The 121,896-nt window shown below is 52.6% G+C and overlaps 3 protein-coding genes, 1 long non-coding RNA gene and 2 other non-coding genes across 27 annotated transcripts; 1 reads left to right on the top strand and 5 right to left on the bottom strand.

Annotated features, from left to right (window-relative positions):
* The first annotated feature begins 549 nt into the window (after positions 1-549).
* UCK1 (uridine-cytidine kinase 1) lies at positions 550-6,060 on the top strand. Of its 3 annotated transcripts, none has more exons than XM_055541452.1 (7): positions 555-771; positions 1,161-1,320; positions 2,172-2,268; positions 2,429-2,571; positions 2,662-2,756; positions 4,345-4,393; positions 4,860-6,060. In XM_055541452.1, exons 1-7 carry the CDS (start codon positions 664-666, stop codon positions 5,039-5,041), a joined length of 834 nt encoding a protein of 277 aa, XP_055397427.1. In that variant the 5' UTR covers positions 555-663; the 3' UTR covers positions 5,042-6,060. The 3 variants fall into 3 exon arrangements, with proteins under 3 accessions (XP_055397428.1, XP_055397427.1, XP_055397429.1); XM_055541454.1 differs by having other exon boundaries at positions 633-771; positions 1,133-1,320; XM_055541453.1 differs by lacking the exon at positions 2,662-2,756 and having other exon boundaries at positions 550-771; positions 4,860-4,998.
* On the bottom strand, positions 5,919-22,724 carry POMT1 (protein O-mannosyltransferase 1). 3 transcript variants are annotated; one of them, XM_055541449.1, is made up of 20 exons: positions 22,493-22,724; positions 21,733-21,888; positions 20,534-20,640; positions 20,099-20,149; positions 19,412-19,558; positions 18,576-18,687; positions 18,182-18,247; positions 18,002-18,095; positions 17,509-17,664; positions 16,592-16,722; positions 16,201-16,296; positions 12,568-12,660; positions 10,797-10,893; positions 10,353-10,445; positions 10,016-10,136; positions 9,644-9,741; positions 9,016-9,129; positions 8,223-8,349; positions 7,320-7,497; positions 5,919-6,831 (listed from the first exon to the last, which is right to left on the bottom strand). In XM_055541449.1, the coding sequence occupies exons 2-20, from the start codon at positions 21,852-21,854 to the stop codon at positions 6,657-6,659; spliced, it is 2,178 nt and encodes a 725-aa protein (XP_055397424.1). In that variant the 5' UTR covers positions 21,855-21,888; positions 22,493-22,724; the 3' UTR covers positions 5,919-6,656. The 3 variants fall into 3 exon arrangements, with proteins under 3 accessions (XP_055397424.1, XP_055397423.1, XP_055397426.1); XM_055541448.1 differs by having other exon boundaries at positions 22,542-22,724; XM_055541451.1 differs by having other exon boundaries at positions 5,919-6,584; positions 22,542-22,724.
* Positions 22,725-28,237: 5,513 nt separating this feature from the next.
* Positions 28,238-108,550, bottom strand: PRRC2B (proline rich coiled-coil 2B). Of its 14 annotated transcripts, none has more exons than XM_055541432.1 (32): positions 108,391-108,550; positions 80,228-80,397; positions 79,040-79,217; positions 76,910-77,012; positions 74,552-74,624; positions 70,430-70,573; positions 68,319-68,560; positions 67,742-67,863; positions 67,165-67,307; positions 63,493-63,583; positions 60,996-61,188; positions 56,704-57,022; positions 54,952-55,145; positions 52,390-52,585; positions 47,793-48,009; positions 45,099-47,165; positions 43,632-43,828; positions 42,922-43,067; positions 42,298-42,439; positions 40,731-40,813; positions 40,235-40,423; positions 39,892-40,089; positions 39,273-39,359; positions 38,671-38,775; positions 38,330-38,522; positions 37,465-37,562; positions 36,444-36,571; positions 35,723-35,963; positions 33,054-33,233; positions 32,509-32,600; positions 29,784-29,865; positions 28,238-28,590 (listed from the first exon to the last, which is right to left on the bottom strand). In XM_055541432.1, exons 2-32 carry the CDS (start codon positions 80,340-80,342, stop codon positions 28,456-28,458), a joined length of 6,693 nt encoding a protein of 2,230 aa, XP_055397407.1. In that variant the 5' UTR covers positions 80,343-80,397; positions 108,391-108,550; the 3' UTR covers positions 28,238-28,455. The 14 variants fall into 14 exon arrangements, with proteins under 14 accessions (XP_055397407.1, XP_055397410.1, XP_055397411.1 ...); XM_055541435.1 differs by having other exon boundaries at positions 33,054-33,230; XM_055541436.1 differs by having other exon boundaries at positions 40,235-40,420.
* LOC129623912 (small nucleolar RNA SNORD62) lies at positions 33,785-33,870 on the bottom strand. The gene has a single exon (XR_008700662.1). It is a non-coding gene; the product is annotated as a small nucleolar RNA SNORD62 (small nucleolar RNA).
* LOC129623911 (small nucleolar RNA SNORD62) lies at positions 37,766-37,851 on the bottom strand. Its single transcript, XR_008700661.1, has one exon. It is a non-coding gene; the product is annotated as a small nucleolar RNA SNORD62 (small nucleolar RNA).
* Positions 108,551-110,344: 1,794 nt separating the features above from the next.
* On the bottom strand, positions 110,345-116,021 carry LOC129622630 (uncharacterized). Of its 5 annotated transcripts, none has more exons than XR_008700090.1 (4): positions 115,435-116,021; positions 113,042-113,425; positions 112,846-112,943; positions 110,345-110,785 (listed from the first exon to the last, which is right to left on the bottom strand). It is a non-coding gene; the product is annotated as an uncharacterized LOC129622630 (long non-coding RNA). The 5 variants fall into 5 exon arrangements; XR_008700088.1 differs by lacking the exon at positions 115,435-116,021 and adding an exon at positions 115,286-115,426; XR_008700089.1 differs by lacking the exon at positions 115,435-116,021 and adding an exon at positions 115,286-115,426 and having other exon boundaries at positions 112,856-112,943.
* Between the last annotated feature and the right edge of the window lie 5,875 nt (positions 116,022-121,896).

Genomic DNA, 121,896 nt, shown 5'->3' with positions numbered 1-121,896 from the left:
GGAGGCTCGGCTGGCATGGAGGGCCAACAGGGGCAGGGCCAAGCCTGTGCCCAGGCAAGAGGACTGGACCCACGCGGTGGAGGCAAGGGCTGACCACCGGGGCCCGGTGTGGAGGTGACGGCATGCTCTTGGGTGACCGCACACAAGGCTGCAGAACCGGTTCTAGTTTCCAACTCGGGTCACGGGGCTCAGAAGTCCGACCCGCCACTATGCCCAAGCACCCCACCCTGACCTTGCGGCCCTGGAGGATCATTCCGACGCTTCCCACCCCAACCCCAGGCAGCGCGGAGGTGCGGGCAGAAGGAACCTTCTCGGAGGCCGCCCGACATCTGGAGACTACTGCAGCCAGTTGCGAAACCGACTGGCTTTTGGCTTTTGGCTTTTGCAGCAAATAATAAAAAACAACCCGGCGTCGCGGTAACAAGTCCAGGTGCCTCGGCGGCCTTCCAGGCCCAGCGGGAAGGCTCGGCCAGGCCTACGCATGAGCAGCGCCCTCAGCCACCAACCAGGACTACAACTCCCGCCGTGCCCCGCGCGCCCGCCGCCCCACCCCCTGCCGCGCCGCGTGTCTCCCGGAAGTGGAGCCCCGGGTGGGGGGCGTCTCCGACCTTTGCGCGGCGGCGGCGGGAGCCGGGAGTCAGATGCGGTCGAGCGACGCCGGAGATGGCTTCGGCTGGAGGCGGCGACTGCGAGGGCGCCGGGCCCGAGGCGGACCGCCCTCACCAGCGGCCCTTCTTGATCGGCGTGAGCGGCGGCACCGCGAGCGGCAAGGTAAGGGGCTGGGCGGCGCGGCGGGGCCTGCGAGTCACCCTGGGCGCCCCCGGGACTCTGCGCGGCCTGTCGGGCCTCAGTCCAGAGGGAGACCCCCGCTTCTAGCTGCCGCGAGGTGCTCCCCACCCACCTCCCGGACGTGGACAGGGCCGGGGGCGGAGGGGCTGGGGCCGCGGCGGGCCAGGCGGGGAGCGGGTCGCTGGACCCCGGGGCACCCCCGCAAGCTCCCGGCTGGCCTGGCCGCTCGTGGCCTCCGGGTCCGCGTTGCCCCTGCTGGTGTACCCCAGCGCCTTCCCCGCCAGGCGCAGCCGCTGACCTCGCGGCCGCTCAGGAGCTGATGCGCCGGGGTGGGCGTCTCCAGGCGGGGCTCCTGTTTGTGTGTTTCCCAGTCCACTGTGTGCGAGAAGATCATGGAGCTGCTGGGACAGAATGAAGTGGATCACCGGCAGCGCAAGCTGGTCATCTTGAGCCAAGACAGGTTCTATAAGGTCCTGACCGCGGAGCAGAAGGCCAAGGCCTTGAAGGGACAGTACAACTTCGACCACCCAGGTAGAGGCTCTGAAGGTGGGGAGGGAGTTGGGGAGAAGGGCAGACCGCAGAGACTGGGTCCAGAGTTGGCCGTGGATGGGGAAGTGGCCCCAGGTGGTCCCTGGCTAAACCTCTGTGGAGCGGATTGGGGGTTAAGTCCGGGGTCTCTCCTGTGTGCTCTGGGCCCTGCAGGAGCTCCAGGCTCCATTGGTTGGAGCCCGTCAGGGAGTCTGCAGCTCAGAAGGGTCTTCAGGCCCACTGCTCTGCCACAGTTGTGGTCGTGGAGAAACCTAAATGCCTTCATGCTATCAGGGGCCTGCTATGCAGACTGTTTCCACTGGGGCAGAGTCCTCGAGAGGCCAGCAGTGGGTGAACGAGAACCAGAGGCCTTGAAGCTCCCTTTCCTGGTCTGGTCAGGGGCCAGGGGAACAGGTGGAGAGGGGGTGGGTGAGGGGGATAGCCATGCTGCCCCTCCCTGCTGCTAGTAGACGATTCCGCCCAGTGGCTGGCTCCCATCTTTATTCCTTTCCAGGGCACACATGGGAAGAAGGTCCCAGAAGCGTTAGTCTGTGTTATTTCTCAGAACTAGAAGCAAGATGCCTAGCTCACCTACCTCCCAGAACTGGCTGATCAGGAGATCCGTGTGTTCAGACTTGTGGGTGGGACAGCGGCCCAGGCAGTGGCACTGCCCCGGGGCAGCGAGAACAGGTCCAGCCTGTGGTTTGCAGAGGGCCCTGCAGATGGAATTCGTGGGGGCTCCTCCAGGCCAGATGTTCCTTAGGGTCGTTGGCAGCACCCGCACCCAGCAGACCCCAGGGCAGAGCGAGTTCTCAGCATAAGGACTTGCCCTGCTTTCTGTTCCACCCCCGCAGATGCTTTTGATAACGATTTGATGCACAGGACTCTGAAAAACATCGTGGAGGGCAAAACGGTCGAGGTCCCCACCTATGATTTTGTGACACACTCAAGGTAAGCGGGTGGTTCTGGGAGAAGGGGGCTGTGTGCGGGGGGCTGGTGAGGACACCCCTCCCACCCTGGGGCTGTGCCCCACTGGTTCCTGGGACAGCCCCCCTCATCCGTGCTCAGGGTCTGATGCTGACGGCAGGCTTCTCCCCTGGCCTACCCTCAGGCTCGCGGACACCACGGTGGTCTACCCCGCAGACGTGGTCCTGTTTGAGGGCATCCTGGTCTTCTACAGCCAGGAGATCCGGGACATGTTCCACCTGCGCCTCTTCGTGGACACCGACTCCGACGTCAGGCTGTCTCGGAGAGGTAAGGCGGACGCGGGCCCCTCTGCCCCTGGCCAGCCCGGCCCTAGGCTCCCCGGCATCTGCAGGCCCCTGCTCTCTCCTGTCACCGCAGTTCTCCGGGACGTGCAGCGGGGCCGGGACCTAGAGCAGATCCTGACGCAGTACACCACCTTCGTCAAGCCGGCCTTCGAGGAGTTCTGCCTGCCGGTACCACCTTCCGCTTGCCCAGGGACCTCCTTTCCCCCCTTGTCAGAAGGCCCCCTGGTGCCCGTTCTGTGAGATCCGAGTCGTGGACGGACGCGGTCTGCTGTATACGTGGAGAAGTTAGCCTCTCGTGCCCATGGTCCCAGGGAGTGGTTCTCAGCTGGGAACGGGTCCTTTGTCCTTCGCACCCCTCCTCCCCGCGCCAGGCTTCACCCCGTGCACCAGCGTCACCTCCCCCCATGCTCTTGTCTGCATCTGTCCAGGGCACTGCTCGTCCACTGCCCACACTGTGCCTCTCCTTCCCCCCAGCCCTTCTGAACAGGAGCAGGGGGCCTCCATGGGGGCAGGGATCTCTGTCTGTTAGCTGCCAAAGTGCTGTCTGACGCACAGTAGGTGCTTAAAAACCTCCTCCACACCGTGTGTTTCTCGGGGGTGGAGGAAGGTCTAGCTGGCGTGTAGAGGAGGAATTCACTTGTGCAGCCATCTGTCTTTTCCTCCATCTCACCTCTCTCACTGGATAGGATGGTGGAGAGATTCAAAGGGAAATTTCACAGTATTGTTTCCTAAAGGGTAAAGTGAGGCACAGAGGAATGAGAAGCAGGATTCCTGCTTTAGATAAATGGGACAAAGGAGTTCTCTCTTTGCCAGTTCATGAAAACATTTTATTTTACACTCATGGTCTTGGAGTTTCTAGAAAATGATTAGGAAATTGACTGTTCCGCAGTCTCTTATCCCCAGAAAGATACTTTTGAAAAGTAGGTGGTTTACCGTGAGGCTCTGGACACCAGGTGTGACTGGGTGCCCCTGGATGGAGGCAGAAGTGTGCTCGGCCAGTCCCTCCCCACCCCTCCCCTTCACGGGGCGCCTCGGCGAGGTGACCAAGCCGCCTGTGTCCCCCCCGCTAGGACCTTTCTCAGCCCTCAGCTGGTCGCTCCCGCCTGCCCCCACAGCCCAGCAGAGTGGCCCAGCCCCGTGGGAGTTCAGCCCTGGGTCTCCTCTGCCTGCAGACACGGCTGCCCCGGGACCCAGTCTGTCCCTGTTCCCCCCGCCCCCACGGCTCATCTCTTGGGACAGGCCTCCTTGGCCCAGGCCTATACACTGGTGGCACTCAGCTCATTCGGAGGTGCCCCCCGCGCCCCCCCCCCCAGCAGCACTTGGGGGTCCCTCCTTAGCAGCACCATAGTGCCGACAGGAGTGGGCTACTCGGTGAGGGAGCAGAGGAGGGGCGAGGCAGGAAGGGGAGCAGCTCCCGCGACTTCCCTGCCTGGGGTGCAGCCCTGCTCTCGCAGGGTTCCGCACCGTGTGCACTGGAAGGGCGCCCCACCTCAGCCGGCCCGGAGTGCCAGGCGTCTGCACAGAGCACTGGCCCGACAGCGGTGCTCACAGAGGAGCGTCTCCAAGAAGCCGGCAGACGCGCGCCATCCCTTCCCTCTGCTTCGGCTCAGCTTCCCTTACTTCTGGGCTCGCAACCTCTTACCTGAGCCCCTGCCCCCGCCTCCTCACCCTTCATGGCGGCCTGCGTGTGTACCCCGCATCTAGGCCCAGGCACGCTGAAAGCATCTCACAAGACCCTCCTTTTCTTGCCTTGTAGACAAAGAAGTACGCAGATGTGATCATCCCTCGAGGGGTTGACAACATGGGTAAGGAGCAGGCCTGTGCCACCCCCACCCCCAGGGCCATGCGGCAGGCCCGGCCCGGCCCGGCCAGGTTACTGAGACGCCCCCGGGGGATGAGGCCCGTCCATGTACATGTGTGGCAGAGGTTCACAACACACTTAGAACACGCAACATGTTTTACACCTTAAGGTGACAGAACGTACGATGTCAGTTAAGTTTCAGTAAAGGTGGTGAGGAAAAAAAAATACATGGAGGACTGTTTGACAGGGAGTCCCTTGTTGGCAAGAAGTATCACACCCAGGGTTAGTTAACAGAAACCCACACCACCATGCCAGGTCAGTTTTACCATGCCCAGCCCCAGCGGGCACCGGTCTGCCTGCTGAGGCTCGGTGGCAGGCGGATGCCTCGTGGAGGGAAGCGTGTGCCTCGCGGGTAACGGCGGGTGGCGGCTGGGCGGGCGGCAGCTGACCCCGCCCGTGTGTCCCCGCAGTGGCCATCAACCTCATCGTGCAGCACATCCAGGACATCCTCAACGGCGACATCTGCAAGTGGCACCGCGCGGGGGCCAACGGGCGCAGCCACAAGAGGACGTTCCCGGAGCCGGGGGAGCACCCCGCGGTGCTGGCCTCGGGCAAGCGCTCGCACCTGGAGTCCAGCAGCAGGCCCCACTGAGGAGCGGGCTGCTCGGCACCCGGCGGGCCCAGAGAGGCCCGCCTGCCCCGAAACATGCGGCCATTGACGGGGCGTTGTCGGGGTCCCGGCTAACTCGGGAGACCAGGACGAGTCATCCAGACGGTATGACAGGTTCTCTGTCGGCGGCCCTGACCTCCTCTCCCACTTCCTCATGTCACGGGGGCTGGAAGCGCTCTTCGCTGCTGAGAAAGACCACAGAACGTGCGGTACACGAGGCCCGTGTTTGGGAGAACAGCCTGGTCGCTGTGATTTTGACGGTGAACCTCCGGCAAGAGAGACTAGTGTGACCTGGTTCACTCATGTGTAACTGGAACCCAAGTTTGAAGATAACCCTCTTCCGTTTTACTTGTTATGTACAACCACATGTTTTCTGTTTACTCTGGTTTCCTAACACCATGCTCGCTGTGACCTAGTAACCCAACTTCACGACCCACCAGTGGGTCGTGATCCTGGTACACACTGATCTGGTACGCAAGGAGCCACGGAGAGGTGTCCTTCCTTCTGGCCTATGCTCCAAAGGCAGAGCCAGGAGGGAGCCCTGGGGAGCAAGCTTCTCCTTAACCAGCACCAGACGCACAGCCAGGGTCCCTGGCCCAGCCCTGCCTGCTTTCCTGTGAGCAGTGTCCCGCTTGGCCCCCCAGAGCCCAGGCTGCCATCTGGACAGGGCTTTCCTGGTGTCGCTCATGGCCAAGGCGTGTGTAGACCGGGCAGCGTGAGCAGATGCTGTGGCCCAAAGTGGCCAGTCCCCTGCGCTTGCCCAGTGACCTTGCCTCCCAGACACTAGTGGTCTTGTCCTGGTTTGTCCCCCCTTCCATGTGGCAGCTGTTACTGTAAAAGTGGTCCCTCCCCTTTGCGGCCAGCTTTCGAGTTCTAACTAGTTACACAGGGACGTCGGGCGAGCTTGGCTGAGCTCGAGGGCTGGTTTCTGATGACTGACGGTTTTGTCAAGCTCACTGTTCTTTTTGGAGAGAAAACCAATAAATAACACCAAATGTGAATGCCAGTTTGTCCCTTTTTAATTACACAAAAAAAGGCAGAATCAGGACCAGGAAATGCGTTGGATGACAGGCTACTGCTCACCTCTCGGCAGGCTCTGGGTGGGGGTTGGGGCCAGTAAGAGGAGTCACGGCCGGCCTCCCCCAGCCCCCTTGGGCTGGCGTTCGAGGTCTCACGGCCCACTGAACCGTGAGGGGGAGTCCCCGGGGCCTTCCTAGGTCAGCAGGAACAGGGACCCGGGTTGAGCCCACCACCGGCCTCTGAGCAAGACCGGCCCTTGTCTGGGTCGACTAGAACCAGCCCCTCCCTGCCCTTTCTCGGCTGTCATGAGTCCCACCCAGCAGCTCCACACTCAGTGAGTGCACGGGGCTCTTAGAAGGCGCAGTGAGGAGGTGTTCCTTATGATCAGGGAAAACAGACTTTGCTGAAAACGAGGTGCCTGTCGGAGGGCCATTTCTTCAACGAGACCAGAGCAGAATCCCAGCCAAGCCCATGTCTCCACCAAGCTCAGAGCCGCTCTGCCTGCCTGCCGGAAACACGCCCATCCAGGACCCTGTCCCGACCCAGCCCTGCCGCTCGTCGGCGAGTCTGTGTCCCACTAGTATTTCCGGATCAGGATGTCCCAGCTGTCTTTCCAGCGAAGGGCCTTGAGCTCACTGGGTGACAGAGACCTGTCCCCATAGGTCAGCGGGCGCAGCATGTTCGACACGTGACAGGCGGAGGTGAACCACGCCACGACCAGGGCCGTGAAGAGGCTCCTTTGGAGCTGGGACCTGCCAGCCCGGAGCAGAGCACGGTGGGGGGGCTGGCCCTTTCCACCCTTTCCACCGCGAGGTCCCCCCGGCGCCCCAGCCTGAGTGTCAGCCCTCGTCAAGTCCTGCCAGACCCACTCAGCGCCCCTCCTCACTTGCTCTGCTTCCTGAACTCCCCAGCTCCTGCTCCGTCTCAGCAGCGGGAGCACAGAACTGCCCTCCTGAGTTGCCCGAGGACCAGCCTCCAGGACCCACTCTGGTTTACAGGCCCCCTGGTGTATCTGCTGGGCCGCCCCTCACCTCCCTTTCTTTGTTCCTCCAGGCCAAAGGTCCTTCCACACGTATCCCCTGGCTTCACCTCCCACCAGCCTTAGCTTTGTGCTCGGAACCCCGGGAGCCTTGCTAGTGCTTCTGGCTAACCCTGTCCACACCACGCTGGAATCACCATTCATGACTCCCCCCGGACCCCGCCCCCCGACCCGGGGCGCGTGGCTGCCAAGGCCCTGTACCTGCACAGGTGGTCGCTGACGTGCTCCAGGACCACGGGCAGCAGCAGGATCTGGAAGGTGAGCGCCGGCAGGTAGTGGTAGAGGAAGAGCGTCTTCTCCATCAGGAAGAAAGGCAGGTAGTTCACGGCCCAGCCCCCGGCGCACAGAGCCCCAGCCAGCACCCAGCGCAGCCAGCGGTCTGCAGGGAAGGCCATCTTGAGCCAGGAGGCTCCCTGCTGCCAGGCAGGCTCGCCTCATCATCCACAAGTGAGCCCGTGAACTCGCAGCCCCTGCTTTCTGTCTCCCATCCCAGCGCCTCCACCGTCTCTGAAGGAAGAGCAGACTGTGTCCTAAGAACCTCCCGGATTTCCTGCTGCCCCTGCTGTCCCAGTCCTGAGACGCGCCAGCACTGGGCCAGGCCCAGCTGACTCCTGATTTTCAGTCTCACTCCTCAGCGGGTAGGGGCGGGCCTGCACCATGCACCCGCCCAGGAGCCGGGACTAGCGGAGAGAATGACCAGCTCAGCTGAGCCCAGAGTGGGCGCCTCCCCACCCCTGGCGGCCTTTGGGGCCCACCCCGGGCGTTGGCTCCTTTCCTGTATCAGAACGGGTTTTAAGGGGGGTTCTGTTCTTGCAAACCACCCCCCCAAGTGCCTCCTGGCAGCTGTCCCATCAGCCACTTCCAGGGGTGCTGGGGTCAGGGAACAATTCAGGCCCGACACCTGCATGGCCCTGGAGAAGCCTTGAAGGTGACATGGGGACTGGAGCATAGCATCATGTCTCTGGGGAAGAGACAGAAGTGCCCTCGGGGCAGAAACACAGAGGTGGCCCAAGGCTGCGCTTGCTGATGTGGCCCGAAGCACACAGAGCTCCAGCCCAAACCAGAGGGACGGGGTGTGAGAGGTGCGTGGGCCACGGCACAGACCCTCAGGGAGGTCACAGACTCTCCTCCTGCGTCTGAGCAGGTACCAGACGAACAGCAGGGCATACACCAGGGTGGCAAGGCTGGCGGAGGCCCAGATCACGACGTTCCCAAGCAGGTGGATCTGCGCCTGTGGGAGGGAGAGGCCGGTTGGTGTGGCCCAGGGCAGGCACGGGCGCCGCCCACCCTCAGCCATGGCAGCTAGGACGGATGTGTGAAGGTGCTCAGCTCTGTAAGTGGAATCAGAGCCGGGAGTGGATGGGGTTGTTTCTGGACAGCAGAGTGGCTCACAAGGAGGGGGACGGGGGTGGTGATGCAGAAGGTCCTCAGTGCCCGCTTCTCAGCACGCCACGGCCCCCCAAGTCCGCGGGGGGAAAGGGGGCTGCACCCCCCTAGCATAAGTCATTACCAGGCACAGACCACGTACTGCGTTTGCCCCACCAGGTGAAGACAAGCTGGACAGGGAAGCAGAGCACTGACTGGCCTGGACACCAGGTACCAGGAGGGGAATCAAGTGGGATGGTTTTAAAAACCACGTCGGCTGGGCAAGGGGAACCATGCACTGCCATGGCAGCAGCAAAGTCGGGTGTCCCTCCCTGCGGACACGCAGGGACCTGACCCCTCAGCACCTCAGGGGAGCTAGGGCCCCATGCTGCCAGAGCCCTTGGAGAACAAGAAGCCCTTGGCTTTTGTCAGGATGGCACGGGAAGGCCAGGGCTTGGGCGGACGCAGTGGCTGCTCTTAACATCACAGGCCTCTCAGGCATGGGCTGACTGCCTGCAGATGCCATGCTTACACTGGTCCTGGGGTGCAGCCAGTAAGCGATATTGGTGTCCAGCATGACCCAGTCCAGCGGCGTGGAGCTGTACTTGTGTTCCGAATCGTCACTTCTCACCGTCAGCATCCGCCACTGCAGACAACAGAGGCCACTGGGAGTCACTGGACAGCCAGACGCCCTTCACAGCCAAGGGATCTGCCAGGGGGCGGAGTAAACCGCTGCCCCTTTCATGGGGGCAGCCAACCTCAAGTTCACTCAGGTCACCTGCAGAGGCAGCCCAGGAGGCGCCTCTCCTGGGTTCCAGTTTGTGAATTAAGGGATGGGGTGGGGCAGTAAGGGCGCCTTGACACTGGGGATGCTGAGTGCCAGTTCCGACTTCCCTGGGGCTGTGCCATATCGACCTGACCTGAGAGCAGTGCCACACTGCTGCATGTCTCCTTGGCTCCTGAAGTTACTGCCAGCAAAGCCACACAGCGGGAAGGCCGGGAGGCTGGGGGCTGACGGTGCCAGGCACAACATGGACAGAGGACAGAGGGCAATGGCCCTCCCCGCCGAGGCAGGTCCCAGTTAGAAGGCTGATGCTGGACAGACCATGTGGCCCTCCCAGCGAAAGGCAAGGTCAGCTGCCTGTCTGCCCGCCTGTCACCTGCAGCTCGGAGAATCTGGCCATGAAGCTGAGGTTCCTGCTGATGTCCACCTGGGTGGGGGAGTGCAGTTCCAGCTCCCTCTCCTTCTGCTCCTGGCCTGGCAGGCACACGGGGACCAAGGGACGCGAGCAAAACCCGGTCAGGGAGCTGCCCATGGCAGCCGCCACTGCTTTCCAAAGAACCCGCAGGACACAGTCCATGGTCCCCCACCCGCCTGGCCATCTTTCCAGTCAAAAGCTCTCTTTGACCTGCCTTCCGGTGGCACTGCCCCCCTCGCCCACCCAGGAGGGAGTGGGGCAGGAAGGGGGAGGGTCCACAACGGGGCCTGGAGCCTGCGGGCTGCCCCACCCCTAGGAGCCGGGCACGCTCACTCCTGCCGTAGCGGTGCTCCTCCACGTTCCACACAGTGCTCTCGTGGTAGCCCCGAAACAGCTTCTCCCCGACCACTTCCAGCTGCCGAAAGCCCCAGTCCGGGAGGGGCACTCCACTCAGCTGGCAAAACAAGATGGTGGGGGGATCGTTGATGGAGGGCCCGGGCCCACCCAGCTGGGGGGACCCCACCCCAGGTCACCCACAAGGGCAGTGGCTCTCCTTCAGGGAGCTTCACACCAGGTTTCAGTTCTGAGCAGTTACAGAGACCCTGTAACCCCCCCACGGCCCCCTTCAGTCTGCCCCTCTGGGCAGCACCGGTGAGGCGGTCTCGCTGACCTTGAGGATGGCCGAGGTGTTCACGTGCACAAAGCGGACCTCTGACAAGATGGTTTTCCAGACATCCGTGTCTGACTCCCTGTTCACGATGTCCTGTAAAAGTAGATCTAGGCCATTAGTTGACTCTTTTTCAGGTTTCCTTAAATGTTAAAGATGAAGACCAGTCACCACGGTGAGACTGGCTTGGTCTGATACTAGGGGACAGTCCCCCAAGGGAAGCTGACACGGCTGATCCCAGACAGTGCCATCGCCTTTATTCCAGAGGTCTGTGCGAGGTGCTGGGAGGTGGGGGTGGGGACGGGGACCCACCCACCATCCGCAGCTCCTTCCTGGACACAGGAAAATCCCCTGGCTCCCCCTTTCTGTAGAACAGGGGGTCACTTGATCCAGAACGCAGTTCAGAAAGGGCCGTGATGCCCGTGCTCGAGGTGGCCGGGGACTCACCAGCCGCCAGAGGTTCTGGGGGGGCATGGAGATGTTGTAGTCAATGTAGCAGGAAACCTCCTGCGCGTGGGGGCTCAGGGGGGCTGCGACATCGTGCCTGGAAAACCAAATAGCGCTGCTGGGGGCGCCCCAAGCTCTCCTGAAAGGCACTCACTGTTCTTTAAGGAGGAAAAGAACACTTTTTTTCACGAAACAAAGCCAGCTCAACCTTCAAGCACCTCGCCTGCCATTCCCCAGGGCGCCAAACCCCTCACGGAGGGCAGAGGCCCTGCAGTGACCACGCCTCCGGGGACGCACATGATGGGGAAGTAGGGAGATGTCCATCTAAACCACGGGTTCACCATCCCCTTCGTAGAGGATAAACCAAGCTGGGAGCACAGCCTGGCCACTGGGGGCTCCCTGACGCCAGGTCACGGAAATGGCTGGGGCACCAAGAATACTGTGGCAAAACAAGTGCCCAGGGACGTCAGTTCCCCTTGTCTACTTTCAGGGAAACCATGCCTGATTGGACTTTGTGGGGGACCACATGGGGGGAGGACCCTCAGTGAGCAGTAAGGACGAGGCCCTCACGACCCTGAAAAGTCAGATATGACTGCGGGCCCTATGAGTGCCACGAAAAACACTGACCCCGGTGGGCACAGTGCACAAGAAATGCTTTTGGTGCAGGGACATTTCAGCAGACCCCTGAATAAAGTGACTGCATGGGGGCTTTCCTGATGGCTCAGTGGTAAAGAATCTGTGTGCCAATGCAGGAGACACGGGCTCTATCCCTGCTCCAGGAAGATCCCACATGCTGCAGGGCAACTGAGCCCATGCTCTAGAGCCCAGGGACTGCAACTACGGAGCCCAGGCGGCGCCACTGCAGAAGCCTGAGCTCTAGAGCCAGTGCTCCGAAATAAGAGAAGCCGCCAAAATGAGAAGCCCAAGCACCATGACTAGAGAGTAGCCTGCAGGCAACAGTGAAGACCTGGTGCAGCCAAAAATATAAACGAATAACATTATTCTTTAAAAAAGTTAAAGAGTGGGCCATGGTGGGGATGGCAGTGGGGTCTGAGCTGTAAAGCATTCCAGGCAGACAGAGTGAGCAAAGGCCCCAGGGAGGCTGCACGGGGTCATTTTGGGGGCAGCAGGGGGCTACGGTGACTGGCATGAAGCCTACCAGGGAGTCAGTGGGCCAGGTCCCGGGGGGGCTGGCAGGCAGGAGAGAGTGGGGAGTTATTCTGAGTGTGACGGTCACGCTGGGTATCCCTGGAGGCTCTTGGCAGAGACGTGAGGTTGGTCAAGTGTGAGTTTTCAGAGGGAGCGGTGCCTGCTGTGTGCAGAGGGCGGGCGATTCTCACCGGGACTGGGAGTGAGGGCAGGAAGGACTGGAGCCCCGTGGATTTCCCAACCCAGGGATGGCAGAAGGGGGAGAGGACAAGGCGGACGTGGCATGGAGAGCCCAGATGTCCAAGGAGGGGAGGGCGGGGTCCCTGAGGCCACGTGGATGACCCGAGAGGCTGGGTGGAAGGACAGCAGAGGTGGCCCAGGGGCCAGGCCAGGTAGGGTTCCTGGCTCTGTCCCCCAGCTCATGGCCTTCTTGAATTCGCTTCTCCTTTCAGCAGGTGCCCCAGTCTGCTAGGGTGCCCCACACTTCACTCTGGTTGGGACTCTCCTTCCCAGCCCACGTGCCATCACTGAGGTCTCCCCTCCTGGCCCTCGACACCTCCTGCAGAGCGGGACCCAAGGCGGTGACGCGGGCACGCCCACTCTGAGCAGCGGCAGGACTCACGTGTTGAGGAGGCGGGTGGTCATGCCGTGCACCAGTTGCACAAGGTCGCCGTGCCGCACGGGCCTCGGGGGGTTGTTCACCACCAGCTGGTGCCTGGAAGAGAGCACGGCCGGATTCGTGGGGTCCTCGCTCAGGCTCTGTGGAGTCTCACAGCCACCCCATCAGCGTGTTCCTCGTACGAGGTGAACATACACATTTAACTCTTTTCTGAAACTTCAGGTCACTTTCCACACTTCCTGGTGTGGCCCCCTTCGTCATCATCACATTGACCGCAGCTGTGCCGTACTTCAATTTAAATCTGAATTTGTCAATAAGGAGTTTATGATCTGAGAGCCACAGTCAGCTCCAGGTCTTGTTTTTGCTGATTGTTTAGAGCTTCTCCATCTTTGGCTGCAAAGAATATAATCAATCTTATTTTGGTGTTGGCCATCTGGTGATGTCCATGTGAAGAGTCTTCTCTTGTGTTGCTGGAAGAGGGTGTGACCAGTGCATTCTCTTGGCAGAACTATTAGCCTTTGCCCTGCTTCATTCTGTACTCCAAGGCCAAATTTGCCTGTTACTCCAGGTGTTTCTTGACTTTTGCATTCCAGTCCCCTAAAATGAAAAGGACATCTTTTTTGGGTGTTAGTTCTAGAAGGTCTTGTAGGTCTTCATAGAACTGTTCAACTTCAGCTTCTTCAGCATTAGTGGTTGGGGCATAGACTTGGATTACCGTGATATTGAATGGTTTGCTTTGGAAACGAACAAAGATCATTCTGTCATTTTTGAGAGTGCATCCAAATACTGCATTTCGGACTCTTATTTGTACCACATTTTGGACTCTTTCGTTGACTATGATGGCTACTCCATTTCCTCTAGGGGATTCTTGCCCATAGTAGTAGATATAATGGTCACCTGAGTTAAATTCACCCATTACAGTCCATTTTAGTTCGCTGATTCCTAAAATGTTGACGTTCACTCTTGCCATCTCCTGTTTGACCACTTCCAATTTGCCTTGATTCATGGAGCTAACATTCCAGGTTCCTACGCAATATTGCTCTTTACAGCATCAGGCCTTGCTTCTATCACCAGTTACAACCACAACTAGGTGTTATTTTGGCTTTGGCTCTGTCTCTTCATTCTTTCTGGAGTTATTTCTCCACTGATCTCCAGTAGCATATTGGGCACCTACAAGATGACCTGGGGAGTTCATCTTTTAATGTCCTATCTTTTTGCCTTTTCATACTGTTCATGGGGTTCTCTAGGCAAAAATACTGAAGTTGTTTGCCATTCCCTTCACCAGTGGACCACATTTTGTCAGAACTCTCCACCATGACCCATCCATCTTGGGTGGCCCTACATGGGATGGATCAGATCATGAACTCCTTATTGCCAAATTCAGACTTAAACTGAAGAAAGTGGGGAAAACCACTAGATCATTCAGGTATGACCTAAATCAAATCCCTTACGATCATACAGTGGAAGTGAGAAATAGATTTAAGGGACTAGATCTGATAGAGCGCCTGATGAACTATGGACAGAGGTTCGTGACATTATACAGGCGACAGGGATCAAGACCATCCCCAAGAAAAAGAAATGCAAAAAAGCAAAATGGCTGTCTGAGGAGGGCTTACAAATAGCTGTGAAAAGAAGAGAAGCGAAAAGCAAAGGAGAAAAGGAGAGATATACCTATGTGAATGCAGAGTTCCAAAGAATAGCAAGGAGAGATAGAAAGCCTTCCTCAGTGATCAGTGCAAATAGAGGAAAACAATAGAATGGGAAAGACTAGAGATCTCTTCAAGAAAATACGAGATACCAAGGGAACATTTCATGCAAAGATGGGCTCAACAAAGGACAGAAATGGTATGGACCTAACAGAAGCAGAAGATATTAAGAAGAGGTGGCAAGAATACACAGAAGAACTGTACAAAAAAGATCTTCACGACCCAGATAATCACGACGGTGTGATCACTCACCTAGAGTCAGATATCTTGGAATGTGAAGTCAACTGGGCCTTAGGAAGCATCACTACGAACAAAGCTAGCGGAGGTGATGGAATTTCAGTTGAGCCATTTCAAATCCTAAAAGATGATGCTGTGAAAGTGCTGCACTCAATATGCCAGCAAATTTGGAAAACTTAGCAGTGGCCACAGGACTGGAAAAGGTCAGTTTTCATTCCAATCCCAAAGAAAGGCAATGCCAAAGAATGCTCAAACTACCGCACAATTGCACTCATCTCACACGCTAGTAAAGTAATGCTCAAAATTCTCCAAGCCAGGCTTCAACAATATGTGAACTGTGACCTTCCAGATGTTCAAGCTGGATTTAGAAAAGGTAGAGGAACCAGAGATCAAATTGCCAACATCCATTGGATCAAAGAAAAAGCAAGAGAGTTCCAGAAAAACATCTACTTCGGGGTTATTGACTATGCCAAAGCCTTTGACTGTGTAGATCACAACAAACTGGAAAATTCTGAATGATATGGGAATGAATACCAGACCACCTGACCTGCCTCTTGAGAAACCTATATGCAGGTCAGGAAGCAACAGTTAGAACTGGACATGGAACAACAGACTGGTTCCAAATAGGAAAAGGAGTACGTCAAGGCTGTATACTGTCACCCTGCTTATTTAACTTATATGTGGAGTACATCATGAGAAACACTGGGCTGGATGAAGCACAAGCTGGAATCAAGATTCCCGGGAGAAATATCAATAACCTCAGATATGCAGATGACACCACCCTTAATGGCAAAAAGCAAAGAACTAAAGAGCCTCTTGATGAAAGTGAAAGAGAAGAGTGAAAAAGTTGGCTTAAAGCTCAACATTCAGAAAACTAAGATCATGGCATCCAGTCCCATTACTTCATGGCAAATAGATGGGGAAACAGTGGAAACTGGCAGATTTTTCTTTTTTGGGCTCCCAAATCACTGCAGATGGTGACTACAGCCATGAAATTAAAAGATGCTTACTCCTTGGAAGAAAAGTTTTGACCAACCTAGACAGCATATTAAAAAGCAGAGACATTACTTTGCCAATGAAGGTCCGTCTAGTGAAGGCTATGGTTTTTCCTGTAGTCATGTATGGATGTGATTTTCCTGTAGCCATGTATGGATGTGAGAGTTGGACCATAAAGAAAGCTAAGCACCAAAAAGATGCTTTTGAACTGTGGTGTTGGAGAAGACTCTTGAGAGTCCCTTGGCCTGCAGGGAGATCCACCGGTCCTTCCTAAAGGAAATCAGTCCTGGGTATTCATTGGAAGGACTGATGTTGAAGCTGAAACTCCAATACTTTGGCCACGTGATGCAAAGAGCTGACTCATGTGAAAAGACCCTGATGCTGGGAAAGATTGAAGGCGGGAGGAGAAGGGGACGACAGAGGATGAGATGGTTGGATGGTATCACCGACTCAATGGACATGAATTTGAGTAAACTCTAGGAGTTGGTGATGGACAGGAAGGCTTGGCATGTTGCAATCCATGGGGTTGCGAAGAGTCGGACATGACTGAGAGACTGAACTGAACTGAACTGAACTGTACTGTACCTGCTAGGAACACTGCTATGTCCCTGACCATGGGCTTCTTGGCACAGACCTGGTCCTGAAGCTACGAGGAGGCCAGGGACTGAGGCCAGGCTGTCCCCCGACCTGTACTCACCTCCCGGGGTCCTTGACAATCCACCAGTTGTTGACATCCTTGAAGGGGTAGCAGGTCACCTGCTGCTGGTGGGAGCTGCCACGGCCATTCTCATATCTGCAAGAAGAGGGTGCAACTGCGGATGGGGTGCCAGGGGCCCACGACCTCCCCCAAGGTCCCTACAGATGCCACCCAGTGAGGCGTCAGATATGTTTCCATCCCAGAGGGGCTGGTCCCTCCAGCGATGGTATATAACGAGACTCAGTGACACCAGGGTCTGAGAGCTCCATTTCTTTCATTCTCACAAGCTCCTTCATATGAAGTGAAAATTGGTAACAGCAAAAATGCGGGGAAAAAAAGCCCCAAAACATGTTATAATCTCTGGATTGAAAACATGACTTTCCTTACTTACATCATAGGGTAGGTGCTCTGGTGAGAGTGAAGCCAGCAGGGCACGGGTTGGCCAAAGACATTCTTCAGGGTGACCTGGGAACCGAAGGCCACCTCCAGAGGCTGACCTTGCGTGACCCTTGCCAGCCCCCCCTGAGACAGGGGCACGGGGTGGCCAGTGAGGGAGAGAGAGAGACAGCACACACGTGACTCCCAAGCCAGCCCCTTTGACAGCCCCTCCCCACATCCAGGCCATAGTCACACCATCAGCTATGGTCAAGTGTGACATAATCCTGGCACGTTACATGTTCCCAATGACTAGAGGCAGCCCCTGGGGAGGTGCTCACCTCCCCCTCCCCTGCTTGTCCTTATTTTTTGGGGGGCCATGCCATGTGGCACGTGGGATCTTAGTTCCCCAACCAGGGATTGAACCCAGGCCTTGGCAGTGAAAGTGCAGAGTCCTAACCACTGGACCTCCAGGGAGCTCCCCCAACTCATCCTCATTTACTTCTTACTCGTAGCCCGCGATAAAAGCAATTACATCTGACTAACTCAAGACGTGGTGATTTAAGAAATCTGTCCAAACACTCAGAGAATTTGCCGTCAGCAGAGCCAGCCCTTAAGAGCAGGTCCACCGACCTCAGGCTCTACATTCCCGATGCCTCATCTGGAGCCTGTTTTTATTTTTGCAAAGAGAGTTGCATGAACACCAGAGATATGTCTGTCCTGTGCAGCCTGGCACCTGCCCGCAGGTCACACTGCAGAGGGTGGACCCCTCGTCCCCTCCCATGCCACTGGCATGTTCAGAATTAGTGTAGAGAGAGTGAAGACATGCCTCACTTCCCAGATTTGGTTTTCCCTCTGATGCTTGCCTGGGGTGGTTTACATTAAGAAAACCCCGAGTCTAGTGTGGCCTTCTTTCTAGGACGGCACTTTTACCTCCAGGCTGGCCTGGAAGGCACTGGACATGATCTGGTCGTGGGGCCCGGAGCGGCAGAGCAGCAGCAGGTGGATGTAGAAGAACAGCAGGTACACCAGGACCGGGAGCACCACCAGGGCCGCCGCTCGGGCGAGCAGGTGGCAGAGCACACGGACCTGCCGGAGGACGGAGGGGACATCGCCCCACCCGGGGGAAGGCGGGCCCAGTCCTCCTTTCAGGGTTCTCGTCCTGCTCCCCGCCCCCCGACAGCTAGCCCTGCCTCACCCCCGACCTCAACATATCTCTGCCCTGCCCTCAGCTCCACCCCCAGCCCAGCCCCGCCTCCTGCTCCCCCAGGATCAGCCTCACTCCGACCCCAGACCTACCTCACTCCGACCCCAGACCTACACCCTTGATCCCCACCAGCCCCACCCCGCCCCTGACCTCCCAGCCTTGCCCCCCAAGCCCTGCCCCCAGGCCAGCCCCGCCCCACCCCTTGGCATCAGCACCTACGTTTGACAGCGTCTGGTCTCCTATCACGTGCCAGGAGTGGACGGCGGCAACCCCAAGCACCAGCAAGTATGTGAACACACCCACGTACTTGATGCTAAAGACACAGGATGAAGAAGAAGTCAAGACGAGACACACGTGGAGGCCGTGGCTGCCGCCCCAGACCCAGTGCACCAGACTCACCCAACTGAACAGGAGCAGGCCACGCCTGTCAGCACCAACCAAAACCACCATCTCGGGGAGAAGGGCCTGGAGCAAAGCACAGAAGCAGAGCTGAGGCCTCGGAACGTTTACCCCGAAGGCCAGAGAAGGCACGGCCTTAGAGATCTCAGCTGGCTACACCGAGCTCCAGGTACAAGGAAAAGATTTCTCATCTCCCCGAAGAGCAGTCCTCCTGATACAACTTCTCCTTTGGGTCAGAAGATGTTTCCATTTAGTTTATAGAGAGATGAGAATTATTTATGAAGTCAGGAGCCAAGAGCCAGTGGAGGTGCCTGGGGCAGCTGTCCCCCGTGGAAGGGCATCAGATCTGCTCAGGTGGACAAGCCCCTGGACTCCTCTGTCTCATTCTCCATACCTGTGTTTCTGGGAGTTGGAGAACTTCAGGTAAGACAGCACGGCCAACAGATTGAAAAATATCAGCACTGATTCCAAAAGCATTAACCTTGACTGAGTGATGAGAGCGTTCTCTGTTGGGAAAAGGACATGGGCATCAGGTGTCGGGGAGCAAGGGTGAATGTCCACAAAAAAGGGTCCTTGCCAAACGTCCCAGAGTCTGGAGGTGGAAAGTGGGGGCTCGACCTGGCTGGAAGTTAGTGGCCCTTCCTGAACCTTTGTTTTCCTCTTCTGTAGGAGAAACACTAACTCTGCAGGGTGCCTGGACATTCTAACACTCTGTGGGCACGGGCCCCAGTTAGGGTTGTCACTCAACAGACATGAATTCTGGTTTATTTTCATCTGACTTAACTTCATTTGTTCACAGACCTGGGCTGAGAGAGTCCTCTCTGAGGAATACCCACTCATTCCTGAATCTGTCTCCATGGTCAAGGGGAGTAGGGCGTGGGGGAGGTCCTCATTCAAGGACAGACTGGGGTGCCAGGGGCAATGGTCCAGGGGTGGGGGGCGCGTACATAGGAGCATCATTTGGGCAGCCCCGCTACACACTGGCTGCCCCTCTACAACATCACAGTCTGAACACACAGACCTATGCACAACCCCCAGCCTGGGAGTCGGGTGACTCCCAGAGTCTCATCTAGACACCCTGAACGTGCTTCCTTCTGTCCTGCGAGTAGCAGACATGGGAGGGGGCACATCCACTAAACCCCGAGCCCTCCTGGGCCACAGAGACGCAGACAGAGGTCAGCGCAGGGGCTGACCTGGCCCCCCCGGAGCAGGCAGATGCATGGGCCTCACCAATCAACAGCAGCAGAGCGGCCCCCGTGGCGGCACAGTGAGAGAAGCCGAGCTCCCACACGATCTCATAGGCCATGGGCACCGACAGGGCCCCCGAGAGGGCCGGCAGCAGGCGCAGGGACCACACGGGCACGTTGCTGCTGTATTCTGGAAAAGTGAGCACAGAGGGCCTGAGCGCATGGGGCACACACCCTCCTCCCTACACCACCACATCTCCTCACACGGCGCACATGCCCACGGACCACAGCGCAAGTCTGCAAGGCTGGGTCTCATCAGGGACCGAGTGTGTGGGCCACGGCTTCATGTGGTCAAGGGCCGGTTCTCAGTAAGTACGGGATGATGCTGAGGACTCTGAAATGAGTTAACGCTTATTTACAGATTTACCCAATCTGTTTCCAAAAACACTGTGGCAACACACGTATATGTACAAAAGGTACTTGCCACATACAGAGGCATGTACAGATGCCACGTACAGTGTGCTTCGTGTACCAAAGACCAAGGATAACACACTTACTGCAAGTAAGCATTAAGGAATGTACTGGACTTTTTGAAAGTCTTTCACTTGTACCCAAACTATCATACCCTGGATTCAGATGAATAAACTGTAGTTGTTAATCTCTAGGATAGCTACTTCCTCTCAATTCTAATATGTGCACATTAATAAGGGAGATGACAATGATATTTTACCTGCTCCAATTCTGTTCCACAGAAAGTTACCATCGAATCCTCCTAAATAACCTAAAACAAAAGATGAATCAGTAACTATCCTGTTCAGTAAATACTTCTGAAGCACGAAACTGCGGCAGGCAACAGGGGAACAATGATAAAGAAAAGAATAAGACCCACGGAGCAGCTAAGCCCGTGTGTCTATGTGTGGCAGCTACTGAAGCCTGCGCACCGTAGAGCCTGTGCTCTGCAACAAGCAGCCTCTGCAATGAGAAGCCCGTGTGCCACAGTGAAGACCAGCCCCCACTCGGCACAATTAGAGAAAGCTGGTGCAAAGCAACGAAGACCCAGGGCAGCCCCAAATAGATAAATAAATAAAATAAGACACAGCTTCTGCCCTCATGAACTTCCGTGTTCAAATGTTAAAGAGCCACTTCTCTTACTAAGGAGTCCTACCTCCCAAGGCCAAAAGCATGTGGCCAAACGGTGGTCCACTGCCATCCAAAAAGAAGATCCGCTTCATGTAAAAAGAGATGTACTGCCCGTAATACACTTCATCAAAACTGCAAAGCAAACCCACGTTATGTTCAGCTAGAGATCTGAACTGTACACAAAAGGCACGAGGATCAATGTACACCTTTGCTTCCAAATGACTTTGGAGAGTGACCAGTCAAGGTTGGATCTTTTGCCCCAACTGCATGGCGTCCCTGAATATTAAGACACGTGTGCAGCACCACATACCCACAAGGACAGGAGGGAAAACACCCCCCTGGAAGTTGGGCATTCAGGAGGCTTTCCTGTCACAGAATCTACTTCTCTCCCTGCGTGTAGGTTAGGGTATACCACGAGCCAGTCTACCAAAGGCCTCCTGGACACAAAGCTGATCTGGCTGTCCACCTGCGTGTCTGCAATCGAGAGAATAAGAGCTGGTGACCCAACAAAACAGTGGCAGGTGTAAAAGGGAGAGGCGCCAACTGCAGGAAACCTCTTTCAGACAATCAGGGACGTTTGCTGACACAGAGGAACTGCTGTCAGTTTCTTAGGCATGATGATGCTACTGTGATCCTGTGATTTTCAAGACTCCTGATCTTTTAAACATACTAAATTGTTTAATGAATGAAATATAGTGTCTATGATGTGCTTCAAAAAAATCCACTGCAGGGAGGGAGTTGGCTAAGAGCTGGTAACTGTTGCAACTGGGTGACTAACATATTCTCTGTACTTTTGTACATGTTTGATGTTTTCCATAATAAAAAGTTAAGTGAAAAGAAACACATATATTAATCACATCATTAACAGCCCTTTAATAATAACAACAGTCATTTCTCATTATGACAAAGAACGCACTCTACCATCAGTGAGGACTTGCTTCCAAATTCCTCCGTCTTCTGCCCTCCACTCTCCAGGCTGTCAAAGGTCACCCACCATGGATACTGCACCTACTCCTGACCTACGGGGCAAGACTGAACAGGTGGACTCTGCAGGGGCTGTCCTTGGGACAAGCTGGTCTCTCCTCTAACTACCATCCATCACCAAGGAAGCCCAGAAGTTGGCTCTCCCATTTTATGGGGCTCAAAAAGGCACTTCCGGATATCAATGCGCTGAAAAAAATTAGTTCCTTCTGGAGGCCCCCAGAATCGAGTTGCTTGACTTACACCACGGCCCTTGGATAGGCAAGCTGCCATAGTCGGCTCAGCAATCCCACCGCGGTCAGAGCTACCATATTCAAGTTCACCTCAGCGGTCACCATTACAGGCTGCTGCAAGAATCCCAACATCTTGCAGAAAAGCAGGCCGGGGGAGGAGGATGCCCTGGTAAAGCAGAGGAAAAGCTATCACCAAGAACACCGGTGGCTCCCTTGAAGGCTAGGAGGCGGCTGTGACGTCAGGACCCTCTTTCACAAGCAGTCACACGCGGTGAGGTGGCCACCTCAGGGCTAAAAAGCCCCTCACTCCAGCACCACCTGCGGCGCCCTTCTGCTCAGTGACAGCGTTGGACCCGGGGCCCCTGCCCGCCTGGGCAGTGTGGCCGGCTGAGAGCCGGTGACCTCCGTCCGCCCCCACTCCCCGAGACTCAGAGCCTCCCCGTCTGCGCCAAGGGCCGCCCTCCCGCCGAGCCGCCTTTCTCACCTCGAGGGCGTGTCTACACGGGGCACCCCGTTTCTTTCCCGAGGCTCCCCCCATCCCTCGGGTCCACTTTTCTCTGGAGGCCGCAGGTGCCGTGGGGACCACCCTCCCCCGCGTTCTCACGGCAACGCCGCCTCTGGCCTGCGGCGGCCCCTTCTGTCCTCAGGGCGACAAGCTTCCCTCCTGCTGCTACGTCGGCCCAGGGCACCCCCTTCTCTCCGGGGACCCTGTCCGCCCTGGGGGCCCCGCTCCCCTGCCCGGCACTCCGCTTCTCTCCCGAGGGTTTCACCTGCCCGGGGGGCCCGCTTGGGCTCTGGCCCCCGGCGCCACAAACGTACTGCTGTTTCTTCAGGTCCCCGCAGAGCCGCTCCCTGCGCCTCAGACCTGCCTGGGGCGGGGGTGAGCTGCTAGGCCGACCGTTGGTAGGAGGTGAGGCCGCTCGGCACTCTTTGTTGCCCACTGGCCCGCTCGACGCTCAACTCGCCGCGCCAGGGGGCCCTGCCGGGGCGGGGGAGGGGGCAGCGCGCCTGCGCATTGGGCGAGGACGGCGCGCGTGCGCACTGGGCGAGCCGAGATCGGCGCTCCGAGAATGTGCGACATCCCGGAGGGCTGTCAGTCTTTTAAGTCTGTGACTCCCGGCTGGGGAGTCCAGGTTCCTTTGCGCCACAAGACACATGGCTACATCTGTTAAACGACACAGTGCGAACGTATCGGCATTTCGATCGGTGTGAGGCGGAGGCCCATCCCCGGCCCGGCGGTGCCCCCCACACTCCGGCCCGTGGGGCCCCTCCAAGCCTGCTCTGCAACGGGACACGGCGTCTTCCGGCCAAGGGAATGACCCGACGATTAACGGGCAGGAAAGGAGCCCTGCTCTTCAGCCCACCTTCGTCTATCTGGGAGTCAGTACTCCTGACGGGCTTTCCTGGTGCCTCAGCGGTAAAGAACCCGGCCTGCCAATGCAGGAGAGGCGATTCGATCCCTTAGGTGGGGAAGATTCCCTGGAGAAAGAAATGGGAACCCACTCCAGTATTCTTGCCTGGGAAATCCCATGGACAAAGGAGCCTGGCGGGCTACAGTCCATGGGGTCGCAGAGTCCGACACGACCTAGCGACTAAACTGCTGGAAGGGTACTACAAGTCTAATAAGGAATTACGATTCTTTCCTGCCTTCCCCCTATCACCCAGCATTAGGTAGCGCAGGTGACCTCACCCCAGCTGTGTAGAGGGAGGGAGCGGGGGCTCACCAGCTTGCAGCCAGAAGGCGTCCAGGGACCCAGAGGGGTGGGGCTGGGCTCTCAAAGTTCAGGCCGTCCGGTCCTGAGGACCCAGGCCTTCCCGCCTGTTGGCCCCGGGGCTGCTCCGGGAAATGTGAATTGCCAGTTCCCAGCAGCAGGGAACCCAGGGGTCACGCCTGCCCAGGGTTTCTTTTTGGAAAGTGTTAAACTTACTGGATGTGTTAAGTTTCCTACATCCTTACCTGGGGCCAGGCACTGTGCTGAATGCTGCCATGGCCTCTGCATCCATAGTACCCTGCCCAGTGGGTACGGTTTACAACCCACATTTTACAATTATAGAAACTGTGGCTCTGGGCGGTGGCGTCTTTCCCAAGGTGACACATCTAGTGGAGGGCAGAACCGAGGACTACAGATCCTAGCTCTCCATCCCTCATGGCCCACACCTGGCTTGCTCTTTCCCAACCCAAAGTACCACAAAACTGTACTTTATGACCTCTCCTATTACAGCAAAAAAGGGACATTAGAAGTGGCAACACACCACCAGCCAAGCACTTAACTCCTGTGACCCACCCCCTTCTCAAGGGGAGTGGGGTGAGGGGGGCAGGCAGTGCCAAGGTCCACCCACTGCAAAGACCCACCTTCATAACCCCAGGCTTCAGCCCTTCCTCACCCTCACGTTGCCCAGTCTCTCTCCATTTCTACACATGGGGAAGACTCTTCCATTTCTAGTCAAATGACAAGGTCGAGGAACACACAGCCTAACAAAGCATGTTTGGTTTCAGTGGGTCTTTTTTTTAAACTTTTTTATTTAAATAAGGAGAATTCTTTCATATGGAAAGAGAGCTAGTACAATCACATATTTGAAAGGAGAAACAACAGGTACTGAACCGGAGGGAAGGGTGAAGGAGGAGGGTGCCACCATGGCCTGGTGAATCCAGGGTTCCATTTTCCCATCTAAGGTAAAAGCTCCCCCAAACCACGTAGAAACAATCTGCACGTTACACCTTTTAGCCATCGTCTGCCCTTTCAAATATCTGGTCTACATGAAAAGACAAAGATAGGAAAGGCCAAAATAAGATCAAAAAGAAACAAAAACAAAAAACACAACCCTCTCAACAAAAAAAACCCGAACGCTTTTTACTATGCAAGGCATGAGGTCGAAAGCTTGGTGCGCGGGACCCCCTTTTCACAATGGAAGGAGGTCATCCACAGAGAGCCTCAGCAGAGAGTTCCGCTCTGAGGCTTTGTAACATGCTGAAGGCAGGGCCTCGGGGACACTGCTGCCTCTTGGAGGTCACCTAACTGGGGTAGAGAAATGGTGAACGCAGGTTGGATGCGCCTGGAAGATCACTGGCCAGATATGCACTGGTGGTCCCGGTGGAGGGCACAGCTGGGCGACAGCGTCCGACCCCAACACTGAGCCGCTCCTGTCCTGGTGATGTCTTAGGTCCAGTTCACTTTTCAAACTGGAAGAGCCAGCTTTCTGAAGTCTGCATTTCCCAGTCATCACAGAACAGTACTAAGTTTAAGTACCCTAGTGTCCTTGGTGCTTAAAGGCCATTTCCAACAGACCTTCTAACCCAGGCTAGCTCTGCAAGAAGAAAAATGGGACAAATACAGATTTGAGAGGTAACATGCAGCTACTCGACGGAGGGGAACCACACAGGAGGGAGGGGGCTTCAGCCGCTGACCCCATGCTGCCTCAGTGGGCCAGTTCTGAGACCATGCCTGTGAGTGCACACTCTGAGCCTCCACAGCCCTCGGCAAACCTCGTCAACTGTCCAGAAGGCAGATCTACAAGACAGGAGGGTGAGGGCAGAGCTGGAGAGAACTGATGTCAGTATGTAACAAGACACCCCAGTGTCCCCAGAAGTTGCTGCAGTGACCATGGCTTTGGAACCAGACCAACCTATTTTTCTGGGTAATAGTCATTCTTTAGTTTTCTCCCTGAAGGAACCTGGAGCCCAAAGTGTAGGAATTCCAAGTTTGAAAACAGTTAACATTGATTCAAAACGGGAAACAAAAACCAGACCAAATACAGCTGGCAAAGAAGCCTTCAGGGGGTGGATGAGGCCGCATGGGTCCTCGAGCTCACACTCTTGGGTTTTACCCCATAGAGGAACTGATGGACGACACACCGTGCTACAGGGTCACTGGTTGCCAAGGAACAGGATGCATCATCAGCGGCCAGGGTGGAGCAGCCAGCATGGGAAAGAAGGGTAATCTGAGCAGCTGAAGGCCAAGTGAGAGGGCTCTGACCCCTGACCCTCCCCAGGAGCAGAAAATTGTTGAGTTCTAGTCTTTACATGTTCCCGCTAGTCGACCCAAGGCTTTCTGGCAGAGGCCTCTGTGTGGATTTGCACTCTGAGAAGGGGGATGTGAAGGCAAAATATGACCCCAAGTCCCATTACCTGGAGATTGGCTCTAAAACCACATGAAAGGAGAGAGATTGCCCCCCAAAACATCTCTGCATTAATTACTGCATTTCATCAGACCAAGGAAGGGATGGGGTGCTGGGCGGGCCCAGGGCCCGCCCTCTGCCTCCAGAGTTCAATGTAAAATCTGTGTCTCATCCAGAAAGAGGCTGCAGCTTGGGCACACGAAGGTGGTAAATGCACTGAACCTCACATGCAATTTTCCTGGCCTTTCCCGCACAGACTAATTCAGACATTATATATAAATAGAGCAGTGAAACATTTACTTCTTTTTCCACCTAGACCTACGACATCAATACATATAAATAAATTCTAGTGTTTTGTTTTTACTGGGGGCGGGGGGGAATACAGGAGTAGGTAGAGAAAAGGGCCAGAGAACAGGTGACCCTTTCAGTTTTTTATCCTCAAACAGGAAGTACTGTCACTCTGAGGGCAGGTTCACCTGAAAGGACACCTCTTAAAGAGTTTGTAACAGCGTCCAGGCCTGTCCTGCTGCATTTCAAAATGAGAAAGCCTTTTTTCCTTTTGACAATGTGCATTGGAATCAGGTGTGAGGGGTCTGGCCACGTTTGTTTGTGAGTGCGAGGCCCCTGAAGGGGCCACGGGAGGGGAGGGGAGCCCTGTCTCAAGTGGGGACAGTAGCCAGGCGCTTGCAGGGGAAGGGAGAAAAAGGAAGGTGAGTGCACAGGGAGCTCCGTCCAGTGGCAGCCCTGCAAGAAAGGACTTCAGAGTAAAAATTCCGGGATGAAGGAGAAGAAAAAACAAAAAAACACCAGTGAGAAGTAAGGTCTGAGAGTGGAGGCAAGGAGGGGAATGCTGGACACCACTGATTAAACGTTGAAACCCTGCACCTTTTGCCAGAAGCCTGTTGTTCCCACACTTCCTTAAAGCAGCGAAGAGCAACGAGTGCCTACAGCGGTTCCTAAGGCCCTTCTTTCCCAGTGTTCTGCACCAGACAGAGCCTCGAGTCTCAGCCCAAGTAGCTGTCACCACCTGGGGCGACGCTGCGGGCGGACCCTGTGGGCCATGCCATCTCCCTGCTTCCCGTCCTCCAAGCCAAGTCTTCCCCAGACCTGCCAGCAACAGCAGGTTGATGAGTGCTTAGTTCTCTCAAGAGCATAGGCAAAACTTCAAATTTCCCCTCACCTTTCCTTGGAATTTAGGATGATTTCCTTCTAGTTCTTACTTTAAAAGCAAACAGAGACTTAGCACGAAATGCCTCCACATTTGGACAGCGATAGCTCTGCACAAGAGGCTAGGCCGGCTGTTTTGGCAGCGTTGCCAGCCCTGCACTCGCCCACCTCCCCTCGAGCCCTGCTCTGGCCTCTGGAAAGACTGGAGACCCCACTGCCCCGCTCAGGCCTCTCCGGCCCCATAGCCTGCGCCTACAGCTGGGAGGGGAGAAAGGGAGAGAAGCAAGCCCTCCTGCCTCCTCCCAGAGCTCAGGCTGCGGCTACAGCCCCAACCACACCTGTCACCTCCTGTGACAATGGTCCAGGCGCCTGTCGCCACAGAGGACAGCGGGGTTTCCCGTGCCGAGCTGCAGGAGAGGTGGATGGACAGAGGACCCAGAGGGACAAGGCAGCTTGGAGGAGAGGGAGCATGAGAAGACATCAGGCCCTGTGGGTGCAGCAGGCACTGATGGGGGCGGCAGGGGGTGGGTGGTGCTGTCAGCTCGCACCACCCTGGTCAAGACGGGAACATACCACTGCCTTTTATTTTCATGATTCACCTCAGGTTCCCAGTGGTCAGTGTCCCCACCAGCTTTAGGAAGAGTCTGAGATAGAAGTTCTGTGTCATTCTTAGGCTAAAAACATCAACGTCAATGGGCTGACCATAAGCTCCCTGTGGTCATCAGCCCAGAGGCTGGAAGCCATTGAAATGCCAGTCCACCTGCCCGCTCCCCGCCCCCCGCAAGTCACCGCTTCCTGAGCTCAGGAGCAGTGTCTGAAACCACTTCTTTCTGCGAGTAGCCAGCAGAGAGAGAGCAGGAGAGGTGTGCTCCCAAGCATCACCCCTGCGGGTACCGCAGCAACCTACCACATCGAGCAGGGGGGGTGACAGCAAACTACTGCGATAGGAGGCGGCCAGCGAGAGGGCGGCAAAGGACAGACAAAGTCCAACTATACAAAGCTTGTGTCTTTGTTTTCTTTTCCTTTCTCTTCTGTAAAAACCTGTAGCTGCTTTTTAAAACAAAAAGCCTCAAACTAAAACGGCCCTGCTGCCAGACCACGGTGCCCGGGGACGGGAGGCGGGGAGGGGAGGAAGCGGGGGAGGGCGGGGTTAGTCTGCATGGCATGACGCTTGGTCACTCCACACTCAGTCACTCCGAGGTCGTGATGGAAAGGAAATGGGAATGGAGTCGTTTGCTTGTTCGTTTCGTATTAAAGCAAGCAGGTCAATGCCAGAGATCCACGGGTACAAGCCGGTTGGACAACGGAGCTTTCAGGAGTGGAGGAGAGAAGGGAGATTTCGAAGTCCGGGCCAGGCAGGTGGACAGGGGATCCCTTGGCGAGACTCCCCAGTGTCAGGCGGCGGCGAGGCCAAGGGCAGAGTCCTCCCGGGCAGGCCGGGCCCAACCCCTCAGGCCTTGCTCTCCTCCACCTTGACCGCCCGGGGCTTGATCGCTCCAGTTCGCTTCAGCGGGGAAGCGGCTGAGGGTGGTTCCTGCAGCTTCACGGCTCCCAGGCCGGGCTTTTCATCCACTCGCTGCTTTGCCTTTGGACAGATAGACGGAGACAGAGGAAGTCAGCCTTGCGCGGACATACCTGCCAGGACCCGTGGCCCCACCACCTGCTTCCTGCTCCTGCGTCAGAGGAAAGCTACCCTAAGAAGCCCATCTTCCAGTCAAGGACCAAGACTCAGAAGTGCCTCTCCTGGGCAGGACCCTGGCCTGAGAAGGCTCTGCTCCCTCCCAGGGCGCTGAGTGCAGTGATTCGGAGAGGCAGGAGGCCCGGGTCCCGGGGAAGCATCTGTGCCGCCCAGGGGCCTCTGCAGGAGTGGCCCACCCAAGGCCACCCCAGGCACCTTCTCAAATCAGTGCACCCCAGCCCGTGCTGCAGGGGCATGGGGCCTCTCGTCCAACTCGGCCTCCCATTTTGTGGGAGCCTTTCCCCAAGCCCCTAATGTGACCTCCAGAGTTACAGCCAGGGCCCCCTTACGCTGCAACTCTGCACAGTGAGGGGTGTCACCGAGTGAGCAGCCTGGTTCTGCCCCTCACATGGTGGTGTGAGTTCTCAAGAAAGCTTTAGAAGCTCAGGCCTAGCAACTCAGAGAGTGACCCTTGGGGAACTGAGTTAGGAGAAGTGAACTGAACAACGGAGCCTCTACCTCCACCAGCCAGGAGGGCTGTCTCGCTAACATCCCACACCTGACTTGTCTGAGCTCTGGAGCCTGGTCACATTTTAGAGGAGTGAAGAGATCGTGCCAAAGGCAAAGATGCTGAGCCAGCCCTCTTGTTATAAACGGGAGAATGTCAATCCGTCTGGACCCCACCCGGCCAAGACAAGGACAAGACACAGCACTTACTAGGCCAGCACGCACAGGCACACACGCCAGGCGCATATGCGCCCGCATACCCCCGGCTTCTAGAGCTGACCCCCGGGCCTAACCGGGTCCCAGCGCCTTCACAGCCCAATTGCTACGGAGGGAGAGTCCCCCTTCCGGCGTCACCTCCTCTGAGGAATCCGCATCCTCCCTTCTCAGCAGGACAAGGAAGGATCCAGACGCCCGGCAAAAGGAGAAGCGCCTTCTCCAAGAGGGACGCGGGCTCCCGGCGCCACTCTCTAAGCGCCAGGGCATGTCTCTTTCTAAGAGGAGCACGCAAACAGGCTGGACAGTCCCTCCTCTTTTGGCACTTGGAGACGGGCCTAAGCGTCCAGGGCTGGAGGGTCTGGAAAGCCATCTTCTACCTGTTGAACGTAGTGTCCCTGCACAGAGCCCATGTTAACTGCTGATCCAGAGGGCTTCCCACTGGGGCTAGCAGAGCTAGGCCTGAAAAAACCAAAGGAGGGGGTGAGAACACACGCGTCACCATGGAAACGGAGTCAAGCCTCCATCGGAGGATACAGACCCAGACAGCCAGAGCACAGGGGGTGAGGGTGTCGCCACGGGGCCCTGGCACCTTCAACCCAGTTCACAGGATGCACCTGAGGGGCGGTGGCCAGGTCCCCACCATGGGCAGACACCGACCAAAGGACAGACAGTCGCCAACCGTCTCTCAGGTTTGGAGGGTCTGGACCAACTTGATGCTCCAGACAAAAGGGCTATAAGACCTGACACATGAAGGGATTCCCTGGTGGTCCAGTGGTCAGGACTCTGCTTTTCACTGCCGTGGATCTGGGTTCAATCCTTGGTCAGGGAATTAAGATCCCACAAGCCGAGTGCCATGGCAGATACATATGTGTATATATAATTGATGAAATAAATAAAAACGAGCTTAAACTCCAATAGGAGTTTAGACTTTAAAAAGAAGGGAACTCCTTGGTGATCCAGAGGTTAGGACTCCATGCTCACACTGTTGGGGCCCAGGTTCGACCCCTGGCTGGGGAACTAAGATCCTGCAAGCTACACAGCGTGCCCCCCGCCCCCAAAAAGCCTGATACATGAGCTATGCCAAGTATCCTTCCAGTCTTCATTTGGGAAGTGGAAGGTAGTAGGTAGCAAAGAATAATACCAAAAGTAATAAAAATGTAAATCACCTTTCTACATGTGTTCCATTGACAGACAACTAGCTCCAAGGATGTTAATCAATCAGGTGCTGTGTGGAAAAAAGGGCCTCCCTGGTGGCTCAGTGGTAAAGAATCTGCCTGCCAACGCAGGAGATGCGGCCTCGATCCCTATGTAGGGATCATCCCTTGGAGAAGGAAATAGCAACCCACTCCAGTATTCTTGCCTAGGAAATCCCATAGACAGAGGAACCTGGTGGGCTATAGGCCATGGGGCCACAGAGTCGGACACCACTTAGTGACTAAATAACATGTGGAAAAGGATTCTGTGGTCAAAGGTCATAAGAAGAGCTCAACAAGACCCCGAGGGCCAGGGGAATGCAGGCTCTCTGCTGAGGTGCACCCTGACTCCCCAGCAAGCCCTCCTGGGCTCACCCCCACCTCCGGAAATATCTGGTCAAGGAACCCTTCTTTGACAGGGCATGCATCTGAAGGCCTGTCTCCAGAAAACGTGGGCAACACTGCACTGTAAACCACTCCCATTGTCCCAACCCCACTAAGACACCAACAAAGGCTACCAGCTACGCCTGTCTTTTCTAAGCATTCTCCCAAGAACAAAGCTGCTGCCGCCATGCCGACAGTGAATGGACACGAGCGACTCTGCTTACGTGAGCGTGCCTTTTCCGAGTTTGCCTCCAAAGAAGGCTCTTGAATCAGACGGGGATAAAACCTGCCTGTGGCAGCAGGGGAACCTGTTTGTGCCTGAAGCTTCCTTTTTTCTACCCAAACTCATTGTTTGCTGCTGCTGCCCATATATACTTTTTACAGGTCTATATGAAAAATATGCTTGAAAACAACAAACAGAAAAAAAGTCAAGCCAAGAGAGTGAAAATAAGAACAGGAAAGATAATCAATCAGGGGGCGATTGACAAAAACCCCTTTCTCAGGAACTGCATCTGGAAAAGGACTGACGTGAAGGAGGGCGACTCGGCCTCCACGCTCCGGGTTAAGGGGGCAGGCGGCTGGCTGTGTGGGGGGTGAGCTCAGCCACAGCTACGCGGTCACCTCGCACAGGCCCTGCAGGTCACGCACACCTGTGTTCCTCACGGGCAAACAGGAGGGAATTCCAAGAACCTTCCATGGTTAACAAGAGTCGACTGTGCCAACCCTTGGGCCAGACCCCAGAGTGTGGGGCCTTCCCAGCCGGTGCAAAAGCTGTCAGAACTGGACGCTAACATACTAAGAACTGCACGCTAACATACTAAGAACTGCTGACCCTTGAACAACTGCACAGGGTCCACTTACACACAAATTTTTTTCAATATACACGTACTACACAACCCACAGTCGGCTGAATCCTCAAATATGGAACCGTGGATATGAACGGCTGTGAAGTTATACTTGACTTCTCAACCGCGTGGAAGGTTAGCACCCCTACCCCCTGTATCGTTCAAGGGTCAGCCATAACTCAGCCCATGGCTTACACACACCAAGCCCCCTCTGAATCCAGCAAGCGACCTGGAACACTTATTAGAGGTGGAGCAGATCCAGAGGAGGTCCATTCATGCCTGTGAGCCCAGAGCAGCAAGCCCTGGTGGGTCAGAAGCCCATGGGGACACGTGGCCCCAGGAGAGGAATCCCCGCTCCAGAGTGTGCACCCCCCATGCCAGTGAGTCTTTTACGAAGAACCTGGTGAGAAGGCTGCCAGTAGCCAGGGTCGGCCCTGATGTCATCATAACATCAGCCTTTCCTTTCCCTATTTCTCCACAAAGTTCTCTGGCATCAAAACAGTTTATGATAATGATTAAAAGCAGAACCAGCCCCGAGTCTCCTGCATCCCCGCACTGCAGCTTCCTGGTGACAGGTGGGCTGACAAAGGTGACCCCGCCTCAGCGCCCTGCTCTCCCGGGGCCCATGGCTGCACCTTGAGGGCTCGCTGTGAGCACCCAACCCCAGGCTGGCGCTTTACCTGTAGGTCTGTGGTGACGGCACGGAGCCTCCTGAAGGAACATTCTGTTTACTGTCGGCGAAGTGGAAACCCTTCATCTCCATCTGAGAGGACTAGAGATACCAGGAAGGGAAGCAACAGAGTCACAGGAGGGCCCTGGGGACAGCTGCCCCCACACCACCACCCTGGGCAGAGCCGGGGCTGCGGGGTGGGGGTGGTGGTGCCACGAGATGGGGAGGATGGACTGCACACCATCCCGAGGCCACCCTGTGTGGAACCCTGGAGCTGGCAAGGGCTTTGGCCCCCAGACCTCAGCAGCAGCCCCCTAAGGCCCTCCTGATCCACGCACCCAGGCCTGTCCATGCTGTTAGTGACAGGTGAACAAGGAGCTCCTGCCTTGGGACCAAGAGGACTTGGCAGAGAGCAGGAAGCCGGCCGTCTGGTGAGGCCCAGAGCCTCCACGCTGTACAACAGCTATGGCTCCTGACTTAACCAGGAGGGACCCCCAAGGCCAGGACTACCCTGCCCCGCATCCCAGGATCACAGCAAGACGGAGTGAGCCTCACCTCTCTGCTGGTGGTGAGGACCGAAGGCTGGGACCCAGGGGCGAGGATCCTGCGGGGGGCCCCGACCGAGAGGCTCTGCGCCTGGGGCAGCTGGATGGACTGTGGCAGGAGCAGGGGCTGCTGCCCGGAGCCGTACCGGGGCAGAGGCAGCTGGGAGCCAGGCAGGGGCATCGTCAGCTGCTGGACAAGGGGCATAGTCAGGAGGACGGCACGCACGTCCGAGAGCAAGCCCGTGTTGCGCTCCAGGGTCTCTCATTCCAGACAAGGAACCAAGGCCCTCCCCCAGCAGGACAGATTCTTGACAGACCACAGCAGAAATCAACCTAATTTTACACTCTCGGGAGAGCAGAAGAAAAGAACCACAGGCTGGCTGCGGGGGTTGAGGGGAGGGAGAGAAAGGTCAGCGAGGCCCAGAGACCTCCACCTAAGTAGTGACCCAGCGAGTCCCCCAGAGAGGAGAGCTGGAGAGCAAGGTATCTTTGTGTCCCCTTTTGTGGCACAAAAAGGCAGGAGTCCTTTATGCTTTGCCTCCAAAGGGTCTGGAAAACAACCAGGGTCTGGGGCTTAGGGTTCCCAGCACCTTTGGATCCTTCTGAAGCCTGTTATGACAGGACGAGTTGGGGACCACCAGGCCCAAGGGAATGCTCCTAAAGGCTGGAACGAGGTGTGAGAGAGCAGGGAGGTGGGTCAGGAGACCCTCAGGAGCAGGGGCTGGGGGTCACCACGTGTCGTCTCTCAGTCACGTTCCTCTTCATCTCCCTGCTATTGAGTCCACAGTGGAGGGGCAGAAGGATCTACTGGAATCGCATCACTGAGACGAGTGGCAGTCACACGTACCCTGTGTAGAGCCCTGATGCGGGTGAGGGTGGGAGCAAGGTAGACAGGGCGAGAAAGGCCCAGACTCTGAATACTTTCCAGAGGTATAGCTGACGGAATGGGCTTAAGCATCAATAGGGGATTGGGGGGAACAGGAACCCAAAGATGACCCTGCTGGACATGAAGTTTGCTTCCTTTAAGTTTGCGATACTGTGAGTTGTGAGCAGAAATGGCGGGCAGCTCACTGGGTCTGAGTTCAAGTCCAAGAGACAGGTCTGGACTGAAGACAGAACCAGGGAGAGCTGCACTGGATGAGGCTCAGAAGCACAGGTCTAGACAGAGCCCAGGAGGCACAGTGACTTACTGCCAGGGTAGGCGAGGAGGAAACGGCAGAGGAGACGGAGGAGGAGGGCCTCAGGGAGGGCAGAGAACCAGGGGCAGTGTCCCCGCGGCCCAGCAAGCCTGACCCCTAGGTCAGATGCTACTGACCAGGCAGGAGAAGGAGGATGAAGGTTAGGCTCAGTGATGTGGAGTGGGCTAATGTCCTTAAAGGGCTTCCTTTTTTAGAAGAAAGAGGAAGACAGAGTTGCCTGGGGATGCGGCCGCAGGGTGGAAGACCCTCATGGCCGAGGGTGGCAGGCGCTAACGCGTGCTAGGGCAGCACCCAGGTGGGTGAGGACGGCTGCCGCCCTAGCCCCAGGGCCCCTCCCGGCCTTCAGAGCCATGGTGCTGGGAGCTTATAGATGGTCTCTTCCCGGTTACGACTCACATTTCTTTGTGGACACAGGAGGCACCGTCAAGGTGGGGGAGAAGGCAATGAAGAGGCGAGGCACCAAGACCACCGGGAACTGTGTGTCCAGGGAGGCTGTGCATCGGGTGGGGAGGGCCTGTGTGAGTGCAGGGTGCTGTCTGGAGAGATCTGTATTCAGTCTGAATCCAGCCAGCGGGAACTGTGTGTGCAGGGGGCTGTGCGTTGGGTGGGGAGGGCCCTTTGTCTGTGGAGGGCCGTCTGGAGGGTCTCTATTTAGCCTGAATCCATCCACAGGCAGAGACAGGCCAGGGTTTAACCTGGGTGAGCACAGAGGTGGGGGTGGGAAGCTGAGTACAAACGACAAGGAGGGGGGAATTCCCTGGTGGTCCAGTGGTTAGGACCCCACGCTTCCACTGCAGACTACACAGGTTCAGAGAACTAAGATCCTACAAGCCATGGTGCACCCCATCCCACAAGGAGTAGGGAAGTAGGAGGCAGTGTTAAAAAGTGGTTGGAAGTAGTTGGTCTCTAGAGGGAGGGGGTGAAAAAAATTCAAAGTGGTGACCGGGTAGGACCCTTAAGCCCGAGAGGTGCAGCTGTGTCCAGACCCTGGACTGGTGAGCAGAGCCCCGGGGGTGAGGAGGCTGCGGGAGGGTCATCCACAGAGACGTCCGCCCTGCTGAGAACAACACGGGAGTGGAGCTGAAGACTGATCTGGGGGCCAAAGGAAGGGAGTGACCCTCAGAACAGTCTAATGGTGCCCACGGGCCAGGAGGACGTGGAACCAGAGATCCTGTCACCTGGCGCTTGCAGCACATGGTGGGTGGGGGTGGGGCCAGGATTAGAGCATCTAGAAGCATGAGTGAGCACGAGGACACTCAGCACCCCTGAGCCTGGGTAGGGAGAGAGGCTGCAGGAGAAGCCAGGTCTTGGGGCTGTTCATGGGGGGTGGAGGAGCCGGCCCGGGCCTGAGCCCAGGCACCATTCACAGCAGCCATGAGCCACATGGAAGCCAGGGCGCGTCAAAAGGCAGATACAAGGGAAAAGAGTCATGAAGAAAAGAGACCTGGGGCCTGGAAGCAGGCATGACTGAATTCCTGACCTGCGGGAGCTGGGAGTCCAACATCTGGGAGGCGCCAAGCCCAGCCGCCTGGCTGAGCGGGCCCTCGTAGACCAGGGCCTGGCTCCCACTCATGGGCTGGTAGGGCGAACCAGACTGGGGCTTCACCATCTCCAGGGGCTGCATGCCTGGGAACGCCGAGTAGGGGGCCTTCAAGGCTGTGCCTCCGGAGAGGATCATGGTGCTGGGTGGTGACAGGCTGGGGTGCATGTACACCTGAGACCTGCGAAAGCCAGACAGACGGTCAGGTCAGGCACGCGGCTGGGCCGGCTGCACCGGCTGGTTCACCTCAGACCCCAGGGCGCTTGCTCCCACGCGGGCTCTTGGCTCAGCCCCAGGGTTTCTGACTCAGAAGCCTGGGATGGGGCCTGAGAACCTGCATTTACAACAAGCTCCTAGACGCTGCTGCTGCTGCTAGTCTAGGGACCCCAGTTTGAACATTGCCGTATTAAGCAGACATACAGGCTGTGTGAGACACAGGAAAACCTGTGTGATGCCAAAAGCAAAGGACAGACACGCTGAGCGTGCGGGCCGGGGGCAACGAGGAGGGAGAGCAGGGAGGGGGCAGGAGGACTTGGGGACAAAAGACAAGGCTGGGCCCACGGCCTCTCCCACGGCACAGCTCACCCCCAAACTCCCAGCCCGCTCGGACATGCGCACAGCAACCGGTGGCCAAGGGACCAGCCCCACCTAGGCATCTCACCTGAAGGGCTGTAAGGAGCTGAAGATCTCCTGAGACTGGGAGACGGGCAGCCCACCCCTCAGTCCCAGCTGGGCTTGAGCTTGTAGAGACGTGTGAAGGGAAATCGGAATTTGCTGGGCAGCGGCAGCCTGCAGACGGGAGGCGGGCGGTCACTGCGCTGCCCCACAAGCTGCTTCTCACAGCCCGCCGCCGGCACCCCCACCCCAGTCCTTCTCCCTGGGGCAGCCAACACCGCCCTCAACGTGAACTCAACACAGCCTGCCTGCGCTTCCTTCCTTCTCGGGAGCGAGCAGAGAATTGGCAGCAACCCCAAACCAGCACAACCATCCCTACACTGGACCCTGCACAGCGGGATGAACAAGCCCGAGCTCCACGACCAACAGAAGCGGGTTCAGAAACCAAATAGTGGCTGGAAAAGGCCACGGACAGAGGAATACGTGCGGTATGACCCAGTTATGAGACCTTGCAGAACCAAACGACATCATGTTTAAGAATACGCTCTGAAAAGACCAGGACGGGCCGTGTCCTCTGCCCCTGGGGCGGCGCTTCACCCTGGTTTCTGCAGGCACAGGACCCCCCGTGGAAGGCCCAGCACCAGCTTCAGGAGGAGACTCCCACACGCGGCCCCTGGCAGCACAGCAGTGTGCCCACTGTGCGTGAACACAGACACCTGCTCACTTCTACAACTACCTCTTTCTAACGCATCCATGCCTGGGAGTCTAGGCCCTTCTTCTCTTCATCAGAAGGATACCTGATCACCAAAGAGAATTCCATTTCAGTGAATTCCCCGGCTAGGGTGCAGGAGGAGAGCGTCAGGAAAGGAAAGCTAAGTGGTCCAGAGCACTCGGCTCTGTCCCTCCTCCTCGGCTCTCACGTGCTCACTCAGTAAACAATGCCTGGCTGCTGTAACGTGAGGGTGCAGAACACGAGACAGGCCGTGAACGGGCACGTGAAGCAGCCAATCACGCCCCGTGCTGCGCCCTCCCCCATGCCCCTGGGTCGCCTGTCTCGCTGGCATCACCTGTTGGAAACTCTGCTGCTGAGGTATGGTCTGAGGAACCAGTCGGGGCTGACTTGCAAACACATGGCCATCCAGGTAGAGAGGTGGCAGGTGGCTGCCTGGAAACAGAATTCGAGGCAGGGGAACAGGATCAAGTCTCACTGTCCCAGAAGGTCCCGCGAAGCAGTGGGGGAGGGAACGTGGCAGAGCTGGCCCTGGGCGCCTGTGCAGCCTGGGGAAGGGGCCGCTGCAGCCGGCCTCCCTTCTCGCCCACCGCCCCGCACACCCAGAAAGGGCTCGGTCATAAAGGAGGCTGCCATGGTCTCTCAGTCACGTTCCTCTTCATCTCCCTGCTATTGAGTCCACAGTGGAGGGTCAGAAGGATCTATTGGAATCGCATCACTGAGACGCTGGCAGCTGGGCCCCCTGAATCCCCACAGGCTCCTTCGGGCACTGACGCTGTGACAAGGACAGCGACAACTGGGGTAAAACTGGCTCCCACTTATTGAGGCTCAGCTGATACAAAACCCTTCCCAGGTGTGAGCTCATCTCATCAGCATGGTGACCCCACACCTGGCCATCACGACCCTGTGCTATTTCACAGAGCGGGGGGAAAGGCTCAGACAGCTGTTCATGCGACAGTCTCTCTGCTGGGGCCTCTCTCCAGGAGGTGAGAGAGCCCTGCCGAGGTCACAGAGTCCTGTTGCCTCCCAGGGTTGGAAGCCAAGAGCAGCAAGTGCCAGAGACCAGTGCACGCAGGAACCCATGGCCCCCAGCCGGGAACACACTCCTTAGGTCAAGGCGGGGGCGTGCTCAGGGCTACGAACCCTGTGTTTCCCTCGAGGGGATGGAGAAGCATCCCTGAGCTGGACCAGGGGAGAGGTACCTGGAAGGGATGCAGAAGGTGCGACCGAGGCCACGGGCACAGGGGGCATGGAGACGCCGCCAAAGGAGCTATAGCTGACCCCGCTGGAGGCCCCCCCGGAGGATGGGGGCTGCAGGCCCGAGCCAGCGCCTCCTGGCGAGCTCTGCTCCGGCAAGCTGGGCGAGTTTTCCCAAGCCTTGCGCGCAGACTCCATCTTCGGAAGCAAGGAGGTAGGGGGAGATGGAAGTTACCACCCGGAAGGCAGGGGGCGGCACAAAGCTAAGCCCTGGAGTACGGGGAGGGGGTGTGCTGGGGTGGGGTCTGCTTGCTCTTGCCCCCTCACAAGCTGGGCCCCGAGTTACCTTCAGAGTGAGGTCAGCGGTAGGGAAGGACATGTGGGAGAGGCCGATGGCCCTCTGGATGTGGTGGTCCCGCCGCAGGATGGGGATGCTGGGGGCCAGCCCGGCCTGGAGGGAAAAACACGGTGGGACCCCCGCAGGCGGGGGAGCCACACCCCTCCTGCCTGGACCCAGCCTTCCAGCAGGGCTGCCATGTTTCGGCAACAGAAGCCCGGCTGGCGGCCTGCACGCAGGCCACACTGCACGGCGTGGGGGTCCCAGTTCCTGTCTCAGCCCCTTCCCCCAAACCGTGAAAAGAAGCCCTGGAAATATGGTCAGAAATACAGCACTAGACCCCCTTCCTGCCGTGCCCACCACCCACCTGGATTTCTGAGAAACTGAAGAGTAAAGAAACTTGTTTATTTAGCACAGCATTCTCAAACGTGTGTGACTGTGGAACCGGGAAAGGTTTGAATCACAAAGTGCCAAATACACCAGACCTTAGGAGTCACACCACTCCACTTTTAAGTTCACAAAACCAGGGCGTGGAACAACTTGCCACGGGCGTGTAACTAGAAACAGCACCAAGACACAAACCGAGCTAGGTGGTAGAAGCATAGACTTACATTACTGGCCAATGCGTCCTGAAGCTTGACAACTGGATTCCCCGCAGGACCAGAGGCAGAGCCAGGCTGCAAGCTGAAATCAGAGTCCTAGGGGAAAAATAAAAAAAGGGAACAAAGCCCACAGAAATCACCTTGGCTCACCTTCTGGCAGAGACACACATGAAGTAGACCCATAGCCTCAGCAACTCAAAAAACCCAGTATGGGACTTCCCTGGTGGTCCACGGGCTAAGACTCTGGGATCCCAATGCAGGGGTCCCGGATTCAATCCCTGGTCAGGGAATTAGATCCCATGCGCCGCAACGAAGATCAAAGACTCCATGTGATGCAACTAAGACCTAGCACAGCCACATAAATAAATAAGCAGTATTCACCACGTGAACAAAACAGCCAGCTGTTCCCTGACACCCAAGCAAGGCAGCCATCCCCTTCTCTGCCTGGCTTCCTGCGTGGTCTGAGAGCCTGCCTGGCACTGGCAGGGAGACGGGACCAGCCCACAGCAGCCCTTGGAGTGCTGCCAGCACCTACCACCCTGCTCCTCCAGGATAGGCCCCTCCTTCCTCTCCAAGCACCAAAAACGGGGGTTGGGGAGGTGGGTATAAGAAACACTTCAAGCCTCACCTTCGGATTGACTCCAAATTCAATGGGTGGCACTGGCAGCACGGAGTCCACGTGAATCTCCACCCCGTTAACAGGGGGAACCACAGCCCCCTGCAGCCGTTCGGCCCCCTCGGAGCCCTTTCTGTTTTTCAGAGAGCGCTCATTGCCGATGGGTCCTGGTCTGTGCTCCTTGCTCTGTCCTGAGCCTTGTTCTGAATCCTTGACAGAAAAGCAAAGAGGCTGAGACACAGAGCCTGGAGTGACCCTGACCTCCAGCTTCCAAGGAACCGAGAGCCGGAAAAGAAAACAAAAGACACCAGCCCTTCTGCCTAGCCTGGCCCCTGAGAGCTGGGCTCCAGGTTACCTTTGGCTCTGACTGCTTTTGAGTCTGCTCCTTGTGGCCGTCGGCCTTGGGCTCCAGGCCGGGCCCGCTTGTCTCCTCGGGCTTCAGGGTGCCATATGGAGAGCTGCGCTGCGAGGAGGTCGCTGAGGACTCTCGGGACTCGGCGCTCAGGTCAACACCGCTGTCTCCCTGGCTGCTCTTAAAGCCCTGCTGTGCAGGACACATGGCCAGTCAGCACCTGAGTCCCGCAGAGTGAGACCTGGGGCATGACGTGCCTCCTGGCCCAAGCCCGTGATCTCCAGGACATGTGGGCCCCTGCACTGTAAGCATGGCCAGACGCCGAGGACCCAGGGTGGGTACTCCCTCGCCGTCCCCTCTTTCTCCTTCCCACACACCTGAAAGCAAGACTGGAGACCAGCAATGGGCCAGGCTCACCGCCTGGCCAGGGAGAGCCTGGGCGGGAGGCTGCGGCGGCCCTGGACTGTGAGCACACACTTGGTGCCTGGGGGCCACTCACCTCAGCAGAGCCAGGCTCAGTGCTGGTGAAGGCAGTGGCAGCTTTGGTCCAGGAGTCACTGGTCGAGGCCTGAAGGGGCAGGGCTGACGAGGAGGAAGACAGAGTCAGGACATCAAAGAGGGACCACCAAGCCAGAAACACGACCACAGGCAGCGCACACAAACTCTCCAAGCCACCTCCCTCCTCAGTCTGACACCTTCACTCGACTTCCCAACGTCCCCAGAAACATCTCCATAAACGAGATTCCCAAGATTTCATGGACGATGAGCTCTAGGTAAACACACCAGCAACTTCTCACTCATAGGGATTAGAACTCTGTATTACTACCTCTGCTGTGGTAAAGCTTTTTTCACAAAAGCCAACTATTTATTTCTACAAATTGGCACCTCTCTACAAGTCTTTGAACGAGTCAAGCTGATTATTACTCAACTGTTGTTAGCTCAATCATTCTTAAGAATCCAACAAAAGTCACAGATCCTGTCTGTGTGCACAAAACCTCCCAAGCTCTTTCCCAAGACCCAGGGCCCTTCTGAAGCCATCCACACACCCCTGGTCTGAGCAACCACGAGACATTGCACAATCCAGGAGGGAAAGCCTTGATAGCCAAGGGTGACACCTGAGTTGGTCCGCCCTGCTTGACCAAGCTGGAAGGTACGTATTTTTGGACATTTACGCTGCAACACCCACCACTCTCACAAAACCAAACTGACTGATACCAAAATTTACTAAAAGGCTATTTTACTTTCAATCAGAGTTGACAATTTCCCATTATTACATTGAAATGTGTTAGACTCAAGGTTTTAATCAGAAACATGAAGACAGGCTGTGTGGTAAAATTAAGAGCATCAGGCTCAGAACCCAGGCTCTTGGGTGTCTATCACGTGGCTCTGGAAGCCTCAGCTGCTCTGAATAAAGAGCTAGCAATGGGTGATTCCACCAGTTCCTGCTGCCCGCCCTGCAGGGCCTTGCCCAGAGCAGGAACTCAAGAACAATCTGCTCATATGGTTTTGTATTTTAAAATGAAAGATTACTAGAAAAATACCACTGGATAAGAAATTCTTTTAACTTCAGGGAAACAGATTTTCTATAAATTAAGGGCCACCCTAGTCTGGTTTCAAGTCTAAGACAGCATTTGGGGAGGAGTTGACAGAAACCTCCTTCTGGCAAGGAAAGGCCGCACAGCATGGATGGGAAAGCTATGGACTCCTGTTTTCCCAAATAGTCGTCTACTGCTCTCCCTCAAGGTAAGAAGGAAGGATAACTGACATGGGCAACAGTCAAACCAACTCCTGAGCGACCTCAGCCAGGCGAGGTAGGGACCCCTCCCGTCACTGGATGCAGAATGCTCTGCTCACCACCATGCTTCGGGCAGGGAAACTCTTACATCTGCTCAGAGGCTGCAGTGGCACGTGGTGCTCAGAAGGCATTAACCGCAGACTCGGCAGAGGAAGCCAGGAGACAGGCAGTGCTGTGCCTATGCTCATGGCCCCAAGGCAGAATCCTCCCTGAGAAGGGCCCCAAGCCTGGGAGGCGGCCCGAGCCTCGGGGTCCAAACACAAGCTCCTACCCTGGCTGCCGCTCTCCCAAATCTCGGTGCCCAGGCTGCTGCCGGGCACAGGCCCGTCGCCCTGCTCCAGGCACAGGTTGTTCTGCTTCTTTGCAAACCGAGGAGGAATTCGAGAGGAGAGACTTCGGCCTTTGACAGGAACCTACGGAGAAGAGGGTGATAGGGTCCAGCCTCGATGGCAGACCTGAAAAATGGGTTCCCCCCGGAAGACAACCGTGGGCTCCAAAACCACACCCGGAAACTGCTCCAGAGATTCACCAACCGTCGGTTAAGACCTCAACCACGCGGGAACTGCAGTGCCGACCACACCACGCCTGCAAGTGCCCAGTGGGCTGAGACCTGAGCTCACAGTAGGAGCAGGCTGGATTCAGGAGCTGACAGAGGTCTGTGTCTGCTCAGCCCATTTCAGCTGGTGTCACCAAGGATCAGTTACCCTCTGAGAGCAGGGAAATCACACCATCTAACCCATGGGCACAGCAACAGTGAGCCCTGGGAGGCAGAGCCTGCTTACAAGCATGCCTTTCTTCCTCTCCCAGCCCGGGCCAAATTCAGAACACTCTGACGCCACAGGCTACAGGTGTCCCTGCGTCCCAGCCCCGCGCCCCCCCACAGCGCGCCCCATACCTGCACGGCTTGCTCCTTCTTTCTCCTCTCCTCCTCCAGCAGGCGGCGCTGCTTCTTGGTCAGGACCTCAATGAAGCCTTCGCCCACCAGAGAGCCCACCTCACTCTCCTCCCCAGGGCTGGATCCGCAATTTTCAATGATGGCGTCTGAACCAAGATTCACAAGGAAGGGCAATGGTTCCATTTACTGAAAGCTAAGGATAACCAAACCCTACGGACACCTGATAGCTAAGCACTGAGTCAGCTCAAAAGTCCAGGCGCTTACCTGGCTTGAGCCTCAGCATATTCACCATCACCAGGGTCTAGGAAACCCAGTGAGGATTTCTACACCCTTCTCACAACCCTGCAATGCACTGTTAACTCAAACCAAACAGGTCACAGTTAAGAAAACAGACCTCAGAGACACACACACCTAAGTCCCAGCTCCACTCCTAACCAGCTGTGTGACCCTAGACAAACCACTCAGCTTCTCTGGGGCTCAGCTTCCCATCTTTAAAACAGACGCTGCAGGGCTGTTACGGGAGTGCAGCAGGGCTGTGAGCAACACGAGGGCAGGAATCCTTCCTGTTTTGCTCTTAACCCAGTACGTGCCCAGAACCTAAGATATTCAGCGAAAGGGCAAACTCAGCAACCCATGGTGGTGGCCATAACCCATCCCCCCACCATTTTGCCTGGATCCTTCTTCCCCTGAAGATGTGAGCTGACACTCACGTCCGTAGTTCAGGTCAAATGGTTTCATGGTCTCTCCCTGCTCGCCTGACCTCTGGGCGGCCAGCTTGGCCTCCTTCTCTGCCTTCTCACAGGAGGCTTCGGTGACGTCAGAGGCAGCATGGGCTGCCCGCTCCAGCGTGTAATGGCCGCTCCCACTGCCGCAGCCAAGACCTCCAGGCAAGGCCTCGTCTGGGGACCTAGAGAGGAAGGAGGATCTCATCAGCTCAGAAGTGGCCCAAGAAGGAGAAACCACATACATGCCCAGCACACAGCCAAGCTCAGTCCTCGTCTCCGTCATTTCCTCCTGCTGTCCCCTCCACCCAGCAGAAGGGGTGGCTGGTTACATGCTGTCACGAGCCCGTGGGGAGGCTGCCCCAGACCACTGCTCCAGCAAAGCACCTGGGAAAGCTGCTCTGTGCTCACCCCCTCCCCCAGCTAGTACTCCTGTCCTTTCCCTTTGCCTACCACACCCAGAAGGGCTCCAGAAAAGAGATAAGGGGCAAGGCTTAGAACTGGGCTGCAGAGGGAGCCCAGACCTCGCTCCACGGCCAGTCCCCTGGGGCAGAAACCAGAAGGAAAGCCAGGTCTTGGCATCCGGGGCCTAGAAAGCTCCTCTAGACCCACACTGACAAGAATCCACATTCTCCTGTGGCGCCTTGTTCAGAGATACCAGTGAACTACAGGCCAGGCCTCTGTGCCCTGAACTCTTGAGGAGGCCGGGAAGCGGGATAATCGTCTTCCTCGGCACCTGGGCGGGGCTGGAGCCACATCAGGGATGCGGGTTGCACAGGCTCTGCCCCTACCCTGATCCCGGGTCAGCTGTGGGCAGCGAGCAGACACCAAGCACAGGATACCCACCCCAACGCCTCCCAGTCCGGAGAGGCGCCCTTTGGGCCTTGGGAGTCACTCACAGCCCCTGCTTGCTACCTGGCTATCATCAAGTGTGGGGGGTAATCCCCGGGGTGGGGTTGCTTGTCTTTTGTGGAAAAGCAAAGGCACTCAGGGAAGATCTCTCTCTGCAGGGCCAGGAGGCCAGCAATGCCCTGGCGAAGAAACTGCCTGGCACACTCAGGGGCCGAGGAGTCTGGGGAACAGACCAGTGCTCACCAGGTGCCACACACAGGGAGTGACCCCAACCCTGTGGTGGTGGCCCCTTGGGTGGACTCCGAGGAGACATAAGGAGACTGAACCCTGGAGTGGTACTGGGACAGCCACTACAGGGGACTACCGGATGGGGCCTCTAGTCTTGGTTCTGAAGCAACAACAACACACCGCAAGAGAAGCAGACAGCAGGGTGAGAGCCAATGACGGAGGTGCCTTGGCGGGCAGTCACCCTGGAGCACAACGAGGGGGAAGGAGTCGGGGCCCTGACATACGGCGGGACAGCATGCGTGAGGTGCTGCCGGAAACACCGGCTAACAGAAGCATAACAACAAAAAAGAGCCCGGGACTCTGCTTCTGGTTTACCTTCTGGCTTTCAGAGGCGTCCCGTTCTGATGACTCTCATGGCGGGGAGAAGTGCCACCGCCACCCGGCCTAACAGGCTTCTCCCCAAACCCTCCCGGCTCCAGCTTCCGGCTCTGCCTGTCCACCAGGGGTCTCTGGCCCGAGAAGCTCCGCTTGGCCAGCTCCTTCTTCTCGCCTGCGCTCACCCCAGGGGAGCTGCCATCGGCCTGGGGGTCCAGCTCGGAGCCGGCCCGCCGCTCCCGCCTCTCGCTGAAGTCGCTGCTCTCGGAGGCCGTCTCCCACTCCTCGTTGGCGTGGTCTGAGGAGTTCTGATAGGCGAGCTCAGGGGACCTGCGGCCTGAGGCGCTGCTCCTGTCCCCGGGGCAGGGTCTGGGACGGCCTGGCCACTGGCCGGCTGCCAGAGGTGCGTCGTCCTCCGGCCCCCACAGACCCAGGGCCTCCCGTTCTTGCCGGAGGCGCCGGAAGCGGGGCGGCTTGTCCTGGCGCGGAGGCCGCCTTCGCCGGAAGGGCCGGTTCTCTGCGTTTTCGGACTCTGCGGCGTGGTCATCTTGGAAGAAGGCCCTCCGGTCCTCCAGGCGGCCATCCTCAAAGCCCCGGGAGCCCAAGGCGTCGGGGCGTCTGTAGGCGTCTGGGATATAGTCTCTGTCTAAGGGCCGCCGGGCCCCACATGCGTCAGGGGGGCCAGACTCCTGCCAGGGGGCGCCAGGACCCCGGCTGGGCCAAGGGGCCACCTCCTTGGCTGCGAAGGTTCTCCGGCCATACGCACAGTTGCTAAGCCGCGGGGGCAGGGCACGCCCGAAGGCCCGGGGACCTCGGTTCTTGGCCTCAGGCCCACCATGGTCCTCAGGGTGCATCCTGCCAGACCGCCAGGACTCCCTGAAGTCGCCCTTCCTTCCCGTGGCCTCCTCCCGCTCCGGGAGCACGCCCTCATCCCCAGGCTCAGCGCCTCGCTGCCGCCGCCGCTTGGGGAGCTCCTCATACTCAGAGCCCTCGCTGTGGGTCTCACTGGCAATCCTCCGCCGGGGCTTGGCCCGGGGGAAGTCATCCAGCGGCCCAAACTCCCGCGGCCCCCGGCCCCGGCCACTCCTCTGGCTGCCGCCGTAGAGGCCGCGTGCCCCAAGGACGCCCCCGCCACACAGGCCACTACCGGTGGGCCGCCCGCGGAAGGTGAACTCTCGGAACCCGCGGCCTCGGCCCCGGGCTGGCCCCCGGCCCCCAAAGGCTTGCTCCTCATCAATAAAGATCCAGTTATTCCTCTTGGTCGGGGGTGTGTGGCTGGCCTCCCTGGAGGGTCTGGCCTCCGGGGCCCCATCAGGCTTGTTGTCCTCCTCAGGACAGCTGGCCTCACGGCCCAAGCTGGCACGGGCTAAGCCCTGGTCCTCCGAGGTGGCCGGGGCCGCATTGGCCAGTGCGGGGTCGTTCTCTTGGTCCTCGTCCTCAGCCACTTCATGGACAGGCCCCGGCTCCCGGGGCAGGCGGGTGCTCCCCTCTGCCAGCTCCGGCTTTACTTTCTCGAGCTCCTTCTCCTTGTCCTCCACCTTGAGGGCCTTCAGGACAGGTTTCTTGATGGGGCCGGACCTACGGGTCCTGCTGGTCTGCTCTGGGTGCTGGCTGCTGGTGCCCCGGGCTTCTGGCGTCCACTCGGGCTCCAGAGCCGGCGGCTTGCTCGGGCTCCCTTCCTTCTCCCAGGAGGAGACGCTGAAGGGTGGCTCCTCCTGCGGTACCTCCTTCTCAACCGTAGCGTCTGGGTCAGCAACCTTTGACTGGTGGTTCACATCCCAGTCGCCATACTCGGGCTTTTTCTCCATGGGGGCAAAGTCGGGCTCCAGGGGGGAGCACCTGAGGTTTGGGGTGTGACTCACAGGAGTGCCTGCTTCCTGACCATTTTCTTGGGGTGGAAACAAAAGCTCCTGGCCTACTCTCTGAGAGGAGACACGGGAGTCACAGTCTGCTGGGGCCTTCTTGTCAGAAGCGCTCAAGTACTCCTGCCCTCTCTCCTCAAGGAGCTCGCGCTGGGCACTCACGCCCCCTGACCTTCCGGGGGAGGCAGAGTAAGAGCTTTCACTCCTGAAAAGGAACCAGAAAAATCAGTCAATGTGATTGGAGCCTGGTTCCTGGTTTCCACGCTGAACACAGTTTAAAAAAAAAAAAAATTTTTTTTTTAAAAAAGAAAAAGAAAAAAACATAGGCACGAACATTCGCTCTATCTTTAAACGGGCCTCAGAGATGCTGGGCCATGGGCTGGTGGCAGCCCCTGGAGTCCAGAGTGATGATCAGTGGCTGGCGGACTCCACGAACAGCTGGGCATCCTCTGGTTCAAACACGCTGGAGCCGGGAAATCCGAGAAGAGTCTGGGGTGCTGGGCCGGCAGAGCCAGCTCACCTTACTTTCACAGGAAGGAGCCATAATACACGTGCTCAACCCCACCCCGTGGCCCTGGCCCAAGGTTCTGTGGGATTTGCCTCTGACCCCAGGATTCCTCCTGTGCCTTCAGTCACCATCGGAGCCTCTCACATGAAAGCACCCAGCCATCCTCATCTCACTCTCCTATCCCAGAGCACACTGGTCCCTCCCAAGGCGCCCCTTCCCTGAGGGCAGTGTCTCCCAGGACAGGGCCTCCTCCCAGAGCCCATCTCACTGAGGACCAAGATTCCTCCTTCAGCTGCAGGGCAGCAGGGCCAAGCGTCGCCTCACCTGACATGCATGTCCATGGCCAAATTGTCGCTGGATTTCGGATGGGGCAGTGAGTAGCCCTTGCTCTGCAACGCCATGTAACCCTCAGGGCTCCACACGGGGGCAGGGTCAATGGCGGTCACCTTCCTTTCTGGCAGCGGGGGCACACAGCTCTGGTCCTCAGAGCGACAGCCAGTCCCACTGAGGGAATCCGGGGGCATTATGGGTTTCATCAATCCTGAAGAAGGCAAACAGCTAATTGGTCACCTCATTCAGCAAGCCATGGATCGCCTACAGGCCCAGAGAAGACAAGCTGCCCCAACCATCAGGCGGATGCAGCATCCCACCTGCTTCATATCATCTGATCAAAGAACCTCTGAAAGCACACAGGCACGCCATCTGAAAGGCCTGTTCAAAGACCCTGGAGGTCCAATCTTAGTTCCCGATGAAGAGCGCCTATGTTGAAGGATATGAAAAACTGGCAAATAGGAACAGGACACAACCAACTAGAGAGCTCATGGCTGGCGGCAGAAAGCTAAGGGGCCAGGCAGCCAGCAGCGGGAGATGACAAGGGTCTCCTGCACAGACACAGGGAAGATGGGCTATGCTCCAGGAAGCCTACACGCACCAAGGAGCCAGAGTCTGCCTGCTTTCAAACCCTGCAAGATTCAGAAAGGGGGCTCTGGATTTCAGTTCTGCTTGTTTCTGCCCCTGAGCTTATAGTGATAATCCACACTCTCTCCAGGGAAGGGAAGAAGGGGACACACAGATGGCACTCAACTCTTAACTGGCCCGAGGAGACACGGATAAGCTGACATCTCAGTCCAACGAGATACAAACCAGCCTGGGAGACGGCACCCCCTCACTAGGGCCCCTCTGTCCACTTCTACCAGATGGGATGCTGTAGATGACATTAAAGGCCTCCCATTGGGCCAGAGTCTGTGTAGAAAAGAGGATCTGATTTTTCAAATATTTCACAAAGCTAATTACTGGCCACCAGTTTTTTTTGTGCCCATTTTTCAAGCTGAGATAATCTGATCAGGAAAATGATTCTGCATCAGGCTAGTGGTTTTATACTTTCTTTCAGCTGTGGATGCTCTGTCCAAAGGTTACCAATATACGACTCCGGCACAAAGGTAGTCTGAGTCATATGGTCAAGGACCCTCTCTGGAATCCTAAACTTACACCCCGTTTACTAAGTATTGATCACAAGGTAGGCAGAACTGCTGAGCGCTACACAGAGCTATTTTTGGCAATATGGCAGCTCGTATCACCTGAAGAAACCTATCACAAAAACGCTGCACAAAACATGTTACACATTTCACTTGCAGAGCTCTGCTCCCCCAAACCAGGAAACCCCCAGGGAGCGGAAACCACAGCCATGGGCAAGAGCCATGGGCCAGAGGCACGAGCCAGGGCTCCTGAGAGGGGACCCAGGGACACATCTGTCAGATGTAGTAACCTACAGCTGTGCTCCTAAATACCACCCCCTCACCCCCCAACAAGAGATGGGGCTTCTCTGCACAAGGCAGAGAGTTACAGCTGAGGTGCTGCTTACACAAAGACCCTCAAAGGGCTATGCATTCAATTACAAGGCAGACCAGAAAAGCCTCACACTTTTTAGGACAGGAAGATGACTGAGCTAGTGACCCGGCCAGGGTCAAGTCAGGGAAAACAGTCCCCAGTGAGGAATTCATGGCCACATGCCAGCTTTCACGCAGGCTTGGGGGTAGTAGAGTGGAGTTCAGATTTACACCCCTAGAATTCTCCAAAAACTTCCTGAGTTACAATAAAAGGTATTTCTAGGCTGGCAGATGAAAACACAGAGCCACCCTGGAGGGATACAAACCAAGCTACACTGAATCCCCAAGGTAAGAATAGCTCTGCTGGAAATGAACTTATGAGTCAAAACTCCCAGAACATTGCCGGGAAAGCATTCCACCACTACGAGTCCACAGCAAGTCCACAGGATCATGCACCGTCCCCAAGAACTTCAGAAAACAGATCAAAATGCTAAACACCAGAGAATTACGGTTTATATGATTAAAAGCAAATAAGAAGGAATTGAAAACTCACAAAAAATATAAGACACAAGAAAAAAAAAGATTTGAGAGAAAAAGTCTAGTAATAAAAATAGTCATGAAATTAAAAACCCACTGGACAGTAAAAAATAAAAACAGCAGATTAGGCACAGCTGGAGAGAACAAGGAATTAGAGAATAATTCTAAGCATTTTCCCAGAAGGTACCACAGAATCAGCTCTCATGTATTCAGGAGACCTGGAGGCAAAGTGAGAAGAATCGTGATGATGCAGGCATTTGTACACCATAATCAGTACAAATAATCTAAGTGGGTGACATAGGAAGAAAGGATACAAAGAATGAAAAATGGCAAATAGTTAACACGATAATTAGAAGTGAAACTCCCAGAAGTGATGAAAGCAATACAACCTTAGATTTGAGCACTATGACTTTTAAGCAGAATAAAGTAAGGATAGATATAGATATATACCTAGACACAGCATTTTGAGAAAGAACTACAGGAGACCAAAGACAAAGAGATCTTAAAGCAACACAAACCAGACACAGGAGCCAGAAGAAAAGGAATACTATCTTCACAGTCCTAAAGAAAGTAATTGCAAACTTAGAGTTCTATACCCAGCTATACTATCGTTTAAGAGAAAGGCTGCCATGGGTGAAAAATAGTGCTCAGTTGCGTCGAACTCTTTGCAGCCCCATGGACTGTAGCCAGTCAGGTTCCTCTGTCTATGGGATTTCACAGGCAAGAATACTGAGGTGGGGTACCATTTTCTCTTCCAGGGGATCTTCTAGACCCAGGTTTGGAACCCATGTCTCCTGCACTGGCAGGCAAATTCTTTACCACTAGTGCCACCTGGGAAGCCCCATGTGAAGAATATGTATCGTCAAAAAACTTTCGTAGAGGCCTGGACAAAACGTATGTTCTGAAAAAATAAATGGAGCTCAGATGGAAGGATAAGCAGCAAAGACACTAGTAAACATATAGGCAGATCTGAACAAGCATAGATTGAATAAAACAACAAAGATAATAATTTCGCAAGCATCAAAACAAGGGAAGAATTAAAATTCCAGGGAAAAATTAAAAGACTCCTGAATTAGAGCTCAGGTTCAGGGTAATCTGATTAGCCTTTGTTAAGTCAAGGGTGCGTGTTAGAATTTAACCTAACCACTCACAGTAGAAACAGAATGTAGAAGGAAAACAAAAAGAATCGGAAAACTTGACACCCATGCCCCCAATCTAAAGGGAACAACTTTGGTAACTAAAGTCACAGTTTTACCCACTCAATGTGGGTAAAACCAGACACATCTTAAACATACAAAGATATTCTCCTCCACAAAGGGCTCAGGCTGACAATAAAAAGTTGGGGTAGAAAGATACCACACAAATACTAATCAAAAGAAAACGGGAATGAAATTATCATCAGATTAAGTAGACGTTAAAGGTAGAAAACACAAGAAACAAAGGTGCGATGAGAAAATGTAAGAAACAGGATGCAGTCACCCCAAGCCTACATGCTTCCAGGTAGGTAAACCAAAAACTGACACATTTACAAGGTTTGATAAATCCACAATCACGGTGGAAAATGCTCACACACCTCTAGAAACTGATCAAGGGGGTAAAAAAACTGTGATGATAGATATTCATACAGCACAGTTAGCAAGCACACTTTAATGGAACATGTCCAATAGGAGAATACATTCTTTTCAAGCCCCTGAGTGAAGTTTGATCTGCCACTTGTTAAAAATAAAGTTTTACTGAAAAGCAACCACACCTATTCACTTACTATTGTCTATAGCTGTTTTTGTTCTACAACAGCAAAACTGGAGTAGCAGTTCAAAGACTAAATTTATTATCTGGTATTAATGGAAAAAAATTGTGACTGCTGGTCTATATCATACAGACCATGATATATGACCAAAAGGCAGCCACAGTAGAAATTAACAACATATGGGTGATATTAAAACTCTGTATTTGGAAATTTTACAATATACCATTAAAAATCATTCAAAATCAGACTAATATTTAAAACTATACAGTAATAAAAATGTTATTTTAAAACTCAGTGGCTCTCATAAACTCAGGTGAGACGTAAATACATCAGAAAACTCAGGAACTAGTGATCTAATTAACCATCCAACATAATCAGAAAAAGAACCAAATAATTTCAGTGGAAATAATGGGGGGGACAGAAATTAATGAAATAAAAACCAAATAAAAGACAGGAATTAAGAACCTCAAAAGATACTTTTTAAAAAATGGCATTAAAAAAACGGCATTTGACAAACCTTGGGAAAGACTAATCAAGGAAAAGAGAGAACACAAAGAACACTCAAGAATGGAGCAGAGATATGAAAATTAACAAAGACAATTTATGATTCATAATCTTAGTCTCTTCCTAACAATTCTTTGTGGGAGGTACTATTACACCCTCATTTTGCAAACAAGGAAGTTATAACTCAGACTGGATATGTGACTTGCAAAGAGGCCAGACTGGAATCCAGGTGGGGTCTGTCTACCTCCCAAGGCAACGCCCTTGACCACACCACATACCCTGGCCTTCACTGCACCTTGGTGCTTACCTGAGGGATGCAGGGCCGAGGGGTAGAAATCCACTGGGGTCCGAGTGGGCGGGATCCGTGGGTCCATGTAGGAGGGCATCATCATCCACCTGGGGTCGAAGCCCAGCATCTGGGGGTGGTGCGGGTAGAAGGTGCGCTGGGGGTGGGACGGCGGAGGGTACACCGGCTGCCAGTGCTGCATCTTGTACAGCTGCTCCTGGTAGAGACAGAGACCTGGCTGCACAGGTGCCGCGGAGCAGACAGGCTGCGTGTGCCCGCATACACACGCTTCCAGGGAAAACCCACCCAGACAGAAGACCAGAGAGGGCAGGTCCCAGTGTACGCATGACCACGTTCAGGCCCGGGCCCTCTCCCAGGACGGATGCACAGTCATCCCATCGTCACACAGGGCCCTTGGGCTCCTCCACTACACACGGCAGCTTGGGTGCTCACGCAGATCAAAGGCTCTCCTGGAGCTGACACGTGACCAGCACACCTCCCAGAGCACCTCTCCCCAATGCTCCTCCCCATCCCCAGCCCCCACTGTCCCTTCAATTCACTCTCCACACTCCAATGCCCTGACCACGGCCAGAGTCCTCCTGGGTTCTCCACAGTTCTCCATCTAACAGCTGGGATCCCATGGGGCTGCATGGGATCTATAGGGTCTTGACCCATCTGCCTCTCCAGCATCACCTCCCACTACTGCCCCAGCCTCCAGTCCACACACCTGCCTGCCTGCCTGCTTCAGGCCTTGGAAACACGCTGGGCCATCTGTTTCCTGGGCCCCAAACCTGTTCACCCACATCCCTCCTTCAGGTTTCAGCTTAAAGAGAACTTCCTCTGGGAAGCCTGCCACAAGTTCCAAGGAAGATCAGGTACCCTGTTCTCGGCTCTCACAGCACTGGTGTTTCTCCTGCGGTTGCCTCCCTTCCCTGTATCAGGGGATCATATGCCAAGTTCACTGCAGTCCACTCACCTCTACCATCAGACATGGTATGGAAAGAGTTCACTGCATGAATGAACTAACACATCAAAAGAGTATTAAAAATCAAGGACCTAGACCCAATGAGGGTTCATTTCAGACCTGCTCCACAGCACCAATGACCCCCGGGGCTTTCCTCACAAGCGGACCCCAAACCAGCATCCTGGCCAGACACAGATGCAGTCAAACAAGTGGGACAGCTGACCCAGCACGCCCTATCCCACCAGCCGGCGGGCTCAACTCCAGCCTGGGCTGGGTTCCCTGGATGGCTCGCTGGTGCTCCCAGCACCTCTTAGGAGCACTGGGCACTCAGTAAGCGGAGCTCTCTAGGGCTCTGCCCACAGCTCCTCCTCCTGTCTAAACCCCAGGTCCCCAGGGAAGCTGACCAGACAGTCCATTTGCCAGACTCCCTCAGGCTACTCTGGCACGTTCAGCTTTCTCCTACTCTTCAGGAAGGGTTTACCTGTCACTGCCCATCCCCACCCTCCCCAGAAGACTTCCCTAGAGCAGCTGTTACGACTGTGTCTGGCTGGAGTGACTCCAGAGATCTCTCCAGTGGGCAGTAAATCTTCACCAAGCCCAGGAGTAACTGCATGGTGCCTGCTCACGGTACAAAACTACAACAGCTCAACGAGTGCACCTAACTGTCTAGAACACAGGCCACTTGGCTTCTGGAATGCTTCCAGGAGCCCAAGGGAAACAGGGTCTGGGGTGAGGGTTTAAAAAACTTCTGGGTAAAGGTGTAAAATTTGATCTGTTTCCCCAGGGCACCCACATTTTGGAACATTTTCGATTACTAACAATAATTTACCAGACTTCCCTGGGGGTCCAATGGTTAAGAATCCACCTTTCAATGCAGGGGACACAGATTTGATCCCTGGTCAGGGAACTAAGATCCCATATGCAACAGGGCACCTAAGCCCATACTCTGCAACCAGAGAAGCTGACATGCCAGCACAAAGACCCAGCACAGCCAAAACAAAGAGAGAGACTCAACATTTTAAGAACATTAATGGAACACCAATAAAGACACTACTGGACTACCGATAAACTATTCTACAGGCATCGCAGAACCCCTTACCGCCACGCAGAGAGTCAGGGCTTCATTCCTTCCGCTTCACACTGACCTGTCCAAGGCCCCACATGGCTAGATAAGCAGCACCGTTAGCACCAGAACCCAAAGCTGTTTGACGGAATCCTACAAGCCTCCGCCCTTAACTCCAAGCCAACATTCCTCTCCAGTGCTCTCTACACAGACCCCAGGCCTCTTCCTCCCAGAGAGGCTCCAGGGTGGGGCCGCCGTCAAGTTTGAAGAGTGGCCACACTGTACACCTCTCAGTGATAAAACCACTCAGACACCATCAGCCATTCCTTTCAATGCTAGCCAACAGGGTCCACAAACTACCAACAAAGGTTTTCATCCAGAGGATGAATTACCTGGAGAAATGAAAGGCCAGGGCTGATCTCCAAGGCCCCCACTCTCCACGTCCCTGCTGGCAACTGGGGTACAGAAGGGTGGGTGTCGCCTGCTTTAATTGAAGGGGCCAGGGAGATGGAGGGGCGGGTCTGTTTACAATATGGGCTAAGCGTCTCCTGTTTACCTGCTGCTGCTGCTGCTGCTGGCGCTGGAACCTGGGAGGGAGTGACTTTTGGTACTTGTTGAACTCCTGTGCAGGGGAGCCAGCCTCCCGGGGCCCCTCCTCACTGCCGCCGCTCTGAGCCGCTGCTGGAGGAGCTGTGGGGGCTTCTTCTGAAAACGTGCTGGCGGTCTCCTGGGCAGAGAACTCAGGGGAGCCTACAGAACAAGTAATTGGAGAGGCGGCCAGGTCAGTTCATGAAAGCTTGGCTGAGTGAATATTTAATGGCAAATGCTTTTTCTTGTAGGCACATACTTTCCACTGCTAAACTATTTGCATCCCCAAACCCTGGCACTGGGCTAACACCTCCCATGCCCAAGCTCACAGCCTCCCCCTGGCCCCCATCAGAGATGAGAAAACGAAGGGTGGAGAGATCAGATGAATTGCCTGAAGTCGCACGGTCGGCAGTAGAGCTGGGATACAATTCCAGGTGAGAGAGGGTCTATTAAAATGGACCCAGCGCAACAGAGTGGATGAGGCCTCAAAGAGAGCGCACGTGCCCCCACCTCCGCCCAGAGTTATGCGAGTCCGGCAGCCAGGCAGCCCCTCTGAGGACGACAGCTGCAACTACCCCACGGGCTCCTGGGAGCAGCAACGGCCAGTCCACAGAGCGCACTTCAAATGGAACGCTCCCTACCGTCTCCAAGACTGTGCCCCTTGGAGTCCCCTGCTGTCTTCCCCATCCCAGCTTTGCATTCTTTTTTCCAGCTTTATTATAACTGACATTTCCATTCTTAAGAAATCTACTGCAGAGAGCAAACACCAGTGCAAAGCCTGGAGGTGGGGCAGCGTTCCAGAGGAACGATGATGGGCAGGGGGTGTATGGAAGAGCCGGGGACACATCCCACACCCAGGCCCACTCTGCACCCTGCCGTCCACTCCCTGACTCTCTACTGCCCCCTCAGTAGGTCCCTGACACTGGGCCCAGGCTTCACCCAGACTTCAGTGACACAGCACTTACAGAAGGACCAGCATCTGAGTTCCTCGGCCAGAAGGGTGCTGATGACCACCAGGTCACTGGTACGCCCTCCATCTGAGAAGCTTTCAGCAACTAAAACTAACATCAGGCCCTTCTCTACTTTAAAGACTTTGTTTGAGTTCATTTAAGAAAGTCACAAAGAACATAACTGATCATATTATTAAAAACTAGAGCAAGAGACACCCTCCACCACTTAACACTGTTTGGTGTCTCTAGTGCAGCCACGTGATCCAGTCCTTTTAGGAATAACATCAGGGAAAATGTATTCTAAAAAGCGGGCAGGATTCCTTCAGCGTCACAGAGAGCGCTGTGCTCCTACTGAGGTCCTCCGGCACCCATATCTCCTCTGCCAAGCAGCAGTGGTAACGAAGACAGTGCTTCGTTAGAAGCACCCGTGAGAAGGCGGGTGCTTCTGCATGTAGAAATGTGCCATGTGCTTCGTGACATCATCTCCCAGGACCCTGAGCCCAGGGAGGTGGGTACAAACTCTCCCCAACCCACTTCATGGGCGAGGAAAGTGGGAAGTCAGAGGGGAGGTGTCAGAGGGGAAGCACGTGGCCAGCTGGCTTCAGTGGTGAAAACAGGACGTGAACCCAGGCCCCTGATCCAGGCCTGAACTCTTAACAACTGGGATCCCTGTGTATCCAGCCATTGGCCACAGTTCATGCTAAGAAGCCAGGGAGATGCCCAGCGACACAGCCCTTGTTTCCAGGTCAGGGGCCAGGCTCACTGCTCACCTTTGTGGACGGCAGGGCCGTTCTCCTGGGGAGTCGCCTTCTCAGCCCCCGGAGAGCGGGGAGCTTCCTTCTCCGCCTGCTTCTGGGCCTCGCTGGCCCGCTGAGCCTGCTTGCACTTCTGGTCAAGCTGCTTGAGTTTGGCAGCACAGGCAGCCAGCCTTTCCTCACGCGCACGGCGCTCCTCCTCCTCCCGGCGCTTCCGGGCTCGCTCCACGGCCTCGGACATCTCAGACTGGACGAACTTCTGCCGTGGTGGGGGCTTGTCCTCTTTGTCCTCGGCAGACTGCTGCCGAAATACAGTGCCCATGGAGGATTTCTGCTGAGAGAAGACGGTCAGAGGATGTCACAACTCAGAGACAGGTCACCACCTGGAGGGGGTCAGCTCCCTTCTCAAGACCCTTGGGCACCTTCAAGAGGCCTATGGCAAGAGGACCTGAGCTTCAATCCTGTTCTGCCCTACACTGTATTTGGAAAGAGGGCTGGGCAAGCACCGACAGTCTAAACCCTAATTTCTCTTTTGGAAACTGTTGATAATCAAGGAAGCCCTCCGGGTTGTAAAGGTGCACGGAATCGTTTGCAAACCTCTTAACACCATGACTGAAATGCAGGAAACACTCAAGAGAATAGGCACTCCAGCAGCCACCTCTGGGCACACAAGCTCAGGGTGTCCACTGCTAAAGAACAGGAGCAGAAAACCACATGCTCATCACTCCTCAGCCACAGAGCTGCCCTACTGCTCCTCCGACGAAAGCAGATGAACCTCTGGATACAAAGAGCCCCAAGACACCAGAACTCACACTCACACATGAGGTTTCAAACTGATTAAATGTAAAAATGAAACAGCATCTCTAAAAACATCTCTTCAAGGTATTTTACCTACTTTTAAGTCTCAAGTTGATTGTTAAGTTACTAGACAACCAATAGGGTGCCAACGATGCAGTGTGAAATATCTCTCCATTCTGGGAAGATTTCTTACTGATTTGCAGGAAGAGAGGCGGCAGGCAGAATATGCAGCAGTCCAAAGGATGGGCTGGGTCCCTGGACCCCAGCCGCTGGAAGTCTAATGACATACAACTGGCAGAAAAACAGCAACTTCTTGTTTTGAGGGATAGTTACACAGATGAATGTAACTGTTGAAAAGTCATCAGACATATAAAACCAAGATCTGTTGTGTCTTTTCTTTGTATTTTAATTGTCATCATTCAGTTGCTAAGTCTTGTACGACTCTTCTACAACCCCATGGACTATAAGGTTCAAGAGAAAGGCTGCCTCAGGTTTAGAATAGTGCTCAGTCGCTCAGTTGTGTCTGACTCCTTATTACCCCATGGACTGTAGCCTGCCAGGCTCCTCTGTCCACAGGACTTCCCAAGCAAGAATACTGGTGTGAGTTGCTATTTCCTTCTCCAGAGAACAGTCCTGACCCAGGAATTGAACCCATGTCTCCTGCACTGGCAGGCAGGTTCTATACCACTGAGAAGCCAGGGAAGCCCTTTATGTAAATTACACCTCCATAAAAGCAGTAAGTAGCAGTGACAGTAGAGAGTGATTTTTCTCCTAAAAACTAACTTCTTATAATCCAGAGACAATTACTACAAGATTATAAATGTCTAATTTAGAAGCACAAAGGTACTTTTTACATAATATAATTGGGGCCAAGTGTGCACTCTCCTTTTACTTTGCCCCGACCACTGCCATCTGTCCAGGCACCGTAACAGCCGTGTACTGTCTCACCTCGAGTCTCCACCAGGACACATCGATGATCTCTAAGGCATACCCTTGATTATTCCCTTCACAATTTCCCAGAAATTAAATACCATCAAAGGGTATGTGCGTATCATCAAAACTACAGATATGCCTTTCAAAACTGCCTGAAGTGAGCTATCATTTTATAAACGAAATATTCTGCAAAACATTTACGCTGTGACAATCTTTTCAGAAATTTGGATTCATGAAATGATAAGAGATTTTATCTTTGTTGACTCTAGATAATAATAAAAACACTCAAGATAATTCAGGGTTGTTATGAGCAGATCAAAGTAAAAAGAACCTTCTTTTGAATACTGAGCAACCCCAATATAGGGATGAAATCTGGGTTAATCGCAAGATAATTCCTAAGAGCTGTACTGTGTCTGTTTTCATTCTTGTGTCCCCTGTACGAGCACAATGCCTAGAAAGAGATGATATGTGCTCAGCACAAAAGACTCAAGCTAACGGGTATTTTCACTATAGAGGAAGATGTGGAAGTCCTTTAAACAGCACAGGGCACTGGAAATGGCAAGGCTGCCAGTCTATTTAAATGAATGCCTCCCCTCCACAGCTCGCCCTTCCTGCTCAGTTCCATCCCAGAGTCAGGCAATGCGGCAGCGCCAGGCCTGCGCCCAGGGGGTCAGACAGCTCAGGGCAGGGTCAGAGCCTAGGCAGCTGAGCAGGGTGTCCACGTGGAGGTGTGGCTGATGAGGAAGGTGGAGCCCAATCAAGGGGGAGGAGGAAGGAACTTCTAGAAGAGATGGTTCAGCAGGGAATTCAGGGTCTCTGGGAGGGGGGCTGACATCTGAGGAGGGCACCTGTGCAAGGGACAGGGTGAGGGTAGAAATAGGGAGACTAGGGAGACAACGGGAAACAGCCAGAATGAAGTGTGTGTGTGTGTGTGTGTGTGTGTGTCACATACATACATTCCCCAACTCCATGTGTATGTGTCTGTGTGTGTCTCTCTCTCACTTACATACACTCCCCAACTATCCATGGAAAAGGCCAGAAGCAGCAGCACTCCTGGTGCCCACGTACTGATTTATAAGTGTCATTAAAGGCTGACTCCAGGGCCAAAGCTAGATAAGGACAAAATGAGCTTGGAAAAGCTTGTTCTACCAGAAAGCAAGGAATCCCTCAAAAAAAGAATGGAGACAGTGAAAAGCACCCAGCTGCCAGCCTGAAGCTCCCAAACCAAAGACAACCTGAACATCCAAAGAAACAATATTAATTAAAAATTTGATGAGAAACTGGATATTCATAGTCTTAAAGTAACTAGCCACAAAACTGCTATCAATTACGAATCTGTGGTGCATGTGAAAGCTCGATGTTGTGAAACCCAGTAAGCAGCACCTCAATCCTGAGACTAAAGTAAGGCTGTCACAGCGGGCAGAGAGGGACCAGGGTCACCCAGGCGGGAGCAATGAGAACAGTCAGTGCCAACTCTGAGAGACTCTAGCCAAAAAAGGGTAGCCTTGAACCCCACCATGAGGAAGCTCCAGACAAACGGCACACTGCACAAAGCAGTTGGTTTCTGATCTTCCAGAGCGTCAACCTCAGGAAAGCGGAGCAGAGGCTGAGGGTCCACTTCACACTGAAGGACACCTGACCCTGACCCAGATTCCTCTGCATCAAGACCATCAACTGGGCAGTGGGGGCAGTGGGGGCAGTGGCATGGGGTCTGCCGACGAGGAGGCGGTGGTACGTCAACGCGAGCTTCCTGGATCCGACTGTGCTTACCTAAGAAGCATTCTACGGTGGAGCCTGATCAGACTAGCAACTTACTCTTCAAACGGCTCAGGGAAAAATATTCTTTGCATTACACCAACTTTTCTGTAAGTTTGTGACTGTTCTCAAAATCTTAAAAGAATAATTTTTAACTTTAAAAAAAAAATAAAAAGAGGGACTTCCCTGGAGGTCCAGTTGTTAAGACTCTGCGCGTCCAACGCAGGGGGCTCGAGTTCAGTCTCTGGGCAGCGAACTAGATCCCACATGCTGCACAGTGCGGTCAAAAAAAAACAAAAAGGGAGGGAGGTTCAAGAGGGAGGGGACATATTATACCTATGGCTGATTCATGTTAATGTAGGGCAGAAACCAAGACAATACTGTAAAGCAAATATCCTCCAATTTAAAATAGCTTAGAAAAAGAGAGAGAGAAATGTCTGCTTAGACTTTTGCAGAAAACCAACCAGACCACTGAACTCAGTGAAACCTAACTGAATGTCCATCTGAAAGAGTGAGGCTCTGGCTGTAGTGACCAGGGACACACCACATTGAGTCCCCAAGCCGGCCACCACTCAGTGTTCTCTGAGCTGGCTGAGACTCCTCCTGCAGCTCCCGCCACGGTGGGCTCCTGAAACCTCCCTGGCTCCATCCCTTCCTGTTCATTGTAAATGCACAGAACAGCCTTTCAGGTGACCTGCTGGAGTCTCTGCCTTGGATCTCTGGTCAACTGAACTTGGAAAGGGCTTGTGTATGCGCACACGCCCATGCATGTCCCCCAGCCAAACGGGCACAGGACCCCTCCCCCACAGTGCCCACGGTACCTGGTAGTCAGGGCCTGACGCCCAGCTGTGCAGCTTCCTGGAAGGCGGCTGAGGTTCCGGCACCTTCCGGATGACACGGGTCACACCTCCTGTTTCACTCCAGTCTTTTCCTTCCTCTTGGGTGCGCTTGGCATCAGCACTGTCTGCAGAGCTCAAGGATAACTGCCGCTGCCTCCTGGGGTCCCAACTGTTCCTAGGACAAACCGTGAAGACTTGGTTTTCCTGGTTGGCCCAGGCATGGTCTCATCAGACCATTAGCAATTCGAAAGTTAGCTTCTACAAACTGATTTCCTTCATAAAAGACCTACAGCACACCCACCCAGAGCACCTACACCAGCACCCATTTTACCAAGTCAGTCTTAAAGACACAGCTCCAGGCAGGATGCCTCACACCCATTACTTCATCTACTGCAAAAAAAAAACAAACAAACAAAAACGCCTCTACTTCCTCCATTTTAAAGAGCTGGTCACTGAGTCTCCGGGAGGTTGGGGAGCTGTTCACAAGAAAGAGCTAACAAAGCTGAACCCAGACTTCCCACTGCAGGCCCTTCTGTCTATGCCAAAGCCCCGTCCCAGGACTGAACAAATGCTCCTCACGACAGCAGCAGCAGGCTTGCTGAGTGATACATTACAAACAGCAGGAGGAGCAACGCACACACTGGATGGAGGAGGAGACAGACGCCAGCAGAGGCGCCGGGAAGGCTTGCTGAGTGGTGCTCATCTTTACACGCTGTGGTGCAAACAAAGGCTCTGTGACAAAACACGTGTGCATCTACTCACACCTCTGCTAGTGCAGAAGTGGTGCCCAAAAGCCCAGCGGGAGCGCAGAGAAAGCCAGGGAGTCGGGCCTGGCTAATACACATGCTCCTGCACGCACACACACACATGCACAGACGCTCTGGAGGTGGAGGGAGATGAGGCAGGTGAGGAGAGTCAGGAGACCAGAGACGGAGCAACGACTGCCAGTGCCTCCTGACGGCAAGCAGAGGTGTAGGGCCCACAAAAGGCTCCTGATCTGCCAGGAAAGACCCCAAGTCTATCAAAGACGATGACTAAGCCTCAGGGCGATGGTGACAGGGAAGAAGGGACCGGCCGGCCAGCCTCTGGATGGTGCGTGAAAGAAAGGATGCAGGTCCCAGTGTTCCCAGAGACAGTGAACAGCAAGGGATGGAGCCAGGGAGGTTTCAGGAGCCCATCGTGCATGGGGGCTGCAGGAGGAGTCTCAGCCAGCTCAGAGAACACTGAGTGGTGGCCGGCTTGGGGACTCAATGTGGTGTGTCCCTGGTCACTACAGCCAGAGCCTCACTCTCTCAGATGGACAGTCAAGTCACATCAATTCAGAGAGAGGAACGGAGTGGCCTGCTGCTCCAATGAATCTACAAAGCTTCACGTTTCCACTGATTTAAATTCTGGATCACATCTCCTTCTGAGCTTAGTTCCAAAAACTGACCCATAGATATTTCTTTCCCAAGGGCATCCAAAGCTTCAGTTGAAATCAAGCAGCATTAAAATAAATTACAGAAGCCTCAATTAGCTGTCTGTGTGCCAGCTGAGGAAGAGTGACAGAAGAGCGTTACCAGCTCCCTGCAGAAGAGGAGCCATGAAGCCGAAGATGACACAACAAGACCTGCAGACCCACTACATAAGCATTCAATTACTGACAGTAAAACAGACAAAGGGAAAAAATACCAAAACACTACTATCTAAGCAATATAAACCAGTACTCACATTTTAACAGAAAGCACAGCAAGTCTAACAGATATATATACAAAGGAAACAGGCAATTCCATACAAAGAGAAGCATCCATATTTGCCAATACTGGGGTGGTGGTTGGGTGGGGAAGCAAATTAAAGCGACCATAGGTACTACTTTAAAAGTACAAGCCCATGCTACTGGTATTCTGCTAAAAACTAGACTGGCTAGACTACAATGTAACTATTTTCCAAATGGTATTGGGAGCAAGCATCAATCCAATGAAATGATCCAAAAAAAGAGAGAGAAAAGATTCAAGTGGTCAAATATGCTTAGGCAACATGGCATACCCCACTTTCGGCTTCTCCCCCATGCCCAGATTCCCAGCAGGCTGTAGCACGCACATCCTAGGCTCTGGGCACCCTTGGAGTAGAGCTGAACCCAGGCGGTTTCCCAAGTCTGCTTGGCCAGAGAAGCCTTTAGGGGCACCACACACTCATGGCAGTCTGCAGAACAATCAGTCTGCAAGACACACTTGGGAAAAATGCAGGCATGGTGGCTAAACAGCTAGGACTCAGCCACCCACGCCTGGTGACCACCCTGGCTCCCCGCCCCCAAACAGCTGTCCTTCCATCTGCAAAATGGAAATAGTATCTGGCCACGTGAGATCGCCAGGGTGACCAGGACACGCAAAGCACACGGGAGCACTGAGAACACCAGTGCACATACATCTGTAAAGTGTCACATGCCCCCCTCTACCCCCGCCACCAGGAGCGGGGCTGTGAGCAGGGATGGCGCGCTTACCACTTTGGCCTGCCGTCCTTCACCACTTCCTCCTCCTCCTCATCATCACTGAACTTCAGCTTCTCGGAGTAGTCCACTTCTTCATGGAGGCCTGCAACAGGAGGAGGGCCAGCGAGAAGGAGACAAGATGCACATCCCAACAGTGGGAAGAGCACCGCTGGGGGCGGGGGTAACACTGCCTCCAGGCAGGAAGGGCACCAGCCCACCTGGCTAAGGGGCACCCCCGGCTGCCACCACCAGAACACACACTGCAGAGAGAAGTGGAGGACACAGACTAAGACTCCACACTCCCAATGCAGGGGGCCCAGGCCTGATCCCTGCTCAGGGATCTGGATCCCACAACTAACACATGATGCAGCCAAATAAATAAATATCATATTAAAACAAATACAAGTGACCATATGCAAAATAGATAGCCAATGGGAATTTGCCGTCTGGCTCAGGAAACTCAAACAGGGGCTCTGTATCAACCTAGAGGGGTGGGATGGGGAGAGAGAGAGGGAGGTTCAAAAGGGAGGGGCTATATGTACACCTATGGCTGACTCATGTTGAGGATTGACAGAAAACAACAAAATTCTGTAAAGCAATTATCCTTCAATTAAAAAATAAATTAAACAAACCACAACAACAAAAATACAAGCGAAAGACAGTACTGGCTTTGGTCACAGCACAGTAGCCTCTCTGGTTAGATTAACGCTGTTAAGAGAACAGTCCTTAAATCTGTGCAGACCAAGTTTTCTGCAAGTGTGTTAGAAGGTGAGGAGTGAGCAGAAGCAGGTAGAAACCAGCCAGGAGGCCTCCCCGCCAACACACACTCCCCAGAGGTGAGATCTGAGAGTGGCTGCTCTGCCTCAGGGCCTTCCCCGACCCAAGTGGCTCAGGTGGCAGAACGTGTCCATCAACTGATGAGTGAGTACACAAAATGCGGTAGATGCACACAATGGAACAGGATTTGGCCATATTAAAAAAAAAAAGTTCACACACACTACAACATGACGACCCCTGAAGACATCATGCTGAGTGATGGAGCCAGGTGTGAAAGGCCTCATATCCTACTGTGAGACTCCATTTGTACAAAACGTCCAAAACACGCAAATCCACAGACAGAAAGTAGATGGTGCTTGCCAGAGGCTGTGTGTGGAGGGAGGGGTCACTGAGAGTGAGTGCTCATGGGTACGGGGCTTCTTCTGTGGGTGATGGAAATGTTCTGGAATTCAACAGTGGGGATGACTGCACAAACTTGTTAATATACTAATAATCTCTGAATGGTAGACTTTAAGGGGGCAAATTTTATATAATACGAAAATCTGTCACATGAATTATATCACTGAAAAAAGGGATGTGACAAAAAGCCCAATCCAGTTAGTTAGATCTGACGACAAAGCAAGTGTGATCACATACCATCTCCCAGAGCCTCGCGGTGCAAACAGACACAAGTGGGCTGAAGGGCGTGGATGCAAAAACACAGCACAACAACAATAAATACAGTCAGAACAATGACCTGACACCGGGCGAAACAGACTCCAAGCAAGAAGTGTTAGGAGAGATGGAGAGTATGTGAAACAATATAAATGGTCAGCACATCAGTCATAAAAATAAAAAATGTGTGGAACAGCTTCAAAATAAATGAAGCAAAAACTGACAGAATTAAAGCGAGAAACAGATAAATCTGCAATTGTAGTAGACAGTCTAATACCTTACTTTCAGTAACGATAGAACTAGACAAAAATGTTATGAACAACACTACCAACCACCGTGACTAAACTGATACATAGAGAATGTGATATCCAACTATCGAATACACTCTTTTCAAATGCACTTGGACTATTCACCAAAACAGACCATGTATCTTAGTGATAAAACCAGTCTTAATAAACTGGAAAGAATGGAAGTCACACAGAATATGCCCTTGTGGCTACAATGGAATTAAATGAGAAATCTAGAAAGTTCCAATTAAAATGATCAGTGAACTAGAAAACAAAACAATGGAGAAAACTAAAGCCAAAAGCTCTTTGTAAAGATGAGTAAAACTAATGAGCCCTTGGCAGAAGTGAACAAGAGAAAAAAAATACAAATTACCTAATTATCAGGGATGAAAAAGAGTGATATCTATATCATTACAAATCTTACATACATCATTTTTTTTAAAAAAAGATTCTAAAATTATATGAAAATGGACTTAGAAGAGTAAAATAATCTTAAAAATGAACAAAGCTGGGAAACTTACACTAACTTACTACAGAGCTACAATGTGGTATTGGCATAAGGATGAATAAATAGAACAAACAGGGTCCAGAATTAGGCCCACACTTATGTGATCAATCAACTGTTGGCAAAGGTGTCAAAGCAATGCCACGGGGAAAGAGAAGTCTTGTCACAAATGGTGTAGAACAACTGGGTATCCTGACTCCCATCTCACACCATATACAAATTAATACATGGACCACACATCTAAAAATCAGTGTTAAAATTATAAAACATAAGGGAGTTTCTTTGACACCAGGAGGGACAAAGATTTTTATAAAAGACACAATAAACCATAAAAAACACAAATTTATAAGTTAAACTTCATCAAAATTTAAAACTTCTGCTAATCAAAACGCAGTGCTGAGAAAATGGATCAAAACTTTTGTGAAATGTTAAGTCTCCAAGGATGTGTATCTGAACACTCAAAAAAGATACCAGTAAAGCCAAATCGGCATGAAAACGAGTGTATGATTACTCATCAGCAAGATGCAAATTAAAAGCACAATGAGCTAACGCTACACACCCACTGGAATAGCTAAAATTAAAGCGATGAACATCAGAGCACTGTAAGGATGCAGGGCCAAATTCTCAGAACTGCCGCTGGAGTGCACACCAGCCACCACGGAGGTCTGGTGCTTCTGACAAACCTAATCACACACCTCCTCTTTAACCATCGACTCCACTACTGGATATTAACTCATGAGAAATAGCAACAGCATCCATAATAAACTTTCGGGCAAATTACTGGATTTGATACAATGACACATACCTCAGTAATTAAAAGCAACCACGGACATATGTAATAACATTGATGGATCTCACAAACCTTACAGCTGAAGGAAAGCTGCACCACTCCATCCATCTGCAGTTAGGATTCATCAGAAGGGGGAGGCCTTGGGCCGAGTCAGGAGGAAGACTGGCTGGGAAGGGACGGAGTGAGTACTGTGTCTTGACGTGGCTGTGCTGCTCAAGCACATGGGTTTATCAAAACCGTATAGCTAAATGTGCGCCTTTTACTTGGAAACAAACGTCCAAAAGAATTTTTAAAGAAAATAATCAGATCAGGAGTGTGGGTGATTATGAGAATGCAGAATGTTGGAACTTGCTGAAATGCAGTGACAGGGCGCTGTGTGGGGCTCATCACACTCCTGTTTTAACTCTTTCGTTACAAAAACTCTTTCTCCCTCCAAGAGTAAGATGAAAGACCAAGACAGACAACGTGGCTGCGTGAGGAAGCAACTGCTGGTAAGGGTACCAGCGAGGATCTCTCAGGGCCCAAGGCTGTCTACTGCCCCTTGCCCTCAGGGGTCCCTGTAGACTCTGTGTCACAGGAACTGCCAACCTTGGCAAGAAGCAGAAACAAGAATGCAGTCCCTGCCTGCTGAACCGTCAGTCGAGAGCCCACAGGCAAATGCCACCACCCACCTGCCCAGCCATCGTCGGCGTCGGTGTCCAGGTCATCGAGGCCCTTCAGGTTTTCTGCGTTGACGATGGTGGGTCGTGGCACCCGCTCCACCAGCGGCCTCAGTGGACGGATCGGGCGGCTCACTCCCAGTCTATTTTCTTTTCTGATGACAGAGAGAAGGGTAAAGACGCTGGGCTGGTGTCAAGTACACAGATGGAGGCAAACCCAAATACTTCTCCAAAACTACGTCCCCCACTGCAAAGGTTCACGTGTGCCCTTGATATTATAATCCTCCCCTTTTTAAAGAACATATAATCAACAAATACATCCCCAAGAGAAGTTCTGCTTCATTTTACAGTTTTAGATGCTCGGTGTTAAATCTACGGTAACAGCAATAAACAACTATCAGGAACCTGAACTCACAACCCCTCCTCTCGTCCTGCCCCAGAGGCCAGCCCTCCCACACACCCTGGAGTATCAGGTGGGTCTCTAGCTTCTGAGGTCTCAAAGCACTTTCCTATGTAAACCCACTGTACTGTCCCAATATCACCAACCAGGGTGACTTCTACATCCGCGACTACAATGCAATGGCCTTACCCGTCTTGGTCATTCATCTGGAACTGTCTAAAAGGAACACGGGGTTCAAGACGGAGATGAGGAAGGGGAAAAGATCCTCGTTCCACTGTACCCTGGTTCTCTGATGACTGTGGCGAACACATCTGAAACATAACATCAAGGAACAGGGTTTTCCAGTAATGGCCCAGAGTCTAAGTTCCACTGGCATCAGAATTTGTTCTGGCAAACGGGAAACAGAAACAGGAAAGTCTTGGGGTTTCCCAATTAATCCTATCACCATCTCCCCCATTTTTCCTGCCATCAGTACACAAATCTGGGGACTTGTGTCTTGGGGAATACCTGCCTCTCCTTTTTCTAAAAGAACCAAGGTTAAGATAACATCCGCATCACCAGGGAAAGAAGCCAGAGGCCCTTAAAATTTGAAACGGGGGAATGAAAATGCAAAAGCAATGGAAACCTCCAGGATAAGGCACCAGGGTAGAGAGACTGGGCGGGGATGGGGGACGCCCACGGAGGACATTCAACCCCGTGAAGTAGGTTCTGCTGGACATGAACGATCTGACTCTGTGGGGACAGAATGCACACTCTGAAGACTTACAAAGGCAGGAAGCATGTCATGGTATGTAGGTGGGTGGTATACACTCCCCAAGAACTGTGAAGCCCCTCTGCGGACAGGCTGAGGCGGGCGGAGCGAGGGGTCCTTAGACTCGCTGGCGCACGCCGAGGAGGGGGCTCCGTCTCCCGCACTCGAGTTCCTGCTGCCCAGCTCAGTTGGGGAGGCGCTCAGAGACGTGGCAGAAATTATGTTTCGCCCACCGCCCTCCCTCCAGCTTGTCACATCTGGAAATGGAAAGGGGGCAAAAGGGGAGAGGAAAGAGGAGGGGGGAGGAGGGATTGTATGAGGTTCTGAAGGTCAAGGGACCCCCCTCACTCACCAAAAATTAAAAAAAAAAAAAAAAAAAAACCCAAAGTGAAGAATTGAGTCAACTGGTCAAGTCTGTCAGGGAAGGTGGGGGGCAGACATCTGGCCAATGAGTATGAAACTGCTGAGGGTGTCTGACTGTCAGAGAAACACAAAATACAGTCTGCTCAGAGGGAAGGCAAGTGTAAACAAGGGGTGGTCTTCCTTCATCAACTCAGAGACCACACAACCTGAGACCTAACACCCCAAAGAGACCCAGAAGGCCCCATAAGAGCAGTCTTGAGCCACTGTTTCCACTAATACTGACCCAGTCCCATCGGGACTGGTACCGGGCTTGGCACTGGACTTGATGTTGGAACCAGAGTTCCTGACGCGAGTTCAAACACTGCTCAGCAGTGCTAACTCTAGTTAGGGACTTCCTAGCTGTGATGTAGAAAACAGCTACTGGTCCCCTCAACTAGGAGCTGAAAGGGTCTGGGCCCCCCTGCCCAGGCCTCATCCCACCTGCTCCCACAGTGGCCTGGGGGACCTCCTGCAGTTCACAGACTGAAATCTACCAACCCTCTCTGACCATCGTTTTAAGATGATGCTTTCTCCTGCTCAACATAGCAAAACCTGGTAGGATTATAGGCCAACAAGGAATCAGATGAGCCAAAAAGATTTCTCTTTTTGGTCAACTTATAGTTACAGAAGTTGAAACATGAAAGGTCCTTGAGTACTTGACCCCTAACAGAATGGAACCCAGGATCGGAGCCACAAAGTCACTCTGTTCCCAACTCTTCAGTCCCCTTGTACATGACCTTAGCCAAGCCCTGGTCACCCAAGGTCATCTGCTTGTTCATCTTCTCAAACAATGGGACAGAATTGATTCCAGAAGCTTCTTCTAGTTCTAAACTGTTATAGTCCTACAGCAGCTCATCTTAATTAATCCCAGAAAGTTGATGTTTCTGGCCTAATAAATCTGATTATATATTTGGAACAAACAAAATAACCCAGCATAGACCACTGAGAAGACAGTATGTTTTATCAAAGAGTTTCACAGTGATCATTTCATTTACAGGATATCCGTTCTGACTCTGGGATAACTTGGGGATTAATCAAAACAAGCAGATAAAAAACTCTCTCATATTTCAAAACCTGATCAACTCCCCACCTCAAGGGCTATTTCAGAATCCATGATTAAAACTGATGGAAAATCCCATTCCCAAACAACACCTTAAATTCTAACCACCCAAGGCCATGAAGAAAAGTATTACCGATAAGAACTGCTACACAACCCTGCTTACCCCTTGGCCAGACCCCAGATGAGGGGCCATGGAGACGAGTGCTGGGCTGGCTACTCAACCAGGGAAACATTAAAAAACAGATTCTAATTCGGCTGGGGGGTGGGAAAGGGCTGGAAATCAGACTTAACGAACGCCCAAGTCATTCTGACAGGACTCAGCTAGCTCTGGAAACCACTGCTTAGAAGATAAGCGCTTGAACTGGGGATCAAGTTAACTGGCCCTTGGTCCAGCTGTCCCTGCCGTGACCACCCAGGCACAGCACAGCCTCCGATGACTGCTGGGGAAGACGGACACAGGCCTGGACTGACCCAAAGGACGGGAAGGGAGGCACGACCTTCAGCCCAGCCTGGGAAGTGAGCGCACAGACACAAGGACCCGGAACAGGATCGCCGGCTGCGCTCTCCAGGCAGGGAGCCTGCTGCCTGAGAGATGGCGCGTATCTGAAAGGCAGAAGCTGAAGGGGAACCCTGCTGCTCCCAGACGGGGCTGTCGCTTACTTACTCTGAGGGCGGAGGCTTGGTCCTGGCCCATACGACGGATCTAAGGCGCCCTTTTCTTTGCCAGCCTTGTCCTGCCCTCCAGCTGCTTTCAGCGTCGGAAATTCCTCGGGAGAGAAGGATAACAGTCGGCTTGAGGCCCTTAAACCTGTCAAGAGAATCAGAAAGACTCAGGGGGCAGGTGAGACTGGGGTCCATGGTTCTCTGCTTCAGCCTTGGAGCACACTGGCGGCCCCACCACCCTGAGGGCGCTGCTTCCCGCGGTGCCGTCTGTGCTGGCCTTCTGTGCCCACAGAGTGGCACCAGGGTTTCCTGAGGGTGACGAGGGGAGACTGCCTGCAGACCGCAGCAGGCCCCCTGCCAGAGCTGGTCACAGACGGCAGGGGTTGGGTATGGCAGCTACTGCGGTCTGAGCCTTCCTTCCCACTCCTGGAGGAAGGCAGTACCATCCTTTCAGCGGTGGTCCTGGGCGGGGGGAGCCAAGCACGGTCTTTGGGGAAACCTGTCCAGTGGGGCCAGCAGCTTTTGGGTGAAGGTAATGCTCCTCCCCAACACCTCACAGCTCACACTGCCTCCTGGATTGTCTGTCCACTCCAGTAAACCATTTCCTACAAAGCTCCTCAAGCCCTGCAAGGCCAAACACTTTAACTCTCTTATAATCCCAGGAACAACTTCTTTTCTTGTTCTTTCATTCAGTCCCCAACACTATCAACCCCTGCAGAGAAATAGCCTTTCCTGAGCGTTGCTCCTATCACTCAGAGCAAGGAGCACTAGGACCCTGCGATCATCTCTTCAGTGAATGGGTACTGACAAGTGATGCATTTTAGGGCTTGGAGTGGGACTGGTCCCTTCAGTGAACACACAGCGCATGTGCAGCACCACACAAACTTAACAGCAGCAACATCACACAGTAAAATATCCAACTGTGGCTCACCTTGACCCCCAGACAGACCCAAGTCTGTCCCTAGGAATTACTGATCAGAGGACCTGCTGACGACAGCAGACTTTGTGAGAAAGAGGCAGCAGGGTTAGTGCAGAAGCTCAAGGTGGCCATCCGTTCACCATCCCCCTTAGTAAAAAGGTCCAGGGGGGTCAAATAAACCCACCAGGGGGGTAAACAGACACATTACTAACCAATGATTCACTTGAGAGACAATCGCCAGGTGTCACGAAGGAGGACCATTGCTCTCACAGCTGCCTCACTGTATCAAAAGGTCACTGGCAGGAGTGAAATATGAAAGTCAATACTTTAAAAGCATGAACAGACGGACTTCCCTGGTGGTCCAGGGGTTAAGACTCCGAGCTCCCACTGCAGGGGAGCATGGGTTCCATTCCTGGTCAAGGAATGATCTCACATGTCATGTGGCCACGCACACAAAAAAAGGTAGACAGTTTGAAGTTAAAGTAATAACCAAAAAAACAATAAAAGCCTAGTACTTTTTTCCTGTCTTGATAATCATGAAGCTGATATTCTAATCATGAATAAAACTTGCCCTCCAGAGATAAAGAGGAGAAGGTGAAGAACTCCAACATTCACAGCAAAGTCATACTCCTAAGGTTTCGATGCCCTGCAGTGCTCACCCAGCACTCCCTCCTGCCCTCTGCTCTCTGCCAGGAGGAACGGAGACAGCACAGTCAGGGGCTTCTCGCATGGCCCCAGAGGGACCTGCTTGCTGGTGGTTCAGGCAGCAGACCCCGCGGGCCACGCGCCTCCGGCCTCTGCCTGAACCACACAGGCAGGCCTAGGCCTGGGCCTGGTCCAGGTGAAACAGGCCTGGGACCACCCTCCACATGCAGAGTCTGTCAACTCAGGAAGAACCTCAACAGTGCCAAAGTCGTGACAATGTCTGTGCACAGCCCTGGAAGCCTCACAAGCTGTAACCCCCGCGTAGAAGGGGTCATAATCAGCACACGTCTTTTCTTTCCTCTTGGGCTACTGGATTCTGCCACCTCCCAGACGAGCTACCACATGTTGACAGGATATTTTACTGTGTTTTAGAATTATTTTCTAAACCAAGTTTTATTTCCATAAGTAAATCAAAAGGTTCAAAGGTAAAAAGCCTTAAAGAAGAATCAACAGAAACCCTCCTCCCACCCAGGTACTCAATCTTTCCACATCAAAGAAAAGTGAAAGTGTCAGTTGCTCAGTCGTGTGGGACTCTTTGCGACCCTGTGGACTACAGCCCGCCAGGCTCCTCCGTCGATGGGATCTTCCAGGCAAGAATACTAGAGTGGGTTGCCATTTCCTTCTCCAGGGGATCTTCCCAACCCAGGGATCGAACCTGGGGTCTCCAGCTTTCCAGGCAGATTCTTTACTGTCTGAGCCAACAGGGAAGCCCTGATCTACATCAAATGTCCTCACAAAATATGCACTTTTCTGTTTTGTTCCCTCTCTTCCTTCCTCTTATGTTTCCCTCCAGAGATTTTTTTTTAATGCACATACATTTTCTAGAAACGTATTTTCTCTCATCCTGAGTTTTTGCACAAATGATAAAATACTCTACGTACTATTCTATGCTTTTTTCACTTAAGAATATGTCCTGGAAAGCTTGCCAGATCAGTATAAAACTGCATTTTTTTTCCTTCTAGCCAAACAGCATTTCATTAAAGTACCATAATTTGATGGACATTTCAAGTGACTGCTTCCAATCTTTTGCGATTACAATGTGGCAGTGAGATCTTGTGTCACACAGCTGTAACAGGTATCACTTGCAGGGTGATCACCCCACAGAGGAACTGCCAGGTCAGAGGGTATCAGGCCGGTACTGATAGGCAGTGCCAGGCTGCCCTCCATAAGAGCTGTGCCAACTTTAATTCAAGTAACCTCTATTGTTCCTGTTCATTAAAAACAAGTTCATTGAATTTACTTAAAAATATTTCAACCTCACAGAAATAGAGGCTACAGAGAGCAAAGACCCACTGTGAACAGCCCAGTGAACGGTCTCCACAAAGCCTCTGGAAGGACCTTGTCTAGGTCTGAAAGGCCCGGTCACACCCCCCACCCATCCCTCTCTGCTTATCTGGCTCCCTCCACCTCGCCCTCCCGGCTGCAGCTGCACGTCCCTGCCACACCGACTGACTGACATCCCCACTGGAGACAGAGGAAGGGGCGAGTCTTCACCCGCACAGCAACCCAACCCAGAAGGGCCCGTGCTCAGGGCATCAGAGCAGCCAGGTGCGCAGGGCAGTTGGCGCGTGGAGCTGGTGTCTATTCTCAACCATGACACGTGAGGCCTGGCAAGGCCTTGGCCGGCAGGGATGCGTAGAAGACAGAGGCAACGCCAGGAGAGGGCTGAGGGTAAAGACGGTGGCCTGCGCTGGTCACGGAGGCAAGGGCAGCTGTGGTCGAGCCGCTCACACCTCCATCCCTCTCCTTCCAGCTCGGGGCGCTGCCTGGTGCCATGTCGTGCTAGAAACAGACCCCCAATACTGGAAAACCAGGCGAGTCCAGAGAGAAATCCGGATGTTTGGCTCCTTGCAAAAACACCTGCTGACCTTGGGCCCACAGCCCGGCCCCCTGCCACACCACGCAGCCACTGTACCCCGGCCTGCCCTGGGGCCATCTCAGCGCGCCACTCGGCACTGACCTAAGGCTCTGGACACTTCCTCCTCCCACGCGCCCTCCGCCGTCCCTGGACTGAACAGCTGTCTGAGTGTGTCTCCCTGTGTCAGGCAGGACACCATGGCAACAAACCCCATGTAACCTCTGCCTGCTCTGGTGCCACCATCCAAAAGCAAGCAGCTCAGCTCCCAGGGCTGCTGATTTACAAACCCGGGCCGCAAGCCAGCACCCCGCACATGACACCTCGCCCCACCAGGGAGGAGGGGGTGCTCGCTGAGTGAGGACTCGTTCCTTTAGCAGCTCAGCCAACCAGGGTGTGCAGGGCCAGCGCTGGGGTCTCCTCCGCACACCTGGGGGACTGTCTTCAGTGATAATGTTCAATGAGACCAGAGAGCTGACGTGGTCCGCAGAATCAGCGCCTCCACGCCAGGCAAAGGCAGTACCTCGCTCAGCAAGGACAGTCCACAAAGCTTCAGGCTAAAGACTGCCTGGACTGAACTGGGACAGTCCAGAAAAGGTACTCGTCCCTCCCACAACCCAGTGCGACACCACATGCTCACTTACCACCTTCGTGTCCTGCTGGCTTTCCATTCAGCTGTGCCCATGACTTTGGTCCACCTGGAGCTGAATTTGTATTCTGAAAGAAGGAAGAGAATGAGAACAGGGCCAGCCCAGCGGGCTGCTGTCCATGCCCCGACCATGTCACAGCAAGGTGCCCCGAGGCTACATCGCTGTACCCACTACCACCAGCTGGGCAGGACCCAAGCACACGTGCTTGCCACATAGCCTTCCACTCAGGAAGCAGCCCGGGCTCAGGAAGCACTGGCCACATGACAGATGCAGAACAGGCCGGAGGGCAAGCGGTCAGCCCAGGGTCACAGAGCAGAGCCGGAGCCACAGCCTGGAACACGTGCCCACACAGAGCTCCTCTGTCTTGCTCCAGGGACAAGACCACACCCAATTCGAGTGCGTACCTTAAAAACTGTGCCACTGCTAAGAGAACACACGCGTGGGAAAGCTGACGTGCCTGCTGTGTCACTGGCCAGCCCAGTACCACTTCCCATGGCTACTGTCATCCTCCAAGGCCCGACTCCCCAAGCCCAGCCTTCCACTCCCGCCTCATCTGAGCTCGCCAGCTAGGTGCAGCTTTGCTGAAAGCTCCCTACATGCAGACCAGGTGCCAGGGACACCAGGGTCACCTGGGTTAGACACCCAACTAGGGAGGGAGGACCAGGACTTGTTCCCACCCTGCCAGGGTCCAAAGCCCCTTCAGGTCCCCAACCACTGAGCTCAGCTGCCTCTCCCAGCAACATGCCTTAACAATTGAAGGTAAAGATACACAAAACCAAGCTGACGCAGCATGACGTCTCATCACCCACTGGACTGGATCCCAGATCAAATAATTCCCTCCTTCTGTCCTCCCCTGCTGCCACCTCCACACATGCTCAGGGCAGACGGTGGTCTCTCTAGCCTGCAAGGCAGAGCTGACCAGGTGCAACAACCCATTTATCAAAGACTTGCCCCGAGTGACCTGGAATGCCCACAAGCCCTGGGGAGTCTGAACAGCTGGGGGCCGAAGGTGGGCCTCCAGACCAGGAGGCAGAGGCCCCAGGTCACTGCTATCCCACAGCCACCCCCTTGGGGTCTGCAGTCACAGGGCCCCTGGCCCTCACCCACCAAGGGCACCAAATTGGAAGAGAAGGCCTATGGGGCCGGCCGAGGAAGGGTTACTAACACTGCAGCAAATCGCATGCCCAGAGTCGAACTGCCTCTGAGATGAGGTTTCAAAGCCAGAAAACACTGGGGGTCTCTTCCTCTCACCATCTCTGCAGGAGAGGAAAGCCAGGAAGCGCCAGATAGAGGGGCCACGGGCTGGCTCCAGGGCACGGCCTGACCCAACCCCAACAGTCCCATAGCACCCGTTCTCCACAGGAGCCCAGGCCCTGCGTGGCAGGGACGCAGTGAGCTCATCTCCAACAGGCTCAAAGAGCCAGCTCTGACATAGAGCCAGGGCTGCAGAAACAACCAAGGCCCCTTAACCGCACTCGGTCTCAAATCTGGGAAAGAGACACGAACTCCACGCTACCCACTGTTCAACAGGCCTCAGTGGACTTAGGCTGGTGAACATGGAGTCTCACATGAATGTAGATTTTTTTTTCTTCTTTTCCTTTGATTTAAAAGCACAGTTCAAAAAAAAATAATAATAATAATTAAAGCACAGTTCAGTGTTGGCTGGAGGAGGGTGTCCCTCTGGCAAAGCCATGAATGTTCCCCACAGAGTGGCTCTTTTTAAGAGAGCCAGCGAGTGCCAGGTATCTGTCCAGATTTCCAGCTACCAGCCTCTGTAACCCACAGATGCTGATGAACCACGTACAGTAAGACCTCTTGATTAATCATGATTTTCTGTTTAGAGGTGTCTGAAATATATCAACAAATGAAGGATTATACCTCATTATTCCACAAAGTGTGTTCTGAGAAACACTAGTCCCCAGAGACAGTCTGCTAAAAGACATTTCCAAGGACAAGTAAATTCGGGGACTACTGTCCACAATGTCCTTCACCTGGAGACCCAGGACACATCAGCATACTGAAGATACAGAGAGAAAGTCTGACACTAAGAAAACCCAGTGAAGGCGACTGCTTTGTTTTGCTTTCTAAACTCACCAGACTGTTGAACCTCCTGTGGCCTAACGCTTGCTGTCTCCTTATGGCTCTCGCTTCCAGGGAGACACCGGGGGACCCGGATCTAGCATGCAGCTGCCCAGGTGACTCACGTTGAGCTAAGCCAACAGGAATCCAGCTAGGCATCTACATTCTATCCTGAATCTGGGTCTTTCTTGAACGTCACTCTTCAGGTTGGCCTCTGGAACGGGCAGGTCACACGGAGCCACCCTTCTCGGCGATGGGGTCCCCAGCACCTACCTCCTGACTGATCGACTGTGTCGGCTTCTGCAAATTGGAGACAGATTTCTGCAAACCCGGCTGCGGCAGCAACTCCAGCGGCTGAGAGGCCGTCACACTGGAACTGGACAAAGGCAGGACACACATGAGGATCAGACAGGCCATGGCCTCAGGGTCCCTCCACACTCTGACCTCCTCTGGCGGATAAAAATACCTCCACCCGGCAGACTCCTAGGCTGGCCAAGAGAACGAGAAACTGGACCACATATGAGGTCTGCTCACCGACCCCTAACAGGATGGCCAGTCCTCTGCCTTCCTGCACAGCTTCTGTCTGCAAAGACTGAAAGCCCGCTGTGAACAACAAAGGGGCGAACAACAAAGAGACGGAGGATCTGCCACAAGGGCGGCTACAGCGGTGGGTGGAGGGGCCCCCGCCTCTCACTCCTGACCAAGGGTTCACAGCTCCTCAGGGGCTGACCACTCTGAAACAGGAAATTTTTTTTTTTTAACCTATTGGTTTATGAAAAAAAAATATATGCTCAAGGCAAAAATAAATACATACAATACAGAATGTGCCACCATCTCATCCTCCAGAGAAACTCTAGCAGATTTTTCTACACACGTTAGCATAGTACTTTTTAACACAAGTGGGCTAACACCACACATACACCTCAGTAACTTGTGTTTAACTCAGTACCCGACATCTTTCTATGACAACACACGTGGATCCACTGCTTTCTTCTAATGACACAGGTGAAAGGCCTAGAATGTGCCAATCTCCAGGTTCTCTTCCATGACAGATAAAACCACAGCGAACTTCTCTGTGTGCTCCAAACACTGAGTCCCAGCAGGTATGGCCCTCCCCACTCAGCCACCTCCCCGACCACCAGGGATGGGCAGCAGAGACACAGCGCCAGTGTCTGCTGCCACGACCAACGCCCTCCACCTCTCGCTGGCTAACATGCTTCAGCACACCAGCCCCGTTCAAGCTGCCTGATGCCATGCCGACGGTGCGTTAAGACTGGATAAAAGGAGGGAGCGAGCTTTTGTCCTCTGTCTCTAGAACTAGCAGTAGCAGAGGCATTTCACTGCTTACACTGAAACGTGTAGCATCAGCTTCATTAGAGGCTACAGTGTTTTTGATTGACAGGAAGAGTAACATTGACATCTGCTAAGCACCAGGCCCTGTGCCAAGCACGTAACCCATGTCTTCTCGTCCCTCTCCTGTAGCCACCCCTGGAGCCAGGGGTTATTTGTACTTCACAGGAGGACACTGATGGTCAGAAGTCAAATGGTTCCCCAGCTTCCACAAAGCTAATAAATGGCCTGGCTAGAAATCACACAGCAGTGTCTGATTCTACAAGTCACACTATATCATGAATCGGGACGATCCCTATTCAGACTGTTAGGAAATGTTTACAATATTTGGTTATTACTGATTGATCACCTGGCCGAATAATCTGTTCACTCTCTACATCTTGTCTGAATTAACTACAGGAAGCTTTGGGCCATTTTCAATTAGAGAAAAGGACCCTGGTTGGCAGGCCGTGATCTGGGCCACCTTTACTTTCTGGGTCCAGAGTATCAGCAGCCGGACCTCAGGGACACAAAGGTGGACGAGGCCAAACTGCTCCGTTTCCACTGCCTGACAAGCACACCCCAGCAGCCGGGTTCTGCCTGCCGGCCTTAGTGACGCCATGTCCTTCCTTGATGCCTTCCTGCCCGTCCCTGATGCAGGGCAGCTGCATACTGACCCGGAGTGCCTGGACCCAGCATGGCTCTCCTCAGTGACCAGGTTGTGGGAAGCAGGGCAGCTGCCTGTGTGGGGCGCTGCAATCCCTCAACGCGGAAGGCTCCTCCTTCTCCACCTGGGGCTCGGCACCCGGGGACCCCAACCAAAATCAAGCACTTGGCTCTGTCCACAGTGGCTTGTGCAGGAACTGGCTCGAGTCATTGCATAAGCTCCTCTGGGAGTGATGAGGGCTTTTTTAATAAGACACAAGGGACACTGATCACTGGGGACTAGGTGGCTCACAGAAACCCTGCTGCTTTGGCTCCAGGAGCCAGGAAGCGAGAAACAACTCAGCAGCAGGAGTAGAGGTGGAAGAGGCGTCCTCCAACTCCCGCCCACCGCCCACCCCTCACTCTCACCTCTTTGGGTCTTGCTGGTCCTGCTTGTTTGCCCATCCTGTTCCGTCCTTGGGTACTATCACGATGTTGGGGTCGTTTCCTTTGTTTTCAGACTTCAGGCTTGGCAGGTTTGCAGGTGGTGGCATGCGCCGGGCCGTGGCAACTTTCCCAAGACTTTGTAAGCCATGTCGAGGAATAACTGCGGGGGGAGGGATGGAAAGAGATGTTGCACAGGAAGTCACGGAAGCAGAGATGCTGGGTTTACTCAGCTGCTCTTCTAAACTCTAAGCGATGATGACAATGGCAACCAAACGAAACACAAGGGACAGATCTGCCATGAAAACACACAGCAGGAACTCCCCTTGTGGTCCAGAGACTTAAGAGTCTGCAGTGCCAACGCAGGGGGCTGGGTTCAATCTCTGGTCAGGGAGCTAGACCCCACACGCTACAATTAAGATCCCGCGTGCTGTAACTAAAGACCCTGTGTGCGGCAACTAACGCCCAGTGCAGCTAAATAAATACATAGAAATACTTAAAACAGAAACACACACAAAAGTGCCTGGTCGTAACTTGTAGTCACTTCACTAAGGCCTTCAGAGACACAGGCTGCTGAAGCCACTGCAGAGGCTTCCGGTTACTTGTGGGCAGTAGGCTCAGGGAGTTTAAGTTTAGGACACAGTGAAGAGTCAGGCCCCAAAACCTCCATCCCACAGAATCACCAGCCCTCTGCAAGGGGAGACTGCTCTGGCCTCATGACAGCAGGACTGCGGGGACTCAGCCAAGCCTAAGCAGGGCCCCCGACATTCAAAAGATTCTCAGGGGGTGTGGACAGAATCAACAGGAAATTTTCCCACCAAGTTCCGGAATAGCAGAACCAAGAAAGCTAAAAAGGGTAGCTCTAGTGCAAATTAAATTCCATTCTACCCATCGGGCTCAAAATAGCCCAAGCTTCAATAAGACAAGACAGATGAGGAAAGAACCCTGCTACAGCCGTCAGGAACAGTCCAGGGTCTGAAATAGGACATCACATAGAAGTAGAGGGTAATGGCCTTCCCAATAACTATGGGGGTGACCCCATGGGCCCAGAAGACTGGCTTGTGTGGACCACATCTGTCTGACCAGACAGGGGACCCTAGGTTTTCCTGGTCCTAGACCCGAAAGTCTCGCCTGAGGGAAAGCATAGGGTACTGGGCCCCCACCAGCTCTTACCTGAGGATCTGATTGAATCTACTGATTTTCCTTTATACTTGTCAAACAGGCTGAGAGTCGAATACTTGCTTTTCCCATCCTTGCCCTTGGTTATTTGCCCCAAACGATCGGACATTGCGATGAAATGTCATCTAGTAAGGAAATTTTTCTCGGCACCGCTCCCGATCTGCCTTTGAAATGAGGGGAAAAAAAGTTTAATCCACCAGAACCTCTGATCCAGTGAACTGAATCCTTAGGGATTATGGATCTCCTTGAAGATGTGAAGAAAGCTTCGGACTCTGTCCCTAGAAAGATGCCCTTCCCACGCACAGGCAGCCTTTCTCACATTTAAAGAGCATCTTGTAGACACCACCCCACCTCCAATGATAGGAACTCTCCCTGCCTGCAAATCAGCTGCACTCTCTCACTCACCAGCCACAATGAGAGGTAAACTTCACACATCAGGCCCTCTGAATCAAGGACAGCTCCTCAAGGTGGAAAAACAAAGGCTCATTCCCTTGTAGCACAACAATGTAACATCACAAATAACGCCTTCCTCATGGAAAGCTGTCCATTCCCAGGATGAGCAAAACCAAACCAGAGGGAAGTGTACAGCCAGGAAATCACCTGAAGCAGCTGGTATGGGCGCTTTTCAAACCAAAGAACCAGCACCCAGAGGGAAACACCTGTTCAGGCACCAAGAGCAGGGCTCTCTGAGGCGTGGACTGGAGAGCAAGCCCCCTTGGGGAGAGGAGCCCATGTGGGCAGTACTGTCCACGCCTGCCCTCCACTGGGAGAAAATCTTGAAAGGCCAGCCCAGGAAGCAGCGTCTCCTGAGTGCCACCTTCTATCTTTCCGCCGGCTCCTCCAGAAGCACCTTCCTTGTTCACTTTGGCATTCATCGATTTAAATACCCAGTGAGGCCACGTGCCGGGCACTGAGGACCACCGGCTCCAGTGCTTTCATTCTACACTCACCCTTGGCTTTAGGTTCTAAGTTTGATCGTGGGAGAACAAAAACTTGTACAAGTGACTGTTACTTCCCACTGGAATTAACATATGGGGGAAAAAGCTAAAGCATCAACTTAGGCCTAGTGATAAAATGTTTTCAATGACAAAACGGAAGTGAAAATATCCATGACTCACAACAGGCACCCGGCGTAGCTGCTGCAGAAAGGTTAGTCGTTTCGCCCTATTCTGAAGCCAGCGCGGCCGGAGGAGCACAGCCAGTGAGCTGGGCGCATCCGTCCCGCCACTCATGTCACGTAAAACGTGACACTCAAGCCCTGCCGTCACTGTCTCGGGTGCAGGAACAGAGAAGCACACGTTCTGCATCTGGAAACACTCCAGCACCTCGACGGATACCCAGGGCTGAGCGTCCTGAGTTGCATACGATGTGGAGGGGTCACCTATCCAGCAGTCGCCCTCCTTCACGGAAGTGCCCCTCTCCTCTCCACAGGGCTTCAGCCAACCAGGTACGGTGTGGCATGGCTTAGTTACTAAGTCATGTCTGACTCTTAGGACCCCATGAACTGTAGTCCGCCAGGCTCTTCTGTCCGCGGGATTCTCCAGGCAAGAATACTGGAGTGGGTTGCCGTTTCCTCCTCCAGAGGATCTTCCCAACCCAGGGATGGAACCTGCATCCCCTGCATTAGCAGATGGGTGGGTTCTTTACAAGTGAGCCACCAGGACAGAGCCACCCAAGATGGGTACTGAACTCCCTTCCTCACTCAGATCCCGGTTTAGGCAGCCACAGCCGGCCAAGGAGAGGCCCCCACGCAGCCCAGCGCTCAGGCCCCAGAAGGCCAACAGTGCGGCAGTGGCCAACAAAGGAGAGCGAGCCCGTGAAGAAACAAACGCAAGCGCTCACCAAGATGGCCCATCAGAGCGCTCCACGCCAGCTCCCTCTCCGGTGCCTGCCCACATGCCAGGGGCTACACACCCTCTATCTTTAAATCCCCGCCTCTAAAGCTGCACACAGGGAGTTTCTGCCACAGTCAGAACTGGTAATAACTAACCCCCCCAGACTGCTTCCCAACGCTGGGCTGCAAGGCCCTGCAGGAAAGAGAATGGATCTTGTCCCATTTCAAAATGACCAGTAATTAATAAGCTTTCAAATGGAAAACCACCTGAAATTCTCCATAAAGACTAGATAAGATCTAATTTTCAGATGTTTCTGTCAGATAGAACAACAGAAAAGTTCACTAGGGTAGGAACATGAACCCCTCCCAATACACTCACGTGCGCGCACACATCGCACTATTAACAAGAGCCCTTGAAAACTGCCCCCAAGGTGACAGCCATAGGCAGCCCCAGCCTGCAGGGTTCAGTCCAAAACATGGGTTGGCAAAATACTAGTCAGGCCCCAGTCAATGGCTTATTTTGTAAGGCCCTCAAGGTAAAGATGATTCCCCCCACACACATTTTCACACTTGTTTTTAAAAAACAAAGAATATGCAACAGGACATGTGGTTGGCAAAATCTGCTGACTCTGGGTCTAAAAGGAAAAGCCCTGAACACGGGAAATAGATGGGCACCCCTGAGGAGGCCCTACAGCTCCAGCAGGGGTCCAAGCAGGGCCCCCCCAAAGTGGGAGCTGCCCAGGCAGAGGGGTGGAGTCTCATATTCATCAGTAGGGCACTACTCCACTGAGGACTCTGAGCACTCTCCACACACTCCCGCAGCCTGCTGAGTAACGGAAGTGTGGATGCCCTAATTCCCAGAACCCGTGAGTATGTTACCTTCCCAGCCAACAGGGACTTTGCAGGTATGATTAAACTGAGGATTTATCTGAAATGGACAGATCATCCTGGATTATCCGGGTGGGCTTAATGTAATCACAAGGGTCTTAGAGAGGGAGGCAGGAGGGTCAGAGTCTGAATGGTTAACAGGAGCACAGGTTGGAGTAAGGCTCTTTAAAGGTGGAAGAGGACTAAGAGCAGAGGGGTGCAGGCTGCCCGGAAAAGCTGCACAGGCCAGGAAAGCCCCAAGGAGGAATGCAGCCCTGCCGCTGCTTTGACTTCAGCCCAGCGACATCACTGCAGACTTCCAACATCCAGAACCAGGACAGAATGTGTCTGTTTTGTTTTCAGCTGCTAGAGTTTTATGGTCATCAGTCACAGCAACAACAGAAAACTAATATATTTATTCATTCAACACGTCTTTACCAGGCAGGCACTGCCATGTGTCCAAGCCCTGAGCTGGGCCTGGGATACAATCTCCGCCCCACGTCCAGCCTACATGTCTGCAGTCACACAGCTGATTAATAAGAAGCATGTTCCAGAATGTCTCACTTTAGCACTGTCGTGGGAAACGCTAAGTCACAGCCACATCTCTGCTGCCCCTGAACCTACAAACACTTCTAAACAAAGCCAGCGGTGCCTTCCTCCCAGCCACACAACTTGCAGGACTACAGATGCAGCATCACCCACTTAAATCCAGATACACTATTCCTTACTGAATTAAAAACCAAACCAACAAAGACAAGTGAAATAAGAATTATTCATCAGACATTCTGGGCAGTCAAAAAAATTAAGACTTGAACTATCACATAATCCTGACAATCCCACTTCTGGGAATTTATGCGAAGAATATGAAAATACTAATTTGAAAAGATGTATGTACCCCAATGTTCATCACAGCATTATTTACAATAGCCAAAAGGATGAATGAATAAAGAAGTTGTGATACATATACACAATGAAATACTACCAGCCACTTAAAAAGACAAAACTGTGCCATTTGTGACAACAAGGATGAACCTTTAGGGTATAATGCTAAATGAAATACGTCAGATGTAGAAAGACAAATATTGTATGATTTCAACCCACAGGTGGAATATAAAAATCAAACCAACAAACAAAAAATAAATGAAACCAAAGCAAACACACACACAGATACAGAGAACAGTGGTGAGCAGAAAGGAAGGGACAAGGAGAGGAAGAAATGGCAGAAGATCATCTGTATGATGGATGGAAACTCCATTTTTTGTGGTCAGCATGCTCTGGGGCACAAGAAATAGAAACACCAAGTTGTACAGATAAAACATACAATGTTATAAACCAGTGTTACCGCAATAAAAAATAAATCTTAAGAAGTAAGTATTCGTTAGTCCAAATTTCCACCAGTTCACTGATACAAACAGATCTCCCTGATTCTGCACTGCCTGGGACCCGGGGCAGAGGTCAGAGTGCACACAGGTCAGAGTGGACACAGAGCACTCAGTGGGTTTCCTGGTGACACCACACCACTCATAAATAACCAGCCCCCCCTCAAGAAGCACTAGGGAACCAGAGCCTTTCTGCACCCCCACTCTTGGCACCCTGGAAAAAAATAAGGAAAATATCTGAACCAATGGGAGCTAAGAAGTGTTAATCAGTCAACAATTGAATTACATCCTCTAAATAACTCAACCCCTCAGCAAATGCTAACTGAGCACGTACTACGTTTAGGGAATATGCTTTCTACTCCTTTTGACAAAAGCCCCTCAGTGAATCCAAGACAGGAGAGCGCTGGACTAACACCTGCTCTGAACCCACAGGCGTACTTTTTGGAAGGCCCTTTTCCCACTTTTTAACCAAGTTATGCACTTGAGAACACTACTGGCCGCTCTAGACCTCAGTTTTCCCACACAGACTGAGGGACCACAGCTAGATTTCACAAATGCCAAGAGGTTCTAAAATCAAACATACCCAATGTTAATAACCCATGGCCATGAAATTACGTGGTTTATTGTCAAAGCAGCGTCTCACCACACATCAGGACTGGATTCTGCATTGCTACAGAAATCTGGGGTGCTAACAGGCAATGCGACTGAGTCACCATTGCTATGGAAACAGCCCCCTGTGGGGGAGGGGGCCTGATACTTGTTCACCATAAGGCTCCACGTAGAGTGCACAGATGGGCGTCCTTCGGGCCCAATTCTCCCTCCAGCAAGGCAGGCCAGTTACACACAGCCAGCCTGACCAAACTGCGAGAGGCCGCATAGGGCCCAGAGAGCAACAAATACTGGTATGTACCTGGCCCCTTACAAAGCAAGGTTACAGACACCAGCCTCAGGGCATACAAGGGTTCTTTGCATGAAGACTTCACTGAACAAACACTAATAACAAATAAACTCATTCTGGTTTCCCCACCAGCACACAGGTATCCATCTCCTCCAAGAATCGGGGTCGCATCTAGGGCCCAGCTCTGCCCCACCTGCGTCTCTGGCTGCTCTGCCTACCCCTGGGTTTTCACAAACATCAGGCCCAGAATACTGTTGGTATGGCTTTACCCAGCTTACGAATATCTGCTGAGTTTCTGGTCTGTCAATACACAAGCAAAGATTACTAGTCAAGGGCTCGACTAGCCTGTCAGATGGCAGAGACAAACATGTGGGTGTGGCTCCTGAGGCTGGGAGGCCAGAGAACACGCTTCTCGTGGGTCAGGGGCATGTCCGTTCAGCCTGGCTCGTTGGGGACGAACCAGTGGAGACTCCAGGTTCTGTGGGCGGCACAGAGCAAGCCTGGAGCCCAGCCAGGGCTCTCACTCTGCACACGCTCCCTTTTGTATGCAGCAGAATTCTTTTCTGGGGTGTTGCTTTTTTTTCCTAAACAAGATCTAATTTGGGTCCTTGGTACTCCATCTACAGCAACTACAAGACAAGGGAGCCCCGTCCTGCCCTCCTGCTGGAAGCCCTCCCCACCACCCAGGCCCGCCCTCCCCAGGCCCTGCCTGGGTCCCTGGGCATTCTCACCAAGAAAGAAAGAAGCAAAAAGCACGCCAAATCCATGTGAAGACAACTTTAGGGGAATGAAGAAAAGGACATCTTAAATCCGGGTCTGCCTATTCTGGCAACTTTCCTTTCCTAAAAGTGCCGAGAGGCCAGGCTCTACAAGAACAAAGGAACCAGAAAGATTCGCCCACAAAGGCAACTTAGTCCAGGCCCCGCCCCTCCAGACAGTAGTCCCAGCCTTCAGGTCACCAGAAGAAGCCTGCTCTCGTCCACCAGAGGGAGGACCTCCCAGCTTCCAGCTTATAAAAAGCCATTTCCGAGTAATAGGATTCATTTCACTTCCACTTGGGTACCAGCCAGTGGCAGATGCCCGCCCAGCTGGGGACTCCCCGGGGTAGCACTCAGGGCGAGCTGGGCACCCGCTGACACTCGCTGCCCTCCGTGCTCAGAAGACACTGTGGTCATCAGTCCGCTTTACAGAGAAGGACACTACATTATGGTCAGGACAGAGCAGTAAACCGTCCAGGGTCACAGGCCACTGAGTGCTGGGGCAGGCCTGGAGCCCAGGCGGGGACACCTGGCTGCAGACTCTCTGCCCAGGGACCCTAACTCCAGGCTGCTGGGGCCCGGCCTGGGGGACAGCGAGCGCCCTGGCTCAGACATGTGGCAACCCTGGCTCAAAGGGTGCCTCCTGGGCAACTGCACAGATGACAGGACTGGACAAGGTGCTTAAAAACAAAACATTTTCTACACACCAATGCTGCTGACCAACAACAACCGGGTTTATACTGGGGCAAACCCAGGCTTTTCACAGGTGTCCCTGAGTCTGGCAACATTTGGGCAAATCATCTGCTTTCCTGAGCAGTCGTCAATCCTGAGGACGCCTGGAGCCAGCACCATGTGGCTCTCTTCTCCAGTCACCGACACTGAAGGGCCCACTGCGCGCTCAGAGAGGAGGGGTCCCCGGGGAAGACCCACAAGCCACAAAAACAGTGCATTCAGCCTAGGCGCCACAGCCACCAGGCACAAGCAGAAGCCCCCAACCTGGGGTGAGGAGAAAGGAAAGAAAGATCCCACTACCACAAAGAACACACCAAAAAGCATGAACCGCTCAGGAATGGAAGCGGAGAGCGGGGCTGGGTAAACAGGTCAGGAAATAGGCAGGTCTGGAAAGGACATGGTCGCCAGACAGTATGCTTGTCCAGTCTCAGTCAGAACATAAAGAACCATCACCACACAATCCAGGATGAGATGAATAAATAATCCCATCCTTCTCCAACATGTCAGCGTCTGTGGAAAAAGAACGTTAACACAGGGTAGGTGCCAACCATCAAGTTCTCAGATGTGTGCTGCCCACTCTGTGGCTGCCGAGGGGCTACTCAGCGCTGGGATTGTGGAGGCAACAAAGACACAGTGCCTCCTGTGGAGGGCCGGACTAAGCACCTCTGGCACACGCCACCCCGCCCTGCACTGCTGCGACCAGAACACAGGAAGCAGCAGAGCTGGGTTCCAGCGAAGCTCCATTCACCGAAACAGGAAGGAGGCCGGCGCTGGGGGCTGCGGCCACGGGACCCCTAGTCTAAAGGGAGAAGTAGATATGGAAATGGGCTCAACAAAGAGGGGTTCACATATGCCCCAGGATGTGGTGGAGGGTGGAGAGTGGGGAACCCCACCTGGGTTTGCAGGGGGGCTTCTGCTGTCTCGCCCAGCGATAGCACCACCAACTCCACACCTTCGGCTTCAGTGGCTCCCTTCAGGGCCCCAGTCAGAAAATCAGGTTGGCTTGCCAGAAGCAGGGGACCCCCCGCCACATTTCTCCAGGCCCCAACAGGCAGGAGCTGGCCCACCTGCAAAGCTGGAGCTTGGGCCCAATCATTCCACCTGCAGGAGCCCCAGGCAGGTGAGGTTTCTGCAGGACAGGCGTGAGGCATGACTGCAGAACACAGCACGAGCCTCCAAAGGAAGGAGAACAAGCAGAAGGAAAATAAAGGCCTGAGGGACAACAAACGGGTGGGAACGATGCAGGAGAGACAAGCGAGGAGGGCCACACCCCCAGGAGACAGCACACTCAGGAAGCTACAGCAGTTAAACACTTGTCCGGCACATGGGGTCTGCAAGCCCCGCCCCCGCTGCCCTGAACCCCATCCAGCCCTAAACACCCCCCACCAGAACCAAACCAGGTCACGGGCACCTGCTCAGACACCTTCAAACTCATCCCGATGCTTGCTGGAGGGTCAAATCCAGGACCAACAGGCGACCCCACACCCCTGCCACTCTCGTCCCCACCCCACCCCCACCACTCTCCTCTCTCCAAACTCAGGTCAGCATGTCACCTCCACGCTGGCCGGTTTCCCTGTGGATTTACTGAGATGAACACCCTGCTATGCACCTCAAAGGCTGGCATCAGGAATAAATGAATGAAGAACACAACACACGCGACCCAGGGCTCTCCCGCAGGTCGGGCCCCAGGCTCAGCACCACCATTGGCCCTGCAACACTACTCAATCTTCCCACTCCTCTGCGGCCAGTGACGCCTCCAGCTTCCTGCCTACCTCCAGGCTCCAGGGGCCTCTCTGCGGTCTCACAGCCTAAGGACCCTGACGGCAGAGAGCAGACCTTCAAACCAAGACCAAAAATTCTCAGGGGTTCAGGATCTGCCTGTGGATGCCTTTAATTAATTCTTAGGAGACAGAGATGTGCTTTAATGCTCAGAAACCCTCGAGATCAACACTCCACTGCGACCACCTTCTGAACAGCACTGAACAGCACTGAACTGCCCCGGTTTCAAGGCATCCCACGTGAGGGCAGTAAGCAGGGTATCCAAGGCAACCACACGCCGGGGTGAGGACAGACCTGCGGTGGACAGCCCTGGTCCTGCTCATTCATTTACCCCTAACATGTCTTAGTAACAAGGAATATATGCTTGATACAGAAAAACCGTGAAGCTTAAAAAACAAAATGAAAAATGATCACCCGTCACCCAGCTCCCAGTCACACTGCTGGACCTCTTCACCAGCACAAGTCACTGGGACGCAGGGGCCACTGTGCTGCGATGCTAATTATCTGCCTCCTGCTACTCTTCCATTGTGGTTTTGTTTCCTACTTCAAGAGTTCAGCAACGGAAGTCAAAAACTACTATCTGAATTCTAAACAGATCTTTGTTTAAAAAAATTATGAGAGCGATTTTAAGGAGAGCTTAGAGAATATCGCAGACAAGCTGAGCACAAGCACCGGAGGCCACTGGCCCAGCCGGCCGCGCCTGTCACTCTCCCGCCAGGTGCAGCCACCAGCGACGGTGTTTACACCCAAAGCCCTTCCTGTAGGAATGACGTCACCCGCAGCAGCTGGAATCTGGGCACTGGAAGCAAGCAAGAGGACTAACTGGCAGGAAGTGCTTTTCTTTAGCCCAGGAGACAGCACGCCTTCCAACCTCCCCAAACCCCAGGACCTCACAGATCCACTGCTGAAAACAGAGGATGGTACAGAGAGAGAGATTAGCTCTATCACCAGGGAGCGCAAGCCCTCCCCACGAGGAGCAATTCCCTCCAGCAGGCAGCAGCTCTCTCCACACAGATCGCCAAGACGGAAGGAGCCTGTGAGCCCAAACCCGCTGTGGGGACAGATCTACTTGGAAGGCTGTTGCAGAGACTAGAAATAGTGGTCCCAAGGTGCGATGGAGACCTCCGTGGCAGAGCAGGAATCCACCAACAGGCCTGGTCACTCCCTTACCCCCAGCCCCCCTGCATCTTCAGGCTCCCTCCCTTCTCAAGAGAACAGAGAGCTCTGTAAGGACATGGTGCCAAATGACCAGACATCCTAACCCATCCTTTCTTCAGGGCCTTGCAAACCTCTGCTGCCACAACTGCAAAAGGCAGCTCTAGATGTCCTGACGTTACGAGACAACCACCACTGATCACGTGGAAAAAAGCAGCTGAGTGGTGTCATCAACAAACACACACACACAATTACACATACGTATGTAAACGCGACTGTGTACCTATCTACATGTGCACACACATCCCAGAAATGACCCTCCGTTCAATTTCACTTGATTCACAGAAACTTTAAAAAGCAGGGGTGTTCTGGCTAAACATGGCATAAGGACCACAGGCCTTTATGGCTCATCTTTCCAAAACCCTCTAAAAAACTACAACAACAAAGAGAACCCAAAAGACAGGGACAACTTTAGCAAAGAACAGACATGAGTAGTAACAAACTTAGGAGATTAAAGGAGCCTAGAAACAGGACTCCAGAGAGCTCAGGAAGTCCTAGGAGCACTGGGTGCCCTGTTAAGACTGCAGGGCAGGGGTGGGAGCGGGGAGAGGATATTAGAGCTAGGAGCACTTGCAGAAAGGCTGTATGTACAACAGCCAGCCTCCCACGTCAGCTCCCTCTTCCCCTCCCCTCTGGACAAATTAAGAGAAGTCTGGACTTGAGAACACCAGGTCAAAAAGGGTGATGGGAGTGAAGAAAGGAGCTAAAAACAGAAGCTAAGTGAAAACCTGAGGCGCAGACCCTGAGGGCCTGAGACTCCCTCTGCGGTTGGCCTCACAGGAGAGACGGAGACAAACAAGACTGCCTCCCTCGAGGTCTCCACACTCCTGGCAAAGAAGGGGTCTTCTCAAAAAATGCAGGCTCTTGGGGACTCAAGAATAAAAGGATGGCTTCTCACTCACCCACCCCACCCCCAAGAGCTCCTTCTGACCCACCCACCAGGTTTTCCAATCAGCTGTGTTCATCTGAGACCTTGACTGAAAGACAGAAACCAAATAAACAGACAAACAAAAGAACCTGGAGGAAACAGACAAGGCCCCAGGAACCAAAGACTTTTTTTTTTAATTAATGTCCTGAGGAAATTAAGAGAAGATGCTGCATGCACGCATCAGGATTTTTTTTCTCTTAAGGGGCAATCAGAAAACAGGAAAAAGCCCAAGGAAGAATTAAAGACAAGACAGCCAAACCCCCATAATGTCAGGTTAACCATGCGAAAAGTACCAGACAAATCACAACTAGGAGCATTCTACAAAATCTCTCTTCAAAACTCTCAAGGTCACTGGAGACAAGGAAAATCTGGTAACTGTCACAACCTAAAAGAACCTAAACGTGACAACTAGACATTGTATCCTAGAACAGAAAAAGGACATTAGGCAAAAATCAAGGAAATGTGAATAAAACAGACTTCAGTGTATAAACACTGCTTAAGTAGCCAGGACGAATGGACCATAATAATGGAAGATCTTTTTAAGAGAAACTGGGAGCAGAATATACAGAACCTCCAACTTTTCTATAAATCCAAACTATTCTTACACATTTTTAACTTTCACATCAGTAGAAGAAATGCAAGACAAAGGATCTCCCAGAAAAATTAACAAGGGGGATAAATGAATACTAGTCTCTACTCCTACCCCAAATTAGATTAATCCAAGGGTCCAAATTTAACTAAGATCTCCAGAAACACAAGAGGAAGGAAATTATCAAATAAAAATTACACGAGAAATTCCCAGAGCTGAAGTACACAAGACTGCAAGGACCTGCCAAGTGCTCAGAGAAATGGGTGTAAAAAGAACACAGGACAACGGGAAACTTCAGGACATCAGGGATAAAGACAAGAACCCCAAAGCTGCCAAAAGCCAACCACCACCCACAAAAAAGGTCCCAGGGAGGAACAAAGGGAATGGCAGTGAGTCCTCATGAGCCAGTGACTTGACTCTCATGAGCATCATTAACCCTCGTATCCAGCTGACCGAGCCAAGTGTGGGGATGGAAGGACGTTTTCAACTCACACAAGGCCACAAAACATTTATGTTCTTAGAAAGTTGCAGGGAAAGATGCTCTAGTGAACAAGAGGCAAATAAATGCAGTAGCCATTCCTGCCTGGAAGCCAGTTCTCCCTTCTTCCTTTCTAGAGGAAGTGAGCTAGTCCTCCCCTAGGCAGACAAGAGGCCTGAGAGGCTGGCCCATACCCAGCTGGGCGAGCGGCACACCTGGTCTAAAGGAAAAACTCAGCCTCCTTACCAGTGACCCACCTGGTTCCTTAGCGACACCCCACAAAGGACCAACACCCAGAACCTGCCCACCTCTGGAGTTCTACTTACTTGAGCCAATAAATATCCTTATTGTTTAAGACAGCTTAAGACAGTTGCTGTTACTTGATGCTCACGTTCCCCCAACTGATGATACACACAGGATGCAAGAAACAAGGGATCCAGCACAGAGAGACAAGACCCAGAGGGACCACCACCCACAGCCCACAATGGCAGCGGCACTACAGCAAGAGCCGACCAGCCCTGACGGAAGCAGGGCGGGGCCCGCGCAGACGGGGCTGGCAGGTCTTCTAAGGCATCTGGGCAATCGCAAAACAGTATGTGTTGCATTTTATTGGAGCATCTGTAATCAAATGCTCAAGAATATAGGAAGTTTCAAGTACACTTCAATTTATAAATCTTTCCTATTTTGGTAGTGCTTTCTGTATCCTATTTAAAGAATTTTGTCTTCTCCAAGATCATAAAGCTAATTCTCCTGTTTTATTCTAGAAGCTGTTTTCTCTTTTATGTTTAGCTCTGTAATCTACCTAAAACTGATCCTGGATATGATTTTGGGTAGAAAAATTCTCCCCCCACCCCTATACAGAGAATCCAACTTTCCCAGTACTTTTTATTTAATATTTTTTTTTTTTTTAATTTTGGCCACACCCATGGCATGTGGAACCTTAGTTCCCCAACCAGATATTGAACCCATGCCCCGTATGTTAGAAGGCTGAGCCTTAACCCCTGGACCACGGAGGAAGTCCCCGCCCAGTACTTTTGAAAAGGCCACCTTTCCCATTTGTCATGTAGCACCTTTGTCACCAATTAAGTGACTATTCATGCGCAGTCTGTTTCAAGATCAGTTCCATTCTATCCATCTATTTGTCTATCCTTCTGCCGACACTGCGATGCCTTACTTATGTAGTTCTTACCAAGTCCTCACATCTAGCACTGTGTTCTTCAGTACATCAGCTGTGTTCTTCGAGGATGCTTTGATTATCCTTGGCCTTTGATTTTCATATCAATTTCAGAAATCAGTCTGGAATTGGAATGACACGGAATCCGGAGACCAGTGTGGGGAGGGCCGACACAACCTGACAGCGAGCGCTACAGTGTGGAGGACGCTGCTCCTGCCCCTCGGCGGGCATGCCAACCGCCAGCGTCTCTGAAAACAGGCAGCCGTCCACTCAAGCCGAGCAAGCATCTCCCCTGTGACTCGGCAGTTCCACTCTTAGGTATGAACCCAAGAGAACACATACTCACACGCATGAAAGATGTGTCAGAGTGTTAATGGCAGCCAGCACTATTCAGAATAGCTCAAAATGGAAACAAGCTAAAAAATCTATCACTACTAGAACCAACAAATACTATATTCACAGGAAAGTGAGAGTGAAGTCGCTCAGTCATGTCCGACTCTCTGCAACCTCATGGACTGCAGCCCACCAGGCTCCCCCGTGGGATTTTCCAGGCCAGAGTACTGGAGCGGGTTGCCATTTCCTTCTCCAAGGGATCTTCCCGAGCCAGGGATCGAACCCAGGTCTCCCGCATTACAGGCAGACACTTTACTGTCTGAGCCACCAGGGAAGCCACTATATTCACATAACAGAATACTATTTAACAATGAGAAGGAACAGACAGATGGTAACTAGGCTTACCGTGGTGAGCTTTTGAAACGTGGAAAAATACTGAATCACTATGCTGTGTACCAAGAACCAATATAGTGCTGTGGGCCAATTAAACAAAGTGCCTGTAATTAAGTAACTAAGTAACTATAACTCACTCACAGAAAAAGAGAGCAGATATGTGCCTACCAGAGGGGAGTGGAGAGGGAAAGGATGAAGATGGTCAAAAGGTACAAATGTCCAGTCACAAGATAAGTAAGTACCAGGAATGCAATGTATAACATGTAAACATAATTAACACTACTGTATGTTAAATCGGAGAAGGCAATGGCACCCCACTCCAGTACTCTTGCCTGGAAAACCCCATGGACAGAGGAGCCCGGTAGGCTGCAGTCCATGGGGTCGCTCCGAGTCGGACAGGACTGAGCGACTTCACTTTCACTTTTCACCTTCATGCATTGGAGAAGGAAATAGCAGCCCACTCCAGTGTTCTTGCCTGGAGAATCGCAGGGACGGGGGAGCCTGGTGGGCTGCCGTCTATGGGGTCGCAAAGAGTCAGACACGACTGAAGCAACTTAGCAGCAGCAGCAGTATGTTATATATGAAAATCTGTTAGTAAATCCTAGTTCTCATCAGGAGGAAAAAAAGTTTTTTCTATTTCTTTAATTTTGTTATCTGTATGAGATGACATTCGCTAAACTTACTGTGGGTAATCATTTTACAGTGTATGAAAGTCAAGTCACTATCCTGTACACCTTGTCAATTATATCTCAATAAAACTGGATAAAAGATAAATGAGAAGGAATAAACACACACACAACTACACAGGTGAAACTCACAAATACATGTAATAACACTGATGAAAAAAGCCAGACACATAGGCAGAATGAAGCGGTCATTTTTACATGGGGGTGGGGGGGAGTACACTCCACAATGAAAATACAACTGTCATGAACCTATATTTATAGAATAATTTAAAAATGAAAAGAATCACTATAAGTAGATAACATTGGAAACACAGAAATCGCGAAACCTTGGTCTTAAGTAACATTTGATCTAAAGCCCACTCAAACAGAAACTAATGAGTCATGTGAAAGGTACATCAGCAAACATGTTCAAAAAGTTACTCTATACGTGTGACTTCAAGGAAAGCCCCAAATCCTGAAAAAGCAAAAATCTCCAACCACAGTGCAATAAAACAAGATGTAATGAGAGCTGAAGTAAAAATAACGTTATCAGTTGGGAAACCTAAAACTCCCTCTTAAAAAACTTTTGACTCAAAGGGGAATTCAAAATCATAGTTGCAGAATACCTAGAAAATAGCACAGATGGAGAAAAGACCACCACGCCTGAAACAAAGACAAATTTGTACTCAGAGGAAACTTAATCACCTAAAAACTTAAAATTCCTAACAGAAAAGAACGAAATTAAGCATCTGATAAGAAGTCAGAAAAAAGACACAAATGAATGTGAAGGCAAGCAGAAACAATTAACAAAGAAAACAGCCAAAAGTAACTTAATGAGCACATTTGAATAAAGCTGAAATTTAAAACAGTTCTTTGGAACAAAATAGCCACTTAGAGAAAAGTATCTGTACCCTCAATTACAGACAAGACACCAAAGCTCAGGAAGGCTAAATGACTGGCCCAAGGTCACTAGCTTCAGGTTGCTATGCTATGCTAAGTCACTTCACTCGTGTCCGACTCTGTGCGACCCCATAGACGGCAGCCCACCAGGCTCCCCCGTCCCTGGGATTCTCCAGGCAAGAACACTGGAGTGGGCTGCCATTTCCTTCTCCAAAGCATGAAAGTGAAAAGTGAAAGTGAAGTCGCTCAGTCGTGTCCGACTCTTTAGCGACCCCATGGATTGCAGCCTAACAGGCTCCTCCGTCCACGGGATTTTCCAAGCAAGAGTACTGGAGTGGGGTGCCATTAAGGCACAGCAAAACCTGAACTTGAACCCAGTCAAGTCTGACATCCAGGCACTCCTCCAGGAGTGCTGGGCACTGGAGAAACACCTGCTACTGTGATTACAGGGTCCACGCTGGCCACCAAGGGGCCCTGAGGCCCAAAATAAAATGCCCCCAGTTCTCCCAGGCTCTGTCCGTACCCCTGGGCCCCTGGTGACTGTGCAGGGAGAGTCTGGCCCAGGGTGGAGTGGGGTCTGAGCAGGGAAGCATCAGGTAAAGAACCCCACTCTTAATTTAGGGTCCAACGGGCACATGGTGTGCGCCGGCCACAGGCTCCTCACCCACTGGGGTCTGCCTTGCGTCTCCCCAAGCACAGCACTTGCTCAATGTATCCGATGACCATCGTCATCATTGCTGATCTACTTAAAACTCTTACAGCTCCTTCTTTCACGGGCAGTGGGGTCAGTCCCTGTTCACCTAGCTCAGCGGCACACTAGCTTAAGCTGAAGCCTGAGAGAGGACTCAGCTAGAAATCCATTTGCAACCTGCAGAGAGCTACTGGCGTATCTCACCTTTTCAACATGCAGTTCACTTAGCAAGTAGAAAAAGAATTTTAAATAAAAAACTTAAGGCAATTTCAACATACAGCCAGGGATGGACAGCTGGACGGATGTGCCACACAAAGGTCTCCCTGCCCAGGGTCAAAACTTAGCAAGGACCTGGCAAATAAAAGAAACACAGGACACATAAGCTCTATTTCCATTTCTCCTTCCTTTTCTGCCTCCAAATAATGGCGAATTATCAAGTGAGAAGCACTCTGCAAATGCCATTGCAATCTATATTGTAAAATCTGATTTAGCAGAGAACAGAAGTTGGAGATGGCATTTGTATTGGATTGTTCCCTTTAACCAGCTCAACAGAGCAATTTCTGAGGACCCGTGATATATAAACAGACATAACTGAATTGGTTGGATTCCTGTGACCCCCATCAGGGCCCTGGAACCAGGAGGTGAGACACTTGAGGCAAGTCTGAGCAAAACTCAGAGCCTGGATGATGCTCTTACCAGGAAAGAGCCAGTAAGGCACCAGTCCGCACCAACCCAGGGGTCTGGCCCATAGATATGTGTCTTCATTTGAATTTATATGGGTTACCTCTGTAATTAGTTATCTCTGTTAACTAACAGGTATCTCTAATACACATTCAGTGTAACAAATTCAAATGATCCTAAAATACGCAGAACAAGTCACTCCAACTCAAAAGGTAACAACGTGAACCTGGTGGATGCTGTGTAAAGCTATCAGCAGTTTGTGGTCTTGGATTGTTATTCTATAGATGAGGGTTGTTACTGTACTATGCAGAAACTTCTTTCTTTTACTATTGTTTGCTTTCTTTTTATTACACACTGTGGTCTTTTTTTTTTTTTTTTTCAAGAAAATGCACACCACCCTGAGACTCTTTTTAAGCCTGCCTGGTATTTCACTGCACATTTGTGCCACATGTGTTTACCCATGCTCTCCAGACATGTACCTGATTTCCAACCCTGTCCTGTGACAAATAATGCTACAGCCAACGTCCTGCTACATGTAACTTTACACACGGGCCAATACTCCTGTGCTGTCTGACATTTCTATGAAGCCTATTTTTAGTCTGTGCCCAAAGAACCGCAGGGCAGAGAGAGAGGTGAGGAAGGAGAGGAGAACTGGGACGCAGTGCAGAGAAACCAGCAGGGCTCAGACCCCAGACCTCTATAATCAGGTCATCACACGGGAAGCCCTCCGGCAGCTCATGCCCACGGGGATGTGGCACACAGCACCCTTAGAACAGACCCTGTCTTCCCCAGGCAGCCCTCCTCCACCCACCGCCCTCCCCAGTTTCAGGCTGCACGCGGCCCCAGAGGAGGCTTGTTAGCAACAAAGCATTCCACCTGGAGGGCAACGCCTCCCTCTAATCCGAGCAGGGAATTACTCCACCAGGCTGGCAGAATAGTAATTACAGCTGTGCAGAGGATCCTGCCAACAGCGCTGGGGTGGCCGTCCTCTGTGGCTCCCGTAGATGAGGGAGTGAAGGCTAAGAAGTGAAGGACCAGGCCAAGGCCGCACCATGCCCTCTCGCACTCTATCATGCCCATTCAGAGCTAAGCCGCTGCAGCAGGGTGTGTGCTGTGACAGAGATGGTCCATCAATAACTAAGCACCCCAAGCCACTCCTCTTGGAAGAAAATAAAATCCCAATATACTGAAGGCAGGGCTTCCCCTTGTGGCTCAGATGATAAAGAATCTGCCTGCAATGCAGGAGACCCCAGGTTTGATCCCTGGGTCGGGAAGATCCCCTGGAGAAGGGAATGGCAACCCACTCCAGTATTCTTGCCCTGAGAATCCCATGGACAGAGGAGCCTGGTGGGTTACAGTCCATGGGGTCGCAGAAGAGTCAGACACGACTGAGTGCCTAACACACACACATAATGAAGGCAGGGGGATAAAAGGGCTGGGTTGGTTTCAACGCTATCCAACAACGTCCAAAGGACTATAGCCTGGGAATCCGTATGCCATTTATTCTCCAAGCCTCAGACTCCAGAGGAAACCCAGAACGATGACAGTCCCGGGCCACCAATCAGGCAAGACCAGGTCTGAAAAGGAAGAACCCCAAAAAGGAGGGCCAAGTGTTGCTCAGGGGCTTTCAGGAGGATGCCAACCTGTCTTTTCGGCACTGGAGAAGAGGAGCCACGCATCCGCACGCACACAGGCTGACGTTCAGTTCAGTTCAGTTCAGTTGCTCAGTCGTGTCTGACTCTTTGCGACCCCATAAATCTCAGCACGCCAGGCCTCTCTGTCCATCACCAACTCCCGGAGTTCACTCAAACTCACGTCCATCGAGTTGGTGATGCCATCCAGCCATCTCATCCTCTGTTGTCCCCTTCTCCTCCTGCCCCCAATCCCTCCCAGAGGGTTATTAATGAGAATCGGCTATTACAGGACCAGCCCCCTCCAGACAGAGCTCTGCTCTCACAGCCCCTGTTTCCCAGCTATCACAGACTGTGCTGCCCCTTCCCGACAAGGCCGCGTCACAGAGCACACGCCCACCTTGCCCCCACTCCCCGGACTCCCCACGCCAACACCTCATCACTCGCCTGACGCCCTGTGGAGAGCAGTGCCTGCTGAACCCTATGCTCTGCTGCTGCCAGACGCGACCAACACGGCGCGAGGACTCATCCAAGTGGACAGACAGCGACCATGGCCCTTTCCAGGCAGGAAAGGGCCACAGTGACAGCGCTGGGGAACCACACACAGGACGTCTAAGTATATACACATAAAGGCAGGTTCCTAGCTCCCGTTTCCCAGTGGTCATGCCAGGGTAAGCACTCACAGGTGGTTAAAACATTCCCATTATTAGAAAACGAAATTATTTAAGACAGCACTCATCTCTCAATCTGAAAGAGAGAGAGCAACTGCAAGGAATGACTGATTTTCTACCCTGTGAACTTTCTGGAGTGTTTGGGGTTTGTGTCACAGGCCTGTCCTGTCATTTCATTACGTTCTTTTAGTGTTTGGGTAAACTGAGCTGTGAGAATTCCTGGTGGCTCTGTCAGTAAGGAATCTGCCTGCAATGCTGGAGACCCGGGATCAACCCCTGGGTGGGAAAGATCCCCTAGAGAAGGAAATGGCAACCCACTCCAGCATTCTTGTGGGGAGAATCCCATGGACAGAGGAGCCTGGCGGGCTACAGTCCATGGGGTCACAAGGGTCGGACACGACCGAGCGACTACACCACCACCAAACGTGGCGGTCCAGAATCGACATGGCGTCCTGCTTCTGAGCAACCCTGGGAGACAAGTTCCATCCCCTCTGGGCAGACTGAGAACCAGAGGCTCACATATGCAAACAGGGGCGAAGGAGGTCTGTTTAAGGTCCAGAAGGTCTGTCTGCCTGACGCCATCAACTTCAACAAACCTTGTCTTTATTCTTTTCAAGACATTTACCTAAAACTCTCCAAGAAAAGAACAAACTCAGTGAAGGGCAGCGGGCAGTGATCAGATGCTCCTGTTGGGGGTGTTTACCTTGGACAGAGTGGACAGTAGGGAGAGCGTCAATGCCCCAGGGAGGCCCTTAGTTACACTGTCTGAGCTCCTGCCGGTGAGGGCAGGGGCTGTGAGACTTGGGTTTAAATCTTCAGCACAGGACTGAGCACACAATTAGAAACCCCAACCTCTAGCAAACTAAAGAGCCCCAAGTGTATAAACCTGCCTGCTCCAAACCCCCAGGTCCTCAGCTAGTGCTGGATCCAGGAGCCATTAATAGCTACTGTTTACTGAGCGCCTGCCCACCTGTGCCAGGCACCTTAGAAACACTTCAGCGTAGGATCCATTGAATCCTCCCCCAATGCTAGGAGGCAGGTGTCACTGTGACATTTTGCAGACAAAGAGAATGGAGACTCCAGAAGATTAAATCATCTTAATCACACAGCTCACAAGTGGAAGAACCTGGATATGAAGACAGCTGACCAAAGCCAAGGGCTATTCTCCCTCAGGAAAAGGAATCTGATGGATTCTCTCCAGGTTCCAACTAACAATAGCAAGCGCAAGGGCCGGCACCCTGTACTCCCCACAGCACCCCGCCCTGGGCACTCGCCTCCCGGAGCACCTGGCCTGATGAAATCCCACCCAGGCATCTCCAGGGGCTTCATTTCCGTAGTCACTTCGCCCACTAGGTGTGAGCTCCTAGAATAGACAGGCGGGGAAAGTGGGGGCCAGAGACCAAGTGGATGAGTAGAGAACTGGGAGCAAGAGAGCAGAGGCCTCCAGATAAACCCCTCCCATACAGTCAGCCGCACCCCAGCAGCAAGACCACAGAGGGCTGTAACCAAGCCTCAGAACCCCGCTGAAGGGCTGCTGTGAGAACTCCCCAACGGGGTGGTCTCTGAATGCACAAAGGCTAGAAGAAAACAAAAAGGAAAAGCAAAGTAAACCTGGCTACCTGCGCCTCTCCACACATCGGCCCCACCAGCCCCCACCGGCCTCATCTGAGCAGATGCCCAGGCACCTGCACTGGGAGTCCTCGGGGAACGCCACCTCTGCTGTGCCTGTCAATGCCAATCAAAGGCTGAGATCCTACACCAGGCCACAGGAAGCCTTCAACAGTCGCTGCTTTTAATTTGGGAAACGTGCGTGCCCAAAATGACCTCAAATGATTCATTTAGAAAAGCCCCCAGTTCAGAAACACCCACTCTCGTATACTACTTATGTAAATTGGCACAAAATTTTTTGAAAAAGAGTTTAACAGAACTCTTACCGAAACGCTACTCAACGGGAAGACCCCACACTACAGAAACATACTCTCAAGTGCTATCACATACAAATTTATGTTTATGAAGACAAATTTGACTGAATTTCACCAAAACTGTATTATTATCCAAAAATTAGAAATAGCCCAACGTCCACCGATAGGAAACAGGGTAAAATCATGTGAATCCACAGATCATTCTCTGTAGTCGCTAAAATAAATGATGTAATCAGTCTACACAGGTGTCATGGAGCACACCACGACATTAACTGAGGGGCAGCCTGCTGTAGGTCTATACACACACACACACACACACACGGAATGGATAATGTGCATTATTTTTCTTCCCTGCTAGGAATCACACACACACAAAAAAAAACTTCAAACAACGGTCTCCTTTCAGAGAGACTGGGGAAGAACCCTTATGTTTTTCAATATAGATTTAATTTTCCTAAGTACTTTCTAAAACAAGTCAATTGGGACTGTCTGGGCCAAGGTTAAGATTAAGACCTATTTTTGTTTTCTTCTTCCATACACATGCATGTTAAAAAAAACCTTACAAATATTATTTTTAAAACATTAACAGTATGATAGATCTGTATATACTAGTCTGGGGGAAAAAAGCTCATGATTAAATTTGAAAATGAAGAAAACAGCAGCATGAGCCCATCTTTGCTCTTTAGTATGAGAAGGATAAACACACCGAACATAAATGACGCCTATTGCCTTGGAAGCTGAAGAGAAGAGCATTCATTTTTCTACACACACTTGCTTTTTTTTTTTTCCCAGTAAGTATATTTTTGCAATTAATTTTATATCAGAAAGAATTCCACTTTATGCTTCAGGGCAGTGTTCCACTCTCCCCAGCTATTTCTGAACACTCAGCCCATTCAGACCCGCGGACAGGTTGGCCCTCCCAGACCAGCCTGTGTGTTCTGCACACCCTGGAACAGAGCAGTTCTTTAAGCTCTGAACTGGATGTAAACAACACCTGCCAAAAAAAGCTCTAAAGAAACAAAGGAAGCGTGGAGAGAGTGCTGGAGGTGACCTCCTTTTTCCAGTTGGTGCGGCAGTGAGATTCACCCCCCCAATTCCACACAGAGATGAGCTCGAAGCACGTTGGGAAAATCAACTCAAGGCCTGGAGCTGAAGTCCTACCCCCCCACCCCACCGCCAGCACTCTCACCGCATCCACACTGAAGGGCCTAGCGCTCTGGAAAGCAAGCTGACTCACTAGCTTTCTTCTGCAGCCCAGGCATTTCAACTTAGAAACACATTTTTAATACTCCAGGGCTCCCTGTTTTCAAGAGGTGCTTACTTCAAGTCAGCTACGTTCTCCAGAGGGCCTTCCCTGACCACCTGAATCCAGGCCGAGCTGGGCTCAACTTCTCACCCGACACGTACAGATGCAGAGCCGTCTGTGTGAGACGCACAGCATCGGGAGGCGGGAATCGAAGAATCCGCTTCATGTGACATGCATTCCACTGGGGGGTAAGGGCGAGTCAAAAAAACACAGCAAAAATGTTGGGCAGTTCCCAGGCAGTCCAGTGGTTAGGACTTTGTGCCACCACTGCAGGGGGCCCAGGATGGATCCCTAGTGGGGAAACTAAGATCCTGCATGCAGGGCGGCACAGAAACAAACAAACAGCAACAACAACAACAAAACCCAAAGTATTTCTAAGTTGTAGGCCATCTACAGACAAAGGGATAAACAAAATGTGGTCCCTGTGTGTATAATATAGACTGCTGCTGCTGCTGCTGCTTAGTCGCTTCAGTTGCCTTCAACTCTGTGTGAGCCCACCAGGCTCCTCTGTCCATGGGATTCTCCAGGCTCTCGGACTGGAGTGGGTTGCCAGGCCCTCCTCCAGGGGATCTTCCCGACCCAGGGATCAAACCCAGATCTCCTGCATTGCAGGCAGATTCTTTTACAGCTGAGCCACCAGGGAAGCCTGTAAGAGACTACTGTTCAGCCTTAAAAAGGAATGGAATTCAGACACATGCCACAACACCACAGATAGATGAACCTTGAAAAACCATGCTAAGTAAAAGAAGCCATTCACCAAAGGACAAATATCGGACAATTCCACTTATCTGAGGGACCCAGACTAACCAAAGTCATAGAGACAAACAGTAACTAGAAGCTGCCAGGGCCTAAGGCAGGGGGAAAGGCTGGCAGAGGAGGGCGTGTTAATCAGCGCAGAGTTTCAGCCTGCGGAGACGATCCAGTTCTGGAGACAGTGGATGCACAACGCTGGGCATGTACTTTATGCCACTAGGCTGCACACTTAAAATGGCTGCAATGGTAAATCTTATGTCATTTCTATCCCACAATAATTTTTTAAAACAACAACAACAACAAAAACCCTGTATTTAAAGTTGTGAAAAGAAAAGCAAGAGGAAAAAAGCAAACAGAACAGCAGCAGGGGCTAGGGAAGAATCACGGAGGGTGATGATGGAGATGGGCTGGGGGCCTGGAAGGCCTCTCTAAGGAGGTGCCGTCTCCCCGCACTGGACACGAGCTCCTGAGGAACATGAGCGGGGCATCCACGTCTAAGTCCCAGAACAGTAAATGTCTAAATCGAGACCTTTGTCCACACCCAAGCCAGAAAACAGAGTAAGACCCCAACTGCACTCATCAAAGGGCTTTGCCAGGACTGAGACACCCAGAACTCTGCGGTCTAAGAAGGAAGCCACCTTGTGACCGAGGCTGGACATAGAGGTAGCCAGGGCTGCAGGAGACACTGTTGCTGAGCCAAAGCAGGAGCCTGCACACCCTCCAACTGGGAATTCCACCTACAGGAAACAGCAATGTGGACCCAAGGCTTTGTAAGCAGGGATGCTCCCTAAAGTCTTGTTTGTAAGAACAAAAAGTGGGTAACAACAATCTAATAATGGAGGATTAAGTAAATCATGACATATCCATGTAACAGCAATTACACAATTATTAAAAAATCATGTTTTCAATAACTGGGGGAAATATACTATAACGTTAAGAGGATCTATAACCCCTGAATAGTGTATACAGCAGTATTTTCTAATTTTGAAAAAAACATATAATCAAAGAAAAGAAATACACGAGTCTTAATGCAGTTATCTCTGGATGGTGAAGTTAGAGGTGATTTGTGTTTTTATTTTTGTCTTTATTCTTTTCAATATTTTGCAGTCCCCCCACCCCTCAGGGGAAAGGTTGCTTTTGGGGGAAAAGTACTTAAAGGGCCTTGCACCATGCTTGGCCAAAGTCCAGCAGTGACTTCTAAAAGCAACACATACTGTTTCTGCATTACCACAAGGAGGAAAAGGCTGGCAGCTTTCTTGAAAGGAGGAAGAATACAGAGCAGAGCTACAAAACCAGTTGCAGAGGTGAGAGCGGAAGGAAGTCACCTGGGAGAATGTGAAGGACTGCCAGCAACTCAAGATAGACCACGCTCTGCCCACAGACACCTCCCCACCTGCACAGCTTCACAAGCCAACACCCTCACAGGAGCAACCCAGCCCTGAGCTCAGGCCACACAGAAAACCACCACCAAAAAAAAGCAAGCACAGCTCAGAACAAGCCCAACCAAGACTTTTGGCTCAACTCAGGAAGGCAGGCCTCCCTCCCAGAGCAGATTCCCACGTGCCACCCACAGAGGCACAGCGACGCCACCTACAGCAAAGCCCAGGTCCTCCTGTTCCCAGGGGAAGACGCCAGTCCAAACGGCACCTTGTTCACCCAAAAGCCTGTCCAAACAATTTTATTCCATCAGAAAGCTCACCATCTCCCACCTCTCTCTCATCTCCAGCACCACAGGCCATGCCTTTTCTTTTTTTGTTTTACTTTATTTTTTGGTTGTGCCACAAGGCACGTGGGATCTTAGTTCCTTGACCAGAAATCAAACCCGAACCCCTTCTGTTGGAAGCACAGTCTTCTAGTGGTCTTAACCACTAGACCACCAGAGACGTCCTTACTTTTCTTTTTCTTAATTGAAGTACAGTTGATTTACAACACGTTTAAGGTGTACAGCAAAATGATCTAGTTACATATATTTTTCTTTTTCAGATTATCTTCCCTTATACACTATTACAAGATACTCAATATAGTCCTGTGATATACCTCGTTACCTTTTTTTTTTTCACTGAATTTTATAGTTGATTGACAATACTGAGTTTCAGGTGTACAGGAAAATGACTCAGTTATATGTATATATATTTTCCAAATTATGCCTTTATTTCTTTGTTCAAAGGACAAATCTAAGGTTTAAGTCTATACAAGCCCCAGGAAAAAAATCTTAAGAAAGAAATCAAGCTATGATTGGAAAAGAAGCCAGTCTAGTTTGCCCTGACTAAAATATGAAATTCAGGACACAAACCCCAACATCTCAGAAATGTTCTTTTTCACAGGGAAATGCACTGCTTTAAAATCTAGTGTAGACAGGCCCTATTGAACACCTGCCCACCCAGAGCAAGATACACACCTTTGACAAAAGAGAAGCCTCATTATCAAATTTAGAAATACATGTACTGGCCCAACTGGCCTATTCTGGTTTGAAATAGAAACAAATACAGAAATGAGCAATCTTAAAGCGGTAGAATAATGAGACATACAACCAGCATACAGCCATTAGCAACATGAGTCAGTACTTTGTGCAATAAAAAAAAAAAACTTGAAAGCACAATAAATAATCCTTCAGGGGGAAAAAAAAAAAAAACACTGAAATTTAAAAGGGAGTGGGGGATGGGCCAACCAAAAGGCACAACAAAAATCCCTGGGCCAGGCTCCAGGCAACTAGACCGGGCAGGAACTAGTTCTGACTTGCCATTCCTGAAATTCCTCTCTCCCAAGGTTTTCTGGCTCTTCCTTCCCCAGACTCTCTTTTTACCCATTTGGGCTTGAAGGAGACTGGAGAGGACCCAGAATGTTTAAGGAGAGACAAGCACCCACAACTGGCTGGAACAAGCCCCTCTACCGTGCAGTTAGCATTAGGGAGCCAGTCAGAGCTGAAATTCACAGGTAAATAAAAAGGTTGTGGAAGGCGCAGTGAATTCATCACATCACCACCCAGCTAACCTCCACAGTGCTGGGCCAGACTGAAATCAGACAGAAAGGATGGGCCCAAGAGGCAGGAAGCAGGGAAAATTGAAAGGATGACTTGACCCACTAGAACGTCTCAGTCACACAGCCAGGAGGCCAGAAGGTTCCAAGGAGGTTTAAAAAAAAAAACCACACACACAGAACAAAACAAAACCAAGGTGGTTGTGGGAATGCCAAAATGAACTGAAACAAATTCCCCACTGACTGCAGAACCACCTTATGTTCAAGCAGTCTCCAGGGCCCTTTACAAACAAGCTATAGGTTTGGTCCAGAGGTAACTTAGGTCTCAGTCCTTACCCATGGTCAAGACTGGGGTCGGTCTCCCCAAACTAGCCTCAGTCCTTCCTATGGTCTCCCATAAACAGCACAAACCTCAGACTTGGCTGAGTAGCCTCGCTCTTTTGGCCTTTCTGGTGCTACCAGGCAAAATCAAAACATCAGCTGCGGACAGAATTTGGGGTGGTTCCATCCACCAAAATGACAGGAGCAAAAGATCAGGAATTAAAAAGACACCAAAAAACCAGATAACCAACAAAAACATACATACATACATTTTCATCACCCTCCCATGGATGGAAGAGCTTTGCTGCAAATAGTATGTGAGGCTCCCAAAAGCCCCAACAGATACCCAAGGCAAGGTGTAATTATTCCCATTTTACAGATGCACGAGCTGAGGCTGAGACTTGCGTAAGCCAACCCGATGAGGACCAGAATCCAGGTTCCAAGGGACACATGTGTCCAAGCAAATGTTTATTTGCCATTCCCGACAGAAAGCAGTAACCCTCAAGAGGCAGGACTCCCTGGGCCTCTGCTTGTTGTCCTCAGCCTCGAGCATCTCATGTTTTCTGCTGTGCCTTAAACCCAGTTGCGGGAACAGCCTCCGAAAGGGCAGGCACCCCGATCCCAGGGGAGAAACCCACAGCCACACAGCCCAGGTCGATGGAGCTCCTGAGGGCTCCAAAGCCTGTTCTTCTCCAGCCTGGTCTCCCCACTGAGCCCCAGCGCTGAACGAGCAAGAGCCCAGTGATGTTCTGTGCCCTGCAATCCTTCTCCCTGGCCATGCCTCAGCCCAGCACCTGTGGCATCTGCCTGACCACTCAGCACGAAGGGTGGCACCACCAGTGGCTCAGCTGCCATCCTAGGACTTGATGGCAGGTGTACAAACAGCCCCAGGAGAAACCACCATCAAGCACCAACTGTGTGCCGGGCCTTAAGAGGGAGAGGATGCAATGTCTCTACGTGTGTCAACGAAGGCTCTGGGAACCTGAGCTGTTTGACACAAGCAAGGCTTGAACCTCAAAGTCAGGGCCTTCCCAGGCCCACCTAACACCCCAGCACTGCGCAAACAGGGCTAGATGGCTGCAAGTGGATTCCCAGAAACCATGCTGAGACTTCAAACGGACGGTTACAGGAACCAAACTGGATGATGTACAAGGCCACTTAAAATGCACACAAAACCTTACAGAAAAACAACAATCTCAGGGACAATTGAACAATCCTGTGAACCAAAGCCTTCTAAAGGTTTCTCTCGGGCAGCCATGTAGCAAATGACACACTCCGGAGAGCTCCCAGCCCCCCTTCCCTACCCCCGACTTCCTTCAAGCGACCATTCGGCTGAAAAACACCTCCTCGGCTCGCCTCAAGGTGGGCTTGGACCTCCCACGGTATTTCGAAAGAGGGAAAAAACGGTTAGAAGGAAAAAAAAAAAGCCTTCCAATTTCACGAAGGCAAATCCACTCTTCAGAGGCCCGCGATTTCAACAGTGCTGGGTTTTACTTGGGGGGGGGGCGAGGAGGAAGGGGGGGGGAACCATCTGGCAGGCCCTGAGCGGGGAGAGGTCCTGTTTATTATTAAACATTTTCAGCAACAGAGCATTAAGTGTTTTGAAAATAATGCTCTCGTTCCCGCACTCAAAGCGCGGCCGTCTGGGCGGCTGTGAGCCCCCGGCCCCTCGCACCCAGGCCGGCAACCCTGATCACCAACTTCGGGGACACCCGGCGGGGGGCGAGGGACTCCGCCCCCCGGCCCCGAGGGTCGGCCCCGGGCCCCGGCCCTGCATCCCGCGGCCGCTCTCAGGAGGAAGCAAGATGGGGGGCCGGGCGGCAGGAAACCGGCCCAGACTCCTCCGGCCGCCGAGACACCCGCGGCCGCCGGAATCTAGGCCGGAAAGGCGACTCCCCCGGCTCTCCGCAGCCTCCGCCGCCCCGCGGCCCCTCCCGCGGAGGACCCCGGCCCCGGGGGCGCCCCGATCCCGCCGCGCGCCCGAGCCCAGGCCGCTCGACGCCGCTACAACAATGGGGAGAGGGCCGCCCGCCGCACCCCCCGCCCCACGGTCGCCCCCAGCCCGCCCCCGCGGGCCGACGACGGCGGCGCGGGGCGGGCCGAGCCCCCGCGATCGCGGACAAAGGTCGGACCGGCCCGAGAGCCGCTGTCAGTCAGCCGCCACCGAGAGACAAAAGCCGGCCCGGGCCGCGCCGCCTCCATCTTTTAGCGCCGCGCCCGCCGCCGCCGCCGCCGCCGCCCCGGCCCCGCGCCGCCCCCAGCCGCCCGGCGCCCCGGGCCCACCTGGTCTAGTTCCGCGGGCGCGACTGGGCCGGGCGATGGCGATCGGGCGGCGGTCAAGCGGCGGGATGGCGGCGGATTGCGAGGCGGCGGCGCGGCTGCTCGCTCGCTCGCTCCCTCCCTCCCTCCCGGGCTCGTTCGTCGCTCGCTCGCTCGCTGGAGCCTCGGAGCCTGTGTCTCGCCGCTCGCCTCCCTTCAGCTCTCGGCTCCCCGCCCCCCCGCCTGCCGCCGCCCCCGCCTCCGCCCGCCTCCTCCTCACGCCGCCACCGCCGCCGCCGCCTCAGCCCGCAGCCGCCCCTCAGCCCGCGCAGCGCCCCCTGCCGCGCCTCCGGGGACCCGCGGTCGCCAGCCGCCTCCGGGCCCGAAGAGGGGTGTCTGGGGTCCCGGGAGAGGGGGGGTCGAGCTCGCGCGAGGGGCCCAGGGGAGGGCCTGCAGGGCCTAGGAGACGAAGCCGGGAGTAGGGGGCCTGGGAGAGGGGGAATCTGGGATGGGGGGCCCCCTGAAGAGGCCGGGGGAGCGAGGGGGGAGGAGTGCCTGAGGGGCGGGGCTGAGGGAAAGGGAAGGAGGCCCCGAGGCGGGGTTGGGTCGGGAGCCGGGCAGAGCGGGCCGGAAGAGGAGGGGGTGGGCTGGAGGGGGCCAGGGGCGGGCGAGGCCCTGGCGCAGGGCGGCTTGGGAAGGGTGGGGGGAGGCGGGGGGCGCTCGGGGGGCGGTGAGAGCCCGGATCCCCGCCCCCCGCCCCCCCGCAGAACTGCGGCGCCCGCCGCCAGACGGGGAGCCCGGCTGTTGTTACAACACGTTATTTCACAGAAGCCCGGAAAGGGAACCGCAGGCATCATACATTGTTAATTCAAAAGCAAGGTTGTCGCCCAGTCTAGATACTTTATTACATTTTCGTAAGACGGACAATAATAAACCCAGCCTCTTGAGTGTTTGTGTGTGTGTGTGTGTGAAGGCCAAACAAAAGGTCAGGGAGAAGGCACGCTGCCCCGGAGACCTCTGCGGTCTGAGGGCTCAGGAGGCATTCTCGCTTTTTAGTCTGGATACTTGGGCACTTAGGAAAGCAAGCGATTTGAAAGAGCAAAGACAAAGAAATGCGTCTGGAGCCGGGAATCCAAATCGTCTCTGGCACTTGTCCATACACACAGTCAGCACCGACGGGGAGCGGCCAGCCGCGGGGGAGTGATCGGTCTCGTTTCATCCCGACTGCTGGGCGGATATTGATTGTTCCAATTCACAGGTGAGACATGGAGACTCTGAGAGGTGAAGGAACTTGTCCAAGGCCACACAGCCAGACTTGGGAGGAAAGTTAACCCGCTTCAACTTAACTCGGATCAGGGTGAAGTTTATGCTTAGCACTGAGCACCGTAGTGCCTGACACATAGTAGACGCTCAGTGAATATTGGTTGGTTTGTGGAATGGAGATGAATGAGTGTCTGGCCCTTGACTTTCTTGGCTGGGAGTTAAGGGACTCTGGAACTCTTTAAGAATCAGGAAGTTATCTCTTTTATTATCTGGAGAGAGAGGACCAAAGGAAAAAAAAAAAAGATGAAAAGTTTGGAGGGTTTTCAGTGCTCTGGAAAACAGGTGAGGAAATACTACAGATGGCAGGAAGGGAGAAAGTCAAGTGGGCACGTGAAGGGAGAGTGACGCTCTCTGGGGACAGCAAAGGCTGCTAAGTCCCTGCGAGTTGAAATGGCGTGCTTCACGAGCACCAGGAAACCCGGCTTTTGTCCCAGACTCAGGAAATCATTTTCATCCTGCACTTCTCTGGGGTGACAACAGCCACAGTGCTAGGTACTCTTTATTGAGCACTCTTCCGGGCTGGGCAGGCTGGTAAGCACTTCACAAGAGATAACTCAATACATGGGAGACAGTTATTGTTGTTCCCACTTGATGGATAAGGAAATTGAGGTCATGGGTGGTGGAGCAAGGATTTGACCCCAGCTGTGCTGGTCTGTGGGGAAAACAAGGCGAAGATGCTGAAACAGGGAGAGGGGCTGTTATCCTTGGACTAACACTGTCAGTTAGGGCTGGTACCTGGGGTTTCTCCAGGACCCTGAAAGTGTCCATCAAGCTCTCCCAGAACTGAAAACCTAGAGAGGACAGAGGTAGGAAGGAAAAAGGGACCAGAGTGTGAGAGCTGGACCAGGGCTGGACTCTGGGGTCATTTATCCCCAAGAGACTATGGGCAATGTAGACGGGAACAATCAATGTGCCAGTTTCATTTTGTTAAAGTTACTAAGAGGGCGACAGAGGATGAGATGGTTGGATGACATCACCAATTCAATGGACATGAACTTGGGCAAACTCCAGGAGATGGTGAGGGACAGGCAAGCCTGGTGTGCTGCAGTCCATGGGGTCGAGAAGAGTCAGACATGACTTGGCAACTGAACAACAGCTATAAAGTAAACAGCAGTAGTCAGAGCTGGAACATTGAAAGGAAGTGTGGACTGAGTGGGCCAAGCTGGGGAGAGCTGGCCTGAAGCAATGGACAAGAGTTAGTTCAGTGTTTTGTTTTGTTTTGTTGTCATTCAGTAGCTAAGGTGTGTCCTACTCTTTGCAATCCCATGGATTGCAGCATGCCATACTTCCCTGTCCTTCACTATCTCCCAGAGTTTGCTCAAACTCATGTCTATTGAGTCAGTAATGCCCTCCAACCATCTCATCCTCTGTCACCCCCTTCTCCTCTTGCCCTCAATCTCTCCCAGCATCAAGGTCTTTTCCAATGAGTTGGCTCTTTGCATCAGGTGCCAAAGTATTGGAGCTTCAGCATCAGTCCTTCCAATGAACATTCAAGGTTGATTTCCTTTAGGATTGACTGATTTGATCTCCTTGCTGTCCAAGGGACTCTCAAGAGTCTTCAGCTCCACAGTTCAAAAACATCAGTTCTTTGGCACTCAGCCTTCTTTGTGGTCCACCTCTCACATCCATACATGACTAGTGGAAAAGCCATAGCTTGTTCAGCTTAGGGTTTTTTCTTCTTCTTCTTTTAAATATTCAGAAACTATGCTTATGAGTGGAGAAATCTCTTTGAACCCCTAAACTGAGTCAGGGGGAGGATTCCATCTATTTCTCACAGCCAATTGCAGATTTTATGAATCCATAATTTTATTTGTCCCAAAATGTGTTCACTGTTTTTGGTTACATTGAAATTTAATATTTTTGTATAACACATACATATATTTCTTTATTCATGATTTTCTTTTCTAAAACCACATTATGGATAGATATTTATTTCCTTTGTGTTAATTTCACGTGGAACATGGAAAGCCCATCATTGGTCATATTCAGGTCTTTTTTTTTTCTTTTTAGTCCTTTGGAAAGTTGCCTCCGTTTATGCTCCCTCTTCTTCCTCTCTCTCTCTTTTTTTCCCCTCTACTTTCTTCTTCTTTAACCCCCAGTGGCACACTCCAACCTTCCCTCTATCACAGTCCCAGTCTTCTTGGTGGTCCTCATCTTTGTACATATCTGTGGCCCCTACAAGACTAGGAGCTTCTCCAGACAGACTCAGTGAATTGCTCATTTTTTTTAATTCCCCTAGCCCACAATCTGTATCACATCGTAGGTGCTTAATAAGAGATGATTGAATGAAATAAGAAAAAAAAATGAAGGGACAGAGAATCTTGAGGGTCAGAATTTGACCTCTGCTGGTGCCCTGTAGTCCTGGCCTCAAAAGGAAGCCAGAAAAGCTGCCCCTCATCACTCCACTGCCTGGAGAGTCTGAGACTTTGCCGGGTTTCTTTCCATCCCCTGGTGGTCCGGTGGCTAAGACTCGGTGCTCCCAATGTGGGGGGCCTGGGTTCCATCCCTAGTCAGGGAACTAGATCCCACATGCTGCACCTTTGGGTTCACATGCTGCAACTAAGACCCAAACCAGACGCACACACAAAAAGAATAGTCACTATTTATTGAGCACTTTGGGGTAAGGAAATTAAAACACAGATTTGTTGAGTTGCTCGAGTTTCCATAGGGAGCTGGTGACAGAGTTGAGTAGAAAGGAGAACACACACTTGTTGAGGGCTTGATGCACTGCTCCCACTTTCTGTATATCACAGCCTCTTCACCATGATTCTGTGAGTTAGGGTCTATCATCAACCCCATTTTACAGATCAATCTATTGAGGCTACTGCACCTTCATCCACCACCACTGCCTGGCTGTGAGATGGACAAGAGAACCTCTCTTGCCCTCCAGACCTCAGAAAGCTCTGGCAAATCGATGTCCCACTGAAGGGAAGGGAAGTGGGGGACCACTGGACACAGAACACAAACAGGAAGCCAGCCTTAAAGCACTGACCCAGGCAAGGAGTCCAGGGACAGCTCTGGAAGCCTCTCCTGGTGGCCCCATCTGGCTTCAGAGCCAAGCCTCCCTTCAGCCACTCGGAGCCTGAGTCTTGTCCATGGCATGGCCATGCACACAACCCACAGGTTCCAGAAAGCACAGAGGCCCAGTCAGCTCACCTGAACTCACCTCTTCGGTGGGTGTCCATGCTCAGCCCTGAAGCAGGCACTGAGTCTATGCCGTTCCCCTGGGCTTGCCCCCAGCCTGGAGCCATGGTCTGAAAAGAATGCAGGATTCAAAGTCAGACACCTCTGAGTTAGGTTCTGTCTCTATTCTCATTTACTGTGTGTCTTTACACAAGTGGCTCTGACTCACTGAATCTCTGAAAACTGGGGAAGAGGATTGTCGCAAGCGTTGAATGAGGTGATGCGCACACGGTATCAGCTGTTAGCACAAGCTGGCAACTAGCAGGCATTCAGCACATGTTGCTTATTACTGCTCTTCCTTTTTCATCTCACACACCTTGGAGCCTGCCTTGTCAGTCATCAGTTGCTTTGTAACAAGCAGCCCCAAAACTTAGTGGCTTAAAACAACAACAGGGAATGCCGTGGTGATCCAGTGGTTAAGAATCTGCCTGCAAATGTAGGAGATACGGGTTCGGTCCTTGCTTCAGGAAGACTCCACATGCCTCAGGAAAAAGTAAGCCCATGTGCTGCAGCTACTGAGCCTGAGCTCTTGAGTCTGGAACAAGAGAAGCCACTGCAACGAGAAGTCGGCACACCACAATTAGAGAGGAGTCCCTGCTAGCCACAACTAGAGAATGCCTGCTGGAGAAGGCAATGGCACCCCACTCCAGTACTCTTGCCTGGAAAGTCCCATGGACAGAGGAGCCTGGTAGGCTGCAGTCCATGGGGTGGCTAAGAGTCGGACACGACTGAGCAACTTCACTCTCACTTTTCACTTTCCTGCATTGGAGAAGGAAATGGCAACCCACTCCAGTGTTCTTGCCTGGAGAATCCCAGGGACGGGGGAGCCTCCTGGGCTGCCGTCTATGGGGTCGCACAGAGTCGGACACGACTGAAGCGACTTAGCAGCAGCAGCAGCAGAGAATGCCTGCTCACAGCAACAAAGACCCAGCACAGCCAAAAATAAACAAATACATAAATTTAAACAACTACAAATTGTAATTTCTCACAATTTGGGGGGTTTTGGATGGGTGGAAAAGTTGGCTTAAAGCTCAACATTCAGAAAACTAAGATCATGGCATCCGGTCCCATCACTTCAGGGCAAGTAAGGAAACAGTGGCAGACTATTTTTCTGGGCTCCAAAATCACTGCAGATGGTGACTGCAGCCATGAAATTAAAAGATGCTTACTCCTGGGAAGAAAAGTCATGACCAACCTGGACAGCATATTAAAAAGCAGAGACATTATTTTCCCAACAAAGTTTCATCTAGGCAAGCCTATGGTTTTTCCAGTAGTCACGTATGGATGTGAGAGTTGGACTTTTAAGAAAGCTGAGCACCAAAGAATTGATGCTTTTGAACTGTGGTGTCAGAGGAGACTCTTGAGAGTCCCTTGGACTACAAGGAGACCCAACCAGTTCATCCTAAAGGAAATCAGTCCTGAATATTCATTGGAAGGACTGATATTGAAGCTGAAGCTCCAATACTTTGGCCACATGATGCAAAGAACTGACTCATTGGAAAAGACCCTGACGCTGGGAAAGATTGAAGGCAGGAGGAGAAGGGGACGACAGAGGATGAGATGGTTGCATGGCATCACCAACTCAACGGACATGAGTTTGAGTGAACTCCGGGAGTTGGTGATGGACAGGGAGGCCTGGCGTGCTGCAGTCCATGGGGTTGCAAAGAGCCAGACACGACTGAGCGACTGCACTGAACTGGGTGGGTTCTTCCACTCCACCTGGTACGACTGGGGTCACTGAGGCAGCTGCACTGTCTCTTCTTCCACGAGGTTTCTCACGCTCCACGGTTTTCCCTGTGGTCCCTCTCTCCGGAAACACAGTCTGGGCTTCCTTAGAGATGACAGCTGGGTTCCAAAGGAGTGAAAGAGGAAGCTGACAGCCCTCTTACAAATGCATCTGTCAGTCAGTGAGTCAGTTCTCAGAACCTCTTGCCTTCCCTCACCCATGTCTTAGCCAAGCCTCCACTCATTCTGTCTAGTGAAGACATTCCATCCAACTGAAAAAACTATTTGTGTGTGTGTGTGTGTTAGTCACTCAGTCGTGTCCAATTCTTTGCAACCCCATGGACTGTAGCCCATTAGGCTCCTCGGTCCATGGATGGCGTTTCCCAGGTAAGAATACCAGAGTGGGTTGCCATTTCATTCTCCAGGGGATCTTCACGACCCAGGGATTGAACCCAGGTCTCCTGCATTGCAGGCAGATTCTTTACCATCTGAGCCACCAGGGAAGCCAAAAAATATTTACTGAGATCCATCATGGCAGCCAGTCAGAGTGCTGAGGAATGGCAAGGTGAGAAATAACTTCTCTCTTCATTCAAGAAACTTTCGAGAGGAATTAAAAAACAACAACAACAACAACAACAACAAACCAAACCCAACAAAAATAAAAACTGATTCATCAAGCTCTCGCTACCTCTAGGTGCCACCGAGTTCAAGCTTGTAGTCTTGTGGCAAGACAGGGCAATAAATTGAGACACGAGTTGTTGGAGCAAGGAATGGCGATTATTCTGAAAGCTGGCCAACTGAGAAAATGATAGACTTATGTTCCAAGAGCCATCTTACCTGAGTTAGAATCCAGACTTCTTTTATACTAAAAAGAGGGGGTAGTAAAGTCAAACATTTCCTGGTTCCGGTCAGCCTCTGGAGTGTCTGTGTTCATTTCTCCCGTCCTGCAGTCATTTACCAGGTGAGCCTGGTCAGAAGGTTTCCTGGTGAGCTAAACAAAGGTATTTTAGTTTAACGCTCATTACCAGGGAGGCACGGTTCTCAGAGATGGGCCATTATGTATCATTGAAGCTTAGAGGCAACATCCCTTTAGTGATTTAACGTGTAATAGAATACAAATGTTCTTCCCTACTACACAGGCATGGGCCTGAGCTGGGTCTGAATCATCCAGGCCTGATTCCAACATAGTAGCACACTCTCCCTGGAGAAGGCGATGGCACCCCTCTCCAGTACTCTTGCCTGGAAAATCCCATGGACGGAGGAGCCTGGAAGGCTGCAGTCCATGGGGTTGCTGAGGGTCGGACGTGACTGAGCGACTTCACTTTCACTTTTCACTTTCATGCATTGGAGAAGGAAATGGCAACCCACTCCAGTGTTCTTGCCTGGAGAATCCCAGGGACGGGGGAGCCTGGTGGGCTGCCATCTATGGGGTCGCATAGAGTCAATCATGGCTGAAGCGACTTAGCAGCAGCAGCAGCACACTCTCCCGGCTCAGAACTGCAGTAACTTGCAGTACAATCTAGGAATGTGAGCCTACAGCTTGTGCAGTGATCCCACACGCCAGGGATTCCTGGATGGGCCTGCTGTCATATTCTCTGCACCTGTTCTCCAAAAGGCAATTGTACCAGTGACAGAGAGCCCGAGTCCCAGTTATGGTTCAGAAAACGTGGTCATCTTAACTGAAGGAAAAAAAGATCGTAGTCCAGGGAGAAATTGTTTCCAGCCGGGGAGGCTGGGGCAGCCTTCCTGGAGCAGGTGCTTTTGACACCAGGCTTTGAAGGAAGGGTGGAGTTTAATCAGAGGAGACTGGGGAAGAACATTCCAGATGGAAGGACCAGCTTGAATGAAGGGCCAGAGATGGGAGCATCTGGGCCCCAGAAGGGGACCATGGGCTGGCTGGTGGCCATCGGAAAAATGGCCACATCCCAGCAAATGTGCCCTCTGGCAGGAATGGGAGCCTTGGGCTAAAAATATGACTCTTGGGTCTGAACAGCCAGCCTGGGCCCTGCACAGACCTTGGCATTCACATCTGGGTCTCAGTACCTGACACTGCTGCTGCTGCTGCTGCTAAGTCGCTTCAGTCATGTCCGACTCTGTGCAACCCCATAGACGGCAGCCCGCCAGGCTCCGCCATCCCTGGGATTCTCCAGGCAAAAACACCAGAGTGGGTTGCCATTTCCTTCTCCAATGCATGAAAGTGAAAGGTGAAAGTGAAGTCGCTCAGTCGTGTCCGACTCTTAGCCACCCCATGGACTGCAGCCTACCAGGCTCCTCTGTCCATGGGATTTTCCAGGCAAGAGTACTGGAGTGGGGTGCCATTGCCTTCTCCGCAGTACCTGACACAGATGGGCTTAAAAGCGAGGTCTCCTCTGAGGGGCTCATGACAAAGGGAGTTCAGGGCTGGAGTGCTTTCAATTTCTCAACATCACACCCAAGTCTTACGAATTTGCCCTCCATTTTCCACCACGGAGAGAGACCCAGGAGAGGGAACGAGCCAAGACTGGGGAAGAAAAGATGTGTGAAGATAAGATTTAAAACCTGGCAACCTTGGGACTTCCCTGGTGGTCCAGTGGCTCAGACTCCAAGCTTGCAGTGCAGGGGGCTGAGTTTGATCCCTGGTCAGTGAAGTAGATCCCACATGCCACAGCTAAGACCCGGTGCAGCCAAATAAATACATGTATATTTAGTTAAAAACTTGGCAACTTCGGCTGAGAGGAGAGAGTGAAAATTTTGAGGGACAGGGCTTCCCTGGTGGCTCAGTCCTCCTGCCAATGCAGGAGACTCAGGTTCAATCTCTGGCTCGGGAAGATCCCCTGGAGAAGGAAATGGCAACCCACTCCTGTATTCTTGCCTGGGAAATCCCATAGATAGAGGATTCTAACAGGCTGCAGTCCATGGGGTTGCAAAGAATTGGACACAATTTAGCAACTGATCACAAGGAGGGAAAGGAAAGAAGAAATTCACTAAGGAGGCTTCTAAATGAAGATGGGATGTCAAGTACCAAAAAAGCAAGTCCCAACGTCAAGGCTGTATATTGTCACCCTGTTTATTTAACTTATATGCAGAGTACATCAAGAGAAACGCTGGACTGGAAGAAACACAAGCTGGAATCAAGATATATGGGAGAAATATCAATAACCTCAGATATGCAGATGATACCACCCTTATGGCAGAAAGTGAAGAGGAACTAAAAAGCCTCTTGATGTAGCTGAAAGTGGAGAGTGAAAAAGTTGGCTTAAAGCTCAACATTCAGAAAATGAAGATCATGGCATCCGGTCCCATCACTTCATGGGAAATAGATAGGGAAACAGTGGAAACAGTGTCAGACTTTATTTTTCTGGGCTCCAAAATCACTGCAGATGGTGACTGCAGCTGTGAAATTAAAAGATGCTTACTCCTTGGAAGGAAAGTTATGACCAACCTAGATAGCATATTCAAAAGCAGAGACATTACTTTGCCAACAAAGGTCCGTCTAGTCAAGGCTATGGTTTTTCCAGTGGTCATGTATGGATGTGAGAGTTGGACTGTGAAGAAGGCTGAGCGCCGAAGAATTGATGCTTTTGAGCTGTGGTGTTGGAGAAGACTTGAGAGTCCCTTGGACTGCAAGGAGATCCAACCAATCCATTCTAAAGGAGATCAGCCCTGGGATTTCTTTGGAAGGAATGATGCTGAAGCTGAAACTCCAGTATTTTGGCGGCCTCATGCGAAGAGTTGACTCATTGGAAAAGACTCTGATGCTGGGAGGGATTGGGGGCAAGAGGAGAAGGGGACGACAGAGGATGAGATGGCTGGATGGCATCACTGACTCGATGGACGTGAGTCTGAGTGAACTCCGGGAGTTGGTGATGGACAGGGGGGCCTGGCGTGCTGCGATTCATGGGGTCGCAAAGAGTTGGACACGACTGAGCGACTGATCTGATCTGAATGGCAGGATTCCTGGATTGTGGTCCTCTTTCCCAATGAGAATCTTCCCACTTTTGAATCTTCCTCAGCATGGAGCCTGAGAAGCCATACCAACTGAAGGAGTTGACACGTGACCAGGAGGTAAGACTAATGGAAGAATAAAGGAAGGTCATTGGCAGGAGAATTTAGGAATCAGGTCTTGCCCTCTGTGTCAGGATTCCAGAAATGTGGTACTGGAGAAATAATAGATCTCAAAATCTAACTTTCTGAGGCAAAAGGGAGAAAACAACTCAAATTGAGAAAAAAGAATATTTGCTAACCGTATATCTGAAAAGGGTCTGATATCCAGAGTATCTAAAGAACACATCTCAGTAACAAAAAGACAAACAACCCCATGAAAATGTGGGCAAAGGACTTGAATAGACATTTCTCCAAAGAAGATATACAAATGGCCAACAAACATATTAAAAAGGCCTCAACATCATTAGCCATCAGGGAAATGTAAATTAAAAGAACAGTGAGATACACCTTCATACCCTCTGGGATGCCTGTATGGAAAATAACAAGTGTTGGTGAGGATGGGAATGTATTGGAACACTCATATATTGCTGATGGGAATGTAAAATGGTGTACCTGCTCAGTAAAACAGGATGGAGGGTCCTCAAAACATTGAACATAGAATTATCACATAACCCAGCAATTCTACACCTAGGTGTTTACCTAAAAGAGTCGAAGACAGAGGTTCAAACAAAAGCTTATACAGGACTGTCCATAGCAGCATTATTCACAGTAGTCAAAAGGTAGAAACAACCCAAATGTCCATTAACAGCTGAGTAGATAAAATGTGGTAGACTCATGTGCTCAGTTGCTCAATCGTGTTCAACGCTCTTTGGCCCCATGGACTGCAGCCCACCCGGCTCCTCTGTCCATGGAATTCTCCAGGGAAGAATACTGGAATGGGTTGCCACTTCCTACTCCAGGGAATCTTCCTGACCCAGGGATGGAACTCACATGTCGTGCATCTCCTGCATTGGCAGGCGGATTCTTTACCACTAGTGCCAGTGAAATATTATTTATTTAACTATTGAAAGAAGTACTGTTAGGTGCTATAACATGGATGAACTTTGGAAACATTACACAAAGAGAAAGAAGCCAGATACAAAAGGCCATATGTTATATAATTCCATTTATGCGACATACCCCAGATAGGCAAATCCATAGAGACAGAAAGCAGATTAGGGTTGCCAGGGGCTGGGAGGAGTGGGGATGGGGAGTGACTGCTTAATGGGTGTGGGATTTCCTTTTGGGGATGATGAAACTAGATAGAGGTGAAGGTTGCACAACATTGCAAGTGTACAAAATGTACACATGTTAAAGTAGTTAAAATGTTAAACCTCACAGTATGTATATTTTACCACAATAAAAATATTCCTCATTTGAAATTGCACTTTTGCTGGGATCTCGGTCAGTTACGTTACTGCCATCTGTTCACGTGCATGTATTTATTGTTTTAATTTTAAAGATCTATCTGTTTATTTAATTGGCTGCTCCGGGTCTTTTATTTAGTTTTTAAAAAGCTCCAGGTCTTTTATTTAGTTGCAGCACGTGGGATCCTTTATCTTTGTTGGGGCATGCAGGATCTTTAGTCACAGCATGAGACATTTAGTTGTGGCACGTGGGATCTAGTTCCCAGATCAGGGGTCTAGTTCCTGGACCAGGGATGGAACCCAGGCCCCCTGCAATTGGAAGCACAGATCTCAGCCACTGGACCACCAGGAAAGTCCCTCGTGTATCATTTAGTTTTCCAACCTTCCTGGTGATATTTAAATTTTAAGGGAAATGCACACTTTATTTCTAAATGGCGTATTCATCTGAGTCCAAGGGGAAACGGGATTTGTGGAGTCAGGGACACTTTCTCCTATGGCATCTGAGGAGTCTCCTGGGTCCCCATTAGGAGCAGATGGCCTAATGATGACAAGGCTGGCAAGCTGAGGGCAGTCAGGTAGATGGCAGATCTATTTTATAGCCCAGTCTGAATAGCCATAGTGGTCATTTGTCTTTCAGGAAAATGGTGATCACTGAGGAAAGCAGCCAGTTCAGCTGGCAACTGAGTCACACAAGTGCCTTTCTTGGAGACGACCAGAGTTCTTTGGTCTGCCTCAGTGAAGTGCCTTTGTGTACTTCCCATTTTGCGAGACAAATACTAAAAAGGTACGTCCTTCAGAGTTGAGCTTCACTAAAATTACTTTTACGGCTTCATCAGTGTCATTCTAAAGCAGAAGTGGCCTTCCTTTTTTCGGCAAAGAGCATGGCAATGCAGAATGCAACTTTTCATAGTACCATTTGGAGCTACTGCTTTGATTCAAGCTAGGCAGCCAGCAATTTTACCCACCATAGTGAAAGAGCAAATAGTGTCTTAGTATTATTATGAAAATGGTTTTGACTCTTCTAGGTCCTTAAGAGGTGAGAGGTCTGTAGGCCACAATTTGGAAACAGTGTGCCTGAGTATGTTTCTCTTCTCATAATGTAAATGCAGAAAAAGGAACTCCCTGGTGATCTAGTGGTAAGGACTTTCTACTTTCACTGCCAAGGGCACTTTCAATCTCTGTTTGAGGAATTAAGATCCTACAAACTGGGCAGTCAAAAACAACAACAAAAATAAAATAGGGGCTACCCTGGTGGTCCAGTGACTAAGACTCTGCTCTCAACACAGAGGGCCCAGGTTCAATCCCTGGTGACAGAACTACATCACACATGCCCCAAAGAAGATCAAAGATCCCTTGTGTTGCAACTAAGACCAGATGCAGCCAAATAAATATTTTTTAAAAATTTAAAAAGCAGAACAGATAAAAACTACCAGAAGTAGGCTCATGTAGAGTTACTTTATGAGCACATGACTCATAATGCATGCGTGCATGCATACTAATAGGTGCTCAATAAATATTTTTTGAATCTTGAGGAATGGCTGCCACCTACAGGGCTTACTGCATGCCAGGTGTTGGGCTAAACAGTCCACATACCTTGTCTCACTGAATCTGTCATCCCCATTTTACAGATGAGAGAAGCAAGGCTCAGAGAGAGTAGGTAACTAGCCGACACAGCTAACGATGACCAGATCCATGAGTCAAACCCAGTTTTGCCTGATTTCAAATCATTATGCCATACTGAACTTGTTTGGCAGCAAAATCTTTGGGGTAGCATTAGATGAACAAAAAGAAAGGAAAATAATTAAAGGAAAATTTAAGCAAATTTTGGAAATAAGTTTGAATAACTAGGATGCCTGCATAAATATGCTTGCTTCCTAGTTAACACAGTGAATGAAGACATGATGGTTCCACTTGCCTGGGCCAGTGGGTTAGCAGCTAACTGTATAGCTGGTCTAAAGAAGGCATACCA

Source organism: Bubalus kerabau, chromosome 11 (assembly GCF_029407905.1).
Source record: "Bubalus kerabau isolate K-KA32 ecotype Philippines breed swamp buffalo chromosome 11, PCC_UOA_SB_1v2, whole genome shotgun sequence".
Taxonomy (NCBI): Eukaryota; Metazoa; Chordata; class Mammalia; order Artiodactyla; family Bovidae; genus Bubalus; species Bubalus kerabau.
Note: the sequence above shows the minus strand (reverse complement) of the source record. Positions and strands in the feature narration are given on the sequence as shown.

Excerpts from the sequence above, each read along its gene's own strand:
- UCK1 (XM_055541452.1), top strand. The coding sequence starts at position 664 with ATGGCTTCGGCTGGAGGCGGCGACTGCGAGGGCGCCGGGCCCGAGGCG. Across the intron at positions 2,269-2,428 it reads GATTTTGTGACACACTCAAG|GCTCGCGGACACCACGGTGG; the intron begins GTAAGCGGGTGG and ends GCCTACCCTCAG. Across the intron at positions 2,572-2,661 it reads CGTCAGGCTGTCTCGGAGAG|TTCTCCGGGACGTGCAGCGG; the intron begins GTAAGGCGGACG and ends CTGTCACCGCAG.
- POMT1 (XM_055541449.1), bottom strand. The coding sequence starts at position 21,854 with ATGTTGGGATTCTTGCAGCAGCCTGTAATGGTGACCGCTGAGGTGAAC. Across the intron at positions 19,559-20,098 it reads GTGGAACAGAATTGGAGCAG|AATACAGCAGCAACGTGCCC; the intron begins GTAAAATATCAT and ends TCACTTTTCCAG. Across the intron at positions 12,661-16,200 it reads ATTGTCAAGGACCCCGGGAG|GCACCAGCTGGTGGTGAACA; the intron begins GTGAGTACAGGT and ends GCTCTCTTCCAG.
- PRRC2B (XM_055541432.1), bottom strand. The coding sequence starts at position 80,342 with ATGTCCGATCGTTTGGGGCAAATAACCAAGGGCAAGGATGGGAAAAGC. Across the intron at positions 79,218-80,227 it reads AGATTCAATCAGATCCTCAG|TTATTCCTCGACATGGCTTA; the intron begins GTAAGAGCTGGT and ends CTCCCCCCGCAG. Across the intron at positions 42,440-42,921 it reads AGAAGGAGCAAGCCGTGCAG|GTTCCTGTCAAAGGCCGAAG; the intron begins GTATGGGGCGCG and ends TCTTCTCCGTAG.